The sequence below is a fragment of the Felis catus genome, chromosome E1 (assembly GCF_018350175.1).
Source record: "Felis catus isolate Fca126 chromosome E1, F.catus_Fca126_mat1.0, whole genome shotgun sequence".
In the NCBI taxonomy this organism is placed as follows: Eukaryota; Metazoa; Chordata; class Mammalia; order Carnivora; family Felidae; genus Felis; species Felis catus.
Genome location: NC_058381.1, coordinates 37926763 through 38036884, shown reverse-complemented (window position 1 = coordinate 38036884; position 110122 = coordinate 37926763). Strand labels below are relative to the sequence as shown.

At 54.8% G+C, this 110122-nt stretch overlaps 5 protein-coding genes, 1 long non-coding RNA gene and 1 other non-coding gene across 20 annotated transcripts; 4 read left to right on the top strand and 3 right to left on the bottom strand.

The window, feature by feature from the left end:
* Nucleotides 1-339: 339 nt before the first annotated feature.
* On the top strand, nt 340-26324 carry PIP4K2B (phosphatidylinositol-5-phosphate 4-kinase type 2 beta). Of its 6 annotated transcripts, none has more exons than XR_006589568.1 (11): nt 341-627; nt 10715-10812; nt 13628-13724; nt 15968-16120; nt 17018-17164; nt 18148-18186; nt 18702-18815; nt 21134-21392; nt 21489-21592; nt 22176-24393; nt 24535-26324. XR_006589568.1 is itself a non-coding variant. In XM_045044687.1 (11 exons), the coding sequence occupies exons 3-11, from the start codon at nt 10748-10750 to the stop codon at nt 21992-21994; spliced, it is 1140 nt and encodes a 379-aa protein (XP_044900622.1). In that variant the 5' UTR covers nt 488-627; nt 1176-1275; nt 10715-10747; the 3' UTR covers nt 21995-22143. The 6 variants fall into 6 exon arrangements, 5 of the variants coding, with proteins under 5 accessions (XP_044900620.1, XP_019673360.2, XP_044900622.1 ...); XM_045044687.1 differs by lacking the exons at nt 22176-24393; nt 24535-26324 and adding exons at nt 1176-1275; nt 21833-22143 and having other exon boundaries at nt 488-627; XM_045044685.1 differs by lacking the exons at nt 22176-24393; nt 24535-26324 and adding an exon at nt 21833-22142 and having other exon boundaries at nt 340-627.
* Nucleotides 26325-28185: 1861 nt separating this feature from the next.
* On the bottom strand, nt 28186-38020 carry PSMB3 (proteasome 20S subunit beta 3). The gene is made up of 6 exons (XM_003996762.6): nt 37826-38020; nt 37333-37517; nt 35478-35585; nt 30769-30946; nt 29212-29306; nt 28186-28298 (listed from the first exon to the last, which is right to left on the bottom strand). The coding sequence occupies exons 1-6, from the start codon at nt 37826-37828 to the stop codon at nt 28250-28252; spliced, it is 618 nt and encodes a 205-aa protein (XP_003996811.1). The 5' UTR covers nt 37829-38020; the 3' UTR covers nt 28186-28249.
* Nucleotides 38021-38777: 757 nt separating this feature from the next.
* Nucleotides 38778-38851, top strand: TRNAN-GUU. The gene has a single exon. It is a non-coding gene; the product is annotated as a tRNA-Asn (tRNA).
* An 8539-nt stretch (nt 38852-47390) lies between these two features.
* On the top strand, nt 47391-54117 carry PCGF2 (polycomb group ring finger 2). 2 transcript variants are annotated; one of them, XM_019817798.3, is made up of 9 exons: nt 47391-48587; nt 49209-49305; nt 49605-49660; nt 49743-49793; nt 49995-50103; nt 50280-50334; nt 50424-50522; nt 51797-51877; nt 52421-54117. In XM_019817798.3, exons 1-9 carry the CDS (start codon nt 48224-48226, stop codon nt 52796-52798), a joined length of 1290 nt encoding a protein of 429 aa, XP_019673357.1. In that variant the 5' UTR covers nt 47391-48223; the 3' UTR covers nt 52799-54117. The 2 variants fall into 2 exon arrangements, with proteins under 2 accessions (XP_019673357.1, XP_019673356.1); XM_019817797.3 differs by having other exon boundaries at nt 48436-48587; nt 50427-50522.
* A 218-nt stretch (nt 54118-54335) lies between these two features.
* MLLT6 (MLLT6, PHD finger containing) lies at nt 54336-80555 on the bottom strand. 6 transcript variants are annotated; one of them, XM_023244251.2, is made up of 22 exons: nt 80377-80553; nt 79084-79163; nt 78563-78617; nt 78223-78332; nt 77140-77243; nt 76817-76910; nt 74364-74522; nt 73598-73696; nt 70929-71154; nt 69800-70414; nt 69169-69356; nt 68847-68955; nt 67582-67648; nt 67237-67382; nt 66522-66719; nt 66330-66418; nt 64860-65209; nt 64331-64421; nt 62964-63314; nt 57345-57401; nt 56660-56779; nt 54336-54727 (listed from the first exon to the last, which is right to left on the bottom strand). In XM_023244251.2, exons 1-22 carry the CDS (start codon nt 80483-80485, stop codon nt 54548-54550), a joined length of 3597 nt encoding a protein of 1198 aa, XP_023100019.2. In that variant the 5' UTR covers nt 80486-80553; the 3' UTR covers nt 54336-54547. The 6 variants fall into 6 exon arrangements, 5 of the variants coding, with proteins under 5 accessions (XP_023100019.2, XP_023100021.2, XP_023100020.2 ...); XM_023244253.2 differs by having other exon boundaries at nt 71016-71154; XM_023244252.2 differs by having other exon boundaries at nt 74364-74519.
* A 9001-nt stretch (nt 80556-89556) lies between these two features.
* On the bottom strand, nt 89557-107826 carry LOC109494354. 3 transcript variants are annotated; one of them, XR_002149174.3, is made up of 3 exons: nt 107662-107826; nt 99036-99139; nt 89557-92890 (listed from the first exon to the last, which is right to left on the bottom strand). It is a non-coding gene; the product is annotated as an uncharacterized LOC109494354 (long non-coding RNA). The 3 variants fall into 3 exon arrangements; XR_006589532.1 differs by lacking the exon at nt 107662-107826 and adding an exon at nt 101863-102235; XR_006589533.1 differs by lacking the exons at nt 99036-99139; nt 107662-107826 and adding an exon at nt 93181-94045.
* Nucleotides 102371-104959, top strand: EPOP (elongin BC and polycomb repressive complex 2 associated protein). The gene has a single exon (XM_011289216.4). It carries the CDS (start codon nt 102894-102896, stop codon nt 104031-104033), a length of 1140 nt encoding a protein of 379 aa, XP_011287518.1. The 5' UTR covers nt 102371-102893; the 3' UTR covers nt 104034-104959.
* Nucleotides 107827-110122: the final 2296 nt, after the last annotated feature.

Below are 110122 nucleotides of genomic sequence, written 5' to 3'. Positions count from 1 at the left end.
GACAGGAGGGACCCTCCGGCGGTAGACAGCGAGCCCTACCCCCAACCCTCCTCCCGTTTTTGCTCCGGCGCGGGGCTCTGAGGCGTCCCAAGGCCGGCCGGTTCCTGTCAGGCCCGGGGAGGAGGGGCGGGCGGGGCGGCCTCTGCCTCCCCGGGACGGGCGCTACCACCCGGGCGGGGAGGAGAGAGCCTGGTGACGGTGGGGCGGTGGCGGCGCCCGGGGGCGGGGTGCGGAGCGAGCCGGCCGACTCCCAGGAGCGGAGCGGGGCGGGGCGGGGCGGGCCGTGGGGGCGGGCCGTGGGGCGGACGGAACCACCGGGGCGGGGTGGGGAGGTAACGGGACGGGCGCTACCATGGCGCGGTGAGGGAGCGGGGGTGGGGATCGGTCCCGGGGAGGCCTGGGGCCGCTGGCTTGTGCGCCGTCTCGGCCGCCCCCCCTTTTGCCGCCGCCGCCGCCGCCGCCCCGGGCATGTCGTCCAACTGCACCAGCACCACGGCGGTGGCGGTGGCGCCGCTCAGCGCCAGCAAGACCAAGACCAAAAAGAAGCATTTCGTGTGCCAGAAAGTGAAGCTATTCCGGGCCAGCGAGCCGATCCTCAGCGTCCTGATGTGGGGGGTGAACCACACGGTAACCAGCTCCCCCGCGCGCGCCCCTCCGAGCGCGGCGCCGCGCGCTCCCACGCCCCCCGCAGGCCCGGCCCTCGCCCCGCGGGCCCTGCCGGTGACGCCTGCAGCCCCTCGCCAAGCCACTTGCACGCCCACCCCACCCTTGCACGCCGTCCCGGCCGGGTGTGCACTCCCCGAGCGCCACGCGAGGCCTGGTGTCTCCGACGGTGGTATGCCGTCGCCCCCTCCCTTCCCTCCAGCCCCTCTAGCTTCCTGCGTCTGGCTTGCTCGCTTCGGGCAGTCCCTGGAGCGCTGGGGGAAGGCCTGGGTGCGGCGGAATCGCTTTCATCCCTTCACCCTGTTTGTTGCATGTGTTTCCCCCCTTGTTCCTTTAACCGGCTGCCAGCTCACTGTCCAGTTGACGGAGCAAGTGGCATTGGCCTGCCTGAATATTCCTCTATTTCTGGTTATTTGGTTGGTGTGGCTGCTTAAAGTTTCCCACCCTCCAGATCTCCCTACCCCTGACTGTGGAAATCCTTCCTGGGTTTCCTTTTTTTCTTCTTGAACAAGATGTATCAACGGGAGAAGCACAGGCTTCCTTGAACCACAGACACTTTACCAGGGTCTTCCTTGGTTAGGGAGAAGAGAGAATGTAACCATTTGAGAGAAGGTGAGGCCTGATTATAAGGAGGGCTATTCATAGTAGAAATAATGTGTCTTCTTGCATTCGCCTATGGTGTTCATGTCAAAGACACTGACTTCTCTTTTGATTGAGCTTTCTGTTGTATGGTCATGAAGGGTGTGATAGTGGATGGTGGTTAGGGTGAGAGGGCGGTCCCCTGGACCTTTGGGGTGCTTTGAGATTGCCCTAGGAAGTTGGAGCCCAGCATTAGTGCTTGAGCTGGAAGACTTTGTGCCCTGATTGTTTAGGGTCTTTCTTTTCTTTTCCATCCACTTGCTCCTTGCCTCCTGACCACTTGCACTGTGAGTCCCTACACCAGGAATGAGCAGAGGAAGTTAAGGGACCTGAAACACCAACTTCACCAACTGCAAGTTTGGAATGAGGAAGATGAAGCTGATGGCTTGGGTTTCCTGCGAATTTCAGTTTAGGCACCTGACTTTTCAGAGCACTTGCAATTATCCTCAAGATCAAATGATGACAAAGGGGCCTGGGGCCAGCAAGACTTTGTGCTTTGCTTTGGTAGAGGAGCCTTCGGCTGGAGATCGATGAACCTTAGTCTGAGCCAGGGTTTTAGATCTTTACATCTAGTACAGAAAAGTACATGCATATGATGAGGTCTTTGTTGGTGTTTTGGTCTTGGGCAGGTTACGGTTTTCAGTAACCTCACTCAGGCGAGGGTCCTCCTGGCCAGGGGTAGGGACTAGCATTGCCTGGAAGCTGCTCTGGGCGAGTAGTCCAGCAGACTTTGTTTCTCCTGCTTCCTGCTGCTTCAGGGGTCATCTGACAACATTGCAAGGGAAACTGGGTCATCAAAATGTGAACCTTGTGTCCCTGCCTGGAAGTCAATCCTTAATTTTGTTCTACAGCCTGCTTCTCACTAGAAAGCATCCTGTCTATATAGAGAACTGGTGGAGGTCTGAGAGTCAGGAATATTGCAGCTAGCTACCTTGGGTCCTTATTTTATACACGAAGAAATGGAGGCCTCAGGTGGGGGATTAGCTCACCCGTGGCCACGGCAAAAGATGCAGCTCATTGTCCGACACCATGGGCTGTGTTGGCCACTGGTGGTGCTTGAATGGCAGGTCTCACTTTCTGTGCTTCCTGTTGTTCATTCCATCTCTCAACCGAGTGCCAGGATAGGTGGGGATTATCGTCTTGTTGGAGAACCGGAATGCACCCTCAGGTACGTGTGCTTGTGCACGCCGTTTCTCGGGAGTGTGTGCGACGTTTGGCAATGAGTCTGCCCAGATGTGGGCCTCGGAATGGCAGATGGATAGGCATCCGTGATTCTTACTTTCTTGGACTAGGGGGTCACCCTCCTTCATTGCTAACTTGAAGAAAGTTCGTTCGAGGGCTAGTTGGGAAGGCATTGACTTTAAGTAAGGCCCACGGTTCTGGGTGTAATGAGTGAGCACCTCAGGGGAAAGGCACTGGGCACCACTCCCTGGACAGGCCAAGCAGCACAGGGCAGTTAGTTCCAAGCTTTATTGCATTCATCTTGGCCTGCCATAAGGTCTGATACTTTAGGGTCCCCATCTGGGAGATGGAGGTGTCTCTGCAGAAGAAGAGTGGTATAAAATCTTGCAGTTCTCTAGGGGGTCAGGACTGCGTTGTGCTTGGCGGATTGCTAGCCTTTCTGGGAGGTTACCTTCCTTCAGAAGCCCACTGTTGCCACTCTTTGCAATCTGAGGTTTCAGATACCACGTTTCTTTGATTCTTTAGTCTCTCACCCACTTAGGCGTTTAGAGCATGATGGTCTGTGACTGACGGTGCATGAGATGCTATGTCTTTATCGAGAGCAAAAGTCAGTTACTCTGTCCTGAAGTGGTTGATTGACTTCTAGATGGAAAAAGACAGGTGTTTGAGCTTGGTGTTGTTACAGGAGCTCCTCTCCTGGACAAGAGATGCGGCCCGTGGACTTTGTGGAGGGAGACTGAAGGAAAAGGAGAAGTGTCAGAAGACTTTGGATCTGTCAGGGAAGAACTAGTAAAGAGAGAAAACCAGGGTTTTTGTGGATGAAAAACAGTTTAGAGGCTCTTGAGTTAGGGAAGAGATTGTCTTGGAGAGGGGCGTGGAAACCAGAGATCTCCAGACCTGGATCGATAACCTGTTGGCCATTTCAGGAATCAGGTATGTGTGAAGATTCACCCAGGTTATCAGAAAGAGTGGGAGCAATCCATGGTAGCGATATTTAACCACACAGGAAACTGATAGACTCTTCTACACCATTTTACATTTCCCCCAGCAGGGTTGTGGGGTTTCCAATTTCTCCTCATCCTTGGCAACACTTGTTATTGTCTGTCTTTTTTGTTATAGCCCCCCCTGGTGGATTTGAAGTGTTACCTCCTTGTAATTATGATTTGTGTTTCCTTGATAACTAATGGTGTCGAGTATCTTTTCATGTGCTAATAAGCCTTTTTTATGTTTTCATTGGAGAAACATCTAAGACCCTTTGCCCGTTCTTTTAAAAACACTATTGTCCATTTTTTAATTGGGTTGCCTTTTTATTACTGAGTTGTAAGAGTTCTTTATATATTTTCGATACAAGTCCCTTATCAGATATATGATTTGCAAATATTTTCTCACATTCTTTGGATTATCTTTTCTGCTTTCTTGATGGTATCTTTTGAAGCTCAGGTTTTTTAATTTTGATAAAGTCCAATTTATGTATTTTTGTTTGTTTGCTTGTACTTTTGGTGTCATATCTAAGAAGGCTTCCCCTTATCCAAGGTCAGTGAAAATTTACTCCTATATTTTCTTCTTCTAAGAAAAAGTCTGATAGTTTTAGCTCTTACATTTAGGTCTGTAATCCATTTTGCATTAATTTTTGTGTACGGTGGAAGGGACAGATTCATTCTTAAGTCTGCTCAGTTCTCCCCCCACACTTCACCCCTGTTCTGCCCATGTATTTTCTTTGCCTAATGCAGACCCAGAACCTCTTCTACCTGCCTTTTGGTCTTGCTCTGCCACTTTTAAAACCTTCAGTAAATATTCCCATTCTAGTGAGGCCTTTGGACAACTTTGCCCTTTGCCAGGGCTTCCCACCTCACCGAGAAGAAAAGGAGAAGAAAACCCACGGTGTGCAGAAGGACGAGTAAACGTAGGGGTGAATTTGTTGGCACGTGTGGCTCTGTTCGTGCTTTTTTCCTCTCTGGTTTGAGGTCTTGCTTGGACTTCCTTGGTCTTGGGAGTGTGTTTTTCAACACAACATGTTTTCTGATGGAGGCAGGTGACACATGATTGTCAGCGGTAGCCAGCCCATTGCTGAGCCAACCACAGAATTGCAGGACAGGTCAGGAAACCAGCACGTCCCGCCCACGCCTTCTGTGTAACAATTCCTATGAAGGTCACACAGGGAAGTAGAGGCTTCTGGAGTCAGAAGTTCACCAGACGAGAACTAGCGACTGAATTTTCATCTCTAGTAGGATCAGCCGAGGGTGAATTCTCTGCTCCTAAATTTCTCACTCAGCTTGTTTAGCCTCCTTATTATTCATGCTGATGGCTCATGGAGTTAATCATGTGGATAATCCAAAAACCACTTACGTGATGTGAGATACAACAGATTTACCATCCTAACACGTTGTATTTAGCGTGATACTTGAATGAATATGCATTCCGCAAGTGCACTTCTGCTGAAGGGCAGGGGGGTTGGTTGGCCCAGAAATGTGCTGGGTAATAAAGGAAAGGCACATCTTCCTGAAACGTTGCTTTAAGTCATGACCTTTCAGGTTTCGAAACTTTTAGTTACTCCCCTTTACCTACCAAATAAAGTTTCTTCTTCTCTCCCTGGTATTTAAGACTTTTTAAGGTCTAGTCATAGCCTTCTCCATAGCTGACTTAATCTTCGTTCCCATTCTCCAGACCATGAGTCTTTGGCAAAGTCACAACAGCTTTTTTTTTTTTTTTTTTTTTAATTTTTTTTTTTTCCAACATTTATTTATTTTTGGGACAGAGAGAGACAGAGCATGAACGGGGGAGGGGCAGAGAGAGAGGGAGACACAGAATCGGAAACAGGCTCCAGGCTCTGAGCCATCAGCCCAGAGCCCGACGCGGGGCTCGAACTCCCGGACCGCGAGATCGTGACCTGGCTGAAGTCGGACGCTTAACCGACTGCGCCACCCAGGCGCCCCAAGTCACAACAGCTTTGCTGTCTCTTTTCTCTTTGTCCTGGTGTTGCCATCCTTCAGTCCCCTTTTTCTAGCCATGCATCCCTCTGGCCAACATTTATTGTGCAATTACTATGTGCCAGTCATTGTGCTGGGGCATAAACATGGGTAAGGTGGTCTCTTCCTTCTAGGGGCTCACAGCCTAGTGGAAAAATCAAGCATGTAAGCAAACAGTTACCCAAGTGAGTGTGATATTTAGGTTATAAAGATGCACAGAGGAATGAATAATTAATTCAGCCTGGGAAAGACAGAGTGGGTCTCACAGAGGAAGTGTCATTTAGCCAGATCTTGTATGATTCTCTTAGCTTTATCCTTTCCTCAATTCCTGGTGCCAGAGTCTGTCACCTGAACTATTGTAATGGCCCCATAAATGGTCTTACTGCTGCTTATTTTTGCCTTTTCCAGTCCTTGATTTTGATTCCAGGATACCTTTCTGTTCCATTTGAACATGTGAATTCCCAGACTTAAACCCAAGAGGACTTCCCATTTCCTGCCTAGTTAAGTCCAGATTTATATAGTGGACAAGTCTAAGTTCAAATCCAGGCTCTGCCCTTTGTTATAGCTTTGGAGCTTCATTTTCCTTTTCTATAAAATAAGCAAAAACACTTGCCTTGCAGATTATTAGAATAGAGGCAAGGGATGGAAAATGCTTCCTTAGTCAAGGTAGCTATCCATAAGAAGGATCACACAGCACAGTATAGGGGCATCAGACCGACCTGGGAGCAAATCCTGACTCTGCACATCCTGTCTATGTGACCTTGAGCAAGGTACTCTGAACTTCTTTTGCAAAATCAGATTAATAGCAGTTCATGTGACCAACCAGGTATTAGAAATAATAGCACAGAGCAGAAAATATGTGATACATGTGATATCTATGTATTTGTATATACAATGTATGACAATATAAAGCACCAGCCACTTTTAGGTATTTGGTAAAAAGAAGCGGCTGTTCTTTATTAATACTGATAATATGAACATGTTAGACCAGTCACCTATCTTCCTATGTTGTCTCCCTCCACTCCTTAGTGCTGCTGACCTACCCTCTCACCCTCCAGCCTTCTCCTCACCCCCCAGCTCTGTACTTAGGCTGGGCAATAGACTTTTACAACTCTGAGGCTTGGTTCTGACTGTTCCCACCACCTGGGATTCCCTTCCTCTTATTTATTTATTTATTTATTTATTTTTTTTTTTTTTTTGAGAACTACCATCCTAGGCCTTTCTCACACATTCTCCACAGCTTCCTCTAGCCAGCAACTCTGACTCCCACTCCCAGGCAGCACCAGTTCCTTAATCTGTTTTGCCACCTCCCTTTATTCATAACTCCATAGCACTCATCACATTGTATTCTTTGTCATCTGTCTTCTCAGCTAGACAGAGATCATGTCTTTTTATCTTTGTATCCCCAGCTCTGGCACAGCCCTGGCACATAGAGTAAGGCCCTTGGTACACTGAGTGGAAATTAGCTGAAGGGGAGTTTGGCAGAGTCTGAGCCAGGTCAGGAAAGGCCTTAAATGTCAGGCTAAGGAGGCTTGCCCTGCGGTTGATGAAGAGCCATGGAAGATCTTAAGTAGGGGTGTAACATGATCTTGTAGATTCTTCCAGTGTCAAGTGCCCTTGGCAATACCAGGAGAGGCATTGGGTGCCCTGTTTCAAGCCTGACAGAGAGAGAGCCTGACAGTGTGAGAGCCAGGAGTCTTTGTGACCACATTAACCTCACCCTCTGAGCCTCTCCTGTTCTTGATGTCTCTGTGCTGTGTTCGCACTTACTTGTATACTACTTGACTTTGAATTTCTCTTATGTCACGGGTTTGTCTCATCTCCCTGATTAGAGGAGAAGCCTCCTACTTCTTTTGGGTACATAGTGTGCGTGTTTCCCCCGCTGTGCGCCCCCTCCTCCCTAACATGAAGTGAAGCATGTAGTAGGTATTTTAGTAAGTGCTTGTTCAATTGAAATTGAATAGAACTCTCTGGGGATGTAAAATTTAGCACAACTAAAAAAAAAAAAAATAGTACAGCTAATCCCCAGAGTGAATCATCTACATGGGGCCCAGTGGAAATGAGAGGTGAGTCTCCATAGTTCAGATGTATGGATTGTTCGCCAAAAAGTATCTCAGAAATTTCCTCCCGTTGGGTTGTGTAGTCAAGAATAGAGATGAAGGGAGAGCTGAAAACCAACCAACTGAACAACCACTCGAACTAGGCTGAACTAAAAGTTAACAGAGAATTAATGAGTGTTCCTGAATAGCTGCTGTTAGAATAATTCCCCCCGGCTTGCCGCAGCTGACCCTCGCAGGCAAGGGCTTCAGTCTTTTCTAGTCCTCGCAGCATCAAGCCCTGCCCTGGCACCAAATCTGGATGTGAGACGATCCCAGAATCTATGGATGGCAAACGCTAGAACATTTTGGTATAAAACCATACTCTTGGAGCCAGTGGTGTGTCCTTTCTAGGGTGGAGGTGTGAACTAGAAAATCCGGAAGCTGCACATGCTCTATGAACTTCTTAACTTCTTTAGCTGTCAGAGCCGGGCAGTATATGCTGGGGCGGGGGCGAGGGGGGCAGGGGGAGGAGGTGGGCCAGCTACCATGAATTGTTTGTGTTGGCAGGAAAACGAGGAAGTAGAATGGTTTCCTCCATAGGCACAAGCTTAACAATCGGGCTCCCTTGTGAGCAGCCCCGGGAATGGGAAGTGTGTGTGTGTGTGTGTGTGTGTGTGTGTGTGTGTGTGTGTGTGTGTGTGTGTGGCTGGTAAGCCAATGCAGGCATCACAGACCTGAATGCTGGGAATTTTCAGGTCCAGTCTGATGAGTTTCGGCAAATGTATATAGCCATGTAATTATCAACCCAAACAACATATAGAACACTTCTGTCACCCCAGAATCACACCTGTCATGTCCCTTTACAGTCAACCACCTCCAGCCCAAACCCAGGCAGCCTCTTTTTGGATTTCTCTCACTGTAGATTTCTGCTCTAGAATGTCCTGTAAATGGACCCATACAGGATATACTCTCGTGTGTATGCCTGTCCGTTTTTGCCAGCAGTTTATTGAGTCTCTGCCCCACTGCCAACTTCTGCCAGTACCCTGCTTACCCACCCTCTCCCCCCCCCCCCCCCGCCCCTCCGCCACATATATATGCCTGTGCCTTCCTTCATTTCCCCAGAAGCAAATTAGGTTTTTCACTAACTCTAGGAAAATATGGTTCCCCAGCCTGGTTACTGCATTAACTTCTATCCTCTGACATTTCTAAATAAAAAAGGTTTGGAGCATGAAAGGGGCAGCAAATTAAATGCTGTTTCCCCCATTCATGCTCCTAATGACTCTAGGTTATTCCCTCACTGCCACATGGGCCTCATTGAGATAATAGGATTTGCAAGGAAAGTCTCTGGGAGACATAAGGCTGTGTGTCCCCTCCCCCCCAGCCATTAAGGCAGACCTAAGGTTTCCTCTGTAAATCCTGCATGCATTAGTGGCCACTGGGTAGAGGGTCAAGTGTCAAATACTCTGCTGTGAAGGGAGAGGACATCTGTGGCTAATTAGACCACTAATTGGCTAAGCTGGGGACAGGGAAGGGCAGGATGAGCTCTCTCAGCTCTGCACCAATGGGAAGCCTGCTCTCCGGCAGCCTCCTGCTCCCTGAAGGGAGAAGAAAGCCCATGGGAAGGTTTGTAAGGCACCCCACCCCATCTCCCCCAGTTTAGCAGAAGGCAGGACCTGGCTTTAGGAACTGGCCCTTTTAAATTTTAATTATTTAAAATTTATTTTTAGTTTTTTTATTTTTGAAAGAGAGAGCATGAACATCCATGAAGATGGAGTTGGGGGGGGGGCGGGGGACAGAGGATCCAAAGCGGGCTCTGCGCTGACAGCCCAGAGCCCAGTGTGGGGCTCGAACTTCACGAACTGTGAGATCGTGACCTGAGCTGAAGTCAGACACTCACCCAGGCGCCCCTATTTTTAATTTAAAAAAAAAAGTGTATTTATTATGAGAGAGTACAAGTGGGGGAGGGGCAGAGAGGGAGAGAGAATCCCAAGCAGGCTCCCTGCTGTCAGCTCAGAGCCTGACGTGGAGCTCGATCTGAAGAACCTTGAGCCGAAATCAAGAGTTGGCTGCTTACCCAGGCACCCCAAGAACTGGCCCTTTTTTAATCAGGAGAGTGAGAGTGAGCCAGTGGCCAGATGTCTACCTCATCTTTTCACTTAGTCCTTTATTTTAGGGGCACCTGGGTGGCTGAGTCAGTTAAACATCTGATTCTTGATTTTGGCTCAGGGCATGATCTCATGGTTCATGAGTTCAAGTCCTGCATCTGGCTGTGTGCAGGCAGCAGGGAGACTACTTGGGACTCTCTCTCCGTGTCTCTCTGTTCCTCTCTCTCTCTCTCTCAAATAAGTAAACTTAGGGGCGCCTGGTGGCTCAGTCGGTCAAGCGGCCAACTTCGGCTCAGGTCATGATCTCCCGGTCTGTGAGTTTGAGCCCCACGTCAGGCTCTGTACTGACAGCTCGGAGCCTGGAGCCTGCTGTGGATTCTGTGTCTCCCTCTCTTTCTAGCCCTCCCCCGTTCGCGCTCTGTCTCTGTCTTTCAAAAATGAATAAATGTTAAAAAAAAATTTGTTTTAATAAATAAGTAAACTTATACAAATAAATTTAATCCTTCACTTTGGAGATGAGTTATCCACCCACACAAACTCATCCAGCTGCTTTCGTACCATAACCTGGTTTCTTGAGTGACCTCAATTTGTATGAAGATGTTAAAGGCCACCATACCCACATAGGTTGTGCGATGTTTCTTCATTGATCTACTTATTACTACATTTGACAAATATTTATACAGTATCTGCCAGATGCAAATCATGGTGCCAAACACCATGGAGCCTCTGGAGATCAGTTAGATGACCTTTGCTTACAAGGATCAGTAATAGGGTCTTGCCTCGCTTAGAGTCTAGCAAGCTTGTGAGGTTGATAAGCACTAACCACAATAGGAGGGAGGCTGTGTGATGGCCCAAAGGACAGATGCAAACACGGCTTCAGGAATTCCAAAATCAGAAAGAATATTTACAGTCTAGAGAATCACGGGGAGCTTCCTGGAGGGAGGTGCCTTTTGAGCTGGACCTTATCAGGTGGGGAGAATTTCAGTAGGTAGAGATGAAGTTGGGAACTTAACTGGAAGAGAAGAGCAGAAATACAAAGACCAGGAGGGACTCCACAGACCCGTTTTTGGTGAGATGGCGGCATTCACGTTTGTAGCATATCGCGTCTCTTGCTTTGCAGATCAATGAGCTGAGCAATGTCCCCGTCCCTGTCATGCTAATGCCAGATGACTTCAAAGCATACAGCAAGATCAAGGTGGACAATCATCTCTTCAATAAGTAAGTTACCTACTGAGTGGGCTCAGGTTTTGTGGGCAGTCCTTTCCCTCAAGGCAGAGAGCTTCTGAAAACTGGCGCACGATAGTGCCAAGCCAGCGCCTGGCAGGGTGTGACAGGGACACCTGGATCTCAGAGCTGACAGACTGGCAGGGAAAATCCATTCATTGTGGGCCTCTCCCCTTTGCGGTGTTCTGTCATCGCCTTTGTCTACCTGCCTCCGGTGTCCCTCGGGGCATGTGGCCAGGCCCAGGGTGATTCATCTGGGGCCAGGTTAGGTAGCAGTGAGCTGCTCACGAGCTGTGGTGTCTAGTGTGAGGCTGACAGCAGTGGCCCTATCTTGATCTCCGTCTGAGGCAAGAAGCTGCCAGACATGTTCCTGGCCCGGAATGCAGCCAAGCTCTTCCCTCTCCAACGGGTGTGTGAAAGACAGGCCGAGCATGGGGCCCAGGGGCGCCATCCAAAGCAATTCTTCCCACTTTCGTTCGCTGTGGCTTCTGGGATCGGCACTGGGGTCGGAAGCTTGTCTCAGGCTGTTGGAGCAGCCATCTCACCTGGTCCAGTGTGGGGCCGGCTCTGAGCCCTCTGGAAGCCTCACGTTTTCATCCCACTGTGGGTCACCCCGGGAACCATTCGCTGTGCACACTCCCCTCCGTTCTGCGTTTGCATCCTGGCTCCACTTTCCATTGCCCCACCGTCCCCGCACCTCACCAGCTGGGCTCTGTCACCCCACCATTGCCAGACTGCTAGCCTGGAGGGAAGCTTGATTTGAAAATATCCCTTAGTGGCCTCTCTGCCACAGTAAGTAATAACGACATCTTATTCTAGAAGACCTCTGTCTTCATGGCTAAGCGGCCACCTGTATAGACGGAAAACTCCTGTGTTTCTCACACCACTACCACACGTCACTTCACTGGGTTTTCCACACGTCAAGCAATTCTGTAGGACACTAGTCGGGTGCCCTGCCAATTCAGTTCAGCTCTGACACTGTCCACCTGCAGTTAGCGTCAGGCCCCACAGGTGAAGAGCTTAGTCCCACAGAACTGCCCCCCACCTTCAGACGCCAATCGCAAATCTAGGTCGTCACCTGTGCTTCTGACCAGCCTGCTGTGGGGCCCATGTTCCCCCGACCCTCCCCCTTGGGTTCGGTTAATTTGCTGGAGGGGCTCACAGAACTCAGGAAAACAGTTTATTTACTTGATTACTAGTTTATCATCAAGGGTACAGCTCAGGAACAACCAGTTAGAAGAGACACATGGGGGAAGGTATGTGGGAAGGGGTGCGGAGGGCCCATGCCCTCTCCAGGTACACCGCCCTCCCCACACCTGCATGCATGCAACACCTGCGAACTCCGGAGCCCTGTCTTCATTAAGAAGGCATGATTGAGGAAATCGACTGGTGATTGGTTCAGCCTCTAGCCCCTCTCCCCTCCCTGCCATCCAGGGAGTGGGACTGAAAGTTCCAGCCCTCTCATCCTGGTTGGTTCCCCTGGCAACCAGCACCTATCCTTTGAGGCTTTCCAAAAATCACCTTATTCACATAAGCTCAGATGTGGTTGAAAGGGGATTGTTATGAATTTAAAAAAAGACCTCTTTATTGCTCTTATGACTTAGGAAATTCCAAGGTTTGTAGCTGCTCTGTGTCCGAAACAGGAATGAAGACCAAATATATATATTTCTTATTATATCACAATATCACACCCGGTAAGGAAGAAGAGGCAGCCCTTGGCTCTGAGGCAGGAAAGGAGGTTGTTCTTTCCCAGGGGTCAGGGCTCTGGAAGTGGGCATCGAACCACTGCCCATTTCAGGGTCCGTGGCCTCTGGTGAAGTTCCGGGACCTTGACATCTTGGCCTAAGGCAGAGCATCAATTTCTGCTTTTCTTTCTTTGTTCCTTTTGACCTTTCAACGACTGTTTATGTGCTAGTTATTAGCCTGCAGTGCTCCTTACTAAAAGATGGGTACATGAGGCAGACCAGGCCCCTGCCCTCATGAGAAGCCACTGCTTTTTTATTTCCTCGAGGTATATCATCCTGGAGTAGTCAGAGGGATGTATTTCTCAAAGGGACTCCCCAAGGAAGGTGGCCATTGTAACGACGGAGGATTTGGAGGAGGCATCCCTTCAAGGCGATTCTCTACCCTCCTGGGAGTCTGAGCTTTTGACCAAGGAGTGGGAAGGGTTGAGGTTGGTGCCAGCAGCCCACAGACAAGGCTTCCTGAAAAGAGAGGATTCCAGTCATTTGAGATCTCTTTAATCCGAAGCACCCTTGTCCTCCGTCCCGGGGGAAGCCCGAGGCAGGGCCTCAGGACGTGTTGATAGCAGCGTCCCGAGGAGAGGGTCCCTTGGTGGAGAAAGTCCGCTCCCTTTAGCAGTCAGACTGCTGTCTGCCTCACAACTGCTGTTCCCATGCAGCCATTGACAGGTAGCAAGTACAGCTCTCGTGCGTGCAGGAAGGGCCTGCACTCCGTCTCACTTCTTGGCAGCTAAGGTTTTTTCCCTTTAATGTCGATTTCGTCTAAAGATAACACACAGGAAAAGTACACAGATTGTAAGTACACAGCTCGACTAATTTTTACCAAGTGAACACAAGGGATGTAAAGTTTTAAAACTCTTACGTGCTCAGAATCACCAGGAGTATTTGTTAAAAATGCAGTTTTTCCAGACTCCTCTCCAGAATTTCTGGGGCCTAGAAACCTCCATTCTAAGCGCCACAAATTGTTCCGATTCTGATGACCTGTGGACCAAACCCACAGAAGTTCTGATGTAAGGATTAGATGGGCAAGGAGAGGCTCACGAAGACATTTCTCTGCTTTGCCCTAGGGAGAACCTTCCCAGCCGTTTTAAGTTTAAGGAGTACTGCCCCATGGTGTTCCGGAATCTCCGGGAGAGGTTTGGGATTGATGATCAGGATTACCAGGTACCGGGTGTCTTTGCAAAGTCGGAGGGGTCAGGGAGTGAAGTGGGGCCAGGAAGCCACAGGACGAGGAGAGGCAAGACTGGTCCACCGTTCTTATGCTACATCTTCCTGTCCTGTCCTGCTCCCGCCCACCTGGCGGTCTTTCCCCCGGTGCTGGCAGGCTTCTGGAGGGGTGAGGGCCCTGGAAGTGGTTCTGAAACTGCCTCGAAGGCTCAGGCTGTCTCCCTGGGAGGGAGAGGCGCGGGAGGGAGAGGGCTGCGGGAGCTGCTTCATCTCAGTCTGACATTCCCAGTCTAGGCCGAAGAACCCTTCTCCTTCGTAGTTTGGCTTAAAAGAGAATTGTTGCCAGCGGGAGATGAGGCCTCTTAAAGCAGATAAGACAGAGTAGAAAAGGAAGACTTCAAGGGTAGTGTAACCTTGCCAGGTATGAGTGCCACCTCCTAAACTCGTCCCCTGTCCTCTGTTGGGAGGGGGGGATTGGCGAGACTGGTGACTGCCCCCTCCAGGGGCTGATAATGCCATAGAGGCCTTTGGCCTGCTGGAAGGAATCAGTCCCAGTATGAGGGACGTTATAGTCTGACTCCTAGTGTGTGGTTTCTGTTACTGCTCCGCCTAGCACCTTCCTTGGACCTTCTCCCCCTGGCAGATAGCCTGCTGGTGATGGTGGGAGAATTTTCCACTTCACTTTGGTAGCAGTAAGAAATACAACTGACTTTCAGTTGTCTGGGGGGGCAGGGGGGAAGAAAAAAAAAGGAGTGTACAGCCTACTGAAATCGAAAATGGACGCCCGAATCTTTTTAGAGACCATAACACCTCCCGGCCTGGTCCCAGTAAGCCCTTCATAGCGTAGTTCCTGAGGAGCAGAACGCGCCTCGGTGAGTCCCCCTGCCCTCCCCCTCCGCTCTGGAGGGCCTCCTGCAAAGATGCCATCCCCGAGAGGAGGGCACGGGGATGTGGGAGGAGGAGATGCCAGGCCCGGAACGGTCAAGAATGGCTGTGTCTAGGAGGTACTGGGAGGTCCCTCCAGCCCCGTCTGTTCGGACTGAGCCCTGAGCTGAATCACGACCTGATTGGAGCTGGAGGTTTTCTGAAAACTCTTGCCACTACTGCAACCCCACGTTGCTCGGACGTCTTCCTTCCGCCGTGGCCCCTTCCCTTCCCCTCAGTATTCTAACCACATCCTCTCGGTGTCTGCATTTTTCCTCTAATAACCTTGTGGGCGAATGATTGTGCTCACAACTGACAGAGGCAGGGCGGGCGTAGTTCAGAGAGGGGACTCGAAGGATTTGGAGTCAGAAAGCGCTGCCTGCAGACAAGGCAGCATCCTTCGCACCTGGGCTGGAGGCCGGCATGTCTGACTGGGAGAAGGACCAGGCTGGGAGGGTGAGGCCCTCAGCTGTGTAGCCTACTCAACATTTCTGGGTCGGGGACACCCTGCTTTGGGGATGCCCTTTTAATTCAGGGAGCATCTCACCATGCCACATTTCAGTCTCCCCATGACGGTGGTGCTCCCTCCTTCCCCCGGGGTCCCGTGAGGAGGCATTCAGTGAGGGGAAAGCGTCGAATCCTAGGTAAGAGCTGAGGAAAGGGCTTGGAGAGGAGGCGTTTCTGTGAGCAGATCCCCACACGTGTGCTTGGGAACGGGGACATCTGGGACCTCCCTCTCTGCCTCGCCTTGCAAAGGTCTGCTCGGTGAACACATCCCTTCGGTTGACTCACGTGTCCCCCGCCACCCCCTCTAGAGGCTTCTACTGCTCTCTGATCCTAATGGGAGTAGGGCCTCGAGGAGGAGCGGTGGCACTAAGCTTTGTCTTTGTCGCCCCAGGAAACTGGGAAAATCATCTCCGTCTGCCTCGTGTTCCAGGTCAGGGAATTCAGGAGTGGACAAGTTAAATGGCTCACCCAAGGTCATGTTACCTGTGAGCGTCAGGATTCAAGCTCCGCCCCAACGTCTGAGGCAGAGATTTAGTTTACAGGGCAGTTCTAGGGGGTCAGAATGAGAGGAAGTGTCTCATAGTCAGCCCTCTTCCCACCCAGTCAGGGATTAGGAGCTGGTGGAAAGGAACAGCTCTTGTCACTCTGCAGGAGGACTTTCGGGAGAGAGGTGAACTTCCGGTGAGGCAAGGGGTGGGTAAGGCCCTGCCTGTCTCGGCGTGGCTGGCTTCAGAGCAGTCTGGCCCAAGTAAAGGTCAGAGTCTTTGTTCCCCTCCCAAGACCGGCCCGCTCTTGTCTTGGTCCGTCAGAATTCGGTGACGCGCAGCGCCCCTATCAACAGTGACAGCCAGGGCCGATGTGGCACACGTTTCCTCACCACCTACGACCGGCGCTTTGTCATCAAGACCGTGTCAAGTGAGGATGTGGCCGAGATGCACAACATCTTAAAGAAATACCACCAGGTATGGTGAGTCCCCAGCCTGGGCGGTAGAGGAAGGATGGCAAGAGGGAGAAGAGAGCCCCTGGGGAGGGACGGGTCCTCTCACAGCGGCCCACACCTCCTGAGAACCAAGCACTTGGCCCTTCCCGGTGCCATGTGTCTGTGAGCTGAAGTGCCTACTGGAAAAAAGGGAGAAAGGAGACGTGAAGGCGTGTTACCGATTCAGTCCCATCGAACAGCTGCTTCTTGTCAGAGTCGGGAAGTTTCACACTCGGGCACCTGCCGCGTGTCTTCTAAAAGAGGCCCTGTGGGCTCGGCAGGCTCGCTGCTTTTCCCCTTCTGACTCCCCGCTCGTCAGGAACCGGTCCCGGAGAAAAGCAGGGGGCGGGGCGGCGGCCTGCTTGCGTCTTCGGGGAAAGCTGGCTGGTCTCTGGGGCCCCTGAGGAGTGGTGAAAGGGACTCCTGGTCTTTGGGGGGACAACGAAAACCCTGCCCGTGGCATGGCTAAGGCCTCCCGGCGCAGGGCCGTTCATTTTTCCCCGACAGCCGGCCGGCAGCCCCGCCTCTGCACGCCCCGTGCCCTCCGGCTTGCCCGTTCAGGCCGGCGGAGGAGAGGCCAGACCCGTCTGAGGTGCTGACACACCTCTGAAATGGCAGACACGTTCAGTGGCGTCCCGGTAGTGCGAAACCAGAAGGGCTCTGGAACTGCCTCAGCCTCTCCCTCTGCCATGCCCGCTGGGGGCGGGGGTGGCCGTGGCCCGCCGTGTGTCCAGGAAACCCCTGTGACTTCACAGGACCCCTTTGAAACCGACCGGTCTGGGAGCTAGACTCCCCGGGAGCGTCTGAGCCTGGGGCGAGCCCCGTCCGTCCTGGCGCCTTCACACGTTCCTCAGCATCCGCCTTCCTCCCTTCGCTCTAGTTCATCGTGGAGTGTCACGGCAACACCCTTTTGCCGCAGTTCCTGGGCATGTACCGCTTGACCGTGGATGGCGTGGAGACCTACATGGTGGTCACCAGGAACGTGTTCAGCCATCGGCTCACTGTGCACCGCAAGTATGACCTCAAGGTAAAGGGCTCTGTGGCCGCCCTCCCACGTGTCGGGAGAGCCGGGGCACGGTTTTGGCGCGGACGGGAGACTCGGGAGTCGATGTGCCTAATTCTTACGGGTCAAAGGCTGTTTGAGGTCCAGATGACAGTGACAAGGGGTTATTTATCGTACCATATTTATGGCACGGTCGATGTCCTTCAACTCCTGTCAGTGGGACGTGCACGCCGAGGGCAGCGCTTTAGGGACAGGCTGTGCTGATACACGCACTCAGGCGTGTGTCCGGGCCCCGCGGACTGACTGACAGCACAAGCACGGTTCTGGACACGGAGAGGAACACGCTTGTGACTGTGAGCCACCGTGCTCCACTGTTCTCGAAGCTGGCTTCCTGACGTGTCCCCTCACACCTCTCTCTCCCTGCTACAGCCACGAGGGTTTCTTTCCATTCCAGTGCCCGTGCTCTCCTCCTCCAGCAGCTCGCGCGGGCTGCCTCGCCTGCGTTCCCTCCCTGCCCTTTTCTCCACCTCCACCAGCTCCCACCTCATTGCTTCCTGCTTTCCCTTCTGGGCTCAGCTCAGATATCACTTCTTGCAGGAAGCCGGCCTTGGCCTCCACCGCTGTCCCTCCCCAGTCTGGACCCGCCCTGTGCTAGTGCTCTTGGCGTCCTCCTCCTCGCACCACCTAGTACTGTTGTAACTAACGGATTAATTAATCGCGTAACTGCTTCTTACTGCCTGTCTCCCCTGTTAGAAGGAGAGTCCCCTAAGGGCAGACACCGGGTCTTGGTTCGGGGCTGTTGGCCGAGCACGTGCCTAGTGTCCGATCAGAGCTCGGTCAGTGGTCCGTGACACGGGACGTGAACAAGTTGCTGCCTCCTGGCCTCTAGGACTCTAACCAGCCTCCTTCAGTTCACCTGCTGCCTCTCCCCCAAGACTGGTGCATGTTTTCTCGCTCAAAGGACTTTGCCTCAGCTGGACCTCTCCTGACGGCTCTTATCCTTTCAGGGCTCCACTGTTGCCAGAGAAGCGAGCGACAAGGAGAAGGTATGCCGGGACCTGTACTGAGCGAGTGTGGAATGGGCTGCTTGGAATCAGAAACACCTTCTGTCCGTCACCCTGTCCCTTCCTCCACCACAGCCCCCAGCCCAGTTCCCAGACGTGTGGCCTGTCGGTGCTGTGTCACCAAGCTCCCGCCCGTCCTCATCCTCGGCCCCGGCCTCTCTTTCCAGCCTTTAATCTCCACCCTTGCTGGGTTGGTCATCGTCCTACAGGGCTGGCGATCTCTGTCTCATAGTCCAGCCTGAAGTGGGGAGTGGCTGCCTGAGCCCCGAGGTAGTTCCGGCTCAGCAGGAAGACGTGCTTTGGTCAGTCCTCAGTGTCTGACGTATGTCAGATATTTGCCATCCCTGCCTGCCCGAGGCCTGGGACTGTAGCCTCCTGCGCTGAACCTATTGATTGGGCAGGCGACCATCTGTGCTCTAAGGACCCTTCCCTCTCCTGGACCATCACCTCTGGGGGTGAATGGTACCCAGCCTAACACACTGCTGTTGCTCTCCCAGGCCAAGGACTTGCCGACATTCAAAGACAATGACTTCCTCAATGAGGGGCAGAAGCTGCATGTGGGAGAGGAGAGTAAAAAGAACTTCCTGGAAAAACTGAAACGGGACGTGGAGGTACTTACTAACCCTCGTTTTCACCTTGGTTGAGGAGGCCCCCTCTTGTCCTCAGAGCAGGAGCCTGTTCAGCCTTAAGAAAAATTGAATTCACTACTTTCCAGGAGTGTGGACAAAAGGAAGGCTGGTGATCTGAACAGTGTGGGTGCGAATGAGTATTCCATTGCGGGGGAGACATTTGTGCCGGTAGAAGCTTTGTAACTCAAGTTGGAATGCTTTCCTTCACCTCTTCACTAATCTATTCCAGCACCGTTTTCAAACGCCCCGAAACTTTCTTTCTGGAGGTGTCCCTGTAGTGGAGAGGGTGGCAACGAGTTGCTGAGATCCACCAAGCAGGCCCTTCTTTGGCTCCCATTCTCCACTTACCCAGCAGCCTTCTGGTGGAATGGGGCTTCCTGTGGAGAAGGTCTCCCAGGGCGGGCAGGTGCTAAATAGTGAATGCGTTACTGGACCGCTTGATAACTCAGTGTTTCCTATTTTAACAAATTGGGAGCCTGCTCATTAAAACGAAACCCTACAAACTTTTAAAATGTTTTCTTTTTTTTTATTATTGTGGCAAAACACGCATAAGATAAAATTTGCTGTCTTAACCATTTGTGAGTATATCGTTGAGTGACATCAAGTACATTCACGCTGTTGTGCAGCCGTCATCACCATCCATCTCCAGAACTTTTCATCTTCCCAAACCGAAACTCTGTACTCATTAAACACTAATTCCCCGTTTCTCCTTCTGCCTAGCCCCTGGCAGCCGTCACGCTGCTTTCTGTCTCTGTCAATCAGACATTTTTTTAATGTTTATTTATTTATTTTGGGGGGGGGGCAGGAAATGTGATTGGGGGAGGGACAGAGGGAGAGGGAGAATCTCAAGCAGGCTCCATGCTGTCAGCGCAGAGCCCAACATGGGGTGTGATCCCATGAACCACAAGGTCATGACTTGAGCCAAAATCAAGGGTCATATGCTCAACTGACTGAGCCACCCAGGCGCCCCGTGAATCGGGCTATTTTAAGTGCTTTATATATAAATGGATTCATACAGTTTTTGTCTTTTGTGTCAGGCTTATTTCACTTACCATCATGTCTTCAAGGTTCATGCGTGTTATATATAACACATGTCAAAGTGGCCTTCCTTTTTGGGGCCGAATAATATTCCACTGTATGTTTATACCACATTTCGTTTACCTGTTCATCCATCAGAGGGGAATTGGTTAAGGTTCTCCAGAGAAATAGACTAGGGTGCCGACAGATAGATACACAGACAGATAGACAGACAGACAGATGTTTATTGTAAGGAATCCGCTCACAGCTGTAGCTGGCACGTTAGAGACCCAGGAGAGTGGGTGGTTGAGAGTGTCGCCCGGCTGTGGCTTTCTTTTTTTTTTTTTAATTTTTAAAATTTTTTTAATTTGAGACAGAGAGAGAGAGAGAATGAGCGGGGCAGGGGCAGAGAGAGACGGAGACAGAATCTGAAGCAGGCTCCAGGCTCTGAGCTGACAGCTCAGAGCCGGATGCGGGGCTCAAACTCATCAGCTGTGAGATAGTGACCTGAGCCAAAGTCCGACACTTAACCAATAGAGCCACCCAGGCAGGCGCCCCGGCTCTGGCTTTCTTATGGGGTGTTTGTTCCCTTTTCTTTTCCTCCTCATTTTCATCCTGACTGTTAAATAGCTGAATTACATAGTTTTTCAAGCTTTGCCTGTGCCCCTCAATTAGAAGTACATTTTACCTCACAGCCCAACACGCACAACTGAAACACTGCCTGCCTACGTCGTGTTACATATGTTTTCTATCCTGTTCCACAGTATTTAATAATAAAAACTGCCTAGTCCCAGCCAACTAAATTAGATTTCCGGCTCCCAGTGGGTTGAGACCTGTGGCTTGAAAGCCACTGCCCCGTCACACCCACCTCTCCAGCCTCCGTGCCGTGTGGGACTCCTTTCTTCGCTGGGACTCACCGCAGCGTCTCTCGGGCGGTTTCCTCTTCCCTCAGTGTTCTACATCCTCCCGCAGCTTCTGCCTGCCTGCCTGTCTGCTCCTCCTCCGTCAGGCCGCCTGGGCTCCTCTCCCCAGAGAGGCCCCTCTCCTTGCCGCCCTGGCTCCCGCAGCTACTTCCCTTGAGGGACGGCCTCGTCCCTCGAGGGACAGCCGTCTTCCCCACTGGGCACTGAGCTCACTGAAGGCGGAGACTGATGTTTTATTCTCACCCGGGGCTCAGAATCGGAGAAGGGACTTGAAGGGAGTGCCTTTTCTCCTCTTTCCAGATGCCACTGGGGTGTCCCCGTAACCTCTCCCTCCCATCTCTCCCTCCTCACCCTCCCTAGTTCCTGGCCCAGCTGAAGATCATGGACTACAGCCTGCTGGTGGGCATCCACGACGTGGACCGGGCGGAGCAGGAGGAGATGGAGGTGGAGGAGCGGGCAGAGGACGAGGAGTGCGAGAATGACGGGCCGGGCGGCAACCTGCTGTGCTCCTACGGCACGCCTCCGGACAGCCCCGGCAACCTCCTCAGCTTCCCCCGCTTCTTTGGTCCTGGGGAGTTCGACCCCTCTGTCGACGTCTATGCCATGAAAAGCCATGAAAGTAAGTGGGAGCCGCGTCTGTCTGGCCACGGGGCCAGCTGCTTGCTGCCCTCCTCCCTGCCGCCTCTTCTTCCTTTCCTGCTTCCCTCCCCTGCAGGTGCCCCCAAGAAAGAGGTCTATTTCATGGCCATCATCGACATCCTCACGCCGTATGATGCTAAGAAGAAAGCCGCGCACGCTGCCAAAACAGTGAAGCACGGGGTGAGTCCTCCCTGCCACGTCGAGGCCCCGGGGCGGGCAGCCTTGGGCCTCCTGCTCTGAGCCGCTCCCCACCCCGCCCCCACAGGGAGCAGGCCCTCTCCCAGCCTCCCGGTTCTCCCTGCCGCCCACCCCTGTGCTCTCCCCACCAGCTGATCTGCCCAGCCCAGTGGCCCCTACTTCTCAGCTTATTGGTTCCCTTCCCAGAGCTGCTGGGCAAGTTGTGCGTCCTGTTGCCTGCAGGGAATAGCTCTGTGTACACGCCCACGCTGCTCCCCAGAGGCCCTTTTCCCCATGGACTTGAAGTTACTGTCTCCAAACACGGACCCCGCCCAGAGATCCAGTCTCTCCACCACCTCCCCACCGCCTTGCCGCTACTCAGTGGGTTCAGGCTGGGGCTTGTGAGTCAGAGGAGCAAGGCCACGGTGGTTCTGAGACGGGAACTGCTCCTCGAGGGCCTGCCCAGGCGGGGGCACAGCATTCAGTTCAAACGCTGGGCCAGAGACTTCCGGATACCCAGGCTCCTCCCGGCTGTAGGCTCTCAGGGCCAGGGAGCTCGACCTGAGTCAGCCTCTGTGTGTTACAGGCGGGGGCCGAGATCTCGACTGTGAACCCTGAGCAGTACTCCAAACGCTTCAACGAGTTCATGTCCAACATCCTGACGTAGTTACCTTCTACCTTCAGCCAGAGCCGGAGAGCCGGATGTGGGGTCGGGCCAGAAAAGGGAGAGGGTGTATTTGGGCTAGATGGGAGGGTGGGGAGCGTGGGGAGCAGTGTAGGGGGAGGGGAGGGCTTCAGTGATGAGACTGCAGCCTGTGACATTGAAAGACTCTAGCTGGGGAGGAGGGGATGTGCTGTGTGAGCACGTACCCACAGGGTGTAGCCTTGATCTTTCCCCCATTTGACCCAGGTTGAAAAGGGGTTTCCTTTTTGTTCCCTTGTAACCTTTTTAACAATACGTTGGGGCTAGAGATGACTTTGTGGGTTTATGTGGGTTTTGTTTCTGAAATCTCATTGCTCCAGGTTTGCTATTTATAATGATGTGTGTCATCACCCCATCACCCTCCCCATCCCTGCCCTGCTCTCGGTTCCCTTCAGTGAAAGAGGCACCCCCATGGACCCGGCCAAGGGGCCTCTCAGGGCCAAGTGCTCTGATGGCAGAGGAGAGGTCAGACACTTCAGTCCTGCTGCATTTGATCTTGTCTGGATTAACTTTTTCATTTTATGGAGTATTGTGCACAAACTTCCTCCACCTTTTCACCTTGGATCCAAGTGAAATGGTACCTGATTCCTCCATCTAAATGCTGTCCTCCAAATCAACAGCAGGCATCTTGGATCAGAATCAGAGATCTCACAGGGGCGTGAGTTCATCCTCATGGGATGGTGAGGGGTGGGGGTAGCGGCTGGGCTCTTGGACAGCTGGTTCTCACAGAACCCTGCGATCATCACCCACGCCTCTGAGCTCCTTTGGCTGCTGGAGTTCAGATGTCCTCTGTCTAAAGCCTGCCTCCCGTTGGTCAAGAGGAACTAGAAAGCATCTTTAGGTACAGCAGGAGCCTTCATGCTTCGATGGTTATTTCCCCTTGGGAAACCCCCAGAACCTGATGAGTATCCAGTGAGGCCTTGTGCCCTCCATCCATTGACTTCCTCCTGACCTTCTCCCACGCACCCTCCCTTGTAGTTGAGCTTTTAGCTGGGGGAGACCTCCACGTGCCTGGGATGCTCCTTGCAGAGAGGCCTCCTCAAGCCCCAGGGCCACCATGTAGATAATCTGATGCCCTGTGCCTGTGGTCTGTCCCCCTGGACAGTTCTGGCCATCAGGGAGTGCTGCCCCCCACCGTGGAGTGTGGCACCCAAGCCTGAGCTTGCCGCGGAGTCACTTGAAGATGTGACCCAGGAAATCCAATGTGGAGGCCTGAAACGAGATTCGACCTGGCCCAGCTTTGGGGCTGTTTTCCTTGATGCCCCCGTCTTAACTTTGAGCAGATCTGCCACCCCAGGGGTGCTTCGGGAGTGGCTTCCTGCAGCTTCGTGCAGGGTCCCCACCCACCTGCTGAGCTACCCAGGCCTCAGAACTGAGCCGGGTGTCATTCTGTGATGCCATCAGAGCAGTCTGGTCTGGCTCAGAGAGAACAGCCCCGTGTTGGGGGAGGTACATTCCTGCCCCTTCGCACCCCCTCACCCGGAACTGGGGATTTGGGATGATCTATGGCAAAACTTTTGTAGATAACCCCACAGGTGCGATGAAAGTTTATGGAAACATTTCAAATGGATGGATTGGTTTCCTGCGGCTCCCTCCAAACCTGGCCAAGTTCAGCTTCTGGAGCAGGAACCACCGCCTCCGTGCCCTACCTGCAGCGTTTAGGTGAGGGGAGAATGGAGGCAGCACTCTTGGACTCCAGTGAGGCTGCTGGAACTGTTCTGGAAGAGGCAAATAGGTCAGACAACCGCCCCCCGGCCCAGGAAGGGGCCGTAGGCAGCTCTGAATGATCAGCAGCAGCAAGGCCATGTAGTGACTTGGGGAAGAACTTGGAACCAAGTGGCTCACGGAGAAAACAGATCTGACTTAGGACGGGATTACGTAGGAACGATGTTTGGACTTGATTTCCCCACCTCCTAATCAAGAATGGAAATTTGGATCTGTCCCTCGGGAGGCCCGCATCTTCCGAGCTTGGCGGGCTGTCCTCCAGCAGAGGCCACAGCCTTGGGCTCCCACCGGCTTCCTGCGTTTGGTCTGCTGATTATGTTGCCATCATGTGTGTGAAAAGTGTAACACAATCCATCGGTTAAAAATGAGCTACCAGGTATCTAACTTCTTTAACATTGAGTTTTGTGTTTTTTGTGGGGTTTTTGGGTTGGTTTTTTTTTTTTTTTTTTGTATATTGTTTACATTTTGAGAGTAGCATTCTGTTTCAAATGCTTTTTTTTTTTTTTTTTTTTGACAGTATTGTTGTTTGGATCAAAACATTTGAGCTGTGGTCGGGTGGACTTTAGAATTTTTTAAAAGGTCATTCTCTGTGCTATCTTCAAAACCTTGGGTTTGGCCCTCTAATTCCTTTGGCATTCAAATGTTTAAAAGCTATTTATCTTGGTTTATGCCAGTTTTCTTTCTCTTCTTTCTGTAATGATGCCGATGTGTTTGGTTTGTGGTCTGAATGTGGAGAAAGTGAACTGATGGCCAAGCCTTTGTCTGCCCCCACTCCTTTCTCAGAGCCCCACCTTCCCGCTCTCCCTGCAGAAGGCATCCAAGAGCAAAGGACTACCCTCAGCCTTCCTCTCTGGAGCCCTGAAGAAAAGCTCAGCTGTCCCACGGCACCCTAGAATAATTGGGGGGTCTCCTAAGAACCAGGTGTAAGGATAGGACGTGACGGACTGGGTGAAGCCCGGGATGGGGGTCAGGGCAGGATTCCTCTCCATTCCCCCCACCTTGACCACCTAGCCAGTCGTAGCTTCACCCGTCCCGAGAGTCTGGGGCTGAGAAACCCAGGCTGGTCCTCTGAAGACTCCGCGTAGACCACTAGATGAAGGCCTCTGGCCCTTGTTCCTATTAGTGAACCACTGAGTCTTTGTCCCCCCCACCCCCCCACCCCAGTGCAAGCTCCTTCCCTGTGCCCTGCGGTTTGGGGGTACAGGGCGGGCTGGGAAGCCAGCAGTTCCGGTTCCGGGAGCAGACTGAAGCAGCGCTCCATCTCTCCTTATCTAGCTCAGGGGTTACTGGTCTGTGGCGGGTGCCACGAGTCGCCCCCGTGGCTGTTCTCAGTGGCACCTTCTAAGTTCCCACCACAGGCAGCTCTCCCTCCCCTCTCCCTACTCCTACTGTTTCTCTCGCCTGTGCTTTAGGCCTCAAACAGGTCCCCTGGTAGCGCTCAGGGCTTGGGACTAGACTCCTGCCCTAGTTGACTTTCCCTCTTCAGTCTGCCAGGGTCTGCCCTGGGGAGGTGGGCCAAAGACACAGGACTTCTCTCAGTAGCCAATCCCCACCCCCCCAATTGTCTTACCAATTCAAGTTGGGAGGGAAAAAAAACTTCAGCACTCCCTAGCATCTGAGCTACTCGAGTGTTAGGGGCCAGAAGGGACAGTGTGTTTAAATGGCCCTTACAGCTCTGGCCTTATATGGCTCCCCCGAGTCTAGGGACCTCACTTCTTTCTGGCAGAAATGGGGGGGCGGGGGTCCAGCCTGAGCACAGAAATCAAAGGGAAAACACATCCGAACAACTGCCCCCAGACCTACCAGCCACCTGCGGGGGCAGTGACTGCCTAGCTTTCCTCTGAGATGCGCCGCGTACGAAGAGTGCCTCCAGAGGGAAGGGGAGACTCAGCTGTCCCCAGCGAGTTGTGCCGAGATCCTTCAGAGGCTGGGGAGGAAACTTCCAGAGGAGTTCCTTCCCCCTCGCTCAGAGCTATTTTGTGAGTTGTGAACCAACAAACAGCCTTTAGGGGGAGGCCGGTGCCGCTCAGCACACCTCAACATCAGGTCAAATCATTGTAATCAAAAAATGTGAATGAAGCTGAGATTCAGCTTTTGGGGGAGCAGGATAAATACGACCCCTTCACGTGTGTGTCACTTCTCGGTTCTCACCGCACTCTCCATTTTTTAAATAGGAATTTTCAACCCCTTGTGCTTGTCTAATGTCTGCTCGGAACAGTTCGAGACACTGTTACTGTTTAAAAATGCATGCATGTGAAGATGAATCTCCAACCCAAGGAACAAATAAAACTCAAAAAACTTTGTGTACACATCTGTCATGTGTCAGTCCTTTGGAAACGAGCCTTTATTTTTCTCAGAATTAAAAGGATCTGGCCCCGGTTTCAAAGGCTGCTTGGGTGAAATCAGTGTCTGGCTTGAGTTTGGAGAAAGAGTATTTACAGGCCGTGACTCTGGCCGCCTGCTTTCAGATGTGGCTAACAGAGCAGCGGTTAAGAGCACAGGCACCACAACTGGGCAGCCGTCGTGACCTTACTGCGCACATTGAGAAATGGACAAACCACCCGCTTCTCGCCTCTCTACGTAAAACCAGCACTGGCTAAGAGCCACACACAACTACCACCCCTGTCCCAGCTCTCCCTTGACTGGCTATGTGGCTGACTTTGAACAGGTGACCTCTGTGTACCTCATGTTCTCCATTTAGATTGAGCTTAAAAATCTAGGGGCGCCTGGGTGGCTCAGTCGGTTAAGCGTCCGACTTCAGCTCAGGTTATGATCTCGCGGTCCGTGAGTTCAAGCCCCGTGTCGGGCTCTGAGCTAATGGCTCAGAGCCTGGAGCCTGCTTCCGATTCTGTGTCTCCCTCTCTCTCTGCCCCTCCCTCATTCATGCTCTGTCTCTCTCTGTCCCCAAAATAAATAAACGTTAAAAAATTAAAAAAAAAAAAAAAAATCTAGTGATCCTCCCTGTGTGGTTCTGGGAGAATAGGATCAGCAGCGCCTGGGAATCAGAAATTCCGGGTCCCTCTGCAGATCTGAATCAGAAAGTTTTTTTTTTAATTTAATTCTATTTAAATCCAAACATGAGGTGTAATAATGGTTTCAGGTGAATCAGACTTTTAACAGGTCCTCCAGGAGATTCTGATGGAGGCTCAAGTTTGGGAGCCGCCACCACAGGTTGGAAGCTGGAATAATTTGGGGAGCTTTTTGGAAAGACAGGCACCCAGGCCTTTAAAAGCCAGTTAAATCAGAATCTTGAAGGATGGTATCAAAGTATCTTTGTGGCTAATGTGCACCCAAGGTTAAAAGACACCTGGGTGGCTCAGTCGGTTAAGCGTCCGACCTCGGCTCAGGTCATGATCTCCAATTTGTGGGTTCGAGCCCCATGTCGGGCTCTTTGTGGACATCTCGGAGCCTGGAGCCTGCTTCGGATTCTGTCTCCCTCTCTCTCTCCCTTTCCCCTGCTTGTATTCTCGCTCTCTCTTTCAAAAATAAGCAAACATTTTAATAAAAAACAACAAAACACTGATCCATAAGCCCATTACTTGTAGTTACTTAGCCAAATTTCTACCTGAAACTATGAAAGATTTAAGAGTTTTCCTATAGGGGTGCCTGGGTGGCTCAGTTGGTTAAGGGTCTGACTCTTGATTTCAGCTCAGGTCACGTTCTCATGGTTTGTGTGTTGGAGCCCTGGGTCAGGCTTGTTACAGTGCAGAGCCTTCTTGGGATTCTCTCTGCCCCTCCCCTGCTCATGTGCTCACTTTCTCTCTCTCTGAAGGAAAAAAAAAAAAAAAAAAAAGTTTTCCTGTAGAATTGAGTGGAAAGCATTCTAGGCTTTGGGGTCAAATAGAATATGGGTTTACATCTTTGCTTTACCATTTATTAAAGTCACCCTGAACAAGTTAACTGCCCATAAAAGAAGATTACGTCAGCTGCCTTAAGTCACCATGATGATTAAATTCTAGAATGTGTAAAGCACTTTGTGCCGGGCCTACCACACAGCAGACACTCAGCAAGTGACGTGTCGATGTTCTCCCCGCTGGTGTACCGGTAGGGTTGGCTGCAAGTCCAGAAGAAAACCCAAGGGCTGAGCTACACCCTGAGGAGCTATCTGTAAGTGCCTAGCGGGGATCAAAGATCTCGGGTAAAAGTCCCAAAGACAAAGAAGCAGAAGTGAAAGAAAAAAACTATTTTATTTAAAAAAAAAAAAAAAAAAAGTAGGCTCTGAGAACAGAGGGTTAGTCCATGCGGGCCTTCAGTGTCCTGGTGGTAATCCTGTCCTTCTCACTGCAGAGGGAGAAAAGTCACAAAACATCTACGCCATTCTAGACTGCAGAACGGAGCTGTCCAGCCAATTCTAGGTTTGACTGTCTTGCTCATGTTCCACTAACCTTAGCCTGTCTGCTCAGCCTGGGATGAGGAAGGGGGGAAAGACAGGAGACTAGTGACAGCTCTCCAGGGCGGGAACCACCAAGAGTAAGAGGACGGCCTGACTGCACAGCCCGCCGAAGAAGGACAGGAGCTCCCCCAGGCCCGGAGGACCAGTCATTTAGGAAGGACGTTTCATCCCAAGGAACATAAAAGGGCCCGAGGGTGAATTGTCTGCTATCAGCCCCAGTCTGTTTTTCGTGATAATTGAGCAAGCCACCCCATAACTAAAGGGTCCAAATGCTTATTTGGGGATGTGCCCAAGGAAAGCTGTCGGGAGGACATCTACTTCATCCATTCGGGTTCCTGGTGACAGCTCCAGACGAGAGGAAAGGGGATGGCAGTTAGGGAGCCGGCTGGGGCTGGAAAATCATTCCCGGCGCCCGGAGCACCAGCCAGTCGTGGCTCAGAATGTCACCCAGAGGCGGGAGTTGGGAGAGGAGGGAGTCACCTAGAGTCTTGACCAGTCTGCAGTAGCGCTGCTGTGGCTCATCCCCACACAGGTCCCTGAGACTTTGGGGACACTTCCTACTGTGAGCAAGTAGGGAGGAAACTCAGGGTCACGGAGCCTCACCTGACAGAGGCCAGGGGAACCGCAAGAGGCTCCTTGCCGCCACCCTTGGAGAAGCATGGATTTCTGCTATCCCAAGCCTGCCACAAGCACCTTTCCTCCCTCACTCCTGATCAGGGGGATGGGAAGATGGGGTGTCTGTGGGGGAGGGGAGAGGCAGGTGTACGCAAAGCTTCTAGACTTTTTCCAGCTCGTACTCACATGACGTGGACAATGACTCCCATGCCTGACACTGCATCCCGATCCACGGCATTCAGCATGGCTTGTGAGATGGTTTCAAATAGGTGTTCTGGATCCTGCCAACAAGCAGAAGCCTCAGACCCTAACTTGGTTGAACCCTTTACCTCTCTCTTTTCTAGGCTCAAGGTCCCCAACTCTGGCCACCCTCACGCCTGAAGTGAGGGACGGTTCCCGGGATGTGGGAAGCCCCCTCGGCTGCTCAGAAGGAAGCAGGTTACGTAAGGGAAAGCGAAGCCCTGAACTGCCTCTACTAACCAGCAGTGTGACCTTGGACAAGTCACATGTTCCTCCGCTAAGTTCAATCCCCCTTCTGTAAAATGGGGAGAATCCCTATTTGACTTCCACGTGCTTTAGGAGTTGTCTATGGGCTCTCCTGCTGGGTGTCACACAGGTACCTCAAAACTCGATCTGTCCAACCGTCAACCCACTCCCCAGCCCCCCAACCTTCTCCTTCTCCTACGTCCTCCATCTGGGTTGGCTTCGTGAGAAAACTCAAGACACCCTCATTGTCTCCACCTCCCTCGCTTCTGGTTGAAATGACCAAATGCTCTAGACGCCAGAGGCACCCCTGCCCCTCCCCTGACGATCTTTGCTCAGGCCTCGCTCAGGGCCTCCTGCAGGCGAGCACGAGAGCCTATGGCATCTACCTGCGGGTGCCGGTTCCTACCCACCTTTGACATCAGGTACCGGGGAAAAGTTCAGACTCTGGAACGGCATTCAAGGCCTTTTGAAGTCGCAGCCCACTCTTGCTCTCCGCCATCATCTCCCCCCACAGAGCAGCCACAGCAAGCTCTCTCATCACCGAACACACTCGCCCCTCTGGTACCTTGGCACAGGCTGTTTCTTCCGCCAATCAGACCTTTTGTTTCCTCTCATCCTGGCAAACTGCATTTTTTACCACGCGTTTGGGGGTCTGTCTTGCTTCACCAGACTGCAGTGAGCCCTTGAAGACCGGCCAGCGGGGCCCGGCAGAGATGGTGCGACAGCCACCCCTTCCCGTCAGGGACCGTTCCAGTCTTCATGTGTTTCCCTCACACTGCCCCTCCTAAGGTAGACTACGCCGTTATCCCCATTCTACAGCCGAGGTAATGGAGGCACAAAGAGACAAAGTGACATACCTGAGGACATAACTAAGTGACGGGTGGATCCAGGTTTCCAACCCAGACAACCCTGCTCCAGAGCCCATTCCGCTGACCCGCCTCGGCTGTGACCCTACACCTTGTAAAATGTTTGTTCAACGAACGGGTGTGAAAAGCCCGTAAGGAGTTACTCCAAGGTAAGGAACCATCTGCTGTTGCGGCAAATATCTGACCGGGGTCTCCTGACAGATGCTGTTCTCCCTGGAGCCAGCCTGCACCAAGGCCCGGCCGTTTCTGGACACCGTCCCGAGGCCAAGCAGCTGTGGCTCTCTCCTACCTGCGTCACTCTCTTCATCGTGTGCCACACAAACACATTTTTCCCCGATGGCCAAGGGGTGGACACCTCAGAGCCCGGCCCCACTCCATGCCACCAACTCACCATGTTGGGCTCCCAGAGGGACTCGCACATCCCATACATTTGTTCGGAGCAGGTGCCGCTGACCACAAAGTCGTCAGTCACCATGGGGCAGCCGATGAGGTCTAGGGAGCAGATGAAGGGCTTGAAGGTCTTCGGGTCCAACCCGGCGATGACTGGCTCTGTGTAGTAGGGGCCAAACCTGTGCAGGCCAGGAGCAGAGAGAAACCAGAACTCAAGAACAATCGCCTTCTTGTTCAGACCTACCCAGAAGACTTTTTTTTTTTTTTAATGTTTATTTATTTTTGAGAGAGCAAGCGAGCATGAGTGGGAGAGGGGCAGAGAAAGAGAGAGAGAGAGAGAGAGAGAGAGAAGGAGGGAGGGAGACACAGAACCCGAAGCAGGCTCCAGGCTCCAAGCTGCCAGCACAGAGCCCGACGCGGGGCTCGAACTCACAAACTGTGAGATCACGACCCGAGCCAAAGTCGGTCGCTTAACCGACTGAGCCACCCGGGCGCCCCTCAAGACTCTAAGAGTCACATGTTCTACTGACTCAGCCAGCCAGTTGCCTCCCATAGGGCCAGCTTTGATTCACCCTTCCCCACCTCCTGGCATCTGACAGTGCTTTAAGACTTCTTTTCCCTGACACCTGCCTTCATAGCCTCCGCCCCCCTGACCCTCTCTTCCACTTCCTATTTCTGGGAATTCTGAGTTCTACTCTTCCCTATCCTCACCAAAGTCCTACCACCATTCAATTCTCTATTCATGTATCTACCTATACCTCCACTCCTTTCGAAAACGGACTTGAAGCAGTTTATAGGAAACACACTAAAAAATAAAAATCATTAAAACAATGACAAGACACCCGGACTGAACACAAAGTTTTGTGCTGAGTCTCTTGGCAGACAAGGCAAAGAAGGATACTCAGGAAGCTGGGTTATTTTCGTTGTCTGCCTACAGGAAATAGGAGATTATCGGACACTTGTCCGAGACCCTGAGCTCTGAGTAGAATTAATCTCAGAAATAGGGGCGCCTGGGTGGCGCAGTCGGTTAAGCGTCCGACTTCAGCCAGGTCACGATCTCGCGGTCCGTGAGTTCGAGCCCCGCGTCGGGCTCTGGGCTGATGGCTCGGAGCCTGGAGCCTGTTTCCGATTCTGTGTCTCCCTCTCTCTCTGCCCCTCCCCCGTTCGTGCTCTGTCTCTCTCTGTCCCAAAAAAATAAATAAAAGTGGGAAAAAAAAAAAAAAAAAGAATTAATCTCAGAAATCTATCATAAAATACTCAAAAGCTGGGACACCTGGGGGGCTCAGTCAGTTAAGCATCCGACTTCGGGTCAGGTCATGATCTTGCAGTTTGTGAGTTCCAGCCCAGAGCCTAGAGCCTGCTTCAGGTTCTGTGTCTCACTCTCTCTCTGCCCTTCCCCCACTCATACTGTGTTTCTCTCTCTCTCTCTCTCAAAAATAAACATTAAACCCCCCCCAAAAAAAAAAAAATAACCGCAAAAGCTAATGGCTGTTATTCTCAATAAAAATAGTAAGTGGGGCACCTGGGTGGCGCAGTCGGTTGGGCATCCGACTTCAGCTCAGGTCACGATCTCGTGGTCCGTGAGTTCGAGCCCCGCGTCAGGCTCTGGGCTGATGGCTCAGAGCCTGGAGCCTGTTTCCGATTCTGTGTCTCCCTCTCTCTCTGCCCCTCCCCCGTTCATGCTCTCTCTCTCTCTCTCTGTCTCAAAAATAAATAAACGTTAAAAAAAAAAAATAGTAAGTAAAGATGTCTTATCTTTATTTTTAAAAAAATGTTGACGTATTTGTTTTGAGAGAGAGAGAGAGAGAGAGAGGGAGCAAGCACGAGCAGGGGAGGGGCAGAGAGACAGGGAAAGAGAGAGAATCCCGAGCAGACTCCCCGCTGACAGTGCAGAGACCAACACCGGGCTAGATCTCACGAACTGAGATGATGATCTTGAGCCGAAATCAAGAGTCGGACACTTAACTGACTGAACCACCCAGTCGCCCCATCTTGTCTTTATTTACCCATGTCTTATATTGGCTCTCAGTAATACCTGAGAGCATGACCTTAAATTATAGCTCCGTAAAAAATAATTCTAAAAAAAAAAAAAAAAAAAAAAAAAAAGGTTCTGTCCACTGCTCAAGTTTGCAAATCACAGAATTCGTCGATCCTGCTAGAAAATCCCTGACTTCAGGTGGGCTTGTACAGAAAGCTCCCGGTTAGCTGAGAAGCTAGGACTTATCAGGTCAGCCTCAAAAATCCTGTAGTTTTCTTTTTCTTGTTAAAAGATTGTTTTAGGGGCGCCTGGGTGGCACAGTCAGTTAAGCGTCCGACTGCAGCTCAGGTCACGATCTCGCGGTCCGTGAGTTCGAGCCCCGCGTCGGGCTCTGGGCTGATGGCTCAGAGCCTGGAGTCTGTTTCCGATTCTGTGTCTCCCTCTCTCTGCCCCTCCCCCATTCATGCTCTGTCTCTCTCTGTCCCCCCCGCCAAAAAAATAATAAATAAACGTTGAAAAAAAAAAAAAAAAAAAAAGATTGTTTTTAAGTTATCTCTACGCCCAGCATGGGACGCGGACTCATGACCCTGAGATCAAGAGCCGTACCGCCTGAGCCAGCCAGGTGCCCCCGTATTTTTATTCCCAATAAACACGATGGGGCACTGGCTCAGTCAGTAGAGCATGTGACTCTTTTCTTTTTTAAGTTTACTTACTGATTTTAAGTAATCTCTGTACCCAGCACGGGGCTTGAACTCACTACCTTGGTTGTGAGTTCAAGCCCCGTGCTGGGTGTAAAGTTTGCTTGTTCTGCGCTGACGGTACGGAGTCTACTTGGGATTCTTTCTTTCTCTCTCTCTCTCTCTCTCTCTCTGCCGCTCCCCTACTCTCTCTCTCAAAATAAATAAACATTCTAAAAAACAAAAACAGAAACATGAGCCATTATTCATATACTTAAATGTGAGGTAATTTTTACAGGTGTGAAAGACATTTCCCCCATCTACAATCAGTTTAAAAAATTGTTTACGGGCACCTGGGTGGTACAATCCGTTGAACATCCAACTCTCGAATCCGGCTCAGGTCATGATCCCGGGGTCATGGGATCAAGCCCTTCATTGGGCTCTGCGCTGAGTGTGGAGCCTGCTACGAGTCTCCCTCTCCCCCTCTGCCCCTTCTCCCTGCTCTCTGTAAAATAAAGTTTAATTTTTTTTAAACATTTATTCACTTTGGAGAGACAGAGCATGAGTGGGGGAGGGGCAGAGAGAAAGGGAGACACAGAATCCGAAGCAGGCTCCAGGCTCCGAGCCGTCAGCACAGAGCCCAATGCGGGGCTCGAACCCACAAGATGTGAGATCATGACCTGAGCCGAAGTCGAACACTTAAACAACTGGGCTCACCCAGGCACCACACTCTAAAAAGTCATCTAAGGAGCACCTAGCTGCCTCAATCAGAGTGGCGTGCTACACTTGATCTTGGGGTTGTGAGTTTGAGCCCCACGTTAGGTGTAGAGATTACTTAAATAAAAACTTAAGACAAAAATCATTTAAACCTTTTTCTTTCTTTTTTTTTTTTAAATTTTTTTTTTTCAACGTTTATTTATTTTTTGGGACAGAGAGAGACAGAGCATGAACGGGGGAGGGGCAGAGAGAGAGGGAGACACAGAATCGGAAACAGGCTCCAGGCTCTGAGCCATCAGCCCAGAGCCTGACGCGGGGCTCGAACTCACGGACCGTGAGATCGTGACCTGGTTGAAGTCGGACGCTTAACCGACTGCGCCACCCAGGCGCCCCCATTTAAACCTTTTTCAATTCGGGATTTTGATAAACACAGTTACACGTGGCAGACAATTCACAGCTGAGGATATTAAAATACACCTAAAAAAAGGTAACCCTTCTTACAGTTTTTAGCTTTTTAATACTACAAAGGCAACAGTATCGATCCAGGTATGAAAATGGCAACGACTCAGCTTTGAAAGCTAAAGAGTACTTCTGTGACTTTTCCATAAAGTTCAAAATTATTTCAAGCTAAATGATTTAAAAAGAAATAAAAGGGAAAAAAAAAAGAACTCCACTTGTCATTTTGCTACCCAGCTGTGCCCAGTAGAAAAGTCCCTGTGGGGGGTGCCTGGGTGGCTCAGTGGGTTAAGCGTCCGACTTCGGCTCAGGTCACGATCTCACGGTTTGTGGGTTCGAGCCCCGTGTCGGGCTCTGTGCTGACAGCTCAGAGCCTGGAGCCTGCTTCGGATTCTGTGTCTCTCCCTCTCTCTCTGCCGCTCCCCTGCTCGCACTCTGTCTCTCTCTCTCAAAAATAAACAAACAGTAAAAAAATTTAACAAAAAGAAAAAGAGAGAAAAGGAAAGTCCCTGTGGGGCTCTCCTTTGCTTCCATGCCAGCTTCTGCACTGGATTCTAGAGCTAGGCCTCTGCTTTCCTCGTCACAAAGTCTTCAAAGAAAACGGACAAAAATTCAGGTACCCAATCCCTAGGTCCCGAGACTCTAGGGCACACTTTGGTGGGGTCAGTTCTGCTGCCTGGAAGCAAGTTTGTCTGCTGTGTGCGTTCCCTGCCTTCTTCTGAAGTAGCCCTTTCTTTCCTGGTTGGTCGTCAGGCCCACAGAAAACAGACCCATAAAACAGGGTTATCACCCTGCAAACGAGAAATGGGAGAGGGAGGAGGAGGAATCATCCTCCAGCCATGACCACGTGGCCACAAAGTCCCGGGCTACACTTCCGCTCACCGTTTCTCATACAAGAGGTTGGCCACCATGCTCATGAGGGTGTAAGGCTTGATCTGCCGACCTTCCTTCAGCTCATACAGGTTCAGCCGGAACTTGAGGCGCTGGGCACTGTGACAGGAGGAGAAAGGAGTTAGGACGTCACTCCTGAAGGTGCCCGAGGGTCCACTCTGCGGAGGGCAGGAGGTACGTGGGGAAACATACAATCGCCGCCCTTGCCAAGCAAGACTCCTCTCTTCCTCTCCCGGTGATTTTCTCACCAGAAGTCCGGCCTCATGTCCACGTTTCAGACTTGCCCAACAAAGGCCACCAGTGCCTTTGAGCTCTGAGCCCAGGACAGGCCCCGGCAGGGAGGAGGAGCAGACCAATGCCAGAAGCAAAGCTGCTGAGTGGGTCAAAGGACGCCAGAACAAAGAGCCTTAGACACAACCTGAGCTTCTCTTACAGGTGAGGAAACTGAGGCCTTGCAAAATTAGCAGTTACCTCCCACAAGCCTACAAAGGCGGTGAGAAAGCCTCCAGAGGAAAAGGAAACGGTGTGAGGGGCGCAGAGGAAGGCCGATGGAGGCCTTTACAGTGACGGCAACTTGAAGCTGTCGCCCTGATGCCAGAAGGAAGCATTTCCAAGTCACGTGTTCTTGAGACTTAGGGAGCTTCGACGGAAACGAGAGAAAACGTTCTGACCAACTTCCACCCACATTAGTGAACTAGTCTCTTGATCTTCCAAGAACTAAGTCCGGGAACTGCTGTTCTTTGGGCCACCAGCTTCCTGGAGGACCTGCCACTTGTGACATCTTCCCTCTTGAAACCCTAACCTGATCCTTTTCCTCTGGCCTCTCGTCTTCCCCCACCACTAAATGTACAGTTCAGCTCTCAAACGGCAGCTAATTTTTCTCCTCTACATAGTCTGTCCAAAATCTGTTCCCAGAGGTTTAAAAGATCACCGATGCCTCTCTAGCCCCGAGATACGATTTCAAGTTCCCAACTGCCCGAAAGATGTTCCTTAGGTCGCCTCGTCCCTTCAAAATTGGGGTCAAAAATCAGTCACCACCTTCCCCTAAAACTAGCCCGCCCGAATTTCTGGATTTCGGTCAACACGCTCAAATCAAAAATCATCTTTCAGACATTTCTGGATCACCTATATGCCAAGTAGTAATCTAGACACTAGTAGCAGATGAAAAAGACACAGAGCCCACCCTCAGTGAATGACTCTTTGGCCTCACAGTAGCCAAGCAGCCACTAAGGCTGCTAAACTCTCAGAAATGCCTTCCTTTCCTTTCCCATCACTACCATCCCATTCGGACAATAACCCTCATACCTTTTTTTTTTCTTTTGGACCAACACAATAGCTACCTCTTTCATCTCCCAGACTCCTCTTCCTCTTAAATCACAGGGCTTCTATCCACTAGATGAGGAATCTAGCAGTTAATATGCACTCATCTTGGATCAGGTATCTTTCTGTATCCCCTTCCCAACTAGGCCTGAAGTTATTTAGGGACTGAGCACAAGCCCCAGGAAGAGCTGCGTTGAGATCCTGAGTGACATTCATCAACTTGCACCTTGGGCAAGAAACTCTAAGACCTTCAGTTTCTTCATCTGCAAAATGGGACGGCAGCATGGTAATGTACTTAAGCGGTTTAAATGAGCCCCTGCATGTAAGGTGCTCCGTGCAGAGAAAATGAGTAAATGCTGGTGAAAGCTGGCTAGGGTACAATTCTTTATGGCTTACGGTGTGTCCGGCAAAGTCTCTGATTCACTGGTGCTGTTTGGTAGACGACTGACACCTGGGCCACTCAAGACACCAGGCAATGCTAGTCCAAGAAGAGGCCTGCGTGTGGGCGGGGACCCCCGACACTTACACAGTCTGGACATCGGTGGCCAGTCCGGCCAGGCCTATGTACAGCCGATCGCCCATGGGAAAGATCTTCTGGAAGTCCGTGGTCACCATCTGGGCCTGGATCCCGAAGCGCCTGTCGGCAGCGATGGCCACACAGTTCTTCCCCTTCATGGCCATGACGGCCCCTCCGTTATAGGACATAATAGACTGCGGCAGACAGAGCGGAGGAACTCAGCGTGACGGGCCAAATGCGGCCAGAGTCCCCGGCGCAGCCCCTGATCCGAAGGCTCCTATGTGCACCGTCCTCCCCTCTGGAGGCGCCTGGACACCCCGAAGCCCAGCTGTGACATTAGCGCTGTGCAGCTGCGGGGAGCCGCCTTCGAACCCCTGGTCCTCACCGCGGTCGGCTTCCCTTCAAACGACCACCAGGCCCTCTCCGCCTCCCAAAGCTCCCGTGCCCCCTCCCCGTTCTTCAATCCCTACCCCGCGTCCCTTCTCCTCGCTCCCCATCTCACCATGACTGCGGCGTACTGGGACCTGCAATCGCCACAATTCCACTCAACCGGCTGAGGCCCCCACTGCACAACCACTCTTGCTGCCTTTTCCCTGTTCGCCCAAAGGCCGACCCTTCCGGGACATTTTGACTTCCTACTGGCTGTGACTATCTGTCAGTCATCAGAACCGGAGTTTGGTTGAGAAGCCAAAACCCAGAATGGGAAGGCGGAAAGTGAAAAGTCACTGTTGAGTGCGGAAGAGCCTGGCGCCGCGGTGCAAGCTGGGATCGCGGCGGACCGGGACTCCCGGCTCGGAGGACCTGGGCTGGGACCTGTGTGCACGTGGGCTGGTGAAGCCCAGAATAGGGGCTGCGGTCCCAGCTGAAGGACCACGGTGTTGTGATCGCGCCGTGTGGCTCGGGTGTATTACGCTAGCTTGTTTCATTTATTCTTTCCAGAAATCCTTCCGTCTCTTATGTGCCAGGTACTATGCTAGGCTCTGCACATTCGCTGGCCTAGAACGGTGCCTGGTATTTAGGAGGCGCCGATTCAGTACACATTGAATGTTTCGAGGGGGAGGGGCAAAGGGAGGGCGTCGCGGATGGGCTGCGGCTGCAGGGGTTCAGGTTCAAAGGGGAGGTTTGGAGACCAAAGGTGTTTATGCTTTTTGAGACCCCCCCTCCCCACGTATCCCCAAGACTCAGGTCACCCTAAAAAAAAGGACGTTTCGGGCTTTTCCATCTTCTTATCTTCCCCTAAGAGCGATCTAGAGGAAGCCCCGACTACCCCCTCCCAGAACCAATAGAGGAGGGACGTAAAGGTCCCTCCTCGTCCCTTTCCTTGATTGGGACCCTTTCCTTTCTCCCCAGGGCCTGACTGCTTTCGCCCGATTGCAGGGTTTCCGTTGGATTCCTGCGCCGTCATAGGCTCGCTCCCATTGACTCGGCTCACCGCCACGCTGGCAGTTGTCGCAGTCTCTGTGGCGCAATCGGTTAGCGCGTTCGGCTGTTAACCGAAAGGTTGGTGGTTCGAGCCCACCCAGGGACGCTGCCTCTTTTTTTCCCCCCCTTTCTACTAAAAGAAAAACCTAAGCGGTATCCTCCCAACATCTAAGATGCCAAATTCCGTTTTGAAACGGCAGATGTTTTTATCTATAGCAAGTCAGAGGGTCATTGTGATTGAAAATTCCTTGATGTTCAGTCAATGATGGGATTATTTCTCCAGCACTTTCCTCCACCGCCTATCTCCCACCCCGCCCCCAGGCTGGATTGCAGGAAAGGCAAAGACAGAGGTTTTTGTCTCGCTGTGCAATACGTTTCAGGTTGCATTTTTCGTAGGATTAAGAATGAATTTACAGTGGAGGTGGGACAGTTTTCCATTGTCTGCCTCAATCGATGTTACCCTCTCGAAATATTATGTTTGAAAGGGAAGAAAGTGGCGCCAGAGACAAAGGCAGGGAGAAATTGTGGGATGAAGCAAAAGGTGAGAGACAACAGAGCGGTGATAGAGACAGAAAAGGGAGATGACAGGGAAATAGGTGCGGTGAGTGGAAGGAAGACACCAAGAAAATGGAGGGAAAAGAGAAGCAGTTCATATGCGAAGCCTCCAAAAAAGGAAAACAACAACAACAAAACTATTTTTTCTAGAAATACAGAGCAGTGGGGCAGAGAAGGAGAAATAGAAGCAGAAACTGACAAACGACATTGTCTTGGGGAGAGAGAAGGAGCGAAGGACACAGAGGCAAAGACAGTCATAAAATCATTAGAGGAGCCATCCTCTCCTGCCCTTGTCATCATCTTCTAGGGGATCTTAATTTCACAGTAGCTCTTGGCATGTGCCAGAAATAATTAATTAGATTTCCCAGGGTTCCTGCCCTCTGGAGGCTTCTAGTCTGCGCCAGACACAGTGATTCTTCTGATGAGAAGTCGTCAGCTAGAGACCCCTGTGAGGTCGTACAACTAGCACAGAAGGCAGGGGAAGCATTGGCACCTAATGGCAGCCGGAGGCACATTCCAGGATGAAGAGCTAAGCAAAGGACTCAGGCAGTTCTCTTGGATATCTGGCTTCTCCTCAAGATTGGGCCCAAAGGACACCTCTTGTGAAAACCTTTCTCAGTGCTTACCCACCCTTACCAGGTGCTCACAGGGCTGGTGCGGGCAACCTGGAGGGATACCCAGTGCCATGGAAGCTAACGGGACAGGTTATGTAACCCACTGGGCCGTGAGCTCCTTGCAGGCTAAAGCCTGGCTCATCAGCTTTAGGTCTCCAGTACCTAGTACAGTATTTCACATTGGTACATGACAGGTGCTTCTTTGTCAAGAGACCAGAGAGCCTCACATGTGAGAAAGATTGGCTCTCAGAAAGTTCTCCTGATAAGTCAGAAAGGCCAGGGAGGTGGGGACTGGTTGCCCAGGATGGAAACGATTAAAACGAAGTTTTAGTGAGTAGTGGGGTGTTCATCCCTCTGTCTTGTGGTTTGCTAGTGACTGATGTTTAATAACTCTCCTAGGAATGAGTGGATGGACCCGCGTGAGTGTGATGGGCCCCCTAGCTGCAACACTCTGGGATGAAAGGACCAAAGTGTGGATTTACCAGCCCTCCTCCTCCTGGCTGATACCTGTCCCCCACCATCCCCCCCCCTCCGGTACACACACTTGGAAGGCAGCCCTAGGTGCCCCTGTGGATCGTGTGTAGGATGGAGGTCTTCGGGAAGCCCCTACAGGTTTCTCTTGCCCCAGGAATCTTTTAGCAGGAAAGGAGTGACACTCCCTGCTGCGCTCCCCTCCCCACAAGGCAACTGGGGGACAGTAGAGGATGCGCGAGTCTTCCCTGGCAGAATTCGGGTTGCTGTCGACCCGCTTGCCCTGGGGACAGTGGGTGTGTCCATGCCAAAAGCCCCCTTTCCAAGAGGGGCGGCAAACTCCTGGTATTCCCGCGTAAGGACAGGGGAGTAGGTGACCGGGCTCTCTAACCCCTCCCCGCATCTTCTCCCGCGGGTTCTCCGAGCACCCCCTCTAAGAGGAAATCTCTCCCGCCCATCCTCTTCCTCTCCGCCCCATTTGGCTGTTGTGAGCTGAAGGCTGAAGCTTCTGAGGTCACTTGGCGGCCAATGTCCGCAGGTCTCCTTGTCGCCGGCCAAAGGGTGAAGGCATTCAGTCCAGGGGGGCCCGGCTTCGGGGCGGCCTGAGCTGCGAGCGTTTAAGGAAGCAGGAGGCAGGCGCTACGAAGCTTGCGGAATATTTGTCTCCTAATTTCCTAACTCGAGCCACCCACCGCCAGCGCGCTTAATGGCCCTTCTGGCCGGATAATCAAGCTCTCTGGAGGGACAGACCCGGTGACCATCTCTAATAAATCTTGAATAACGAATAAGCGAATCGACCGTCCTAATGAGGCAGGGCCCGGGTCGTCGCCGTAACGGAGTATCGATTGGCTTTCCCGGCGCCAGCCTCAGCCGCTCCTCCCTGCCTTTCCAAGCCTCCCTCTTCGTTTTCCCCTCCCAGCGGGAGCCACTGGGGACGGGAGCCCGAGCGCTGGGAGGAGCCGGGAGCGACGGTCGGAGGCGGACTGGCACCAGCCGCCTTTGCGCTCGCCCGGCTCCTCCCGCCGCCGGGGCGAGGGAGGCGCACCAACCGCGCAGAGCTCGGAGCGCCCCGGCGAAAAATGCGGGAAGCAGCGCAGGGGAGGAGAAAAAGCGCGGGCCCGCTCTCGGGCCCCGGCGCCTGGTTTTCTAGTCCAGTCGGGCCTCTTGCACTCGAGCGGGTTATTGTGTCCCGGACCGGGAGTGAGTCCCGGTCTTCAGCTGGTCTCCCAGCCCAGGTTACGTTCCATTCTTCTCCGCGCGAGCACGCGGGAGGCGCCAGCCTCCACCCCAGCAAACCGACCCCCCCCCCCCGACTCAGACTACCCCCTCGGCCTCTCCCTCCGTCCCCCGGCAGTTCGCTTCCCCGGGGCGCCCTGGCTGGGTCCCGGGCGGTGGCGTTTTAGAGCCAGTGATCCCGCCGCCGAGAGGGGCCAGGGGGGTGGGGAGGACACGCTCTCTTCCCACCGTTGCAGTTGTTAATTTTAAGGGAGTGTCACTTAGAGTGAATGAAAATACCCTGGACGCGTGGCCGGAGGTGTCGGGTCCCCCGCCGGAACCCAGCGCCCTTTGGTCCAGGCCGTGTAGGACTGCAGAACGAACCACATCTCAGCCCGGTCCCCCTCATTTCACCATTTTCCAGGCGCCCCAGCTTAGGGGCGGGGATCGCAGGGTCAGGGGGTTGGGGGGCACACACACAACTTGGGGGGGGGAGGGTTAATTGCAGAGGTTAACAGAGAAGAGGATACATCCTCCAGGGTCAGGGTCTGTTTGGGAAGAGTGAGGTCGCGTCCTAGTTTAGGGGGCCCGGCACCCGGTGTGGGGGCAGCCGCGTTAGCCTCTCCCCCTCCTCCTCTTCCCCTCTCCGCAAACACCCTGAAGGAATGAGGTCACGTGGGTGAGTAGTGGGCGGGACCTACTCTTGTCTGGAGGAAAAAAAGCCATTTTGTACCCCCCCAGCCCCGGTCCCTCCCATCCCCCCTCCGTCCCCTCCCCTCCCCTCTCTCCCTCCCACCCCAAGCCGCTTTCACAAACTCCTTTCTTACCGTAGGTTTCTCCCCTCCCGCCGCCAGAGCGAGCGACACGGCTGCGGCCCCCCTCCCCCCCCTTCCCTCCCTCCCTCCCATCCCCCCCTCCCCGAGACCCACCGGACCCCGAACCCAGGTAAGTGGAGGCAGACTCCCTGTCCTTTCCTTCTCCGCAACTGGAACGGGGCTGGGGGGCCGGTCCATCCCTCCTTACACACCCCTGCGGGAGGGGGAGACTCCGAACCGGGCCTGCTTCTCGCGTCCCCGCCCCACCCCGCCAGCCCCTATCCTAGCTCGCCCCGTCCGCCTTTCTTTCTCCCTTTTCTCTCCCCTTTTCCCTTTCCTCCCTTCCAAGATGGCCGAAATGGATTCCCCCTTTTAGCGATTTGGCGTCTCCCTCGACCACCACCTCTTTGTGCCGCAGCCCCCTCGCAGACCTGCTCCTGAGGTAGCGAGGGGGAGGGTCCGAGGCAGCCACCAGGGCTGTGGGCTGCGCGCGGGGCCGGATCTCTGCCCCCCTCGCCCGCCCCACGAGCCAGAGCGGCCTCTGGCCCTGCCCCACTACCCCTTTCGGTCTGGGGAGGGGTCGCTCTCTGCTTCTTCCGTGGGCACTGGGGCGTCGTGGACGCGCAGGGACTTGAGACCGGGAGGAAAGCGACATGCCTTTTTGATCGCTGCGGGGCCGGGGGAGGGCGCTCCTCCATGCCCGGGTCCCCGGCCTCTCGGGCACCTCCCCCAGCGGGTCCCTTTCCCCCCAGCCCCGGACTGGGCGCCCCGCCCCCTCCCCGAACCACCCGGGCAGAGCCTCTTTCTCCGGAACACCCCTCCTTGGGCTCCGCCGAAAGTTTGACTCTAGGGAAGGTAGGAACGGCCACCCGGTAACTGAGGTCCCTGATCCTCTGACCCAGGCTCCGGGGGAAGCCCGGGAGGAGGGAGTAGAAGGGAGAAGGGGGGAGAGTTATCGCGATATTTCCCATCGCCAGCGGAGGCAGGAGGGGTCTGACCGACTGGCCCCTCTTCCACCGAGGAGCCGGGCTGCCCCCTCCCACCCCCGGCCCTCCTTCCTCTAGCTCTGAGGGGGTGGGACCTCTTGGCCAGCAGACACCCCTGCCCCTCCTGTCTCCACGGTGGGCCTAGGCATGCCTCTCCCCCTCCCCCACTGCCCCCATCTGCCCAGAATTGCTTCGGATGGCTTGAGGTGGGGAAGGAAGAGGCCTGGGGGTGGTGGATTTGCCTGTAAATATCGTGGAAGTGTTACCCCGCGCTTCTTCCTGGTCTTTGTCTCTTAGAGGAACCCCCACCATACGTATATATGCCTCAGTCTCTCCTGAGCTCCCTGTTGCTTGGGGGGCGAGAGGGGGGGAAGTAGGGGGTTTGTCTCCTGGTTGTCTCCCGCTGTCTTCTGATGCCTCCTTCTCTGGGCCTCTCGCAGTTTGTATCTGTTCCTGAAACTCATTTCTCTTCTCCCCGTCTCCACTCTGTTCCAAGGTGTTAGTACTTGCAGAAGGAGCATAAAGCCGGCTCTGTTGCAGCTTTTGGGTAGGGAGGTTTTCCCAGGGGCTCCCTGGTTTGGAGTTGGAGGTTGTGGCCTTAGAGCTGTCTTTGGAATGAGGCCGGAAACAGACCCCAGGTGAGACCTGGGACTCAGTATCCACCCTATGTGGCTTGAGTGGAGTTCAAGTTGGAGTCTTTGGGGGTGGGCAGGAGGGCGGGGGGGCTCTCTGCTGCCCCTGGCCTTGCCTGAGAGGTCTAGGTTGATGGAGCTGTTGCCATGGAAATGGAGACAGCCTGAACAGGAAGAGGCTACATCTTTGTGCAGGTCAGATGCCCACCCTACTCCTCCAGCCTCTGGCCCCCCGAGTGGAGGTTGGGAGCTGCACTGCCTTTGTTGCTGGAAGACTTATGTTATAATTTATCCTGGGTGGACCGGGGATGCACAAAAGGTTAGTGTGTATTTCCAGCTCTGGTTTCAGGCAGGGATGTCAGACGGTGTGCTGCTGGGGTGGGTGGGGGTGGCTTATACATCTGGCAAGTGTGGGCCTGGCTCTGGTCTGGCTGTATGTGTGATGGGGTGTGTCTGGCCTGGTGTGTGTGTGTGTGTGTGTGTGTGTGTGTGTGTGTGTGTGTGTGTAGTGTCTGTCTGGCCTTGTGTGTTGTGTGAGAGAGATGGAGGGGGTGTGTCTGGCTTTGTGTGCCTCTGTGTATATTCGGCAATGTGTAGCTCTGGGTGTATATTTTGGGTTTTTTGTCTTTGTTTGATCTTAGGAAGCTGAGGGGGGAGAGCAGAGAGGGGACAATGAGCCCGGCTTCAGGAGACTAGAGGATGTTTTTGACGCCGCTGGCAAGGAGGGGCAGGTCCCGGGGTCAAGGATCAGGGAACATGGAGAGGTTGACATTGTCCCCAGGCGGACCCCTGTGCTCCCCCTCCATACACAAATACACAGAGCTTGTGCAGTTGGACCCACACAGCTACCAGAGGAATGCACCTAGTACATTCTGGCTCGCTGTGCTTCCATGGAGCCTCAGTTTCTCTAACGGTCCCGTGGAAGTGGGGTGAGGCAATTAGTCTCTGTCCCTCTTCCTACTTCAAGGTGAGAATGTGTGCTGATGGTCCTGTTTCGGCCAGACTCTGACCTCCCCCAGAAGGCTCACTGAGCAGTCTTCTAAGGAACCTGTAGTCCTTCTGCCTTCCACCTGCCTGGATGGAGTCAGGCCAGGCTTATTGGTTTCTTAGATGAGAGGGGAGCCTGGCCTGGGTGCCAGTGTGTAGGGAGCACTGGAACAGGAGCCAGGCAGTTTCCACTCCTAGGACTGCCACTGTGTTACTGCATGACCTTGGCTAAGTCACTTCTTTCCGAACTTCTTCATCTGGAAAATGAAAGGATTGGACAAGACGCCTTCTAAGATCCCTTCTACTTCCGCAGTTCTAGGTGTCTGCATGTGACCTTGGGTGACTTTTCCTAAGACCTGGTGATTTTCTAGTGGGGAGTGGGGCTAATTTCATGTGCAGGAAAGGCAGAGCAGAGAATGCTGTCGTGGGGCATCTGAAGGAGCAGAGACCTCTGGGTTATCAAAGACAGCCGGTTTTGCAGAAGAAAATCAAAACAACACAAAACAAAAACAAGAGAGCCCTAAAGTGCAGAGAGCTTCCAGAAAAAGACTGGCTAGAATGGAGAGATGGGGGTGGTCTCTAATTAGTAGGGGCTTTGAAGAAGAGGAAAGACAAAGGTCAGGCTTGACTGGCAGGGAGGAGCTGGCGCTGGGTGCTGACCCGAGCTCCTTTCTTGCCGCTGTGGCCAAGACCCGGATCCCCAGGGGCCAGGATGGGCTGCCCAGCCATCATGCCCTTGCAGAGAACAGTGGTTTGGGGACAAAAGGTGTTGAATGACTTGGCTGCGGTTGGGCATGGGGGACAGGGCACAGGTCCGCTGTGGTGGTGTCAGTGGGACTGACCTGTTAAGAGCTCCACAGAGGCCACTTCCAAACGGCCCTTGGCTCCCTTTTCTGCTTCACGGAACTTCTCTGTCTTTCTCCCTCACGCTGTTTCCCATCTCCCAACCTCTTCCCTAGCGTGATGACAGCCAGAAGTCCAGCCACCGTCCCCCCTCTTCCGTCTCCTTCCCCGCGATACACCTGCCAGTTGCAGCTGGGAAGGAATTGGGTGTCAGGTGTGGGGGGCGAACAGTGGGGGAACCAAGCTCCTGTTTACGGTTGTTCTTGGCACCTGCTGGCAGGGCCCTGCAGGTAACCATGGCAATCAGGTGAGGAGCCAATCAGTGCTTCTCCCCACCCCCAGCCCCAGAGGTAGCAGTCTGAGGCCCCTGGGGATAGGGTGGGGGGAGCTGGGAGTGCGGGCGAGGGGGGCCTGCTCTTACACCAGACGAGGAGGAATATTTCTATACAGTCAGCTCCACAGCTCCCTCCTTCTCCCGCGCGTCTAGAAAGGAGCTTGAGAGATGATCTTGGCCCGAATTCGCACAAATGCTCGCGGAAGTGAGAGGGTAAAGGTCACGGCCCCTTGCCTAGGAACTCCTGCGTGTTGAGGCCACAGTCTACCCGGCAGGACCTGCATGCAAGTTCTTAAGAGCCAGTGTGTGTTGTGAAAATCCAGCCAGTGTGTGAATGAGGTGACCGAGGCAGTGGGAAGCGCCTGTGTGTTTTGTGTGTACGTACGTGTGCGTACGTGAGAGGGAGAGACGGAGCCGGGTGTGAGATGCGCTAATAGCAACCAGCATCGACCAGAATGTGTTGTTTCTGTCTGTGCATGCACACAGAGGTTCATTTGGATACACACGCACAAACGCACACACGCACACACGCACACACGCACAGGTCAAGCAGTCGTACAAAGTAGTTTTGGAAGCCCAGACATCACGTACACATCCAATGGATATTACACACACTCAGCGAGACAGCCACTTGGAGTTTGTTCTCTCCTCTGGATGGTTGTAATAATATTTGGGCATCTTGCCAGGGACAGGGTTACTATGGAAACGACCAAACAGTGGAGTAGCCAGCAAGCCTTCTGCGTAATTGTCAAGGGGGGAACCTTTGCAGGGAGGCGGGCCTAGGCCGCCCTCCTTGGGACAGGAGCCCCTTTCCTTCCCTAGGCCGCTGTGTCTCCGCTGGCTCTCTGGGCTTGCTTGGTCCCCTCTGTCTGCCCTGCAGACTTGGTGTCTCTCCCGCGTGTGGCCTTTGTGTCTGTCTCTCCATCTCTTTGGGTCTCTGGCCAGCCTCTGTTGGCTGTTTGGGTCCTGGCCAAACTCATCCTGGGGTCTCTATAGAAACTGTTGATCCTGGCTGTGAATTTCTGGTCCTAGAAAACCCAATATGGTGGCTTTAGAAATCTCTCTGGAAAGGAGAGAAGGGGGTATGTTGTGAAGGAGTCATTGGGGCTTGGCCACTCTCCCAAGCCCCACGCCTTGGGCTTTTACTCTGGGAAAGAGGAGGGAGGGAGGGAGGGAAGGGCCTTCCCTTCTAGGTGCAGGTTTGGTTTTTATACCGAGAAGTTAGGCATATCAGCCAATTCAGAGTTGGGCTCTGACTGACCTCCCAGGTCCCTGCCAAGGCCTGGCTGGGTGCTCGGGGCTGCTGCAGAGAGAACTTTCTGCCCAGCTTTGGCGGGCATATCTCTGAGAGCCTGTGATGTGTCACTGGACAGCCTGGGGACAGGCAGCCGGAGTGGCAGCAGTGTCCACGTGGAGAAATTGGCTGTGTGTGCCTGGGAGGGAGGTCCCGGACTGCGTGTGGGACCGGGGGACTTGCACGGTGGGCCGTCCAGCGGGGACTGTGCAGAAGGGGCAAGAGCAGTCTTTTTTGCCCAGGCTCTTTGCCACTACCTGCAGGGTCGGGGCTGGGGTCAGGCTGGAGCTGCGTGCTCCCAACTTCGGGCGTGTAAGGACCATCCTCCGTGTTTCCTGCCTGAGCGCCAGGCCTGGCACCTGCATGGCCAGCGTATGGTGGACCTCCAGGGAGCCACTCCGGGCCCAGTCTGGATGTAGAGCTAGGAGGACGAGGTGGTGGGGTGCTCCCTCTAAACCTAGGGTATCCCGTGGCCACAGTGTTCCCGGGACTGCCTTCCTGGGGGAAGGGTGATGGGGTGGAAGGAGGGGAGGATGGAGTAGAAAGACTGAGGCAGGGGCCTTGCACCTGGGTAGAGGGGGGTCTAAGTGTCCTCAGCTCCTAGCACTCACTTCAGTGAATGTGGATTGGGATCAGGGACATTTTGAAAAACTCTGTTCTCTTCAATTTTCCTGCCTCCTCTGGAGAGTTGGTCTAACTTCATCTTTCCTCCTGCCCTTGAGATGGAGCCCGATGGTGTCGCTCAAGGTGGCACGCGTCTCCAGAGCCCCCGTACCCGGTGAATACTCAAGAGGGGCCAGGAGGAGCCAACCCCATGCACGTAGCCAGTCTGGCCTCGGAGGCAGAGAGCAAAAGCCTTGCGCTTCGGGACAGACGCTGGGTGGTGTGGACTGTGGGAGGGGCTCTTGGGCCTCTGGGTTTCTGATTCCACTTTCATTTCTCAGGGTGACGCTCCCCAGGCCCCCTGCCCCCCACCCCGGCATCATGCATCGGACCACACGGATCAAAATCACAGAGCTGAACCCTCACCTCATGTGTGCCCTCTGCGGGGGGTACTTCATCGACGCCACTACCATCGTGGAGTGCTTGCATTCCTGTGAGTTGGGCAGAGGGGCCGCTGCTCAGGACGGGCAGTCTTTGGCCAGGTCGGAGGGGCACTGCCTGGGGAGGGCAGAGCACAAGGCCCTGCCCTGGAGAGCACACGCATCCGTGCACCCCGTGGCGGTCCCTGGCCGCAGAGAGACTCCTGAGGGGCAGGGGGGAGACGGGAGGGGTCAGCCCGGAGGTTTATTTCAGGAGCTTTCACCTACCTGACCCCTCGGTTCCCTCCTCCATCCTCTGGCTGGAGCTGCAGCCCCTGAAGATGCACGTGCCCCCCCACGTGCACACTGGGCTTGGTGGCAGAGGTCCAGGACCCTGGGAGGTGTCCAGCAGGCGGGCTGTTGTTTTGTACTCCATCGGACTTGGGGCTCCCCTTCTGCTTGGTACATGACACTGGCCTGACACCCGCACGCACGCACTCCCACGGCCCCTCCTCCCCCAAGGACGGAGGAGGGGTGAGACCAGGACCACGTTGAGCCTTTGAATGGGCTGAGCTGCGGGGACAAGGTGGAGAGGAAGGGATACCTGAATCTGAGCAGAGGCCGTCGGGGGCTGGTCCTGGATCACGAAGGGGGCTCTGACTCTCCTTTCTTTCTCCACCCCCCCCACCCCCAAGTCTGCAAAACCTGCATCGTGCGCTACCTGGAGACCAACAAGTACTGCCCCATGTGTGATGTGCAGGTCCACAAAACCAGGCCGCTGCTGAGCATCAGGTGGGCCCGGCACTGTCCCTCCCGCCCACGCGGACTCTCTGGGTCATCTGCCCTCTGTCCCTCAGCCCTCTTTGCATCCTATAGCCAAGGTGGCAGGTGGGGGAGAAGCAAGGCCCCTCCCCTCCCTCTGTGTCGTATCCGGCTTGTCTAGGCTGAGAAGTACTAGAGGGGTAAAGACCGTGCCTCTGGGGACCCTGGTGCCTGTGCCCCGGATCTAAGGAGGGGAGGTGGGAATAAGGGTTCCTGGCTGGGGAGAGCAGGGTGAGGTGGTTGCTGACGGGACTCCATGCTTTTTCCAGATCTGACAAAACCCTGCAAGACATCGTCTATAAACTGGTCCCTGGGCTTTTTAAAGGTATCTACCCCTGTTTCATCCTGCCCACAGCCCCACGCTTCCCTGCCTAGTGCTCCATCCTCACCCTGCTTTCCTCTTCCAGATGAGATGAAGCGGCGGCGGGATTTCTATGCAGCGTACCCCCTGACTGAAGGTGAGCGTGTTCGCTTGCCTGTTCCCCCGAGCAGGTGGTGCCGCCCCGGGCTGTCCGCCCTGCACGTGCCGCCGCGTCACCGCCCCGGCCCAGAGGATGGTTGCGCTCACCACCCCCACCCCGAGCTGTGAGATCCAGGGTCCTTGGTGGGGCTCCTGTCCCCGTCCTAGGCCAGCCCCTCAGCTCTCTCTCCTTCTGCAGTCCCCAACGGCTCCAATGAGGACCGCGGCGAGGTCCTGGAGCAGGAGAAGGGAGCTCTGAGCGACAACGAGATCGTCAGCCTCTCCATCGAGTTCTACGAAGGTGTCAGGCAAGTCTGAGCCACGCCTGGTTTTGGGGGTCCTAGGTTGGGTCGCCCCTCTCTCCCACCCTGGCCCCCTTCCCCTAGCAGGAGAAGGTGTCTCCAGGAAGGTCTTCTGGATGTGTGTGTTGGGGGATCCTGCCTGCTTCAGGGGTTCCCTAGCTTCATTGTTTCTCCTCCCCCAGGGACCGGGAGGAAAAGAAGGGTCCTCTGGAGAATGGGGATGGGGACAAGGAGAAGGTGAGTGCTGGGGACCTGCCTAGGGGTGGGATGCGGACTGGGAGAGAGTGCCTGGGGCGGACCCCAGCCCTTGGGTGCTTCTCCCTCAGCAGACGGGGGTGCGGTTCCTGCAATGCCCAGCAGCCATGACTGTCATGCATCTCGCCAAGTTTCTTCGCAACAAGATGGATGTGCCCAGCAAATACAAGGTGAGTCCCTGGGCCCTCTCAGAAACCGAGTGCCCGTTGTGTGGCTGCATCTGGCAATCTGTGCATCCCAGCCACTGTTCTGAGCAGGCTGGGTGACACGAGGACCTGCGTGGTTGTGTAATTGAGCTGAGTAGAAGGGTAATTGAAACCAAGATTAGGGTGGAGTAGTCTTTGTCTGTTGAAGCCAGTGTACAGAGATGCACGGGAACCAAGACGGAGTGTACGTGTGTGTGTGTGCATATGTGTGCACATGTGCATGCTTGCATGTTCAGAACTGTGGCAGAGGTATGTGTGCAGAAATATAGGGGGTTGTCTGGGGCCATCTGGCTGAAGGAAGGCCAGTCTGAAATTCCACTGGAGGTCTTGGACAGCACTTCTCAAATTCGAATACGTCACTGGTTCTCTAAAGATCTTGTTAAAGCATAGATAGGTTCTGCATTTCTAGCAGGTTCCCAGGTGTTGCCAATACTACTGGTCTGTGTACCACACTTTGGGTATCAAGGCTCTAGGACAACGGATCCCAAACTTTGCTGCAGATCAGAATCGTGTGGGAGGCTTTAAAACTTGACTCATGTCATACCAATTAAATCAGAATCTCTGGTGAGATCCAAGCATGTGTTGTTGTTTTTTTTAAATTTTTTGTTAATGTTTATTTTTGAGAGGGAGAGACACAGAGCGTGCGTGGGGGGAGGGACAGAGAGAGAGAGCGGGTGCAGAATCTGAAGCAGGCTCCAGGCTCTGAGCTGTCCTCACAGAGCCTGATAGGGGGCTTGAACTCACGAACGGCCAGATCATGACCTGAGTTGAAGTCGGACGCTCAACCGACTGAGCCACCCAGCTGCCCCAAGCATGTGTTTTTTTTTTAATGCGTCCAGGGTCATTCCACTGCAGCCTGGGCAAGAGCCAGTGCTCTGCGAGATCTTTCTCACCTGGGCTTTTTCTTTGCCCCCCCCCCCCGCCCCCCCTTTATCTCTGGAGGACCTGCCAGAGATTGAGGGATTCAGACAGCTGTGTGGGTGGCGGGAGGCAGGGGTTGTTAATGATGTGGGTATCTTCTCTGGATCCTTCCTTCTCCGTCTGGTGGTCTGGAGTTCGGTTGGGACAAGCCTGACCGGGAAGTCAAACCCACCGCGAAACCCCAAAGTAGTAAGGGAATACCTGCAAGTCCCTCCTCCCCATCGCCCACTTCCCACCCCTAGCTAGGAGCCTCTCTGCCAAATGGCTGGAGCCTTGAGCCTGAACCGGGTAATGGTGTTCTCCATCTCCTCCTCCAGGTGGAGGTTCTATACGAGGACGAGCCACTGAAGGAGTACTACACTCTCATGGATATAGCCTACATCTATCCCTGGCGGCGGGTGAGCTGGGTGGGAGGGTGCAGGGCGGGGACAGGGCCGGGAGGGGAGCCCTGCAGGGTCTGGCATTGGTCTGTGGCCACAGTGACCACATAGTGACCAGTAATCACGGTTCATGCCTTGTCCCATGAGCTGGGCACGTCCAGGGTGGTCTGCCACAGCAGGCCGGCCGCTTCCGGCCGTCTTCCGATGATGGCCTCCCACACTCTAAAGGGAAAAAGGACCCTTTGGCAGATGACATGCCCTGATTTGGGGCAGAAAGCAGGGTCGGGTGGCCGTGGAGGAGCGGATGCTGCTTCCTGCCTCCCAGCCTCTCTCCTCTCCGGTCCCTGGCCTTGCACGTTCTGTCTGCCTCTCTGGGTCTTTGTGTGCCCCTGTATCTCTGGCCTTGCTTGGTCAGTCTTGTTTGCCTATCTGCTCCTCTCCAAGGCCCGGACCCCGTTCCTCTATCTGGCCACTGTGGGGTGAGGGTTGGGTAGCTTCCTGGGTGGCCTCTTTCTCCCGACACCCTCCCCTTCACTGCCTCTCTGCCCCCTCTCCCTGCAGAATGGCCCTCTCCCCCTCAAGTATCGGGTCCAGCCGGCCTGCAAGCGGCTCACCTTGCCCACAGCACCCACCCCCTCGGAGGGCACCAACACCAGCGGGGCATCTGAGTGTGAGTCAGTCAGCGACAAGGCTCCCAGCCCTGCCACCCTGCCAGCCACCTCCTCCTCCCTTCCCAGCCCAGCCACCCCCTGCCATGGCTCTCCCAGCTCCCACGGGCCCCCGGCTACCCACCCTACCTCCCCTACTCCCCCTGCGACAGCCAGTGGGGCCACCACAGCTGCCAACGGGGGTACCTCGAACTGCCTGCAGACACCATCTTCCACCAGCAGGGGGCGCAAGATGACTGTCAACGGAGCTCCTGTGCCCCCCTTAACTTGAGGAAAGGGACCCTCTCCCTCCTTTTCCAGCCATGCCTCTCCACCCCTCCACTTTTTCTGGGCCCCTTTTCCACCTCTTCTACTTGCCCCAGCTCCTCCCGCCTTAGGGGTGGGGGGCGGGTTTTATAAATAAATCTATATATATATGTACATAGGAAAAACCAAATATACATACTTATTTTCTATGGACCAACCAGATTAATTTAAATGCCACAGGAAACAAACTTTATGTGTGTGTGTATGTGTGGGGGGTGGAGTGTTCATTTTTAGGGGGTCTTGTGTAATTTGCCCTGCTCTTATTTTGGGGGTGTCTGGCGGTGGACCCGAAGGGCCACTTGAGGCTCAGTAAAGCTCTACTCCATCCTCCTGTTTCCCAAGGCAGATGGGGTGTTGGGGGAGCCCCACCAGCCCCCAAAGCTTTAGGCACAACTCCAGCCGGCTGTGAACGGGGTCTACCCTCTCTCTTTCCCCATTTTGGCTGCTGTCCGGCCCCACCAGCACCCCCCCCCCCATTGTTGAATGTCCAGAGACTTGCTAAGACAGTGCCTTTTACAAATGCAGTCTATCCCCTGGTTCGGAGGAGTGAGTGGGTGGTGGAGATGGCATCTCCCTTACCTCCTCCTCTTGCAGTGGAAACTTTGTGCAAAGAATAGATAGTTCTGCCATTTTCTTTTTTTTCCTGTGTGTGTGGCCTTTGCATCGTTATCTCGTGGAAGAGAAGATTCGGGCCACGGGAGGCCTCAGCCCTTGAAATTCCACTGTGGCTTTAGCAATGTGAACTGCTTCACCCCGTTCTGCCCCTGCCCCCCACCCCACCCCGAAACTCTGACTAGCAAGGCTGGGAGGAAAGTCCCATCTGGGGGCCTGGAGTGCCGTGGAGAGGCGGAGTGGGGCTAACCTCAGACAAGCACAGACCCCAGATTGTGCCAAAGGCCAGCAGCCCTCCAGTCCCCTCCCCACCCCCAGCTGAGGCAGAGTCAAGAAAGAGCGACAGAGGCATCTAAAAGCACAAGAAGACAGAAGCCTGTAGGCTCTGACCTCTGCTCCGTCCCGCGAGGTCAGTGGACTGCCCCCTGAAGGGCAGACCCCACCAGATTCCTGCCCACCTGTTTTCCCTCCAGTGTACATAGCTCAGATCGGGGAGGAGGTGAGGAGGCTAGACTCCCTTGCAACCTAGGTGTTTGGGGTTGGGAGCCCCCCCCCCCCCCATCAGGTTTGTCTGTGTTTGCACCTTGTCCTGTGTCTGAGGTGCTGTGACTGTACCCTCCTGCCCTGGGACATTTGTATCTCCTGGCTTTGTAATAAATGCTGCATACTCTCTGGACCTGTAGTTCTTTGGGGGACAGGGAAAGTGGCGGGGGGGTCCTTTGCCCTCCTCCTCGTGTCTCTCGTCTCTGGGCTCAGCCTGCCTTGGGAGACCCCGTATGGAATGAATGTGAGCTGCTCCCTCCCTATGGCCAGTGGGGTGCCCCATCCCAGGTTAAGATCCCGAGCTGGGGTAGGCCACGCGCCTCACGCCAGCGACCACAGGAGCACCATTCTGGGTGCGTATTCTGTTTAATGCCATTTTCACCAGCAGGCGTTGAACCAGGGGCATGTTCCCCGGCTGCCCAAGAGACCTCAGGTATTGGGAGCAAGCCCTTCACAAGCCCAGCAGTGGGTACTGGGGTCCCTGGGTGGTCCCTTCTTGGGTTCAGCAGTTTCCTTCCCCACAAATGGGGTACCTGTCAGAGGCCTGGGAGCCACGCCCTCAGAGCGGGGAGCCCACTTCTGCCTTCTGCACCCGCTCACTCCTGTGAGTGCCATCGCAGTACGGGGGTTTCTGGGTGGCCTTGCAGGTACAGAGGGCCACTACACGGGTCTCCTGGGCCTTGAACTTGAGTGGGGATAGGCCAGTGCGTTGGAAGAAGTGGGAGCCATCACAGAAGGGCTGGTAAGGGAAAGAGAGAAGTTAGAGACGCAACCCCACCTGCTGGGCTGAATAGCGCACAGGCACAGTGTTTAGGGCTCAGGCTCCTGAATGAGACTGCCTGGGCCCCCTAGTTTTACCTCCTTCATCTGCAGTGTGAAGGTAATAGGAGAGCAGTCCCTAGGCAGTAAAACAAATAATGGTTCTTTTGCATTTTGCCTGTAGGAAGCGTTCGGTAAGTAGGAGTCTTTAATGCATTAGTCTCTGGGGGATCCAGAGGGCCAGGATAAAAGGGCAGAATTTTCAAGGTGAAACAGCACTGATAGGTTTTTTTGATTTTTGAAGGTTTATTTATTTATTTAATTTTTGAGAGAGAGATGGGGCACAAGTGAGGGGGGGGCAGAAAGGGGGGGAGAGAGAGAGAAGCTGGGCTCACCCGAAGCGGGGCTCAAACTTACCCAATTCGGAGCTCAAATTCCCCCGATGCAGGGCTCAAACTCACAAACTGTGAGATGATGACCTGAACTGAAGTCCGATGCTTAACTGACTGAGCAGTTAAAACCCCACTGATAGGTTTTTCTAAAACATCTCTGATGGGGAGTTTGCGTGGCTCAGTCGCTTAAGTGTCCCAACTCTTGGTTTTGGCTCAGGTCGTGATCTCAAGGTTCGAGAGTTCGAGCCCCACGCAGCATGGAGCTTGCTTGGGACTCTCCATCTCTCCCTCGCTCTCTGCCCCTCCCCAGCTTGTGTGCTCACTCACTCAACTCTCTCTCTCTCAAAATAAGTAAACTTAAAAAAATAATAAAGTAAAATGTCTCGGAGTCTCCACCGGCTCGTGAAATTCATTTCCATCCACATATTCTATGGGTAAAAACTTCTCCGTGTGGGAGACAGCCTGCCATGTACAATGCTTTAAGACTGGGGTATCAGTTTTGTTCGGCTCCAGGAAACATGGGCGCATGTTACAGGGAGTGGATGTTACAGGGAGGAAGGGGATGTCCCACGGGGAACTGGCTGCCTGTTGCAGGAATATATTTAATATATTTCCCATCCTTCCGAAAGCTGCTCAAGCAGAGACTGGGTAATGGAAACTGAGGCCTGCCTTGACTTGCTAGTTAGTTAGGCAGGCCTCCTGACCTTGAGGTCAAGGTAGGGTAGGAGACGAGAGAAGTATACAAATAAAACCCAGCAACCTGTCCCAGAGGGCAAAAGCCAAGAAGGCAGAGTGCCAGACTGTGCTAGGCCACACTATGGCTGGCATTCCCTAGAGCTGCTCCACCCTCACGAGGACCCGCTCAGGGTCAAGAGAGTGGCAAAGTAGGACTTGGGACCCTGGGCTGGGGCACCACATGACACCGCTTGGAGGCGCACAGTTCAGAGCTCAGTTTAGGAAGGAAAGGGGCTCAGAGGCTAAGAATGTGGGTCAGGTTCCTGCTGGAAGGAAGGCTCCTGGGGCGGAAGGGAGAGGAAGGTGAGAGCAGGCAAGGCGACCAAGGAAGCCCCATCACTAGAGGCTTTGCAGAAGACACTGGCAAGGGGCACCTGGGGGTCTTCCCAATGTTGGGGTCCAAAGCCTGGGAGCCTTTGGCTCAGATGCTTCCTGGAAGGGGGAAGAGAGGGGGAGAAAGACAACCCAGCCTCTCTCCTTTGAGCGGGGAGTCCAGACCACGCCTCCGAGGGGTCGCACCAGAAGAGGGCAGAGCCCTCTCAGAACTCAGAGAGACTGAGTTTCTCTCTGGCCTTGTGTCAAAGAGTGGATACAGAGAACAGGGAGCTCAGGGCTGTGGGTGGTGGTGCTGGCCAGACAGCATTCTTTCACCCCCAGCCTCCCTTTTTGTGTGTGTATGGGTGGGCGGGAGGAAGAGGAAGGTCTTGGGCAGGAGCTCCCAGGAGATACCTGCTGTCCCAACCAGGGGTGTCATATGTTAATGACAGGGGGTAGGGGTCTCTCACCTGCTGCTTGCTGCGGCCACACACACACCACCTGTAGGTTTTCCCAGCCACCAGCTCCACCCTAATGGGTGTCTTCAAGGCCACCACGGACTTGGCTGGCGTTTTAGGGAACCACCGGGCCTGTGGCAAGGGAAGACGAAGGGCTTGGGGTCAGCCCCATGCCCAGCAAGCACTTTCCTGCCTTTGGACTTGTCCAGTTTCCCAGTGGCTTAGGGCAGGCTTCCTCCGCAAGAGGCTGATCTGATGCCACCCCACAAGGACATTCCCCCAGGTTCCCACAGGACACCATAAGGACCCTGAGCTCCAGACAGGGAAGAGATTTCAAGCCCATGTAGGCGCTCCGGCTGGCTTCTGGGCCCAGCTACCTTCCTTTCAACTCCAGGCTCCCACTTGGGGACTAGGAAGGGAAGGGCCAGGATCCTGCCAGCCTAAGCAGGGTCACCTGCACCTGGGGCTGTGTTTATCAGGCACTGCTGTTCCCAGCGTGGAAGCCTGGCTCCCTGCCCTGTGCCCTCTGGTCACCCTACCTCCCCTGAGCCAGTGGGAAGGTGGCTACAGTCAGGGCTTTCTGAGGTTGGAGTCTGGGAAACAGGGCTGACTCTCTCGTTCCTTCTCTGATCTCTAGTTTTAGGGTCTCCGGGACTGGGGGGACTTGGGCGGAGGCAAGGGGAAACTGGGTACTTACCAGCCAGGAGGAGACGCCCCGCCTCTGATTCAGCGTCTGCAAGGTATGTAGGCATGACTAGACGGTGGTTTGGAAACACACAAAAAGAAAAGAAAGAAAAAGTCAGTGGAAAGCGTTGGACTTCCAAAAGGGTCATCTGGGAGGGACGACAGGACCTGGCGGGGGAAGGGGGAGGTAGCAGAAATAAGAGGGTAAGAAAAAGGGGTCACAAGACAGGAAGTGGAGTTGCTGGAAGGTGCCGGGGGCACCCAGCCTGCGCTCAGCGAGGGAGGGCCGCAGGGCGCCCGGCGAAGCGGGACTTGGGGACGCGCAGCCGCGGGACAGCGGGGCGGGGCCCTGGAGGGGCGAAGGGGCGGGGGTGGGCAGGCGGCCGGCGGCGCGGGCTCGGGGTGCTCACCCAGGCCGCGGGCCGCAGGGGCGCCCCCACGCCACCCATGCCGGTCCCCGCCGCTGCGCCGCGCCGGCTCCGCCCCGCGCCCGGGTCACCTCTCGCTCCCGCCCTCCCGGCCGGCCCAGCCCGCCGCGGCCCGGAAGACGCCGCGGGGCTCCGCGCGGGTGGGGGCCGGGGCCTGCGCGGTCCGGTGCCCGCCGCCGCCGGAAGCCAGGCCGCCCCCCCCTCCCCGCAGCCTCCCCCCCCCCCGCCCCGCAGCCTCCCCGGCCCCCCCGGGGGCGTGTGGCGGGGGCCGTCCCGGCGTCCGCTCCGGTTGCTGCGTGCGCGCGGAGCCACCGGCGGGGAGCTTCGCCTCCGCCTTCCTGGCGTCCCCGTGTGGGCGGGGACCTCCCGGGAGCCGGCCTCTCTGGCGGAGGCCGAGGCAGCGGCTCCGTCTCCTCACCCAGGGAACCTGCTTTTTCAACAGATTCCCGCCTGGCCCAGGCGTACACATCACGTCCCTGTGGGTGGGCACAGGTATTTGGGTCTTTGGAGCATACCGGTGCGCGAACTACTCATTCTAAGTGCTTAGAGAAATGGAACCGACCCCCCCCCCCGCCCCCGCCCCCCTCCCGAGGCTCCCACAGTTGGCACGCCCCTCCCTTTCCCTTCAATAAAGCCAGACAATGCAGGGGTCTTTGGATTTTTTTTTTTTTTTTTTTGTAAAACATTCTTTTATTAAAAGAACAAGTGCTGTTTACGAACTGCCCTTCGTACAAATAACATCCGTTATACAAAGATACAAGATCCGGGTTATGCACAATTCCAGGCTCGGAAGTGAAAGGAGGGGGCATTGCCTTTCGGGCTGAGGATATAAAGGAGGTTCTAGAAAGAATGTAAAAGGAGCCCCTGGGTTTGCAAACTCTGGCTTCCCCTCCCTGCTCCCCTAGGAAGGGTCTGCTACATTGAGACAGGCTGGGATGGACAGAGGGAAATGGGGCTGGGAGTCAGGGTTTGGGTCTCCAGTCCTGCCACCTGAGTCCCAAGTTGGGCTGGAGGAAGTGAACAAAGGACAATGAAGGCACCCCTCAGTCCCCAACTTTTCAGTAGATCAAGTCAAAGTGGTCGGGAGCTGGACACACTTTGAATCCAGATTGATGTGACTGGAGGGAGCCAGGGTACTGTGCCCTGCCCCCTCCACATTCCCCACTGAAGGGACCTTAATCCCTCTGGGCACCTCTCCCCAGGAAAAATACATTGAGATAGAGGAAAATTGGGAGCAAGCTGCCTACTCCTAACTTTGGCCCACCGCTCACCAGGGAAGATGCTCGAAGTTGGCCAAGGGGAGCCCGTGCCTCTGAAAAGTTGTCTGCATTTCCAGCTCAGGGGGGAAAGGGAAGTGTGGAGGTTACCCTTTCTCAGAGCTGGCCCCTGGCTCTGGCTCCCCTCACTTGTCTAGGCCTTCCCCAGGAGTACTTCCCTAGCCCTCAGTACAGGAATGGGTGGGGTGCTCTCGGCCTCAAGGTTAGGGCACCAGGAGGCAGCAGCAGACCCAGGAGCCTGAGGGGAAGACACACACAAATAGGAAAAACTTAAAAAAAAAAAAAAAAGCAATCTTTAAAGTGTCATTGTCTATGGAAAGGATCCATCAGCTCTGAGCTAAGACAATCAGTGCTACATAGATACCCTCCCACCCGGGCACAGCCCTGCACTCACACACACAGGGACAGACAGACAGCCACATGGAGGTGGTGCAGTGGGGGGCAAGAGAGCCCAGGACCAGGAGGCCTGGGTCCTGAGGGCTGGTCCTGGCTCTGCCCCGAGCCCCTGCCCCTCCTAGGCTTGGAGCTATCACCTGTGAAGCAAGGAACTGGCTCAAACCACCCCTAAAGACAGGTCTCTTCCAGCTGTGACATTCATGCACCAGTCGTGACTTCGGAGCTCGACAGGGGTTCTGCATGCACAGCCCTCACACCTCCACACTGAGCGTGATTACACACGAAGCTCTGCTCATGCATTTTCAGACTTCATTTCCGCCCTGCAAACCACATCCTTTCGCTCTGCTAGGTAGAGATATACAAATCTGTGTCTTTTTCCCACTCCCCATCCAAATTCGTCCTGGAAAAAGGGACCAAGGCTGGGAAAGGAGGGTGAGGTCAGTATAGCCATTCCCCCTGCATTGGGACCATGAAGATCTCCGGAACTTTCTTATAAAGCTCCCTCCGAAGAAGGAAACGTACTCTCTCTCTCATGCCCCTCTGTCCCAAACTGAGGGACAACAGCAATCCATACCCAGCCTGGGTCCCTTCTTCAAATCTAACCTACCTGGTGCTGCACCCCAGCCTGGGGAAAGCTGGAAAACAAAACTCTTGGAGATGAGAACCCCAGACTCTCGGGTGCTGGGAGGGAGGGGGGAGGTCTTGGTTCCAGTGCACTAAATCATAGGGACCTCTCACTCTCTGCCCCAGCAGCCTTGGAGCGGGTTTACTTTCCTCAGCATCCAGAACAGAAGTTGACTTCAGTTCTTAGAGGGCCGGCCTTGGGCAAGGGTGTGAGTGTGAATGGGCAACTTTTCTAAGAACCTCTGAAGGTTATTTTTCTTTTCAGTGGTTCGGGGGCAGGGAATTAGAGAGCTTAATAGATGAAGATGAATAAAATGCGGAATTCTATCGTTTCTTCCTAATTGATATTTAGCATTAATAAAAAGTGAGTATTTCTGAGGTCATCACAACTGCCTTCCCCCCTCCCCCCAAGCCCTTGCAAGTGCCTAAGAAATTGCCTCTGAAGGATTCCCACCCACCCCCTCCTTTATCAGCTCCCTAACATCTTACAAAGTCTTATCAACAGGAATATTAATATTATTTTCAGTATCAGAAAAAAACCAGTTGAGCAGCACAGGCAAAAATATATCTGCACTACGTTTCTGTCGTTGCCAAAAATATACACATCTTCTTTTCTTTATTTAAAAAAAAAAAAAAAACCAACAACAACAAAAACCCAAACGGAAACACACACAAAAAAATCCACACATGCAAACACTGACGAGACATGAGCTTCAGGGAAAGCTGGAAAAGCCTTCTCCTGGCTCCAACCCCAGTGCAACTGAAACACAGACACAGGCTTCACCCTTGCCCTTCTCTCCTGGCTGCCCTACTGGCCCCTCACTCAGCCTTTGCCACCAAAGGCTCTGAGCAGGTGGGGGCTCTTTAAGGTGAGAATTGCCCCCACACCCTGAGGGGGGGAATAGCTGGTGGGTGAAGGGACAGTTGTCAGGTCAGCTCAAGCTGAAGGCTCCCCTGGTTGGTGGGGGCAGGGGTGGGGGTAGGGTGCAGGGGAGCAAGCTGGCTAATTCAGGGAGGGAGGTTTTCACTAAAGGAAGTGGCACTTTACCCCCCCCCTTTGCCCCATCCCCCCATCCCTGGGACTCCCTTCGTGCCAGGGAAGCAGGACAGACCATCAGCGGCGGTGGGGGGGGGGGGGAGAGGGGAGGTTTGAGGGGGCACTGAGACCATGTGGGGTCTGGGGGAGGGAAGGCAGGATATTACCCTGATTCAAAGCCCCCAGCCCCCGGTTACTCTCCAATATTGGAGTACTGTTCTGGTTTTGTTAACCATTCACGCCCCAGAAAGGGACCAAAGTTGGTGAGGTGGGGAGGGTGCAAACAGAAGCTGGGAGCCCCCCCCTTCTGGTGCCGCCTCATCTGAGCACTGCTCCTATCCCTGCCCTCGGCTGCCCCAGGTCCAGGGGGAGTCAGACAGACAGACGCGAGCACACACACACACACACATACACACACGCACGCAGACACACATGCACAGGCTCACAGGCACACGCTCTCTGAGTCAGGCAGCTCCATCTTCCCACCCTCCGCACTCCTAAATCCAATAGTGCAAACAAGGGACAGGGCACTAAAGGGGGCTGGGCCTCCTCCCCTGCCCTTCCCCAGCCCGTCACTGGGGGCTCCAGAGAGGTGGGGAGGCCTGGGCTGAGTTTGATGCCATCCTGCCCCTTCTTCCTCAGCTCCCTAGTCTGTGGGCTTTTACAAGCTCAGCTTGTAACCCTTGTTGGGGCGCAGGGGCAAGGGACCGGCGAGACACAGTCCAAGGGATCTCTTCTGCCACCTGCCCAAGTTGGGAAGAAACTGCAGGTAAAGCAGGACTACTCCTTTCATAAGAGATTTCCGCGCAGGGGCAGGCCCAGGGCCTATCCCTCCCCGCCTCTCCCCACTCAAGTGCTGATCCATTTTATGTGGAAGGTCCAACCAACCCCCCACTTATGCCATGGCCCACTTTGCTCTTGGAGGACTTCAAAACATTTGCTGAGAGTGGGGGCTCCTAGGTGGGCTTGGAGCCTGTCCTCCCTGAGCCCCTCACAAAGGGGTCAGTGCAGAGGGAGAGGGGGCCAATGGAAGGGGCATCCCTCTCCGTCTCAGTCCTCGGCACCAGGAGCACCCCACACTCCCCAGGCCTCGGCACATGATCTGGGCTGAGGCTCTCCAGTGTCTGGGTGCAGGTGCCTGCTCCAGGCTAGGACCCCTCAGGCCAAGATCTGCCCCCTCCATCTGGGGGTCAGGAGGGGCTGGGTGGATTTAGCCTTTTTCCTGGTTGGCTGAGGTTCCTTTGTCAGCGGTCTGGAAAGAGAGGAAGGGAGGCTGGGGGTTTAGGAGGTGTCTGGTCCTAACACCCAGTTGAGAACAGCTGCCTGGGTCAAGGAAGCTGTTGTAGGGTACAGTGAGGGAGCCCCGCTGAAGCCCCTGCCCTGGGCTCTTGGGCTAACGTGTTCTTTATTTCGTGGGTGTTTGTGTGTGTGGGAGGGGGGGAAGCGGGGAGGTGGGGGGGCAAGTTGCCCTGCACAAGGGCACCCAGCTAAGCAGGTACGTTCCAGCCAATACCAGCACCCTGGGCTCTGCCTGTATACCTTAAGAGGAAAAAGAGAGGACCTTTCTCCAAATGGGCCACCCAGAGCATCATCTTTTTCTAACTGGTCCACTCAGAGAGGAAACAGACTTTTCTAACTGGTCTTCCCAGAGGAACACTATTTTCTAATTGGTCCTTTTTCTGTTAGCCCATGCTCAGAGTTTATCGTGGATCTAGCCCAGGCCCTGGGGTGTGGGGCAGGGCACTTTGCTGGCCTAGGGGTAGTTTCCTTCCTCCTTCTGATGACACATCTAATGATGTACCTTCTGATGTTCCACCTCTGCCCATCCCGGAGAAGGGAGACAGGAGGACGGCCTTGGGCCCCCTACTCACCCCTCCTTTGGGACCACTGCCGTCCGCCCCCGACAGGCTGAGGAAGGGGTTGGTCTGGGCAGTGAGGACTGGAGGTCCGCCCGCTGCTGCTACTGCTGCGGCCGCAGCTGCTGCAGCCATGAGACTCGTGTTGTTGCCAAGCGAGGGAGCCACCAGGGCTCCGGCGGGCAGCAGAGGTGGGGCAGACGCCGTGGGCAGCAGGCCAGGGGTGCCCGCGGACAGCAACGGGGTGGAGCTTCCTGCCAGCAGGCTGGCCATGGGCAGCTGGGAGCCCCCGGCCATCTGCAGCCGCTGCAGCTCCCGCTTCTGCTGGATCTGCTGGATCATCTGGTAGACAACAGTCTGGTGTTCCTGCAAGGGGGCCACACCACTCATGGGCCAGTGGTCCCCAGGGCTAGCTTGCCCTGCTTGGCCCAGGCCCCATCCCATCACCCTGGAACTATGAGGAAGGAGACCTGGGGGACCGTCAAGTTTCTGTTTCCATCTCCCTACCTGGGGATTCAAATCTTTCCATCTGGATCAGAAAGCAGTCACTGCCATCAGTGTTTGGCAACTGGGGCACTACTGGCCAAGTGCTGGAGGATGTTTAACATCCTTGGCCCCACCCCCTCACTGAATCAGTTCCTGTTGTTATGACAACCACAAATGCCCTAGGGGTGGCACGACCCCAAGTTGAGCTATAACTAAGCTAGGTCGATAGTATTCCAGCCCTCCCACCTTTTGTTTTGTTTTGTTTTGTTTCATTTAAGACTCATTTATTTTTGCTTTAAATAGGCAAGGCATTTTCAGTGTTCCAAAAACCAAAACAAAATATCAAGGTTTACCTTAAGAGATCTTGCCCCCACCCCTGTTCCCAATGGGCCCCTATAGGTAACCAGCTGAATTGGTTTCCTGTGTATCTTTCTAATGTTTCTTTAGGGGAAAACGATTATGTTTTCTGTTTTTTCAACTCTCTCCTTTTTAAAAGGAAGAACTCCTTTTCTCCACAGGAAATCTTAGCAGAACCCAGCATGTAAGACAGACCCAAAAGGGGCTGCTCTGGTTGAGAGGGTGTCACCGGCTCAGCCACAGACCCTGAAGATCCCCCTGAAGATCCTTGGGGCTGGGATTGGAAATGCTCAGTAACTGAGGACCCACCACCCTCCAGACCTTGTCACTAGGATGTTATCTGGGGCCACTGGAGCACCCCTTCCGCAATGCCCAGGGGCCTGAGAGCAACTCTCATCCCCTTTGCCCCCACATGCCCCACAGGGGCCCAGCCTGGGGCTGCCTTCCCTCCTTCTATGCCGGCCTGGCCCAGGCTGGCCCAGCCCCTGACATGGGCCCTCCCCACGGAGCCGGAGCAGGCTGGGAGGGGCGGGCATTACCGGGGTCAGCTGTGGGGAGGCCAGGAGCTGTTGGAGCTGCTGAAGCTGCTGCTCTTGCTGCTGCAGGAGATGTCTCTGCTGCTCGGTTAGGCTGAGACAGGGGGGACAAAACACACACTATGGAAAGGGGCAGGGACATACGCCTCCCCCCTCCCCGCCAAGTTCCCGGACTCCCTCAGACCCAGGTGGAGAAAGGCAGGGATGTGCGGTTTTGGAGGGCTAAGGAGAAACAGAGCGAGCTCAGATACTGCCCTGGGAGGGATACAAGTCAGATGGCAGAGCTTTCCCAAAAGGGAAATCAAGATTGGGGGTGCAAGAAAGAAACCGGCGACTTTGTCCCTGGAGAGCTACCATCCAGAGGGCACTCACATCTAACATCTGGGGAGTACCTGGGACCAAGAAGTGACTAGGTTCTATACCTTGTGAGACTGGAGAACATTCTTCCTTTAAGGGGGACTGTGGGTGTTTGGGGGAGTCCCTCCCAGAGCCAGCCTCCCCGTTCCCTTCCCCAGGCTGAGCTCTCCCTCACCTGTTAAGACAACCTGGCAGCTGCAGCGTGGGGGCCCCGCCAGCCTGGCTCAAGCCCGCAGGGTTGGGGGCGGCAGCCCCATTCAACCCCCCCAGGAGCCCATTGAGGGGCAGGGCCCCGCTGCCCGCCAGCCCCCCCAACAGCCCCTCAGCCATGGGCATGGCCCCCAGTCCCGCTGCCCCCGGTGCCCGACCCAGCCCGTTCTGCGGCTGGGGCGGGAGCGGGGCAGGGGCCCCGGGCAGGGCCAGGGGCAGAGTAGCAGGGCTCTGCTGGAGCAGGGGCAGCGGTGGGGGCGTGCTGTGGAAGGACAGCGACGAGCTGCTGCGGCTGGGGCAGCCTGAGTGTGGGTCCTGGGGAGGGAGGGGGAAGGGAGGGGTCAGAGGGGCAGGGGGCCAGCATGACCTCTCTGGCCCCCGGCCCAGCACCCACCAGCATTCTCACAGAGCACAGCCCCCCTCCACCTCACCCAGCAGAGCCACCCAGGAGAGAGAAGCAAGGCCCAGGGATACAGGCTAAGAATCCAAAGAGTCCTTCACAAATCACGTTTACAAATCACTTCCTGGGGGCCCAGCACCCCTTGCAATCCTGGTTTAATCATGAACAGTGACGATGGTGGTGGCCATCTAGCGAACCAGAGCCAGGGTTCAATGTGTGACCTGTACCATCTCGTTATTCCCACACGTGGGTGAAGCCATTGATTCTTAGACAGGCTCTGTTAACTCTGCAGGCAGGAGAGCAGTGGCTGGAGTGAAAGGCTCAGGTTCAAACTCTACGGTCCACAATTCAATGGCTTCACTGGCTTCTGTGTTAGTTTACTCACAATGTGGGGGTGACGGCAGTCCCTACTCCACAAGGTTATTGTGAGGGCTAAACAAGCCAATGCTTTGAAAGCCTCAGCACAGGACGTGATTTCAGAGGGCGAGTCTGTCATTGATATTCGCCATGATGATGATGGTGATTGCGCAAGTATGTTAAGAAGCCAGTTCGATAGATTCCAGTAGCAACCACCACATAACAATAGCGACCGGTACCCTAACCCCCACCAATTACACAGGGATTGTTTTGTGTGAGGCACTGTAATGAGCCCTTCGCAAATACTTCTCAGGGGCCTTCCCTAACCACCTCATAACTCCAGAAGAACCCCACCCCCACTCTTCCTCACCACCCTCAAATTATTTCCATTTCAGCCCCTTTCCTGGTTCGTGATTATCATTTTCTTGGATTTACAGTCTACCTTCAGGAGCAGGACTGCGTCCGTTTTGCTCACTGATTGCGTAGCCAGTGCCTGGCATCAAAAGTAGGCACCTCATACTCATTATTTATTGAAGGAATGAACGGATCAGTCAACCAATTGCTCGGCCAATCACTTCACTGCCCAGCCTCCAATAGCTGTAGGGTGGAGATGAGACCAGAAGGCCCTGGCGCTTCCCCTCCTGCCCCCCCCCCCTTGCCTCTCCCCGCGGCGCCCACCTCGGAAGACGTGGACAGAGAGTTGTCCAGGCCAAGGCTGTTCTTCCCCGGGGGGCTCTTGCTGGTGCTTAAGGAATCGCTGCTGCCGGCTGAGGGAGGGGAGCAGGGAAGGAGGTCAAGGGCTGGAATCAGGGCCACGTCGCATCGCCCGGCAGAGGCCCCTACTCCCAGACTGGGTGGGAGTCCCCTTACCTTGGGGAGGCAGGCCATAGGGCCCAGGGACCGGGCCGTTGGCGGCAGGCAGGGCGGCAGGCAGGGCGGGGAAGGGCACAGAGAGCTGCACGTTGAGAATCTGCAGCCGCTCCTTCTTGGCCGTCAGGCTCAGAATCTGTTCCTGAAGCCGCTGGTTTTCCTTCTGCAGCGCGTGCAGTGCCTTCAGCATCTCCACGACTGCGGAGAGAGGGTGAGAGCGCCTGAGCCCGCAGGCCTGGAAACGGGAGGCCAGGCCTGGGGGCGGGGCGAGAGACCCGGAGGCGGGGCCTGGAGGGCGGGGCCTGGAGGAGGAAATCGGTCTGAGACCTAAAAAGAGAAGGCGAGGCGCCTGCCGGCGAGACTTGGGCGAGCTCGGAGAGGCGGGACCTCGGGAGCCGGAGGTGTGAGGACTGGGGGCGGGGCCTGAGGTTCGCGGGTAGAAGCTGTGATAAGGGTTGTGGAGGCCGGAGGAAGTTGGAGCATAGGAAGGTAAGGGCCAGGAGGCCGCGGGGGCCGAAGGCCGGGTGCACAGGTGGCGGGTCCAGGTGCGGGGCCTAGCAAAGGTTAAATACAGATCAGGCCCGGGTAGCCAAGAGTTAAGGCCGAGGCGGGGCCAAATGCGAAATCTTAAAAGGTCTGGGGACCTCGGAGAAAAAGGTGACCGAGTCTGGGGGTCCTAGGGCAGGTCTCCCAGCCCGGCTGCACCCCTCCTCACTGTTGACACCGGCCTCGCCGTCGCCCTGCTTCTCCAACAGCTGCTCCATGTTAGTTGTTCCGGGGGCTGCTGGGTCTAATTGGCTGCCCCCGCAGGATGCAGACGCTGTCTGGTCAAAGAGTGCGGGGAGGCTGCTGATGGGGGACCTGGGGTCAGAAGAGAAAACCAGGGTCAGGCTTACCTCACGTCCCCACTCCTGTCTCCCTCCTCCTCCCTCAGGGGTTCCAGTCGTCCCCTTTTGGACCCCACCCTCTCCTGGCGCCCTTCTCTCCGCCCTCTCCTCCCCTCAGTGTCCCTCCAGCCCCGCTCCCAGCCCCTCCCCCAAGCCGCCGCCCCCTCCCTCACATGGAAGACAGACTCTCCTGGGGGGAGGTCCCCCGACACCGGAAGCTGCAGTCCTCCAGGTCTGGCTCTTGGAAGGAGAAGGGGAGCAGGGATCAGCGGGGAAGGGGTGCCGTCGGCCTCACGGTCCCCGCCTGGGAAGTGGTGCGGGATCTGGGACTTTACCGCACACCCCTTTCCCCCAGCATCTCCCCCAACCCCAGACTGGCAGTTCTAGCTCTTAAGACGCTGGTAGCCCTGGCTTAGAAACCTGGCCCCTTGGGAGCCACAGCCAAGGGATCTGGTCTCTTCCCCTTTCTCTAGGCACAAAGGCGGCCGCTGCCTGGCTTCTTTTGGACCCCCCCCTCCCAATTTCTTTCCTGGTGTTTTCAGGGTTATAGAAATTCGGGGTCTACAGTCTTGGATTGAACTTGGGCCCGATACTTGCTCTGTGACCTTGGGCTTGAAACTAATATCTCTGAATTGGTTGTGATGAAGATTAAAAATAAGGTAATAAATGTGAAGTGTTGGCTGTCCTGCAGCAAGCCCGTAATAACTGTAGCTATTATAGTTTTGTGCGACTTTTCACGTTCATAAACTCACAAGTTGGGTTGCCAAACCTTTTTGTTGGGCCACAGAATTCCAATGTGCGGTTTGGAAAATGTAGTCACCCTGCGCTGTCGGGTCATTAATTCTGGAGTCGGATTCGGCCCCTTTTAGAAAGTTTACCTGAACTGGCGGCCGGGAGGTAGGCTCCGCCCCCTAACCGGCCAGGTGGTGTCTCTGTGCCAATCAGCTCTCTGGGGCTGGGACAACTCTCCCGGGAGAGGGAGGGGCGCTTGTGATCCTCCCCCTTAACTCCTAAATACCCGGAGAGCAGGTTGCCCAGCTAGTGGACTCCCTAGACGCCCATCCCAAGGACTTACTAAGAGGCCAGCGGGGAATTACGCTGCAGTGACCAGAGAACGGGGCTTGAAGTCAGGACCAGAATTGAGCTCCAGCTCTGCCCTTCTCTACTTGAACTGCCTTGAGCAAGTCATTAAGCCTTTTTCTTCTGTGAGATGGAGCAGTAGTAATTAATTCTGCCAGGTCCTACCCGTCCCATCAGGGGATTTTAACGTGAAAGTGTACCCTGGTTTGCTGTGTGTGGATTTTTTTTTTCAGGGTGGGCAACGGCCAGAGGGAGGGGGCAGCCAGAAAGCCCTCCCATCCTTTCTGGGGTGACATGCAGGTGACGGGTGCCCCTTTGGTCTTTGGGAAGAAAGGGGAATGGGATCAGAGACACGTACCTGTGTGGCTGCTCTCGGCCTGGGTGAGGAGGGGGTTAACGGCACCCATGGGGGTTCCAAAGATGTGGGTAGAAGGAAGGCTAAAGGTAGAGCCAGCCAGAGAAAACACCTGAGGGAAAGGAGGTATAGTCCAGCCTGGTGGTTATTCTTGGATCTAGGGCACAACTGTGTGGGGGGAGGAGGGGATCAGGTAGGTGTACTGGGGAGGAGAGAGGGCCAGTGAGAGGAAGACATTCTCAATCTCTCCCATGGAGACCTGGGGTCCTAGGCAGCCTGTCCCCCACATGTCTAGGGATGGAGGAGCCCAGGAGTAAGGCCTCACCTGAGTGGTGGAGATAGAAGCAGAGGAGGAGGGGAGGGTGCTGGTGAATGGGGAGCGGCTGAGGCGGGGCAGGGCCGAGGTCCCTGGGGGCCCCAGCAGGCTGGAGGAGAGGGGGGTGCTGCAGACAGCTCGCAGCATTCCACCACTGCCGCCGTGGGAGATGGGGTCCTTATTACTGGTGTAGATGCCTACAGGCAGAAGGAGGACACAGAGGGAAGCTTAGTCACCATTCCCCCTCGCCCTTCCTCCACCAGGTGGCTGGGGCAGCCCCTCCCCAGAGAGAACACTCCCCTGGGTCTGGCCACACACAGCAGTCTAATGCTCTCGCTACAAAGATGTCACATCTGCCTGTGACGTCTGCTTGATGTACCTGCTTATTAGACTGCCCTGCCCAGACCTGGGGGAGTCCTGGCTTTTCTATTAGGTAGGTCCTGTTGGCAGTCTACCCCAAACTCTCTCACTGCAAGCCTGCAGATGATGGGTATGGGGGAGTGTCTTAGAGGTGACTATCTCTTCCCTCCTTTATCTCTGTCTTTTGGAGCAGCTTCTATCATTTCCCTCTCACTGCATGTTTATGCCTCTGTTCCCTCACTAGACTGGCTGGGCCCTGAGATGTCCAAGGGTCACTAACCTGCCCCTAGCAGGGGAGACTCCAGGCTCAGGCTGGGAAGGCTCCCTGAAGGCCCAAAGGTGCGGGAAGCCAGACCACCCAGGCCAGAGCTGACCAGGGAACCTCCGGAGAAGGGTGAAGCAGCAGTGGCAGTAAAGCCAGCCAGCTGGGCACTGGGCAGCGAGGGAGCAGCTGGACCCCCAGCCCCCTCCTTGTTCCGGCTGCCCTTGGGACGTCCTGGTCCATGTCGGCTCCTCTTGCTAGCTTTGTGCTTCTTCTCCTTCAGGCCTGTCTCGGGGGTCTCCTCAGCAGGCGCAGGGGCAGCACTCAGTGTGGGCATCCGCTTGTGGGTGCCTGCTGAGGCCCCGGACCCCGACACGTGGGGAGACTTATAGTCTCCAGGGGACGGGGCCCGGGCCCGGCCCGAGCTGGAGGTGGTGGTGGAGAAGCGCATGATGGGCCCAAAGCCAGAGAAGACCACCTTCTGCTCAAAGAGATCAGCCTTGGGGGGCTCGGGGGCTGAGGGAGAGGGGGGAGCCGAAGGGGTGGGGGCTGCGGGCTTGGAGTACTTGTCCTCCTCTGGCTGCTCCAACTTGGGGAATGCCGAAAAGTCGGGAGAGCTCTGCAGGGACGAGACTGCACAGAGGGAAAACTGAGTTACAGCTGGGCCCCATGTCCCTCCCACCCCACTCCCAAGGGCACTAGCTGGAGAGAGCTCTGGGCAGGGGTTGGGGAAGCCACCGTTCCTGTCCCAGCTCTGCCGCTGTCTCTATGTCTTGGGACGAGTGTCCCCAGCTCCGGCTTTCCCACATGTGATAAAAGAGAAGGAGAAGAACTCCTGCCTAACTGATCTCACTGTACTGTAGAGATTATAGGAGATCATTAGTGTTGACACTTTAAAAATGCCACCTTATGGCACGAGGGGATAACAAGTGCATACTGTTAGGGCAGCAGAGGAGTGGGACCTGAGAGGGACCGGCTGGGGGGGGGGGTGGTTTGGAGAGGAGTCATTTGGTGGGGATCTCCCATCTTTAACCAATTTAAGAAGCAAATGAGATGCAAACCAGTATGCAGAGGCCCTTGCTAGAGAAGCTCTGGGCTGGCTGAAGGCTGTCCCACCCCCAGCTTCCTCCAGGATGCCCACACTCACCTGCAGGCTGGAAGGGCCCCCCAGAGGAGGAGGAAGAGGAGGAGGAAGAGGAGGAGGAGGAAGAGGCGGAGGTGAAACTGCTCACACCTTTCCCACTGCTCAGTTTCTTCCCCTTGTGACTCAGGCTATGGCTGGAAGACTTTTTCCCCTTCGAGTCCCTGCTGCTCTCAGAGGTCTCCTGAGTGCTGGCCTCATGGTGGGAGGAGGAGGAGGCTGAGGAGGGGACCTGAGAAAGGAGGAGAGGGAAGTCTCAAGGCCCGCTGTCCCCGCTCACCCAAACCCGGAAGTGGGGCAGGAGAACACAGGGCTCAGGCTCTACAGGGAGAGCCCAAGTTTGCTTTGGAAAGGACTTGTGGGTGGGGAGCCCAGAACAGGGAAGTGGGTGTGAGGAGAGAGGAGTTGGTCTATCCTTCACCTGAGGCAGAGGAGAGTGAAAATAGTCCCCAAGCCTGTACTGATGTGCCCATCTGATCATTCATCCTTTAAAGAAACGCTTAGTGGTGCCAAGGGGGCTGGACTTGGATGGGCCTGTGCTGGGGAGAGGGACCACTGCCCCGGCCCCATCCTTGAGGCCTCCGGTCACCACCCTGCCCTCCCCGCACACCCTGAGCTGCAGCCCAGCAGATACCCCGTTTCCTGGCCACGCTTGTGCCCCTCCTAAACCACCTGAGCTTGCAGTGCCCAGCCCTCTGCCAGGACAGCCTGGCTTCGCTGTCCCCGGAAAACTTCTCATCCTTCCCAATTCAACTTGGAAGTTCATGAAATTCTTCCATGGGGCCACCTGGATCTCTGGGGTGGACCCAGTCACTCTTGTCCCTTAGTTCCAGAGCTCTGTGCACTCACATCAGCCACGTCAACAGTTGCCACACTGTTCTGAAATACACAGTCCCCGTGTCCGAGGCTTCCAGCAACCCCTCTGAGGGCAGCAGGGTACTGGCTGGAGGAGCATGGCCTCTGGGGTCAGGCAGAGCTGGCTATGAGCCTCGTGGGCTCTACCGTCGACTGCTGTTACGTTATTCGGTCTCTCAACCTCGCTGAGCTTGTGTCCTTACAAGACCAACTATGCCTCTTTGGAGAGTCACGAGGAGCACAGAGCCAGATACGTTGTATGGGGTCAATAATGATGATGGCTCTGATGCGAGTGGCTGCTATTATTATACCGCAGAGACAGTGTCCTGTGGTAGGTTAAGAGTACAGGCCCTCAAGACTGCCACTCCACTACTTACTAGCTGTGCGCTCTTAGGTAAATTACTTAACTTCTCTGTGCCTCAGGTTCTTCATTTATTGGACAAGGTTAAAAAAAAAACCAAAACACCTAATTCAATGGATTACTTTAAGGATTAAATGAGCTAATAATCCCCACGTACTCCTTCCATCCCCCTGTTCTAGAAGTGACACTGGCATGTGGTGAGTGAGTGAGTTAAGGCTTCGTATTACTGCCAGGGATGGTGCGTTTCCTCCTGGTAGAGACCAGGTATTTAGTACATGAACAAATGCTAGAGGAAGGATGGATAGGGCGATGAGAGCCACCCTTCCCTGGGTGGAGGCCTGGTCTCTGTCTTCCTCTTTGTTCTTTTCAACAGCTGGAGTTCTGAAGGGAGCCAGATGTGGTTCTGAGAGCAAGGGAGGAGAGGGGCTAGGGGGAGGGGTAGCTGAAATGCTGGGGTGGGTGGAGGGGGATGGGCAGAATGCTCCCACATGTCCAAGGGGACAGCTGGCCACTGGGAACTCCCATATCTCTGGCCATATTTCCACCTGCGTAAAGGCCCCAGGGAAAGGTCAGAGGGCAGGAATGACAAGCTTTTCCAGGTGAGCCCTGGAAAGCAGGCTGGGAGGGGGTTACAGGGAGGGACAGTTGCCACAACATCACCCTGGAAACCTGACACCTGAGCCTCCTGCTAAGATGCCCAGAGCTCCGCCAACCTCCTCAGGCAGGTGGAGGTGAGTGGGTCCTAGTGGTGACAGGAAGCAGCAGCTTTTCTCCAGGCCCCTGTGCTCCTTCTGTGGGTGGGTGGGTTGTGGGGGGCGGTGGCTGGAAGGAGGGGAAGGAAGGGCTGCTCTGGCTTGGATTAGCGACTCCCTAGCCTCGGGTAGGGCCTGCCGGTTGCTCCTCCAGATGTTGCCCATTTCTGGAGACAGGCCTGACATACCAAGCCCTGGGAAGGGTGGGAAGAGTGGGGGTTTTGGGGTGCTGTCCATGGGCCTGCCCCATGCCACCATGGATTTTGGTTGGGAGCCAGGCTCTGGGCAGGGTCCTGATGTGGGGGAGGGGGGAAAGCGAAGGGGTCCTCTCTGCCTATCTCTGGGGAAATGGGCCCCAGAGCTTGGAGAACCAGCTTGAGTACGGTGCCCGCAGACAACAGCCCAGGGCTGAGGCTCTGTCTGGACAGAGGCAGATGTAAACATCTGGCAGCCAGCAGGCAGGGCAGCACCCCCCACCCCACCCCACCCCTACCCTCCTGGTTGGTCAGTGGTTGGTGGGGCTGAGGAGCACAGGCCCCCGCTGGGCTAGAATAGGGGAATGGAGAGGGGTGGGGTGGGGTGGGCAGCAGAGGCACATTAACCAGAAGCTGCTGAGGCAGTGCCCACAGTCCCTGGCTCACTCTGACCCTCGCGGCGTGCCCCCCTCCCCTACCGTGGCCGTTCCTCCTGGGTGTGGGCAGCAGTACCTTGTCAGCAGTGGGGACCACAGGCGGGGTGAGGATGCTGGGGGGTGACTCAGGCCGCTTCTTGTGCTTCTGTTTAAGGCGTTCTTTGTCCTTTCGACTCTGGGGAGGGAGAAGTGACCAGATACAGGTTGTGGGGGACAGTCTGGGGGAGGATAAACATGACATGTGCATGAGGAGAGGGGTCGCCTCTCAGGAATGGCCTTTGTGGGCATCATCTCCCCCTGTGGAGGGACTGGGGGACTTAGGCTGGAGGAGATCGGCTCAGGCAGGTCGCTCTGAGAGCCAACAGCCCCTCCCCCTCATCCTCACTGCTTGCTAAAAATAGCCTGTCCCATTATCACGCCAGGGACACAGAGCACCGCACACATGAGCGTGTACCTGTGAGGGTGTCCACCTGGGGCGTGGAGCCGTGCAGAGGGTTGGGGACCGGGTGCACCGTGATGTATGGCGCGAGGGGACATACAAAACTGGGCTGACACACGGCTAGACTGTGGAGGTGTCTGCGAACGTGCAGGGCCATGTGTTGAGGGCTTGGGAGACACTGTCACGTCACGGGGAGGACATGGAGATACGGAGAGCCCCAGAGAACCCACGCCCTCATCTTACCCTCCATGCCCCTCCTGTGTCACTTTCTCAGCCTCCTGCTGGCCCTCAGTGGCCTCAGAGGAAGGAAGGGGGCACAGGGGCACCTTGTGGTAGCTTCTTAAGAAAGTTATGTGTTTGCAAGTGTGGGCAGGAGGGGGAGAGGAAGAAGACGTTTATTTACCTTCTTCTGGCCCCTTTCATGGTGGGAAGGGTGCTTCTCCTGCTGGGTGGACGGAGAGGCTGACCGGCTTCTCCGGCCAGCAATAAAGCCGCTGCCACCTGCCCCTGTACCACCGCCTCCTGCTCCTCCGCCACCCCCGCTGGCATGCCGGGATGTCTTCTGGGGAAAGAATAGAGAGGAAATGCCAAACCCTCCTTTCGATAGCTTAGGAGAAGATTCCTGAAAGTCAAATGATCCCGGGGGCCAGTTCTTCCCACCCGCCTTGTCACTAAAAGGACCTTGTATCTTCAGTGATGCTCTGCACAGCAAAAGGCATCCTCTAGCCTTAAATGCCAGCGCTTCCCAAGCTGGCTTATCCAATGCAGATTCAGCAGCCGAGGCCCAGAAGAGCTAGAGGCGTCTTGGCCCCAGCAAGGTACCACTGGAGGTAGGACGAGGACCTGGGGCTCTTATTTTCCACCCTCCCCTTTCCAGGGTGCCTCTCGACCCATCTCAGGCAGCCTGAGCCATGGCCCAGGTCTGCCTCTTTCTCTGGGGTAGAGGACAGAGGGGGGCCCTCATGGGGAGTCCCTGCTCCCCTGAACCCCATACCCCTCCCTCCCCACCAGCCCAGACACTTCCCTCCAGCCATCAGCTCTTTCTCTCTTGATCCTGGCCCTCCCCCTCCACCAAACACAGTGGTTCCTTCCATCCCAAAGGACCTGATGCCCCTAAGAAGGGGGGAGTAAACATATGCAACAGCAAAAACCCAGATACATGATCCTCGTGCTGCCTCTCCCCCCAGCCAGGGCCTGCCGCCTCCTTCCCTTCACTGCTGATGACTGCCCCCTGCCTGACAGCTTCACCTGTGCCGGACTTGCAGGTGTTTCCTCTAAGGTCACCCACTACCTCCCAACTGCCAAATCCAAGGACTAATTGCAGGCTCCGTCCCACCCGGTTGCTCCCCCGTGGTGGATACTGCGCCTACCTCGCCAAGCACCAGACTCTCCCCTTCACGGACCCCATCACACCTTGCCCCACCACGTCCTGCTGGGCACTTGAGGATTCCAGCCCAGCCTTCTATACTTGGGCCTGCCACCACTACCCTGCCTGGGGGACAGACAGCCACCAACGCCGAACATCCCCATTTGGCACCTCCTATCAGCCACACTGAGCTCCCTACCTTGTCCTAAGTCATCATCGAACCCTGAAACCAAGGTGACCGTATGATTTATGATCCAAACCAGGACACTTTTGAAAGCAAAAGGGGGAACTATTAATAATTACACCGGGGTGATGGGCATGAAATGGAACTATCGAGGCCAGAACAGGACATGCCAACCCTACAGAAGGCCACTGCACCCCCTGTTCATAGCATTCCCAGGTGTCCAAGCACTGAGAGCCAGGATCCTACATAGTACCCTGAAATCCTCCTTCTCAGCCACCCCCACATGTGAGCCTGTCTACCTAGAAATCATTCTAGAGTCCAGCCTCACCCCTCCAGCCCTGCCCCCCCCACCCCCTCACAGCTGTCTCCCAGCCACCAGCCTCAGCCCTTCGGATCCAGCTTCACAGTGGCTTGCCAGGGCAATCTTCCTAAAAAACAAACCTGATCATGTTACCCTCCTGCTTACGAGCCTGTGGCCTGGGGGTGAGGTCCAAGCTGCATTCCCAGTCCGGCTGCAGCCTCCCTTGCCAGGATACCCCCTAGTTTCTGGAACATACAGGTCTCTCCACAAACATGGAATAGAACCCCTCCTCCAGCCTCTCCTTGGGCCCCTGAAGCCTAGGGCAGAAGCAAGCCCCGCTCCGGCCCTGCCTGAGCGTCCGGTCATCTGCCTCATCCTCACCAAGCACCGTGTTCTGTTCACAAGTTCTCTTTTCCATCTCAGGACTTTGCCCATGCCAGTCCCTCCCCCTAGGACTCATTTCTTTCTGTCTTTGCTTGGCAGGTCCCCAAGGAGCTTGCAAGTCAAACTGTGTGTTCTGATTCCCACACACTAGCTGTGGGATGTTGCACAACCTAAGTGTGGGTCTTAGTTTACTCATCCGTAAATTGGAACGATACGGTACACCTAGTTCTTCGGGTTGTGGGGAGGACCACATAAAACGACACATGGAGAGAGCTGAGACAGAGGCTGGGGCACAGTAACCCCCTTGGATGTCGGCTCTTACTGCTTCCACCTCCACTCAGCTCAAATGCTGCCTCTTCCTTAAAACCTCCCAGGCTCTGACAGGCAGAGTCTGAGCCTTGTCTTCTGGAACGGACTGCCTGGTTCAACCCTCTTTTGCCCACCTCGGGCTGGGCTTCAATCTGTTCCTTATCCAGTGGCACGCTCCTCGGGGCAGACACTGGGTTCCTTCCACCTTTGTCCTACCAGTGCCAGGCACCGGCCTGGCCCAGAGTCCACACCCTCTAAAGCTGACTTAGAGGGTATGGCTGACCGAGGTATGCCCTGGCCGAGGAGACTCACCATTTTGCTGAAGTGGTATTTGCAGTAGCCGCAGTACTTGACGTTGTCTACCTCCAGCACTTCCTCCTCGCACAGCAGGCCTGCCATTTGGGCACTAACCGGAAAAAGGTCAGCCTGAGAAGGGTGTGGCCACAGACCAGACCAGCCGCCTTCTCCCCACCCTCCGGGACCACCGCTAGTGTGAGGCCCAGACCATCCGGCGAAATCACCGCCATCACCACCAAAGAGACAGTTGTCATGGCAAACCTCGGAGCGGGGTCGGTGCGGCCGGCCAGGGATCCCGGAGAACCCTGGAGGGGGTGCGGGACGGGCAGGGGTCTCACCAGGTGACGTGGAAAGCTTGCCGACATCCATGGCGGTTACAGGTCATACAGGCTCCTGAGGCTGCCTTGCTCTCCCGGCCCTGCTCCTCGCAGATGTAGCAGGTCTGCGGGACACAGTGCAATTGTCCCCTCCTCCCTTCTACCTGAGGGATCCCTTGGCCTTCTCCTCCACTCTATTCTCTCCCCGTGATCCTAGGTCGGTGCCATCCAGTGGGAGATTTTGCGATGATGGAAATTTTCCCTACCTTGCTGTCCAATACAGTAGCCACGAACCACACAGACTACTGAACAACTGACAGGTGGCTCGTGTGACTGAGGAGTTGAATTTTAAATTGCGTTTAATTTCAATTAGTTTACATCACCACGTGTAGCCGGTGGAGACTAGATTGGATGGCACCGTCCTTGGGCGGGGAGCCCTGTAAGGCCAGGGACTATGTCTGCCTTGCTCACAGGGAGCTTATGCCCACCTCTGGGACTCTGCACGTTGTTCCTTCTGCCTGGACCTGGAACCCCATCCTCCTCAAGGCTGGCCTCAGCCTAAATGTCGCTTTCCCTGACCGATTTATCTGATGTAAGTGCCGATGATTTATCTGATGTAAGTGCCCCCCCCCACCCCACAAGGTATTTATTTCAGTACCTTGTTTGTTTTCTTCACAGCACTTACCACAAACTGCGTTTTTTTTTTTTTTTATTTGCCTGTTTATTGATATTTACAGCCTTCCCACACAGAAGTGTGGGTTCCATGGGGCAGGGACCACATCTGTTTTGAGTACCTCAGCCCAGGTTCGGCACATAGTAGGCACTGAGTAAAACGTGTCCAGCCAATGAGCAAGTGAACTGCTTGCTAAGGTCCACCCACTGGACCTTGCAGCATTACCGCAACGGAGCCTACTGCTTCACTTTGAGCCCCAGAGCATAAGCACGTGCCAGTCAGTGGCAGGTGCCTACCCACCTCCTGAGTCCCCCCTTCGGCTGGACAGAATCAAAGGACGCTGGATGGAGAGAGAGAAATGGAGGGACCCAAGGACGGTGGGCCGGGGCGCGGAGCGGGGGCTGGTACAGGGCGTGGCACGGGCGGCTGACCTTGTTGAAGCGATCGTGAGGCACGTACTGCAGCACGATGGGCTCCATGGTGAGCACGTTGGCAAACTGCACCTCCGGGATGTAGAGGGCACATACCACGTGGGCCCAGCCTGGGGTGGCGGGGGGCTGGCCTCAGCTGCCATGGCAAGCCTCAGACCCTGGCCCCTCACCACCCCACACTGCGGACAGTCCCCTCCTCCACAGCCTTCCCATCAGACTCCAACCTCCATCCCCACCCTGCCCCCCTCCCCCCTGCAGTCCACTCCTGACTTCCCAGACCCTGCTCAGGGGGCCTTGCTGACCTCAACCGATGAACTCTGGGGCTCAGGGACCCCCTCACCTCCATTATCAGTCCTCTTCAATGCCCCGTCTTTGTGTGGGCACAGCTCACACCTCTGCCAATGCAAGGGGGCACAGGGATTTGGAGGGGGGTTCCAAAAAGGAGTGGGGGATCTGCTGAGCTGGGCCCTTCCTCAACACACTCAGAGGGCCCCAGGACGAAATAAGCTGTCTACGGGGGATGTGTAGGGATCTGGAAGAAACGGGGTTGCCCACGAGTGGTAACTGTCGGAGATGAGTGATGGGGACAGGAGGTTCGTTGTAGTATTCCCTCCACTTTTGCACATGTTGGAAACTTTCCATAATAAAAAGTTCAAACAAACTAACAAAAATAAAAAGCTCAGTGCAGGAGGTGGCGCAGAGTGAAGGATGAGCTGCGGGAGGGCTGGGTTGGTGATAGATGTGCAGGAAACAGGAAGTCCTGTGTGACAGTCCCACCCCAGCCTCAGCCTCAGCGTCCCCTAGTTTAACTGGGAGGAGACGCTCAGGTGTACAGAAGTGGGGAGGGAGTCTCAAACTCACCACCCTGGCTGCTCGCTCCTGAGATTCACATTTCCGGCAGAACCAGGGTCCCGTTGGCACCTGGACGATGCCATAGCAAGCTGGGGGTTGCGGAGAAGAATTGCCAAGTCAGCCCTGGTTTTTCCCAGAGCAACTGGGGGAAGAGGGTAACTCAAAGGGTTGCGTGGTGGGGGGGGTAGGTGTTGTTCCCCTGTCTGGAGTCACTCACTAGACAGCAGGACCACAAGGAATGCCCCACAGCACATGGCCAGCCTTCAACCACACAACCAAACACTCCTGGCAGGGGTGAGAAGTCTGAGCCCTTGACCTTAAACTTCTAGAAGACTCCCTACCCCATGCTCTTTCTGGACCTGTTTCCCAGCTCCTGACTGGGAAGAGTCCTCATCATCAGGAATAGAGGAAACCAGAGGGACAACATTTACAACAGTCAAACACGTTTTGTTGTTATGGGGAGGGGGGGGGCATTTCTTAAAGGGCCAGTAAGAGAAGAGGTGGGGAAGTAGGGGGTCCAGGGACCTCATCTTAAGCCTGTAACTGTAATAGGTACAGGTCAAAAGGCAAGGCCAAGGGCAGGTGCAAGTGCAGGTAACCAATAGGAGAGTGGCGGGAAGAGCGGGCAGCGATAGCATTAAGGGCTGTCCCGGGAAGGGGGGGGGGGGGCAGCTGGCTGTGCCAGACAAGCCGGAGATGCCAGCCTGCGCCCTCGGCAAGACTCCTCAAGGAGTTAACTCCCGAACCATGTGCTGTTGGGGGAAACTCCAAACCTCCCTCTTCTCTTCCCGGCCCCCTGCACAACCTCGCTCCTATCCGCAGCTCTTCCCGGAGGATTTTAGGAGTCCCTTCTCCCCTGGGACCCTTCTCCTCCCTTCCCAATTCCGCTCCTCCCAGTATCCGGAAGCGGGAGGGGGGGGATGACCCCCCCTTGACCTCTCCCTCCGGGAGCCGGGACCAAAATAACCGGGCGGGAGGGGACACCTCGCAGGTAAACATTCCCCCAGCAGCCCCGACACTGGCGGTGTGGGGCGCCGAGAGTGCACTCACTGCCCCCTAGTCTGTCCCCAAACTCCCTCAACTTGGGGTGGGGGGCGCGGGACTGGAACAATAGGCAAGAAAACAATGCCTGACCCGGTCCTCCAGGACCGGGCGGGGGGAGCCCCCTGACGCCTCCCTTCCCTTCAGGTGGGGTGGGGGAGGGGCGCCCGAGCCCCAGGAGGTCCCCGGAGGGCGCGGCCGGGGGCTCCCTGCTCGCGCCGCCCCCGGGGTCCCGCCGCCCCCCGCGGGCCACCCCCGTACCTTGGTGGACAGCCACGCTGCACGCGTGCCCATCACAGTAGACCAGCGGGTTCTCGGCCCAGCCCCTCTCGTCCGAACATACGCAGCAGCCTCCTACCATCTCCTTCATACTCCCATGAGCTCCCTCCGGGGCTGGGGCGGGGGGCCGGCCGGCGGGGGTCGGGGGTCAGGGGGGGAGGGAGGGAGCGGGGGGCCGCGCGCCTCCTCGCTCCCTCCTCCTCCTCCTCCGCCGCCGCCGCTTCTTTTCTTTGCCTCCTCCTTCCTCCTCCTCGGCGTCCTCCTCCTCCTCCTCCTCGCTCGCTCTGTCTGGCCGCCCCCCCCGCCGTGCTCTCGCCCTCATGCCCCGACGGGCCCCCCCCCCCCCGCAACAATGAGACCCGCGCGCCGGGTTCGCCCCCTCCGCGCCGCGCGCCCGGCTACCAGGGCCGCCCGGCCGCCGCACAGCCCGGGCCCGGCGGGGGAGGCGCCGAGTGGCACATCGCGGGCGCCCGCCCGCCCCGCGCCCGCCCCGCGCCGCCCGCTCACGCGCCGCCCCCCCGGCCCCCCTGCCCGGCCGCGGCAGCCATGGCCGCGCGCCTCCGCTCGCTCGCTCCCGGCCCGCCCGCCGCCCGCCGCCGGGTAAAGTCTTAGGTTCAGGGAACAAAGCCTGGCTTGGTAGGGAGCTTTTCGCTCGCTCACTCGCTCGCTCGCTCCGCGCGTATTTTCCCTCTTTCTTTTTCTTTCGGTGGCTGTCGGTTGTTGCGCCTGAGCTCTCCCTGTGCCTGCCCTTGCGTCTCGGGCCGGGGTCCCCGATTCTCCATACCCCTCCGCCCCTGTCTTCGTCTCTTCTCTTGAACCCCGAGGAAACTCAGAGGTGGAGATCGGAGGAAGGGGCGCTAGAAGGAACAGGAGCTACGTGGGCCGCTTGCCCTTCCGTGTCGGGGGTGCTCTTTGGGTGGCCGTTCGTGGGCTCTTTCCTCGGAGGCCCCTCTGGAGGGTAGACACTTTCACACGCAGACGTTTGTTCATTACACAAATATTTATTGAATGCTTACTGTGTGCAGCCGCTGGGATAGAGCAGTGAAACAACATACAAAACAGGTATAGATTCCTGCCCTCAGGGAGCTTCCGATCCAGCTTATAGACTCAGGCGCGCGCGCACAGGGACTCAGACCCCTTAGGGGCACACCGAGGCACCCACGGACACACAAACTCACCCCCAGCCTCATCCAGCCACACCACCGGACTCTCCCAGAGACACAAACCTCAGGTCCGACCCCGCAGGCACGCTTATAGACCCACGCCAGTTAAAGACCCACGACTACGGAAGTGCCTGCAAACAGCACAGTTACACTTGACCTCTAGGCACACACACCAGCACACAACATAAACTCACACACAGCACCCCCAAAGGATCAAAGCCTGAAATTGGGTCTGGGAAGAAGTGAGGGGCGTCAGCCCGATGGCTTTATCCCAACACCGGAGTGGACCAGGGGGACGCAATCTGATCCCCCTTCCCACTTCCTAAAGGGGGGGACGGACGCCCTCAGGGACCAAAGGTCACGCTCCCTCCGCGGGAGGTGGGGTGGCGGAGGGGAGAAGGCAGTCCGGAGGGCTTCAGCAACACTTCAAAGACCTTGCGCCCGGGAACGCTTCCTGCGGGGGAGGGGCAGACGGAGAGGAGAGGGGAAGAGCGGCAGGGGTACTTGAGGGTGGAGGAGGTTGCCCCCCTCTTCCGCGCACTGCCCCCCTGGCCGACTCTTCCGCCGGGACCGCCTCCTTTTCACCCGCACCTGTTCAACCGGAACATCAAGGGGCCAGGACCCGCCGCCACCCCTCCCCTCGCGTCTATTTAGTACCTTTCATCCGGGAAGCGGGGGGGGGGGGGGGGGGGGGGGTGAATCCCCGCCCAGGACGGGGGGGGGGGGGAGAGTAGGACGGGGGAGAACTTGTCCTTGACCTGGTCTTTGGCGTCAGGGATTTACTCTCTAATCCCAGCGACACTGGCGTTTGGGGAGGTCGGGGAAGCTGAGCCCTGGGCTGCAGCCCTCCACCTCCCTCACTCCGGCGAGGACCCAAGAATCCCGGAGGGCTGCCAGGACGTAGAAGCTCTAAACGGGCGCGGCGGGGAGGAGGCCCGTCTCCGCTGCTTCCGTGCCTGGGGGAGGGGGCCGAGAGCTAGGGGTTGTCGGGGCCGGCCGGAGGACCCGGATTCCTGCGAGGACCGGGATCCCCGCGAGGACTGCCAAAAGCCGGTATCCTGGTCCGCTTTGTGAACTTCGCTCATACGAAAAGTTAAGAAAAAGACGAGAAGTCTCACTTAGGAGTTTCTAACGAATTACTTTTACTGACAAGAATAAAACTTGAAGAAAATTAAACGCAAAAATGTCAGCCCTAGCCATGCACCATTTTCGGAATATTTGAATATTTGCTTTCGGGACCAACCGCGGCCGAAGTTTCGGGTTTCGCCGGACGAGGGTCACTCGAAGGCCCATCGGTCCCTGCATCCAGGGGCGGGCGACGTGGGGACTGGGGCGGAGGAGGCTTTGTCTTTGGGTCTCATCCCGTGTGGGTGCAGCGCCCGAAGAGTGTGTGGTGAACGCGAGATACTTGGGCACTTAGTAAGTGTATTAAGAACACTGTTTCGTTTAATCCTCCCCACAACCCTTGGGGGTGGGTGTTAATATCTTATTTTATAAATAGATTAGTTTTGGTTCCGGCGGATAAGTGACTTGCCCAAAGTCACACAGCCTGAAAGCGGCAGAGCGGGGACTTGAACCCGATCTGTCCTCTGTTAGGGCTGGGGGTCCGCCACCACGTGTAGGTCGAATACCTGTGTTTAACTGAGATGTCCGCCCAGCGCAAGTGTTCCCTTCCGAGGTCACTGGGGAAACCCGGTGCCCCGAGGGTTGGGCTGGATTAGTGGCGGGTGTTCCCATGGCTGAGCTGTAAAGCTCATAACCGGTCTTCCAATATTTTCCTGAGAACCTACTGTGTGCTTACACACACCACGAGCAAGAACAAGACTCAGCCAACAAGTGGTTCAAGTTCGTCGTGCTCTCTTCGGTGTAACTGAGCACTGATTTGGGATGCCACGCTGATCCTGGCTGTGCAATTTTTCGCGAGTGACTTGACCTCTCAGGCTCAGCTTGTTCCTCTTGAAATGGGACGTTAACTCCCTCTGGCAAGCGCTGCAGTGAAGATCTAACGAAAATCCTTTTGGAAAGCGCTGAGGCACACAGTAGGCGCTCAATCCCTGCTCCGCCCGCCCCTCTAAGCTTGCCAGGGCAGCAGCGTGTTCCCGCTCCCGCTTCCCGCCTCCGGCATCCTCGCCCGACTCGCGCGTCCCGCGGCTGAGGGACTGGGGCAGAGAGGACCAAACAGAAAATTATTTCCGCCCGCTCGGCCCGCCCCGCCCCGCCCCGCCCCGCCCGTCCCCGGAGCCAGAAGGGGATTGTGGGGCCGCCGCGGCCGCCGCCGGAGCCGAGCGGGGCGGAAGCGCGCGTAGCGCTGCTGCTCGGGCCCGACCGCGCCGGCCCCCGCACCTCCCAGCCCGGGACTTCGGGCTGTGGTCGGGGCGGTCCCGGGGTCCGAGGCGGCTGCCGCCGCGCGCGTTTCCACGAAGCCTGTCTCTCTGGTTCCCAGAACCGAGCGGGGGAGGCTGAAGAGTGTCGAGGTTTCGCTTCTGCCTAGCCGGCCGGGCGCTTGGTTTCGCGCGTCCCGGGGACTGGGGGCGCGCCCTCCCCGTTAGAAAGCCCCGGGCTCCGGGAAAGAACTGCGCCGGCGCCCGCGGGTTTGCGTTTCGTTTGCGTCTCGCTTTTCCCTCCCGAAAGCAAAGCTTCTGACCTTGGGGCGTTCAGAGAGGTTAAGTTACTTTCTCTAGGTAACCCAGTAAGAGGCTTCAGGTGGTTTCCTGCTGGGTGGGAAAGCCTGTACGTGGCCGAACAGAAAGAGGAGCGCTAGCGTCAGAGAGACGTGGGTTCAAGACCCAGCCTAGCCACTTACTGGCTTTGACCATCGGCTAGTATTGCGTTATCTGCGACCCTCAGTCCCCCCATCTCAGAGTGTGGACGCTAGTACCAGCCCCAGGGTTGATGTGAACAGTGACGTCAAGTCCCTGGCACAGGGAAGGGTGATTTCCCAGTCAAAGGTTATGACTCTGCGGTGGTCTCTCCAGTAGGCCTGGCTGGGGTGCGAGGGCGGGTGTACAGGTTCTTTCCTAAGTCAGACCTCCTGTGCAAGAGGGAAAGAGGATTGATTTAAAGAGGAACTGGTGGGAGCGAGGGGATTCCCCAGGCATTAGGCGGCCAGTCGTCATGATTATTGTAAATAGTGACTCTGCATGGGTGGGATTTTTGACTTTTCAGATCTTTCTACGGGAACAGCACAGTACTTAGTGTCAAATCCTGCCTCTGCCATTAGCTAGCAGGGTGACGCAGAGTCTCAGAACCAAAGTTTGCCAATCTGGAAGATGGGGACAGTTGGATGCCCTCTTCCAATCGTCGGGGCTTTGGCAACTCCAGCCCGCCCAGGTCCCAGCAGGTGCTTTAAGAGCTTCGAGTGAGCCCAGGTAGTCTCTCGGATCACATTAGAACAAGGGGGACTTCCTTTAGGGATGGAAGATGGATAGGAAAGGAAGAGGTTCGTGGAGTGAAGTAGCCATCTGCCCCAAGTTTCCCCAGAGCTAACTGGAATCTAGTTGCAGCCCTGCCCCTAGCCGGCTGTGACCTTGGCCAAAGCACTTGCCCTCTCTGGCATTTGGTTGGGTGACCAGATCTTGAAAATCTCCTTGGAGTTAACATTTTGTGGTTGATGACTTTGCTCTTGGGAAGTTTCCAGACTGAGAGATGCCAGATGAATAGCATTTTTGCCCTGCTGTGTTCCCCTTTTCCACCAGTTCCTCCTGAAGTCTCATCTCCATTTTTCCTGTTCTACTTGCTGTCACGACAGAAGTTGAAAAAGTTGTATTATTCAGTCTTTTAGCAAATACTTCATTGAATCATCGTGGATGGGCCCTCGGAGAGACACAGCACCCAGGGTGGTGGGACTGACAGACCTATAGAGAAATAACTTCAAGGATGTAAGAGCCATGCTAGTGCTCAGGACAGTGCTGACACGGGCAGAAAGAAAGTAACTGTGTTCATGGAGTCAGAGAAAGTCTCAGCTGGGACCAAGTGTGTACAGGCAGATAAGAGGTACAGCATTCCAAGCAAGGTGGGGGGGGGCAGGGGCGGGGACAGCACGTGCAAAGGCACAGAGGTAGGAACCAGCAAAGTGTTCCTTGTGACACTGAAGGTGTGCCTTGTGGCAGCCACCAGGTGGTTTGTGTGGCCGGAGAGCAGGAGGGAAGGTTAGAGGGAAAGCCTTAAGGCGGACGCTAGATTGAGGAGACCTTGGATGTTTTGGTGAGGAGTTTGGGTTTAATCCTGAGGGCAGTGGGGAGTCTCACTAAGGGCTTTTAAGAGGTGCAAACCATATTTGCACATCGGTTGTCAAGTCTGGGGTTGGTTAGAGTTGGGGGGAGGCTAGAGGTTGGGAGATTGGTTAGGATAGCAATTCTCAACCTTTAAAATGCATGGGAGTCCCTGGGGGGTCTTGTTAAAATGCAGATTCTGATTCAGTAGGTCCGAGGTGGGGGTCTGAGATGCATCATTTTTAACAAGTTCCCAGGTGATGCTGTGTTGTTGATCCGGGAGAGCACATTTGAATAGCAGGTGGTAGGAGACTTATAAGGGCCCTGCTGAGAGAAGATGGTTTGACTCCAGCAGAGCGGAGGGGGATGAGTGGAGGGCTGGGTATGAAGATGTCAAGAAGGTGGGATGTTAAGAGTAGGACTGGGGCTGCTTGGGGGGGGGGCGGGCAAGACCGAGGGGATGACTCCCAGAGGTGTAGCCTGGGGGTTTGGTGGATGGGGCTTGTCTGTCCTCTCACCGGTAGATCCCAGGAGGGAGGGGAGGGGAGGGGGTGGAGCTGGTAAGGAACCGCTTGAGACATGCTGGCATCGGGTGTGGCACACGGGGCGGTGATGCTCGGTAGGCAGTTGATTGTTTGTGTCTGGATCGGCAGAGTCTGGGCTGGAGAGACCCAGAGGGAGAGGGCCAGAAGGCTCTCCTGAGAAGTTGGAGGGTTCGCGTCATGGAAGTCAGAGAGGGACTTTGAAGAAGGAGGAAGTGATGCCAGGGTCACATGCCATTGGGAGGTCAAGAGAGGAAAGGGTTCTGCAAGGAGGAGGTCCCTGGTGATCTCAGCCCGGAAAATTCCAGGCGCTGGCGGTTGTGGGTCAAGCGTGGATTGGGAGGCGAGAAGGGAGGGGGTAGTGGAGTACGCGCTAGGGGGATGGGAGGGTCCGGAGACAACGATGGACACCTGGGAAGATTATGGTGCCAGCGGCAACAGCTCACTTTTGATGGAGCTGATGTGCCAGGCACAGTGCCAGACATCTAATGTGACCGGTTCTCTTCTTGTCCCCATTTTACAGGGAAGGGGACGAGCTTGGGGGCACAAAGAGCATACAGCCAGTAGGTACAGAAGCAGGATTTGAACCTTGCTTTTAAGCATGGGATCCAAATTGTCCGCAAGAGGGCTGTTCTGGAGCCAGTTCAGAACTCACTGTCCCCTTCTCCCCAAGCCTCTCCCTGTCTGTGACACCAGTACTAATTCACTGCCGGTTATTTAGCCCACCGCCGTTTGCTGACCCCTACTATGGGTATGCCAGATAAGGGGGCAGACGGTGGTGATGCAGAGAGGATCGAAGCAGGTTGCAGCCCTGCAGACATTCAGGGTGGAGAGGAAGAGCCAGCTGGTGGGCAGGCGAATGGCGCCACACAGTATGATGTGTTATGATGGGGGCTGGGCCACCCTACGGGGAGAGCCCCTTCCCCGGCATCTGCCTGGGGAAGTCGAGCAAGGCTCCTTGGAAGGGACAGGGTCAGAGCTGTGACTTGAAGGTGACCGGGAGTTTGCCGGGTAGTCAGGTGAGGGAAGCCCTGAAGGCAGAGGACCGGGAAGTGTAAGTGTCAGCGCGAGAGCACCACTGTGTTCTGGGGGGAGGAGGGTTCGGTGAAGGAGTAAAAGGAGGGGGCAGGGGAGGAAAGCGGACGTGAGAGCAGGTGGGAGGGAAGGGATCAGGGCACCTCACATGTGGACCAGACTTGACCCCAGGAGCATGAGATCCCGTGGAAGATGCTGAGCAGATGCACATGATGACGAGTCCACTGTGGCCGCAGCAGAGTTGGAGGTCAGAGGGTTCACGCGGCTGATGGGATGACCTCGGAAATTATTACAGTGCCAGGATGTAAGTTCCATTGAGCAATGATTTTTTTTTTTAATGTTTATTTTTGAGAGAGAGAGACAGAGCGTGAGCGAGGGAGGGGCAGAGAGAGAGGGGGAGACACAGAATCGGAAGCAGGCTCCAGGCTCTGAGCTGTCAGCACAGAGGCCGACTTGGGGCTCGAACCCACGAACCGTGAGATCATGACCTGAGCCGAAGTCGGACGCTTAGCCGACTGAGCTACCCGGGCGCCCCTTCACTGATGTATCCTAAGCATCTGGGTCAGCATCTGGCACGTAATGGGTGTTCAGTTAATACTCGCCGAATGAATGAATGAATCAGCCGGTGTGTCAATGGATGAATGACCATTGCTGGGAGTAAGGAGTCAGGCCTGTACTGGAGTGTGGTACTGGTGTGTAGGGATGGAGAGACAGGAGGTGTAGAGGGTGAAGTAGAGAGAAGGGAGTGATGGACAGTAGGTAGTCATGGAGGGTGAAGGTGACTCCCAGGTTTCTTCTTCTTTTTTTTTTTTAAGTTTATTTATTTATTTTGAGAGAGAGGGAAAGAGAGAGAGAGAGCAGGGGAGGAGCAGAGAGAGAGAGGGAGAGAGAGAATCCTAAGCAGGCTCTGCACTATTAGCACAGAGCCCGATGTAGGGCTCGAACTCACGAGCCATGAGATCATGACCTGGGCTGAAACCAAGAGTTGGATGCTTAACCGACTGAGCCACCTAGGCGCCCCTAGTTTTCTGGCTTAAACAGCAGGGCTCCTGAAGAAATGAGGAGGAGGGGGAACAGGATCGGGAGAGTTGATGAATTCGGACTGGGGCTTGCCGATTTTGAGGTCGAGCGGACTGTCCCTGAAGAGGGTTGGATGTGCGTGTCACTTTAAAAGTTGTAAAATGCTTTTGAAGCACACGTGATATTCTTCCCACCTCCTCTGCCATATCCTTGATACTCTGAAAAAATATCAGAGATATCTTTGAGCATTGTCAGCAGTAGATGGTAACTGAAGCCCTGGTGTGGGTGAGATCACGCTGGGAGGCTGTGCAGGTGCAGAGAGCAGAAGGCCAAGGCCGGACGCATTTGAGAAGGGGCAGAGGGAGAGAAGCCAGGCAAAGGGCAGGAGAAGTGTCCAGAAATGGAGGAGGACCACAGAGAAAATGGTGTCATAGAAACCAGGGAGGAGAGAGGAAGGAGAGAGGGAATGGCTTGCAGGGCAGGTGTCTCAGAGTGGGGCAGCTGGTCCACGTGGCGGAGGGGATGGCAGCGGATTGCATGAGGAGGGGGAGACAGTGTGAGTCCAGACACCTCCCGAGGGGCTGGGCTGAGAGCTAGACGGAGACACGGCAAGGGGAGAGGCGGGGAGGTCAGGGAGGGCTGGCTGGCAGTTTTCCAGGTCAGTCTCCCGCACGAGGCTTGGGTGGACCAGAGCAGGTGCTCTACTTCCCCCAGAGAGAAGGAAGGAAGTGAAGGATGTCACTGGTGAATGTCTGAGTGTAGGACTTTTCTGCTTGTTAGCATGCATTTTCTCTTTTTTTTTTAGAAGTTATTTTTTTAAAAATTTTTTTAACGTTTATTTATTTTTGAGACAGAGAGAGACAGAGCATGAACAGGGGAGGGGCAGAGAGAGGGAGACACAGAATCTGAAACAGGCTCCAGGCTCTGAGCTGTCAGCGCAGAGCCTGACCCGGGGCTCGAACCCACGGACCGTCAGATCATGACCTGAGCCGGTCGGACGCTTAACCGACCAAGCCACCCAGGCGCCCCGCATTTTCTCTTTTTACAACATTTTTGAGTCCTCTGGGTTTTTTTTCCCCAGTTCTATTGAGATACAATTCATAACTTTGTATTAGTTTCAGGTGCACAACATCATGATTTGATATATGTATATATTGTGCAATGATTACTGCAAGGAGTTTAATTAACATCCATGGTTCTCTATTTTTTTAAATCAACTTTGTATGGAATAATTGACATATAATCAAACGCACGCATCTTAACCGTACAAGTGATGACTTTTGACAAATCTATACAGCCACGTAGCCGCCTCCCCAGTAAAGATATAGAGCATTTCCATCTCCCCAGAAAGTTCCTTCATATCCCATTACATTCCTCCAGACGCAGGCAAACACCGATGTGATTTCTATCACTGTAGATCAGGAGAGATTCATTTTGCTGGTTCTAGAGCTTCATAAAAGTGAAATCTTACAATGTGTACTCTTCTGAATTTGATTTCTCTTACTCTGCGCTGTAATTTTTTTTTTTTTCTGAAACAGGAAGCATAGCCATTGCTGGGTGGGGGGCTCAGGCGGAGAGCAGGAGAGGGAGCCCCTTGGGGCTGGGGGACATCAGCTGGGCAGTATTCCCCAACGGTGGCCCGCAGCAGAAGCAGAGAAAGCAGCTGCGTGGCTTTGGGTTCAGGTAGGAGTCGGTGCTCAGGGCGTCGAGCCTTCTGGGTGCAGTTTACCTTGGCCATGGCAGGGTGCAGGGTGAGGCCCCGCGGCCGGCTGGTGTGAAGATGAGGAAGTCTGGACTCAGAAGGGGACGCGGAAGGCCTTCAGGATGGATGGCGGAGTTGGGCTTGAAAATCCCGGAGTCGTGCCCGACTTCCCACTCTCCACCGTTGGCCTGGCCACTTCTGTCGAAATGTCCCTGGGACCCTTGTCTTTGTTCCCGGGCCCAAGCACCTTGAGCTCGAACCTCTGCTTGTCTAGGCTAAGCCTCTGCTGGGACCCATCCCTCCTCCCTCTTGTGGGGTCTCTTTATTCCTGATCTGCAACCCCTCTCGCATCTACCTCTTTCCTCTCACCCTCCAAATGGGCTCAGGCCACCTCCGTCCCAAAGGCCACTCCCCGGCACTTGTCTCCTGGTCTCTCTGTCTCCCACCCCTGCTCTGCTTTGTGAATCAGGAGACCTGATTTACACCACTCGAGTTGACTCTCCGGCCCTCCTCACCCCTGCCGAAATTGCTCTGCCAGGGGTCGGTCACCAGTCACCACCTGTCGCCAGTGTTTTCTGGAGGTCATCGCCTGGCCAGTGCCCCGCTTTCTGTTTCAGAGGAATGCCCCGCTGGGTGATCTGCCCTAGAACTCTCCATCTCCCCTTCGCTCCCCACCTCCCCCTGCACCAACTGCTTCCCCCACAGCCTCCTCCATCTCCACTGACGGCAACTCAATCTTTCTAGCTCTTCGGGCCCCAAACCTGAATTTCTGATTTTGCTCACGCTCTGCTCTGTCCGCAGATCCTGCCAGCCTCACCTTCACGATGCACACACGAGCCCAACTCCTTATAGGGAGGGGCCCGTAAGGTCTCACAGAGCCTGCTGCCCCAACCCCTCTGGCCCCGTCTCCACCCTTCCCCTCGTTCCTGTGCTGTGGCCACACCAGCTTCCTTGTTGTTTCCCCGTGCACAGCTGGCATGCCCCTGCCTTCTGGTGGGCCACCTTAAAACTGCAACCTGTACCCCTTCTGCCCCACCCCTTATCTTCCTTATACTTTTCCTTTGTCCTTCACCGGCTCATTATCCCTGTGTTTCTGTGTGCGGTTTGTGGCCCCCTCCGATGTAAATGCCACGAAGACGAGGATCTTTTTGGATTTGGTTGCTGTATTCAAGGGCCTAGAACTGTGCCTGACACATACTTGGTGCTCAGTAAACATTTGCTGAAAGAACTGAAGGAATTCTGAGCATCTGTCTTCGTGCCCTGGACACGGAGCTGTGGGCCCAGGATCCAAGTGTCGCCAGTCTGAGGCCCTCATGCTGTGTTCTGGAGGAACCAAGTGGCCAGGACAGAGGCCGGTGGGGGGCCCTCTTGGTGGCTGTGCCCGCGGTGCCCAGGGGGTGCCGTGTCCGATGCCAGTTCCTGCTGAGAGACAGCTGTGCTCTTTGCCTCTTGGCCCCAGGGCTCCAACGCTAGGTGATCCTTCCCATTTCTCTACTTTTCCTAAGAAGCCAGAGTCGGTTTCCCAGACCCCTGGCTGGTTCATCTCAGAATCGTTAAGGCCAGCAGCTCCTTGGTCACCGTCCTGCTTAACCTCTCCACGGCACTGAATCCTCACGACCGCGCTGCACGCCTCACTCTCTCATGTTTCCCAGCCACCTTTGCGGAGGTCCTTTGCCTCTGCCCATCCCACAGGGGTCCTCTTCCCGATGCACATGACTTTCCCTGGCAGAGCGTGTTCACACCTATGGTTTCTACCCTGACCCATGTCCCCGTGAGTTAGTCCTGACTGTTCTCTAATCCAAGACCTCCCCCCACCCCCAACCCCGGGCTCCTCAGACCGCATCCACTTCCGCTTATATTCGGTCCCTGGGAACTGCGACCAAAACTGAAATGACATCTCCTCATCCCTGGGCCCACCCCTCCTCTTGTCCTACTTCAGTTAAGAGCCTCCTCTCTCTCCTGAGAAAGAAACGTGAGGGTCCTTCTCGAGTCTTTCTCTCTCTCCCTCCTCCTGTGAATCAGCCCCCAAGTCTCATAAAACCTGCCTTGTAAGTACCTCTTAAATCAAAGTTTCCCTAAACGCAGCCCCCTTTCAGCCCTAAGCATCCCTGTGGCAACCTCGGCAGGTGCCTCCCAGTGGACTTCTGTTAACCATCTTTCTCCTCACTGTACCTCCCAGTGGCTCTTGGAACCGATCTCTGGGCTACACTTCTGCTGGGCACGGAATGTTCAGGTTCCAGGACCCCACCCTCAGGCGGCTCCCTATCAGAGGGGGCATCCACACTTCTAAGCCCCAGAGGCAGACAGATGCTAGCTGAGAGGACAGACAGCCCATCCACTGGCTTCAGCCTCTGACCCACTCGAGCCAGGAGACAGACTGTAGGGCTCTAGGCTCACTGTCCTCCTGTACCTCCGAACAGAAAACAGGTCTCATCAGAATGAATGTAAGAGTGTCCTTGCTTTGAATGAAATGCCAAAGAAGGATAACTTAAGCTAATTATCGAGTCATGCCGGAAGCCAAATTATAGACATTGTCATGTAATAAACACCATTTCTCAAGAGAGCGGCTTGGAGACATCTGGGCAGCTGGAAGCCTGAGCTCATTATCTTCCCCTCCAACCTGCTCTGTCTCCTCCTACATCCTACCCATGATGTGCGGGAAGCCTCAGCTTCCCCTCCTCCCCACAGCCAGCTGCCTCCCAAGTGCTGCCGATTCTCCCTCAAATACCTGTCCATGCTTGTGGTCACTGCCTTCCATCAGACCTTCACCATCTCTTGCTGCAACCTTGGGTGAGTGATGGGTGACGCCTCCATTTCCCTCATCTGCAAAATAGGATTTTTGTTTTAAACAGAGCGGAAGGTTTCACTTTGATCAAGTACGCCAAACCCTGAGCACACAGTTGAGTTCAGGCTGAGCATTCAGGAAATGCTAGTTCTCCTTCCCTCAGTGCTTCCTCACCCCTTTCCCTTGCCAAGTCTGACCACATGATTTCCTGTGCTTAAAAGTGGTCCTTAATTCCCAATCCTACAGGATAAAATCCAAATTTCTTATCAAGGCAGTCACCCCTTTGAGTTCCTGCCCACAGTCCTCATCACTGTTCAGCCACACTGACCTACTTCATTCGTTTATTAAAAACGTGGTCATCCATGGGGCGCCTGGCCGACTCAGTTGTTAGAGCATGTGACTCTTGACCTTGGGATCCTGAGTTCGAGGCCTCTGTTGGGCATAGAGCTTACTTTAAAAAAGTAGATAAAAAACAAAACAGTCATTCCAAAGTATTATCCCACAGATTATTTGCTGGCCCTAAAGGAAGAAAATGCAACTTCTCAATAAATAAATCGGCTCTCACCAATGGCACCTACCAGTCAGTGTTCTGTTACTAAGGCTGGAACTCAGGCATTGAGGACACAAGACGTCGTGCAATATGAGGGAAGCATTACCCATGAGGTGTTTTTGCTAGTCTAGTCAACCTGAATCTAATCAAGCCTGTAGATCTAATTTCCAGTTTTCAGGAAATACAGGATAAACAACATCACAAGGAAGCAATCAGAGAAATCTAGAAGGTGGGACATGATGTCTGTAATTTACTTAAAATACTTCAGCAATTCAACAACTCAATGGCATGGGGGAAAAAGTTATTCTCGATTTAAATGAGACTTAAGAGACATAACCAATTGCAATGTGTGGACCTTATTTAGATCCTGGTTGGAACAAACCAAATGCAGAAACATTCTGGGAGGACGCTTAGGGAAATTTGAATATGGGCTGGATGTTAGATGATATAAAGGAATTATGGTTAATTTTGTAAGGTGTGAGCATAATATTGTATTAAGAGAACTTCCTATTTAGGGATGAACAGTCATGCAAACCCTAAATCACTTGAAAATATTTCAGCAAAAATGATAAACATGCAAAAATGTTAATAATTCTTAAAAAATTTATTTTTAATATTTATTTTTGAGAGAGAGAGAGAGAGAGAGAGACAGAGACAGAGACAGAGCTTGAGCGGAGGAGAAGCAGAGAGAGAGAAGGAGACACAGAATCCAAAGCAGGCTCCAGACTCTGAGCTGTCAGCACAGAGCCCAACACGGGGCTCGAACCCACAAACTGTGAGATCATGACCTGAGCCAAAGTCGGATGCTTAACCGACTGAGCCACCCAGGCGCCCCCCCCCCAAATGTTAATAATTCTTTATATAACTACCCATCTAGGTAATGGGTGCATAGGGGTTTATTTATTCTCGCCTTTCTAGGTGTTCAGATGTGCGTAATAAAAAAGATTTTTAGAACGTATTTGAGTGCCAACCACATGCCAATCACCGGGCTGAGGAAAAAATCTAATGTGCTTCTTGTCTACGTGAAACAGAGTGTGGTAGGAGAGAGGTGAATAATCAGTTAATGACACTAATAAATAGTGACAACGGATGAACATGCCTTGAAGGAAGGTGCACAGGTTTCGAGGGGGGATAAAGTTGGAAGGAAGCTGACCTGGCCACCGTCCGGAGGAGTGGGGGGAGAAGTTTTCTCCAAGGAAGGAATGCTTCGTCGAAGCTCTGAATAGGAGCAGGCGTTGGCCAGGTACAGGCGAAGGGAGGTGGGGGGGAAAGTTTGCAGTTGGAAGGAACAGGATGTGCTAAGGGAGGGAGCGGAGGGAGCTCGTCGTTTAGACACTAGAGGAGACCTGGGTGGCTGAAGGGAGAGAGGATGGCACAGGGGAGGTGGGAGGGGGTAGGGGAGGGAACCCAGCCCCTCTGCCCAGGAGGACCTGTGGGTAGGGTTGTCAGTCTTAGGTAACCCTGCCTGTGAGCCGAATTAATGATTTCACTCTGCATCCGGAAAGCAATGGGAAGCCATTAAAAGGTTTTGGCGGGGGGGTGGAGGGGGAGACACAACCCGACTTGTGGCTTAGAAAGATGACTGGTAGCTATGCAGAGGGCATGGCAGGATGTGGGGGTACTGCCGGGGCGGGGGGAGCGGAGGTGGGCAGAAACAGACACGGCCACCTGATTTGCAGGAGGCGTTAGCTTGGAGGGCACTTGGGTTTCTGGCTATGGAAACCTTCCGGGACAGGTTTCCCTGGAAGTGGCACACGGGGCAGAGGAGGCGGGTTGGTGCTGGTCTGGGACAGGCTGATTTTGCTGGGCTACCGAAATGCGTGAGGTAGAGGCTGGGCGGGCAGTGGCGTGTCTCGGTCAGAGCTGAGAGGAGAGGTGTCCGCGAAGCGCTCCCAGCTGGACGGATGCTAACTGTGCAGTGCGCACAGAAGGTCCAGAGAAAGAAGAGAGAAACTCCGGACAGAGCCTCGAGGACCCCCGACCCTTGGGCTGAGGAGGGGAGAATGAGCCTGCGCTCGCACCACAGCGGGGAGCAGCCAGCGAGGCAGGTGGACGCCCAGGAAAGCGGTGCCCAGGAGGTGGAGGACTCGACGGTTCCTAGAAAGAGGAAGTGGCCGGTCATGTGGGATGCTGTTGAGAGGTCAAGACAAGAGGGCTGACAAGAGCCTGCCAGTTTTGATGAGAAGGAGGCCACCGGGACCTCAGCAAGAGCTATTTCGGTGGCGGGTGGGGGTGGCAGCAGATGGAAGTGGGTTGAGGAGTAAGTGGGAAGTGAGAAAAGGAAGACAGTGTGTAGACAGCTCTTCGGGGAATTTGACTGTGAAGGGGAGGAGAGAGGGATGGAGACCAGAGCCTATGGGGTCAAGGGAAGATCTGGCTCTTGAATGGGAGGGACAGGCTGATGGAGTTGGCTGTGTGAGAGAGATGAGGGATGGCCTGGAGGGCGGATGTGGCGGGACCAACGCCAGGGCGCCCCCTCTACTTAACGGGAGAGAGGTGCTGATGGCAAGCGCCTGTCTTTATGGCAAGCGCCTGTCTCTGTTCCTTGCCCATACTGTTTCCTCAGCTGGAATTCTCTCATGCTTCCTTTGGTATTCCCATTCATCCTTTAGAACCTAAGTGGGAGGTCCCCTTCTCTGAAAAGACTTCCCTTCTGTAGGGTTGCCCTGACTTTCCTGTTCCAAGGACCATGGTCACCCCTCCATTGCACCTTCTCAAAGCAGCCCATCGTGTCCACCTCGTCTACCAGCTGCATCCCCATGACCTCTGAGTACCCAGAGCCTGGTCTGGGGCTTGCCGCAAGGAGGGGAGAGCGCTCAGTGACTGTGGGGTGAAGAGATGAATGAACTCGCTACAGGCCTGTGGAGGAAATACAGCAGGAGGAGGGCAAGCCTGGAATAATTCCTAGGGAGACGTGGAGCAGGGGTGGGAAAAGGGAAGAGACAGAAGGGGGAAAGGCTAGACTGTTGCTGAGAACATTGCCATTCATCAAGGGCTTCTATGGACCAGGCATTAAACTTATGGGTTTCTTATTTACTCCTCACAGTGTCCCCAGGAAGAGTATTGTCTGCTGGTATATTCCCTGGCTTCCCCCAGTTTCCTAGACTGTAAGCTCTATGGGGTGGTGGCGGGGGGGGGGGGTTGTCTGTCTTGCTCGCCACTGAGCCTCCAACGCTAGACGGGCACGCAGATAGGGTTGCCAGGTGGAACACAGGATGTTCAGTTAAGTCTGAATTACAGAGAAGCAAGCATTTTTCTAGTCTAAGTATGTTCTGTAATTTGTGCTACATTTGACAATCCTGTACACAGCAAATATTGGTGAATAAACCTTGCTTGGCTGAATGACGCAATGGGGATGCAATCAGTAAATTCCAGACCGTGGGAACTATAATTTAAAAAAAAAAAAGTTTTTTTTTTTAATTTTTGAGAGAGAGCACCAGCGGGGGAGGGGCAGAGAAAGAGGGGCACAGAAGATCCAAATCCGGCTCGGCTCTGACAGCAGTGAGTCTGATGTGGGGCTTGAACTCATGACCCTGAGATCAAGAGGCACAGGCTTTACCTACGGAGCCAGCCCTGCACCTCCAGACTGTGGTGATTCTAGTTTCAATAAATTGCAAGGAGAAAATAAAAAAGAGTTAAAGGAGGAATTTATGACTTAAAAGAGAGTTAAGAGACGTATCATCGACTTGAAATCCTTCTTTGGATCCTAATTCAAGTAAACCAAAGTGTAAAGAAAAAAATATTGTAAGATAATGAGAAATTTGAACATTGGCTGGCTATGTGATGTTAAAGGATGACCATTAACTCTTCTTAGGTTTGATAAGAGTGTTGGGGTTATGTTTGTTTCGAATGAATCATTATGTTGTGGAAATATGTATTGAAATATTTGGGAATGACATGGTATGATGTCTGGGATTTGCTCTAAGATAACATGGAATATGTTCTATACCTTAATTGTGGTGGTTACATTCATTCATGAAAACTATTTGAACTGTACACTTAACATGTACATTTATCGTATATGAGTCATCCCTCAGTAAAGTTGGGTTTTTTTTTGTTTTTTTTTTTTTGTTAACATTTATTTATTTTTGAGACAGAGAGAGACAGAGCATGAATGGGGGGAGGGCCAGAGAGAGAGGGAGACACAGAATCTGAAGCAGGCTCCAGGCTCTGAGCTGTCAGCACAGAGCCTGATGCGGGGCTCGAACTCACGGACCGTGAGATCGTGACCTGAGCGAAGTCGGACGCTCAACCGACTGAGCCACCCAGGCGCCCCTAAAGTTGGTTTTATTAAAAATTGGAGTAGGGGAGGAAGTGGGTGGGGGTAAGCCTGAAACAAGATCGGCTATTGGCTGATAAGTGTTAAGGCTGGGTGTGGCGTACACAGAGGTTTGTTATACTTTTCTGTTTACTTTTGTATGGGTTTGAAAATTTCCATAATAAAGCACTTTTTCAATGGCATGAAAGGAGATGCTATTTCTATTTTGCAGATGAAGAAACTAAAGCAGAGGTTAAGTAACTTGGTCCCGAATTACACAGCTGGTAAAATGATGAGTCGGGGATATGGACAGACCATCTGAGTCCAGAACTTAAGCCATTAATCATGGGTACAGATTTCCAGAGGGGGTAGATCAAAGTGTGCTTTTGGCTAGGGGGACGCAGCCCTGCTGGGTGGGAACAGAGTCTGACTTAGGGAATTCTGGAAGTAAGAAGGGCAAAAATGGTGGTGGCTACGTTGCAGTGGGTCAAGAAATAGTTTCCCTCTTAGATTCATTGTCATGGGGGTAGACTTATGGTTAGGAGTGTGGTCTTGGGACCCAGCTGCCTGGGTTTGGGTCCTGGCTCTCACACCTGATAGCAGTGTAACCTTGGGAAAGTCACTTAAAATCTCCATCCCTGGGACCCTGGGTGGCTCAGTCGGTTAAGCGTCTGACTCTTGATTTTGGCTCAGGTCATGACCTCATGGTTTGTGAGCCTGAACCCTGCTTCAGGCTCTGCGCCGACAGCATGGAGCTTGCTTGGGACCCTCTTTCACCCCCTCTCTCTGCCCCTCTCCTGCTTGCTCTCTCTCTCTCTCTCTCTCAAAATAAATAAACTTAAAAAAAACTTCTTTCCTTACTTATAACATGAATGTTAACAGCAATATAAAATGGTGTAGCCAGTTTGGAAAACAGCTTGGCAGTTTCTGAAAAAGTTAATATAATTTGGGGCACCTGGGTGGCTCAGTCGGTTGAGCGACCGACTTCGGCTCAGGTCATGATCTCATGGTTCGTGGGTTCGAGCCCCGCATCGGGCTCTGTGCTGACAGCTCAGAGCCTGGAGCCTGCTTCGGATTCTGTGTCTCCCTCTCTCTCTGCCCCTCCCCCACTCATGCTCTGTCTCTCTCTGTCTCAGAAATAAATAAACATTAAGAAAAAAAATTTTTTTAAGTTTATATAATTTACCGTATATTGTGGCAATCCCACTCTTAACACAAAAACATATGTCCACACGAAGACTTGTATGCCGATGTCCACAACAGTATTATTCATAATAACCGAGAAGTGGAAACAACCCAAATGTGATTGGGTAAACAAAACGTGCTATGTCCTTACCATGGGATACTACTCAGCGATACAAAGGAACATACGTACTATGGCACGGATAGACCTCCAAAACATTACACTTTTGTGAAGAAGTCAGATGCAAAGACCACATAGGGTGTGATTCCATTTCTACGAAATGTCCAGGAAAGTATCTATAGAGACAGAAAGTAGATTAGTCACTCAGGGCTGGGGGTGGGAATGGGGAGTTACTGCAAGTCGAGATGAGGGATTTCTTAGGAAATGTTCTAAAATTGGACTGTGGTGGTGGTGGTGTAACTCTATACATTTAATAACAATCACGGACTTGGATACTTAAAATGGGTTATGTATGGTACGTAAAAATAAAAAATAGTGCCTATCTCATAGAATTGTTAGGGGGATTACATAACCTAAAGTTCCTAGACAGAGACTGGAATGCAGTCAGTGCTGTCGAAGTTCTTATTATTGGGCTGGACCTCTGGGGCCAGTTCTCTGCTGTGCCTCCTTCCAGGGAAAGGGCCATTGGGCAGGTATTACTCCCAAATCCTTGAATAAAGGCCTTCGGGTGAAATCCAGATGGGTCACGGAAGGGGAAGGGTCTCCCCAGCTCTCTCCCAGGTCTCCCCAGGCCCTTCCTATCTCTCGTTCTGGAGGTGTCAGGTGGAGCCCAGCATCCAGACCTTTCCCTCTTTTTCTGCCATGGGAAGGAGGGGCTCCAGAGAAGAGTGTTGCCTCCTTCTCTGGCCGGCGGAGGATGGGGTCAAGTGCCCTCTACCGTCGGCCATGGGAATTGCAACAGCTGGGCCAGCCCGCTCACATCGTGTTTTCACTCTCCTGACGCTTGTGAAGAAGCTACTGTTGTCCCCTTTTCACTGACAGGGACACTGGTACTCAGAGTGTCTAGGTGACCTGCCCAGGGTGGCCCAGCAGGCACCCCCCCCTCCCAGAAGTCCAAACCTTCTGAAAATGGACGCTTGATGACTCCGGGTCCTTTCAGCTGGAGAGTTAACTCACACTAACCCCTACTGTTTGTAAAGTTCCTCCATGCCCACAATGAACTTTCCCATCCGGGCTGTATTCTGGGGTGCCTGATTCAAGGAAGGGGAAGAAGGAAAAGTGGAGGTGGAGGGAATTCCTTCTCCAGGGAAGTAGTCCTAACAGTAATGATCCCCAATAAAGCCCCTAAACCCAGATCTGGAGCACCGAAGGCTTTTGGAGTGGGAGAAAGAGGAGGCCATTGTTCTGCATTGTTATGTAAGATGCATTCACTTATTCATACTGAAAAGTCTCTTGAGCGTTCTCTCCTTAAGTCAACACCGCACTAGGCACAGGAATGCAAATACGAATGAGACTGTAGGGGATAAAAGGAGTTTCCCAGTTCAGTTTCCTGCAGGGGGGGCCCAAGCTCCCTTCCCAGGCATCTCAGTGGCAAAGAGGTTGGAGTACAGTCAGGTTGAAGCAGATGCCCTCTGCCCCACAAGCAAAATAAATATGTTACTGCTGTTTCAGGGTAAGAGTTCTCAACATTGTCCCCCGGAAGAGACAGCTGTGAAGATAATCATTCTTCCAGAAGTTTCCTCCTGTGTGTGTGTGTGTGTGTGTGTGTGTGTGGTGCGGGGGGGGGGGGCGGAGGGGAATGAATGGCCGAGGGTGGGGAGGGGAGCCAAGGCTTTTGGAGCACTCAGGAGCCCTGGAGTCTAGACCTGGCGGGACCCCAGGATCTCCCCTCACGACAACTGCCCTGAAGACTTCTTCAGAAGATGCTAGGGGGTGACTGTTTGTAGCAATAGAACACCATACCCCCTAATTCCTCAAACCCTGGCTCCTCAAGGCCTTTATCTGTGGTCTCTGCAGAAGGGAGATGGGGAAGGCAGACCTTCCTGATCTCTTTCTACTCAAATGTTATTTGATGACATGTAGAAAACCAATTCTTCTGTTGTTACTGCCAGAGGGGCCAGGATGCATCATTTGCAACCCTCAGAAACCCTCTCTTACCCTGGCCCCAGAATGAGATATTCTCTCTGTGACACCCTCCCCCACTTCCACATTGTTACTCTAAGCTATCATACCATTCTCTCTTTATGTTTCTGGGGGTGGGAAGCAGCCATATTCTGATAACCTGATTTTTATCAAGAAATATTCCAGGGATTCATTCATTCACTTACAAATATTTATTGAGCACCTATCATGTCTGGGCACTGTTTTAAGCAGTGGGGATGCAGTGGTGATTAAGACAAACTTCTCATCAGCTCATTTCCAGACTAATGAGAAATAGACAATGAAGAATAAATACATTCGCAGACTTTTATATAATAGCTGTACAGAAACTAAAGAAAGTTAAGGGGATGGAATGTGCTGTGGGGAGGTGGTCCTACATTTTTGGGGGAGGGGGAAGGAATTCACTTTTTTTTTTTTTTTTTTTTTTGCTTCATTCTTCTTGGGAGTGATAAGAATGAAGGTCTGGGTGTCCCCTCCTCTGGACTCCTCAGCCCATTTTTTTTTCAACGTTTATTTACTTTTTTGGGGACAGAGAGAGACAGAGCATGAACGGGGGAGGGGCAGAGAGAGAGGGAGACACAGAATCAGAAACAGGCTCCAGGCTCCGAGCCATCAGCCCAGAGCCTGACGCGGGGCTCGAACTCACGGACCGCGAGATCGTGACCTGGCTGAAGCCGGACGCCCAACCGACTGCGCCACCCAGGCGCCCCTTCTCAGCCCATTTTGACAGCTCAAGCTTCAGAGGGCAGAGTCTTGGTATTGGAGGGGGCCGCAGAGCCAGCCCCTCAGAGTTCAATCAAGGGATCATTAGGAACGGCATTAGAGAAACGGAAACAAATCTATTTATCTTCTTCCGTGGGTATAGTAATATCTACCCCCCGCCCCTCTCTGAATTTACCTTTTCCTTTCCTCATCTTGCACACACCGAATTCCTAACTAGTTTTCAACACTTTCTGAGCCCAGCGTGTGCCAGGCACTGCCCTAGGGGACCAGCACAGAGGTAGGAAACATTCTCTGCCCGCCGTAGTCCTGCTGTCCAAAGCTTGTAAACAGCCATTGTCTAATTTCACCTTTTCCCTCAACCCTGTTTTTGTGATTCATCTATGTTGATTCACGGAGCCCCAAGCGGGTAGATACGAATATTCCCATTTCGCAGATGCGAAAACCGTGACCGCTAAGGGAAAAAACGAATAGCTTTGCGACGGCTAAATAGCGGGACGCCACCGGGCCACGTGCAGCGGCGCGTTTAGCCCCTCGCGATCCCACCCGCACACGCTCCTTCCTTCCCTCCCTCCCTCCCAGCCGCCGCCGCGCCGGGTCCACGTGTGTGTGTCTGTGTGCGGAATGGGGACGGGGGCGGTGCCGCCGGAGGGGTGGGGTCCGGGCTTAACGTCACAGGCGGTGCCGTCCAATCAGCGGCGGGCTCGCGGCCCCGGCGCTGGTATTGGGGCAGCGAGGGGGCAGTTCTCTATAACGCGGTCTCCGGGAGCCAGCGGGGAAGAAAGAAGCCGAGCGGGCGGAAGGCGCCCTCCCCGCCGCCTGGGCCCGGGCACCGGGTGCCGGGCCCGGGGTCCTTCCCGCCTCCCGCGGCCGCCGGCCGCTTTGTTTCCCCAGCCTCTGCGCTCTGGGCTACTCAAGAGGGGCTCCCGCCGGGGCTGCGCGGGGAACGCGGCGGCGGCAGGAAGGGCGGCCGACCGGGCCGGGACTCGCAGGGACCCAGGAGTCCGGCCGCCGGGAGGGCCGCGTGACGAGATCGAGGAGGGAGCCAGAGCCCCGCGGCCCAGGGTTGCGGGCCGGGGGCGCCCGTGAGCAGAGACCTCCCCGTCGAGGGGGGGCGATGTTCCCCTCGCCCGTGGGCTCTTCGGGCAGCCAGGGCACACCGCCGCTGGGACCAGGGCCCCCGCAGTGGGCACCCCCCCGGGCGGTTCCATGGAGACTCTGTGCCCCGCTCCCCGCCTCGCAGTGCCGGCGTCCCCGCGAGGGTCGCCTTGCTCCCCGACACCCCGGAAGCCGCGTCGGGGGACACAGGAGTTCTCTCCACTGTGCCTGCGTGCCCTTGCCTTCTGCGCCCTTGCCAAACCTCGAGCGTCCTCTCTGGGCCTGGGGCCTGGGGAGTTGGCGCCGCGGGCCCCGGTGCTGGTGGGCCCTCGCGCCCCGCTGTGCACCGGCGGCTGGGCCCCGGATGGCCTGAAGCACCTCGCGGGACAAGCCGGGCGGTCCGGTGATCCGAACTCCCCGGCCGGTCAGGATGCCGAAGCCGCAGTGTGCTGGAGCCGTGGCGAGGAGGAAGAGGGCGGAGGCAGTTTCCCGCACTTCAGCTCCCGCTCCGGCGTACCTCCCGGCCGCTGCCCGGCGCCTCGGCGCCCTCGGGAATCTCCGACCAGCTCCGCCTCGGCTCCGCCTCGGCCAGCCTCGGGTCTCGACTCCCAGCCTGGCCCCGCCGCCAGCCCCCATCAGGAGCCCAGTTCCCGGCCTCCGCCGCCACCTGCGGGCCTCTCTACCGAGTCTGCGGGTCCCGGGGCTGCGCCGGAGCCGCCCGCACCGGGACAGACGGCCGCAGTCGATGGAAACCCCCCGCAGGCCGCCCCCGAGGCACCAGCCGCTAGCCCCTCGACGGCCAGCGGAGCTTCGGCCGCGCCCGGCGATCTCCGCCAGGAACATTTCGATCGTCTGATCCGCCGGTCGAAACTTTGGTGTTACGCGAAGGGCTTCGCCCTCGACACTCCGAGTTTGCGCCGGGGGCCCGAGCGGCCGCCAGCAAAAGGGGCCGCCCGGGGAGCCGCCAAGAAACGCCGGCGACCGCCACCCCCCCATCGCAGCACGCAGCCCCGCCGCCCTGCACCGACGCTCCCCACGACGAGCACCTTCAGCCTCCTCGACTCCTTCCCCTGCCCCCCGGCCCTGGTGGTAGGGGAGGACGGAGACTTAGGGCCGGCATCCTCGCTTCGCCTCCAGGGAGACTCTAAGCCCCCGCCTGCCCACCCACTGTGGAGGTGGCAGATAGGGGGTCCTGCTGTCCCTGAGCCCCCAGGCCTTAAATTCTGGGGGATCAACTTGGAGGAACTCTGAGCAGAGACCTCTCCTACCAATGGGGAAAAAAGTTGGGGCCACGGCCAAACTTTGGGCTCGAGGACGGGGCCTCGTGTGTCGCATTTGCCTGTTCCCTTTACGTTTTAAGGGCTGCGGTCAGAGGGACCTCAAATGACAGTGATCTTCAAGCACCTAGCTGTTTGGGGTGACACCCCCTCCCCCTCATCCTTTGGAGTCGAACCAAGGGCTGGAGTCAGGAGAAGGCTTAACGGAAAAAGGCTTAATGACATAGATTCCAATCCCTCCCCTCTTCCATCTCGGATCTCTGGGGGCAGGGCCTTCACCCCAGGGGGAGCAAAGGAGGCTACCGCTCAAAGACAAGGAAAAAAAAAAAGAGGGAGAGAGACCTTGGTGATGGACAAACCGGTTGTTTCTGTGGGCGAGCCTGGGGATGAGGGGGCTGTGGTGGGGGTGGGGAGGTGATTGGCAGCTCCCTGGGGGCATCCCCCACCCCCACCATCCAGGCCTTTAACCCTTCACTCCCCTCAGGCATTCCCCCCCGCGCTCCCAGCATCACTGGAACCTTCCTAGAGGGGGCAGCTCGGGCAGGGGGAAGATCACCCCCTCCCAGTTCTTTTCCTAAGCCCTCTCCCCGCCCTCCCTCCCCCCAAGGCAGGTGACTTCTAATTGGCGAGATCTTCAGTCTCAGCCACCAACCTTTCCCTTTTGTCCAGTTTTGGAGTTTCTTCAATTTTTCCTGTTTGTTTTCAGTTTGTAAGGTCTGATGGGTGAAAGAGGACCTTCTCCCTGGATCCATCAACCCCCTCCCCCAGTTTGCTTCTCCAATTAGGAGGGGACCTCCTCCCCCTCCAAAAGCACAGACTTTGCCTGGGGAAAGGGCCAGAGACTGTCCCAGGGAAAGTAATGGAAGGTGGAAGAAATCAATAAAATCAGACCAAACCAGTTGCCTTTCGAGGTCCTCTCCACCGATTTATGGATGGGAGGGGATGGAGGTAGAGGGCAGGCCTGGGTCCATTTTCGGACACCCAAACTCAGGCCCCTCAAAGGCTAGAGATGAGACAAGCGGCTCTTTGTAGAGGGGTAAGTTAAAGAGCTCTTGACCTAACCTCAAGGGTCTGGCCAGGCTTGAAGGGGCAAAGTTTGGGTTTGAATGGGAACTGGGCTGAGCCATCATCAGCTTTCTCCCCTAACTTCAGGCATTTCAGGAGTTGTCAGGGACCTGATGGATCCGATGGGGGCAGGGCCAGGGGATTAGTTTTGAGGTCAGAGGTTCTGTTTTCCAGGGGGGAGGGGAGAGGTAGGCCTGGACCACGCCCAGTGGCTGGGACGACCCCCTAGAGCCAGAGAGGGGGGTGAAATCGCTTTCTCCTCTGCCCAGGTGAGGTCGGGGAGGCGAGCTCTTAGGGAGACTCCCCAAGTTTGGGTGTGACGGGAACCTGGGGGTGGTGGATCTGCCCGACAAGTGAGGAACCCAGTGACCCTTCTGCCCACACTAGTGAATAGCCACCCCTTTCCCCCCAAAACGGGGGCGAGGGAGGAACAGTTCCCACATACGATACTGGGGAAGGACTTGTCTCCTTTTCTGTGAAAATGCTTTGTAAAAAGTTGTTATTGTTTGCATAGAGCAGATTCTTGAGAAAAACTGTTTTGGGCCACAAAAGTTTTGTTTGTTTTAAAAGCTGTCTCTTAATTTTTTCTCCCCCCCCCCCCCGCCCATGGGGGTGAAGGTGGGGGTGGGGTGGGTGGGCGTGGGGTGGGCTTTGCTCTCTTTCTCCTCAACATCTGGCCTTTATGAACCCTGCTGACCTCCCCTCCCCCCTCCAGCTGTGTTGTGGGGAGGCGGGGGGAGGGTGGGGAGAGTGCCTTCCACTCCTGGGCTACAGGGGTATCCGTCTTATTTTGCCCCCCCCCCCCGAGAATGGGGAAGGAAGCCGTGAGGAGTGGGGAAAGAGTCGCTGTGAAGAGGGGGTCATGTGTGCAAAGAGAAATCCAGAAAGGCAGACCCCCCCCCCCCCCCGGTTTTAAAAAAGCTCTCTGCTTTTAGTAATTGTGGTCCGGGTCAGCTTTGACCCTTTTCAACCAGCCTGGGCAGGAGGGTGTGAGCTCTGGGCCAAGAGTCCTTTTCGGACTCCACTTCCCTGAGCAGTGGCATGCGATGCAGTTAATTTGTCTTCCCTCCTCCCTCCTCAAATGAAAGCATCAAACATTAAACGTTAGCCTGGAAGGAGTCCGGGGCGGTGAGTTGAAAAACACACCTTTTGGCCAGACCTGGAACTCCCCTCACTTGCCGAATGGTTTAATTTGGAGAAACTCAGGGCTAGAAGCCTCTCCAGAAGCTTTCTAGTCATTTTGCAGAATAGAGAACTGCATTCGTTTCCTGTGGCTGCTGTAACAAATTACCACAAACGCGGTGCCTTCAAACAACAGAAATCTTTTTCCCTTCTAGTTCTGGAGGCCAGAAGTCCGAAATTAAGGTGTTGGTAGGGCCGCGCGCGCGCTCTCCAAAGCTCTAGGGGAGAACCCCTTCCCTGCCTCTCCCAGCTCCTGGAGGCCCCACCGTGTTCGCTGCGGGACCGTCTGCACGTGGCCCTCCCCTCTTCTGTCTCTTATAAGGACACCTACTGGGTTCCGGGCCCACCCGGATAATCCGGCATGACTTCATCTTGACAATGTTCATTTAGCTACATCTGCAAAGACCCTGGTTCCAAATAAGGCCGAATTCACAGGGTCCAGAGGGAGGGGAGTTAGGACACAGATCTTGTTGGGTGCCACCATTCAGCCCACTGCAGAAACCGAGTCCCTGTCAGGAGAAACTTGCCCAGACTTTCTGGGGGAAGGAAGCCTGTGCTGCAGTGTGTGTGTGTGTGTGTGTGGGGGGTTGGTTCTGGGGTACTGCCCCTCTGGATGGGGGGAGGGGGCTGCACATCTCCCTGAATTGGAGCAGCTTGGGGGAAAGGGTCAAGTTGGACTCCTTACTTTTTCCAGACTGCTCTCATGGATGCTAGGACTCCCCCTCCCCCAACACTCATTGAGCCGGGAGGGGAGCTCAGTCTCCCCAAGAGGGTCCCGGGGGGCTCTCCCTTCCGTGTTTCCTCAGTCTCCAGAGCCTCCGCCGCCCCAGCCCCTGCTCCCAGATTGTCGGTGTGGGTGTGCGTCCTTTCTTCTACCTCTCCCCATCCAGGCTTCGCATCCTCTGTGGCTCAGCCAGTGATCACGGCGTGTTTGGCGGGATCAAGGCTCTTAGCTTCTGCCTGGATCTCTCTTACTGGGTTTTCTCTTTTCCTTTAGTTTCAGAGGGTCTCTCTCCGTGGGTCCCTATCTCTCCACAGCTCTGGGGCCAGTTGTCTGCCCCATCATCAGGACCAACTGCACGCCCCCGAAAGAAAGTGAGTACCTCCTTAAATCTTATTCCCAAGCGCCTCGCCTGCCTCACCCTAGTCCAGCCTGTTCGCCAACACCTCCCTCCTCCTGGGAGCCGCCCCCGCACCCTCTGCTTCTTGCCTCTTAAATCTTTGCGACTTGACTTCTCCCTGAAATGGCTTTTTCCAGGGTCACTCATGACATCCCACCCCCAAACACAAGTCCAGTGGTCGCCTCCCGGCCATCCTGACCCCTGTATCTCTCCGTGACCCCGCTGGATGCTCACCAGTGCTCTGGTTCTCCCCTGTAAGAAGTCCCTCCTCCGTTTTCGGTGCTTCCTCTTCCTCTGACCTCAGGAAGCTTTAACACACAGGGAGCCCAGTGATGTCCAGGTGGTGTCTGCTCTCCGCCCCCAAGGCTCCCCACGATTCCCTTTGTGTCTCTCTCTGAAGTCTTCATCCTGCCCTTGCATGGGTAAGTGAGTCAAAATTACTGTCCCCGCCTCCTCTCCCTCCAGCTCTACCCCTCTCCTGAGCTTTGGTCTCCTATCTCTGAGTGGTTACTGTCAACTCATACTTTCCCTATTGAGGACCAAGCTTCTTGTCATCGTCCCCTGCCCACCTTAGTCCCCGCCCCCTCCCCCATCAAGCCCACGTTCTGGTTAGAGCTCTGCCTTTCCTTCTCAAGACTCAGCCCCTTGAATTCTCACCCTCTGCCTCTCATTTGACTCACTGCTGTCTATTTCCAAACCTCTGTCTCCTGGCCTCTTCAGTAGTTCTTTGTATCCTCTCCAGGAGGGTGCAGCGCCCACAGTGTCTAGCCTGGACCGTTGCAGTAGCCACCTAACTAGTTTCTGTATCTCTGGTTTTCCTCTGATCCCCTCTGATCCCATTACTTTCACATTCAGCAGGTTCCCTGATTTTATTAAATGCAACCCCCTCGGCCCGTCATTTGGGGCCTTCTATGATTTGACCCTAACTCGCGTGGCTCTGTTTCCTCACTTTATACACCACGTGGTCCATCACATTGGATCGCCTTTCCTTCCCCAGCCACCCTCCCTTTTCTCTACCTTCATTCTCCAAGGCCCATGCGAAATGCCGTCTCTCCCCCAGAGTCTTCTCTGATTCCCCCAGCTGAATGTCATCCGTGGCACTTTTGGACCCTCTTCACTCTTTTCTGTCTGGGGCAGGAACGGTGGAGTGGGGTGGGAGAATGTGGGCTTTGGAGCCAAGCACTCCCGTTCCCCCTTTCCAAGGAGAACCTGGGAGGCCACCGGGAGGAATCCCCTTTCTGACCTAAGCTTTCATTTCATTGCTCTGGCCTTAACTGAGTGTTATGAACGCTAAGTGGCCCCTTCAAAGTCACTCCTGTAATTGTAGAAACTTCCCAGGAAGACACGAGTGTGCCAACGCCCCCTACCTAGTGTGTTTATTTTTTAATTAAAGGTAAAAAAATTGAGGTTATTGACGACAAGGTTATGATTGTGATTTTTTTCTTCATCTTTCTACAGTCATCTTGTTTCTCTTGCTTCATCTGTGTCCTGTACACAGCAGGCACTTAATCAATACTTGTCCAATGCAGAGTGTACATTTTAAAAAGGCTTATTTATATTTAAAGGGCTGGACTGCAGCTTGGGGAGTGGCACTTGGCCAGGATGCAGTTCCAGAGGCTTCCACTAGATGCTGCTGTCTGCTAGCACCAGAGGCTGGAGAGGGTGGGTGGGGAAGGCGGTAAGTCTTCTAAGCTATTGAACACCTACCTCTCCGGGCTGGGGCCTGGGGAGAGGGATGTGTAGGACAAGATCTCTGCATTCGAGGAACTGCGGTGCTTTGCAGGTGTCCTTGCTTTCATAACAATCGATGGGTATTCTTATCTCTGTTAAATAGATGAGGAAATGGAGGCTCAGAGAGGTTAATCGATTTGCCTGAGGTCACACAGCCAGTGGAAGAGCAGTTTAATTCTGGGCCCTCTGACTGGGTTTTCCCCTAATAGCGGGCGTCATAGCAAACACTTACATGGCACTTGCGTGGAGGCAGGTGCTGTTCTCAGTGCTTTATGCTTAGCTACTCATCTAATCCTCAGGACGGTAAGAGGTAGGTACTATCAGTATCCCCATTTGGCAGTTGAGGAAACTGAGCTACAGAGAGGTCGGGCCTCTCTGAATTGTGCTGATGGAGTCTGTGCCCGTAATGACCACACTGCTGCCATGTTTTACTACCCCAGCAGCGACCAGTTACAGACCAGAGGGAGCCTCCCGCCAATACCTGGGGGTCACAGAACTCTGTGCCAGAGACACAAAGACACAGAACCTGACCCTGAGGGGCCTTAAGCTGCATGGAAGAAGCAGGACATGCAGCCTCCTCCTTAGGGTGTGGGCTCTCCACAGACATGCTGGGCTACTCTAGCTGAGTGGTTTACCCTTTCTGGGCATGGGGAGAGGGATGTGTGATATCACCACCTAAAACCAGAGGACTCTGTAGCAAGAAGTGACTCTCAGACACCAGAGGTTTTTGTTATCCGTGATAATCAATTGCAAAATTATAGCACTTAAAAAAAAAATAGAGATGGGGGTGCGTCAGCATCCGACTCTTGATTTCAGCCCAGGTCATGATCTCCCGGTTCATGGGTTCGAACCCCGTGTCAGGCTGTGCTGACAGCTCGGAGCTTGGAGCCTGCTTTGGATTCTGTGTCTCCCTCTCTCTCCGCCCCTCCCCTCCTTGCGCTCTGTCTCACTCTAAGAAAAATAA

Bases quoted from the DNA above. Each gene is read 5' to 3' on its own strand.
- PCGF2 (XM_019817798.3), top strand. From the start codon at position 48,224: ATGGTGTCGCTCAAGGTGGCACGCGTCTCCAGAGCCCCCGTACCCGGT. The intron at 49,661-49,742 runs GTATCTACCCCT...TTCCTCTTCCAG, and splicing joins GGTCCCTGGGCTTTTTAAAG to ATGAGATGAAGCGGCGGCGG. The intron at 50,523-51,796 runs GTGAGTCCCTGG...CTCCTCCTCCAG, and splicing joins ATGTGCCCAGCAAATACAAG to GTGGAGGTTCTATACGAGGA.
- MLLT6 (XM_023244251.2), bottom strand. From the start codon at position 80,485: ATGAAGGAGATGGTAGGAGGCTGCTGCGTATGTTCGGACGAGAGGGGC. The intron at 76,911-77,139 runs GTGAGACCCCTG...TTTTCCGGTTAG, and splicing joins CAAGCTTTCCACGTCACCTG to TGCCCAAATGGCAGGCCTGC. The intron at 54,728-56,659 runs GTGAGAGACCCC...TTCCCTTACCAG, and splicing joins GTGGCCGCAGCAAGCAGCAG to CCCTTCTGTGATGGCTCCCA.
- PIP4K2B (XM_045044685.1), top strand. From the start codon at position 469: ATGTCGTCCAACTGCACCAGCACCACGGCGGTGGCGGTGGCGCCGCTC. The intron at 13,725-15,967 runs GTACCGGGTGTC...TTGGTCCGTCAG, and splicing joins TTGATGATCAGGATTACCAG to AATTCGGTGACGCGCAGCGC. The intron at 21,393-21,488 runs GTAAGTGGGAGC...CCTCCCCTGCAG, and splicing joins TGCCATGAAAAGCCATGAAA to GTGCCCCCAAGAAAGAGGTC.
- PSMB3 (XM_003996762.6), bottom strand. The intron at 35,586-37,332 runs GTAAGTGTCGGG...CTCCTGTCACAG, and splicing joins GCCACCGATGTCCAGACTGT to TGCCCAGCGCCTCAAGTTCC. The intron at 28,299-29,211 runs GTGAGTACGAGC...CTCCCTCTGCAG, and splicing joins GGAGTCATTGTCCACGTCAT to TGAGAAGGACAGGATTACCA.
- EPOP (XM_011289216.4), top strand. From the start codon at position 102,894: ATGGAGACTCTGTGCCCCGCTCCCCGCCTCGCAGTGCCGGCGTCCCCG.